At 39.5% G+C, this 144,179-nt stretch overlaps 1 protein-coding gene, 1 long non-coding RNA gene, 1 other non-coding gene and 1 pseudogene across 6 annotated transcripts; 2 read left to right on the top strand and 2 right to left on the bottom strand.

Moving 5' to 3' along the window:
- Positions 1–33,476: 33,476 nt before the first annotated feature.
- On the bottom strand, positions 33,477–36,128 carry LOC122207724 (annotated as a pseudogene).
- Positions 36,129–60,310: 24,182 nt separating this feature from the next.
- Positions 60,311–60,418, top strand: LOC122209276. Its single transcript, XR_006197547.1, has one exon. It is a non-coding gene; the product is annotated as a U6 spliceosomal RNA (small nuclear RNA).
- A 21,334-nt stretch (positions 60,419–81,752) lies between these two features.
- LOC122207698 lies at positions 81,753–87,619 on the bottom strand. Its single transcript, XR_006196974.1, has 3 exons — positions 87,266–87,619; positions 82,309–82,332; positions 81,753–82,101 (listed from the first exon to the last, which is right to left on the bottom strand). It is a non-coding gene; the product is annotated as an uncharacterized LOC122207698 (long non-coding RNA).
- LSM14A (LSM14A mRNA processing body assembly factor) lies at positions 86,793–137,996 on the top strand. 4 transcript variants are annotated; one of them, XM_042917857.1, is made up of 11 exons: positions 86,794–87,094; positions 110,353–110,516; positions 113,365–113,494; positions 118,382–118,504; positions 123,700–123,876; positions 124,161–124,226; positions 126,688–126,870; positions 126,975–127,146; positions 128,520–128,751; positions 133,946–134,004; positions 134,938–137,996. In XM_042917857.1, exons 1-10 carry the CDS (start codon positions 86,974–86,976, stop codon positions 133,967–133,969), a joined length of 1,392 nt encoding a protein of 463 aa, XP_042773791.1. In that variant the 5' UTR covers positions 86,794–86,973; the 3' UTR covers positions 133,970–134,004; positions 134,938–137,996. The 4 variants fall into 4 exon arrangements, with proteins under 4 accessions (XP_042773793.1, XP_042773791.1, XP_042773790.1 ...); XM_042917859.1 differs by lacking the exon at positions 123,700–123,876 and having other exon boundaries at positions 86,793–87,094; XM_042917856.1 differs by lacking the exon at positions 133,946–134,004.
- Positions 137,997–144,179: the final 6,183 nt, after the last annotated feature.

Here is a 144,179-nt window from a genome sequence, read left to right as displayed (position 1 = left end):
AAAAATGAATAAATGTTTTAAAAAAATTTTTAAAGAACTCTTAAACATCAGTATAAAATATATATATGCATGTATATGTGTAACACATCCACATGCTTCCAGCAAGGTCCACAAAAGGGCCTGAAAGCAAAATCTTCAGTAGCAATGCATGTACACAGTATCCATATTTTGGTCACTAACACCATGTCATATTAAAAAGAATCATGAATCCTTGGAGAAAGGAATGAATTCTACAATTGGGAAGATATATGATGAGCTGAAATACCGTGTTAGATTAGAAAGTAAGGAAATGTTTCTCCAAAATGAGAGAAGCTCAGAAAGACACAGGAGCTACCGTAGTCCAAATCTGGAACAATCTGAGCACTGAAATAATAAAAGCAAGTGAATTATAAACTATTGAAAAATAGAAATCCATGAGTATGTGTGGATGATAAATGGTGGGTAGATGGTTAGACACATCGATAGATTGATAGATGATAGATGATGATAGATAGATAGATAGATAGATAGATAGATAGATAGATAGATGATAGATAGATATTTGGATGAGGGATACAGAGATAGACAGGGAAGAAGGAGGATTCTTGCTTATGGTAGGTGGCTGTACCAACTAGAAAACATGGTGGGAACGCTACAGTTGGAAAATCATGTTGCAACCATAGTAGAGATTGGTTAGGCAAGTATCATCAATGGATGATAAACCTAGGGGGACATTTTGATAAGGAACAGGACACTTGCATCATCTTAAAATGTCTCTTCATAGATGGCTTGTTAGTTTTAAAGGGAAAAGTAGTTATCTAGTAGAGAAATAAGACAACAGGTTGATTAAATGACCAAAATTCACATCTCTATTTTGGGGCAGATATATATTGAATGCCTCCAGATGGATATGCTCAGGACACATACTATGTAAATGGTATTCCAGCCAAGGATTCATTTTCTATTCCAGTCACGAAGAAACATCGGAGATACCCAAAATGAGGAACATTCTAATTTTAAAAATGATATTTGCTATGATCTCAATGTTTGTGTCCCCCTCAAAAATTCCTATGTTAGGAAGTTACCCCCCAAGGTGATGGTGTTAGGAGGTAGGGTCTTTGGGAGGTAATTAGGTCATGAGGGCAGAGTCCTCATGAGTGGGATTAGTGCCCTTATAAAAGAGGGCTGACAGAGCTCCCTTACACACAGGAGGACATAGTGAGGAAGTATGCAGTCTGCAACACGTAAGAGGGCCTTCACCAGAACCCGACCATTCTGGCACCCTGATCCTGGACTGCCAGCCTCCAGGACTGTGAGAAGTAAGTTTCTGTTGTTTATAAGCCACTGGTCTGTGTTATTTTGTTACAGAAGCCTGAACAGACGAAAACAATAATTCTTTTAAAATGTCAAAGTCATAAAAGACAAAAGCTGTGGAAATGTTCCAGATTAAAGGAGCCTAAAGAGACAGGACAACTAAATGCAGTATCTGATCTAGACAGGATCTTGGGATGGAGGAAAAACGATGTTAGAAAGGATATTATTGGGTCAATTGGCAAAATCACAACACCAACAGTGGATTAGAGCAAAGTATTATGCAAATTTACTGCAGTTGATAATTGCACTGTGTACAAGAACATTCTTATTCTTAGGTAAAATACACAAAAGTATTTAGAGGTAAAGGGTCATGATGTATGCAACTTTACTCTCAAATGGTTCAGGTGGAAAACACAGAATATACAGAATTGATAATAAAAATAGGCAGGACGATAGTAATATGGGAAGCTGGGTAGAGTGTATACAGGTACTCAAAACGGGATCTAGACTTGCAACTTTTCTGTAAGTGTGAAATGATTTCCAAATGAAAAGTTTTTTAAAAAATCAAAACAAAAGGGGCACTTGGGTGGCTCAGTCAGTTAAGCATCCGACTCTTGGTTTCGGCTCAGGTCATGATCTCAGTTTGTGAGATCAGGCCCCACATCGGGCACTGCACTGACGGCACAGACCCTGCTTGGGATTCTCTCTCTCTCTCTCTCTCTCTCTCTCTCTCTCTCAAAATAAATAAATAAATAAACTTTAAAAATTAATTAAAAATCAAAACAAAAAACATCCCAATCAGAAAAACAAAATGGGCATAGGATCTAAACAGACAATGCACATAAGAATAAACATATGAAAGAGTGTCTAGCCTTAGTAACAATAAAAGTACAAATTAAAATATGTGTCATTTCCATCAAGTCTTACAATGTCACATTTTCAATTAAGTGTACCTTGCCTACTGTAAATGAACTATAAGCCCTCTTCACTCCTGTCCCCTTAACCTGCTCTGGGTTTTTTTGTTTTGTTTTTGTTTTTTGGTATAGCATTTATTGCTTTGTAAAATACTAAATGATTTACTCATTTATTACATGTATTACTTATGTTTGTCTCTGCCAGTAGAATGTAAGTTTCTTGAGATCAAGGATTGTTCTTTTTCATTAATCATCCCAAGCATTGAGAATAATACCTGGGATGCAGTCAGGAATCAATATACATCTGCTGGGTGAATACAGCAGGTTACTAATAAGGGGTTTTTTTAATAATAATAATAATAATAAATAATAATAATAACCACAGTAGGCAAGAGCATGGATAACCCAGACTCTCTCATGTACTGCTGATAGAAGGGTAAACTGATTAAATGAGCCATATATATTCATACCTATAAGATACCAAATAATCCTTAAAAGTGATGTTTTACAGCGTGACAAGATGCTCATTACATTGCTATGTGGAAAACACAAATTATAAAATAGCACATACAGCATGTTTCTACTATATTTTTTTTAAAAAGAAAAAAATTAGGGGCATCCGGGTGGCTCAGTCGGTTAAGCATCCGACTTCGGCTTGGGTCATGATCTCATGGTTTGTGAATTTGTGAGTTCGTGAGTTCGAGACATGTGTCAGGCTCTCTGCTATCAGCACGGAGCCCTCCTTGGGTCCTCTGTCCCCCTGTCTCTCTGCCCCTACCCCACTTGTTCTCTTTCTCTCTCTCTCTCTCAAAAATAAATAAACTTAAAAAAAAATAAATACATAAAAAAGAAAAAAATTTGAAAAAAGCAGAATATATATAAAAAAATGTATGAAGTGTCGACAAGTATTTTTTTTTTATTTTCTTCTTTTGCCATATTTATTTTCTATAATGAATATGTAACAGATGTGTAGCAAACAGGGAAAACCTTTTTTTAAGGGGATTTCAATAGGAATTACCTAGTCAATATAAATATGCTTTTCTGAAAGGTTCAATATATAGTTATATTGAATGGAAGCTAGCAAACAAGAGACAGGGAACCAAATGCAGAATGAAATGTCCCCACTACTGTCCTCACTACTGCAAAAGGCATAAAAGTGCATGTAAGTGCACATTAAATAAACCATTTTATAAAAGCTTCTGGATAAAAAGCACATTCTCTTTTCAGTAAGACCAGGATACTCTTCTGGAACAAAATTCACAAAATTCGATCATCTCTGAAGCCAAACCCAGTCTGCTGGCTACACACGCATGTGACTTGTGCTTAGTAACAGGTCAGGGCCCTCCTCTAGGCCTGGGCTAGGGGCAGGTGATGCTATGCTAAAGCCACTCATCCCTGCCAGCCAGACACACAGCACCCCTAGAAACAGCTCCACTTAACATGAAAATTAACTCCAGGAGGTTTAACTCTACAAAACAAAATGGCTCTTTTAAAAAAGCCTGTGGTTTACGAAAGTCTAGATTCATGATGACTTCCAGGACCAGGTGCATTATATGCAACGCAGGGGAAAACACTAAACATACATAAGACATCTTTTTTAATCCATCAGATTTACAGGAGGACATTTTGGCAACTACTATAAAATACTGCCCTCTGGTGTTGAGGTCATTCCATATTTACTAATGGAACACAAAAAGGAAAAAAAAAAAAAAAGCCTTTCTTAAGCATAAGAACCACTACCTTCAGGGACTGTTTCTGGCTTGCAAAATCTGAACACAAAATCCCACAGGACTTTACCGCAAGATACTGTGGATGCCTTTCCCACTGTGCCTGAAAAATACCAAGTAATGTTATTACAAGCTCTCTTAGCCAATTCATACCAGAGAATTTTTTATCCAGGAATTATATTCAACTCTCTTTGAAAAAAAAAAAAAAAAAAGTATTTTAAGACTTTCTGCAGGGAAGTGGTTTCTGGGAAATAAAGCAAAGATTTTTTTCTACAGGAAAATTTCTATTAATTTTTATAGGAAAAATAAAAACCAGAGTATAATATACACCATATATTATAGAAGACTTTTAACACGTGAGACAATGTTTATGCACAACAAACAGCAACATTAACAAAAAAGCTGGCAATAACTGTCTGTACATTGATCATCTTATCCTGCCTAATAGCACTTAAAATAATTTGGGAAGGTGGTTTTGATGGTTGCACATACAAGAATTACATGTGCAATCTCAGCAGAAAAATTCAAAAGAGTAATTAAACATAAGTTATACTACGTATTACAGAGTTTAAAAAAAACTCTGAAGGAGGTTACCTTAAATAATGTTAAGGAAAATAATGTTGAAGTTTTCTCACATAAATACAGGTTAGAATGTCTACATCTCAGTCTGGACACACCTATAATCTCAAATAGCTATGATTTTTAATTTGTCAGATCTGAGACTTAGAATTTGTAGATATTATAATACTTATTAGAAAAAAATATTTACCTAAATTTCACCTTTTAAAAAAATTTTTTAGTGTCTATTTATTTTTGAGAGACAGAGAGAGACAGAGCACTAGCAGGGGACAGGACAGGTAGAGTGAGAGAGAGGGAGACACAGAATCTGAAGGAGCCTCCAGGCTCTGAGCTGTCAGCACAGAGCCCAATGCGGGGCACGAATCCACAAACCGTGAGATCATGACCTGAGCCAAAGTCAGACACATAACTGCCTGAGTCACCCAGGCTCCCCTAAATTTCACCATTTTGAAGCAACTATTTTGTGAACAAGTCATTCCTGTATTCTTTTCATTTTATATTTTGAACTTTTTAATAAATATTTAACCAAATGCTTATTGAAATTAATAAAAATAATATCTACCAAACTTTTATGTAAATTTGCAAGAGAAATTACAATAATATTAATTATAGCTAATATATATTGAATTCTTAATATATAACAGAAACAAACAAGTGCTTTACCAGAATTCTCCCATTTAATCATCCCCACATCCATAAGGTAGATATACCCCTACTCTACAGAGGAGGAAAATGACACATATACAGGTTTAATAATTTTTCCACAATCACACAGCTAGAAAATGGGAAGTGGCATTAACACCCAGGGATTCTGACTTCAGAAGCCATGTTCTTAACTCTTTGCTATACTGATTGCTAGGGAAGAGTGCTTTTGTACAAACCGGTCACCCAGGTTTGGACACAATATGAACTGAGCTATCCAGAATTTATAAAGAGTGCCTACAAATAAATAAGAAACACAATCTAATAAAAAAAAAGGGGGGGGGGGGGATATGATGTTGTCAACGTATATCACGTATCCCGACCTGTCCCCTAAATTTCATGGGTCTGTATCCCCTTGCCTACTCATTACCTCCCCTTGAATGTCTTTGGCATAGCTGCCAAGAACTTACATAAGTTGGCTATATTAATATCCCAGGTCTGCTATAACAAAGTGCTACAAACTGGGTAGCTTAAACCAACAGAAGTTTATTCTCTTATAGTTCTGGGGACTAGGAGTTCAAATTCAAGATGTCAGCAGGCCATATTCGCCCTGATATCTGTAGAGAAGAGTCCTTCTTTGCCTCATCTAGCTTCTGGTGGTGGCTGCTAATCTTCAGTGGTCCTTGGCTGGTGGCAGCATGACTCCAGACCCTGCTCCCATCCTCATACGGCCATCCTCCCTCTGTTTCTGTCCCTGTGTCCAAATTTCCCTCTCATATGGACACCAGTCATTGGATCAGGGCCCACCCTAATGCAGTATGCCCTCATCTTAACTTGATTATATCTTCAAAGACCTTATTTTTCAAATACAGTCACATTCACAGGTAGCAGGTAGCAACATATCTTTTGGGGAGACACAATTCAACCCATTGCAGTGGCATTTAAGGTTCTTGAGAGTTTCTAACTCCCACCCATAGGCTCTGTGTGCATGTATGTTCAAACATATAAATTTAAACACATCTGCATACACACAATGCATATGTTGTACATCATTTATAAGGCATACATCTATGAATATCTATGAATATATAAACAAAATCCATAAAAAAAGGCTTAGGTCATGATCTTGCGGTTTATGAGTTTGAGCCCTATGTTGGGCTCTGTGCTGACAGCTCAGAGCCTAGAGCCTGCTTCGGATTCTGTGTCTCCCTATGTCTCTCTCTGCCCCTCCCCCACTCACGATCTGTCTCTCTCTCTCTCTCTCTCTCTCTCTCTCTCTCAAAAATAAACATTAAAACATTAAAAAATTAAAACTAAAAAAATCAAATGGAACATCTGTAGATGAAAAATACAGTATCTGACAGGGGAAGTTTACTGGGTAGGTTCAGGAACAGACCAGATACTGCAGGAGAGATGATCAGTAAACCTAAAGACGAAGCAGCAGAAACTATCCAAACTGAAGCACAGAGAAATCAAGAAAGACAAAAAAGAAAAAGAAAAATTAACACAGGCTCTGACATTATAACATGTTTTGACATATTTGTGGTTTAAAAGGAGAATATGGCAGAAAAAATACAGAAGTAATAGTGGAAAATTTTCTAGATCTTCTGAAACCCAAAACCCACAGATACAGGCTCAACAGACCCTTTGTAGGAAAAACACAACGAAAACAATGCAAAGAATTCTTATAACCAAGTTGCTGAAAACCAACAAGAGAAAATCCTAAGAGCCTTCAGAGAAAAAGAATCAAGATGATAGAGAGAGAAAAGAATTATCACCTACTTGTCTTCAGAAACACTGCTAAGCACAGAGACAACAAATCACATCTTTAAAGTGCTTTAAAAAATTCAACCTAGAAAATATCATTAGAAATACCCAAAAAAAATCTTGGAGTGCCTGGGTGGCTCAAGTCAGTTAAGTGTCTGACTCTTGGTTTCAGCTCAGGTCATGATCTCACGGTTTGTGGGTTTGACCCCACTCTGGACTCTGTGCTGACAGTGCAGAACCTGCTAGGGATTCTCTCTCTCTCTCTCTCTCTCTCTCTCTCTCTCTCTCTCTCACTCTGTGCCCCTCCCCCACTCATGCGCACATGTACGTTCATGCACTCTCTCAAAAAAACAAAACAAATCTTTCAAAATAAAAGACAAAACAAGAATTTTTTTCAAACAAAAGCTAAGGCAATTGGTAGCCAGAGAAATATGAAAAAGGGTTCTTCAAGCTGAAAGAAAATGATTGCAGAGGAAAACTTCAAGTTATAAGACAAAAGGGAGATAATCAGAAATGGTAAGTATTTGAATGAACATAAAAGACTTTTCTTTTCAATTTCTTTAAAAGCCATTTGACCTTTAACAGCAAAAATAACAACAATATATTGTACAGTGTATAAAATATATAAAAATAAAATGTATAAGAATAAAAATAGCCCCAAAATGGGTAGAGGGTGAGAAACAGAAGTATTGGTTTAAAAATCCTGTCTTCCATGTGAAGTCGTATAGTATACTACAGTCCAGTACAGTACAATCATCAAGAAGACAAAACAATCTTCAACAAGTGTATGCCTCTAATAACAGAACTTCAAATAACAAAGAACGAAAACTGACAGACTGAAACAAGCAAATCCCCAATTACAGTTAGAAGCTTAAACCTTCCTGTCTCAGTTAGAAGCAAATCCCCAATTACAGTTAGAAGCTTAAACTGATGGAATAGACAAAATTAATAAGGATACAGAAATCTGAATACTCTCAACCAACTTTAAGTAACTGATATGTATCGAACACTACACCAAACAACTACTGAATATGCATTCTTTTCAAATGCACATGGAAAATTAACAAGATAGATTATATGCTAGCCATAAAACAAGTCTCAATAAATGTAAAAAGACTGGAAATGTACAGAATATATTCTCTGACCACAACTTAATCAAATCATAAATTTAAAAAAAAAGATATAGGGAAAATTCCAAAAGATTTAGAAATTAAACACATTTTTAAGTAACCTATGAGTCAAACAAGAAATCACAAGGGAAGTTAGAAAATATTTCAAGCTGAATTATAATGAAACATAACATACCAAAATTTGTGAGATGGAGCTAAAGCAGTGCTTAAAGGAAATTTTATCCTGTAAAATGCTTATATCAGAAAAGAAGAAAGGCTTAAAATAAATTATCTAAGCTTCTGCCATAAGAAGCTAGAAATAGAAATGGAGGAACAAATTAAATCCAAAATAAGTAAAAGCAAGGAAATAACAAACATAAGAGCAGAAATCAATGAAATAGCAAACAGGAAAAAAATCAATGAAACAAAAACCTATTTTTTTGAAAAGATTAATAAAAGTGATAAGCCTCCAGCTAAGCTGATCAAGAAATAAAGAGAGAAAATACAAATTACCAACATCAAGAATAAAAGGGGAGATATGGCTACAGATCCTAAAGTTATTAAAAAGATAATACAGTAATATAATGAATAAGATTATACCAATACATTTGACAACTGTGAAAAAACAATTTCTTTAAAACACACAAAGCACCAAAAGTATCAAAGAAAGAAACAGAAAATCTGAATAGACTTTTATCTGTTAAAGAAACTGAATCTGTATCTTTTTTGTGTTTATTTATTTATTTTTGAGAAAGAGACCAAGTGGGAGAATGGCCAGGAGAGACAGAGAAAGAAAATCCTAAGCAGGCTTTGTGCTGTCAGCGCAGAGACTGACATAGGACTCAAACTCAAAAATTGTGAGACCATAACCTGAGCCGAAATCAAAAGTTGGACACTTAACTGACTGAGCCACCTAGGAGCCCCTCGAATCTGTGTTTTAAAACTGTTCCTCAAAAAACACTGAAAATCCAGATTTTTTAAAGGAAGAAATCTTACACCAACTCTTTCAGACAACAGTTAGAAGAGGCAATTTCCAAATTCATTTTATGAGGTCAGCGTTACTGTTAGACCAAAATCAGGCAAAAACATTATTGAGCAATATCTCTCATAAATGTAGATGCAGAGATCTTTAACAATTTTTAGCAAGTCAAATCCAATAATATATATATATAGGATAATAATCATGACCAATGGATTTTTTTCAAGGAGGCAAGTTAGCTTATCTCCCAAAAATTAGTCAGTGTAACTCACCACATTCACTTTTATTCATAGAATAAAAGGGGGAAACAAACATATGATCATCTCATTAGATGCAGAAAAAGCATCTGACAGAATTCAATACCCATTCATGAAAAACAACTTTAGCAAACTAGAAATGCAAAGAAACTTCCTCAGTCTAATAGAGATCATTTATAAAAAAACTTTACATAATGATGAAAGACCTAACATCTCCTCCCCCCAAATCAGGAATAGGTAAGGATGTCCACTTACCAATTCTATTCAACACTGTCCCAGAGGTCCTAGCCAGTGCAATAAAGCAAGGAAATTAAATGAAACACATACAAATTAGAAAGGAAGTAAAGTTGCCTTTGCTTATCATCAACATAATTATGCATGTAAAATCCTAAGGAATCTACAAAAAAACTAGTAGAATACATAATTTCAGAAAGGTCTCAGAATACCAGTTTAATATTTAGTAACCAATTGTATTTCTACATATTAGCAACAAACAATCGGAAATGTTTTTCATTTAAAATACCACTTATTTCAGCATCAAAAATTTTTGCATAAAATAATTAGGGGTAAAAAATGCTACTTCAATGTGTTGAGGACTCATGACATACTAGACTAAAACAGATAAAATCCTCCTACCCCACTATAAACACCTCTTAACACTGGAGTTCCCACTAGGTCAGTCCTTGGATTTTTTTTTTTTTCCTCCGACTATTCCAGTTCTCATCTTAGCACTTTGAATTCGATCTATATACAAGTATTCTCCAAATACATAGCTCTCATTTCACCTCTTCTCCCCTCTCTTGTATATTCAGTGGCCTGCTCATTATGTCTACTTTGACGTATAATAAGCACCTGATATTTAACATATTCGAGACTGAATTCCTTATTCTCCGCCACCCCCACCCCCCACCTGCTCTTCCTCCAGTCTCTCTTTGGACTTCAATTTTTCCTGGGACTCTAGTCAGAAACTTAGAAGTTCTCTGACTCCTCTCTTTCTTCACATCCCACTCCCATTCCTTCAAACCAAAATCGGAATCTGACTACTTCTCTCCTTCTTGCTACCACCTTGGCAAGCTACCGTCATCTCTTACCTGACTTATTATAATAGCCCATACCTCTTCTTCTTGCTTTTAGTTTTGCTTGCCTACAGTCTATCATCTACAAAGCAGCTGGACTTAATCTTTTTAAAATGTTGGTGTGATCATGTCACTCTTCTCCTCACAACGTATGCATCCCCAGTGTGTAGCACCTAAACGCAAGGAAAGTGCCCAATAAATTGATGTTAAGTAAATGAACAAAAAAAAGAATAAAATACAATTTAAATGCTTTAACACAAAATGAAACTCAAAACAAAGAAATGGGAACAAAACATGGAAATGTCCAGGTGCCAAAAATAGAGGAATCTCAAAGCCAGGCTTGGAAGAAGGAAATGAATTGACAGCAACTGGCAGATGCCAGGATAGGCTTTAGGGCACATGAGGATAAAGGTACACCTAAGGCAGAGGGCTGCCATTTGCCCCTTGCATGAAACCTAAGGCCTCCAACGGCTCCCTATTCCATGATAAGTAGACTAAAAAGAGACCCTACCCCATCCTCGGCCAAGAGAAATATCATGGAAGCACGCCATTTACCCTGAACTAAGAGTGATGAGGAGAAAAAATAATTTCCAATAAATGTAATTCCTATGTCTGCGACACAGATTGATGTGGGGTCCAAATTTACATTTCCAGAGTGGTGTGGAAACTCTAAGATGATTAGTTAGCATACAAACTGCTTGAGGATCACTGAAACTCCAAAGGTCTGCCAAAGAAAACACAATATCACTCTGTAGAAACACTCTCAAGCCCAGAGCATATAAATCAATTATTTTCAAAAAGCTATCCCAATTGAAGATAAACTTAGAGTAAAAAACTATATAGTATACAAGAAAATAAAGTCACTCACAAGAGACGACAGATAGAAGTAGATATAAAATATGTTTTAAAATATTTAGGTAGTTTTTTCTTTTTAAAGAGAAATCCTTTTATTTATTTTTTTTTTAAACAGGTAGGCTTTTGGGTGCCTGGGTGGCTCAGTCAGTTAAGTATCCAACTTGAGCTCAGCTCAGGTCATGATCTCACAGTTAGTGAGTTTGAGCCCCACATCATTGGGCTCTGTGCTGCCAGCTCAGAGCCTGCTTGAGATTCTGTCTCTCCCTCTCTCTGCTGCTCCCTCTCTCTCTCAATCTCTAAATACATAATACATACATACACACATACATACATACATACATAAAATAAAAGAGGTAGGTTTTTAAAAATGAAACTTCTAGAAACAATAAATATAGTCATTACAATGTAAAAGTTGATGAATTGATTAAATAGATTAGATGATGCTGAAAAAAGAATAAACAAACTGGAAAACATACAAAAAATTAACCCAGAATATGGTGGAAGGTGATAAAGGCACAGGGTGTGTGGGAAAGTAAATAGGATACATAAAAAAAATAAGATGCAATATATATCTAATTGGAAGGTCACATGAACAACCAATGAATCAAAGAAATCAAATGAAAAATAAAATACCTTGAGACAAATGAAAATGGCAATACAACATTCCAAAACTTATGGAATGCAGCAAAAGCAGTTCTAAGAGGGAAGTTCGTAGCACTAAATGCCTACAGCAATAAACAAGAAGAATCTCAAACAACCTAACTTTATACCTCAAGGAGCTAAAAGAAGAAAAAAACAAAGCCCAGAGTTTGCAAAGAAAAACAAAAGGAAATAAAGATTAGAACAGAAATAAATAAATGGAGACTAAAAAGGCAATAGAAAAGACCAATGAAAATAAGACCTGGTTCTTTGAAAAGATAAACAAAATTGACAAACCTTTAACTAGATTCACCAAGAAAAAAAGACAGGGAACACAAATAAATAAAATCTGAAAAATAAAGAGGAGATATTACAACCTATATCACAGAAATACAAAGGATCATAAGAGGCTCCCGTGAACAATTATACACCAACAAATTTGACAACCTAAAAGAAATGGATAAATTTCTAGAAACATAGAAGCTACCAAGACTGAATCATGAAGAAACAGAAAATCTGAACAGACCAATTACTAGTAAGGAGATTGAATCAGTAATCAAAAACCTCTCAACAAACAAAAGCCCAGGACCAAGGACTTTGCTGTTGAATTAAACCCAACGTTCAATGAAGAATTAATATCATTTGGGATGAGCACTGGGTGTTGTATGGAAACCAATTTGACAATAAATTTCATATATTAAAAAAAAGAATTAATATCAATCCTTCTCAAACCCTTCCAAAAAACAGAAAAGGAGGGAACACTTCTAAACTCATTTTACAAGGCCAGAATTACCCTGATAATAAAATCAGACAAGGATGCCACCAGAAAAGATAATTACAGACCAATATCCTTGATGAATATAGATTTAAAAATTCTCAACAAAATATTAGCAAACCAAATTCAACACTACTTTAAAAGGATTATACAGCACAACCAAGTGGGATTTACTTCAGGGATACAAAGCTGATTGAACATTTGCAGATTAATCAATGCAATAGACTACACTAACAAAATTAAGGACAAAAATCATACTATTATTTCAATAGATGCAGAAAAAGCATTTAACAAAGTTCAACATCCATTTATAAGCACTCAAAAAAGTGGGTACAGAGGATATGAACCTCAAAATAATAAAGGCCATAAATGACAAGACAAGAGCTAACATCATACTCAGTGGTAGAAAGCTGAAAGCTTGTCCTCTAGGATCAGGAAAAAAAATAAAGATGTCCACTCTCATCACTTCTATTCAACATAGTATTGGAAGTCCTAGCCAGAGCAATTAGGCAAGAAAAAGAAATCAAAGGCATCCAAATTGGAAAGGAAGAGGTAAAACTGTCACTATTTGCAAATGACATGATATTAATATAATAGGGAGGCTACAAACTGAAAATTCATATAGATGGAAGAAGGCAATATTTTAAGATATAATGGTTGAAATTATGAAGTTATGAGTCCTTACTGCTGAGCAGAATAAGTAAAAACATATCCATCAAAAAAGTCTAGTAAAACTGGAGAACATACCAAATATAAGAATATAATCTTAAAGTTACCATAGGGGTGCCTAGGTGGTTCAATCTGTTAAGAGTCTGACTTCGGCCCAGGTCATGATCTCACAGTTTGTGAGTTCAAGCCCCATGTCAGGCTCTGTGCTAACAGCTTGGAGCCTGGAGCCTGCTTCAAATTCTGTGTCTCCTTCTCTCTCTGCCCCTCCCTTGCTCACTCCCACCCCCCCCCCCCGACTCTCTCTCTCAACAATAAATAAACATTAAAAAAAAATTTTAATTACCATAAAGAAAAGTCAGATTCCCTGCAAATAAATTATAATCTGACTGGCAGCACATTTCTCATCAAAACTAGAGACATCCAAATCAGTGAATGGTAGTATAAAAGTATTTACAGAAAGAATTATCTCTGCTAAATTATCAGTCAAGAGTAAAAGTGAAATAGAGATACCTGGGTAGCTCAGTTGGTTAAGCATCTGACTCTTGATTTCAGCTCAGATAATGATCTCATGGTTTGTGAGTTTCAAGCCCTGTTTCGGGCTCCATGCTGACAGTGCAGAGTCTGCTTGGGGTTCTCTCTCTCTCCCTCTCTCTCTGCCCCTCCCCCCTCCCTCTCCCTTCCCCTCTTTCTCTCTCAAAATAAATAAACTTAAAAAAAAAAAAGAGTAGAAGTGAAATAAGGACATTTTCAAACAAATATTGAAAGTGTGTCACACATAGACTTTTGCTAGAAGAATTATTAATGGGTGTATTCAGGAAAGAAAAGCACTCCAAAAGCAGATGCAAGAAGAATAATTAGCAAAGAAAGTCAAAAACATACCTAAATAAGTACTGACTATAAAAACATATTTTTAAAAAATTGTATCCAACTTGGGGCAAGAAGAATTAATTAAAAGAAGGTGGAATTTAAAATTACTCAATGACATGGGGTGCTTGGGTGGCTCAGTCGGTTAAGAGGCTTCAGCTCAGGTCTATCTCATGGTTCATGGGTTCAAGCCCCATGTCAGGCTCTGTGCTGACAGAGCTCAAAGCCTGGAGCCTGCTTTGTATTGTCTGTCTTCCTCTCTCTCTGCGCCACCCCCCCCCCCCCGCCCCGCTCACACTCTGTCTCTCTCAAAAAATAGATAAACATTAAAAAAATAATAATGAAAATAAAATTACTCAATGACAGTATGAATGATTTGAGGGGATCAGCTTAAAAGTTACCTAAAATCCTTATATTACTCTGTAGGAAAGTAGAGCTATTACTTATTAAACATGTTAAAAAGATAAAATTAACCTCAAAAAGAAGAGAAGTAGAGGGGTGCCTGGGTGGCTCAGTCACTTAAGCGTCCAACTCTTGATTCCAGTTCAGGCCATGATCTCGCAGTTCATGAGATTGCACTCTGTGTCGGGCTCCATGCTGAGAGCAGGGAGCCTGCTTGGGATTCTCTCTCTCCTCTTTCTCTGCTCCCCCATGCTCTTTCTCTCTTTCTCTCAAAATAAATAAATAAACTTAAAAAATAGAGAATAGAAGTAGAATGTAAAAGTTCTAAATTATTGACAGGGTAGGGAGAAAAAAACTAGATGAAGAAAGAAGGATGGAAGGAAGGGAGCAGGGAGGGGAGAAACATGATTACAGAGAGAAAGCGTGACATGCTAGAAATATATCTAAATGTATCAGTGAATTAGTTTGGGATTCCCCCAGGAGCATAACTTGAAACAAAGATTCACATGCAAGCAGTTTATTTGACACATGATTCCAGGAAACACTGGTCGGGGAACAGGAAAGTGAGATAGAGAAGGGAAGGCAGTCAGAAAAGGATATGTTGTGCAGCACATTCTCTTTGTGGATAACTGCAGCTTAGTCCTGTTGGAGCATCTGAGAACTGCCAGGTATTAATTTCCAGACACTTCACCCTAGACGACTTGTAGCTGAAAGGTCTCCAGCAGTTTAGAGAAAATGACAGGCAAAGAGACAGATGCTTCCATGGATAACTACAATGAGGCCAGGCATCCCAGAGCTTCTGCTGCCATCAGCATTCATAATAAATGTAAACCAATTAAAACTACCTATAAAAGACAGAGTCTTCAGGTTGGAATGTTTTAAGGAAGAAAATTCCATTTATATGCCATTTAAAAAGAGATGCCTATCTACACAGCTTAGGGGGCCCAGAAGCAATGACATCCCAGATCAGCCCCCAGATCTTGGTTTCTAATACCATTCTCCAACAGGAACCAGGATTACTTAGAAAAACGACTGCTTCTAGGGCTGGGGCATAAAAAAAAGTCAGGGTGGGGGGAAGCCTGCATCATTGAGAGAATGTCAAAGGGACTGAGAAAGTTCCCAATGGCCAAAGCTGGAACAATGTGAGCAAGAAAATAAAGTAGATTGGATTATAACCCAAGGTATGACACAAATATCCAGGAGTCCATACTGACATAAAAAAGTGATTAAATAAATAAATGTGGCAGAAGAGACAAATCTCCCATGCAGAAGAAATTCAAATAATTCTCCACCCCTTAGATGTGGACTGCACATAGTGACTTCCTTCCAAAGAGGACAACTTGGAAAGGATGGGGCTGGAGTAATTCTACAGTAGAGAATCCTAACGAATACTACCTCATCCAGGTGACCAAGGTCAACCTCAATAATAATAAATCATGCCGATATCTGCTCCTGATATGATGTGATGAAAACAGCACTTCACCTCTATGCTCTTCTTCCCTAAACCCACAATCCCTGTCTAATCATGAAAAACAAACAAACAAACAGGAAATCCCCAACTGAGGGCTATTCTACAAAATACCTGACCATGACTCCTCAAAACTGTCCACGTCATCAAAAGCAAGGAAAGCCTGAGAAACTGTCACAACCAAAAGGAATCCAAGAAGACACGAAACTAAGTGTAATATAGTATCCTGAATAGAATTCTGGGACAGAACAAGGACATCAAGTAAAAAACTAAGGGCAGCTGAATAAAGTATGGACTTTAGTTAATAACAATGTCTCAATATTGGTTCACTAATTGTAACAAATATACCTACCTAATATAAAGATGTTAATAATAGAGGAAACCATGCAGAGTACATGGGAACTCTCTGTACTCTCTTTGTAATATTTCTGTAAAATCTAAAGCTGTCCTAAAAAAAAAAAATAAAGCTTTTTTAAAAAGAGAGAGAGAAAGAGATCTAAGAATATAAAGAGAGAATGGAAATAAAGGGGCAAGACAAGGAATGCTAACCACTCACTCACCCACATGGAGCTAGGAAAGCGTAAGATAAATGGAACTGGAAGCAAAAAGCATTATTGAAGATAAAGATAGTTATTACTTAACCACAATTCAGAAAAAAATCATAATCTTAGAAACACCTATTAAGATAACCTCAAAATATATAATCTATATGCTTTTTTTCCCAAAAAGCTCTAATTCTGAAATAGTCTGCCAGAGAAAGCCCACCATGTGCTCATTTTTCCATTATTTAGCTGCTTCCTGTCCTAAAGTATACTGTGACATACTGGAAAATACTCCCAAGTTTTACTTTATGTAGCTTTCAGTGAAATCATGAAATTGTAGTCATCCCTTTGGGCAAAAGAAAAAAGTCTTAAAAGCAATTCACAACGAGAATTATTAGGGATATTCCATGTTTAGACCTGAAGTTTTGAGTTTATAATTTAGCCAGAAGTAAAAATTCCCAACTCAGTGGTTCGCTTGCTTACAAACTCCTCCCTCTCCAGACTCAAAGACACTGCCTGAGCTAGATTTCCTTATTATCGAGAAGTGCACAGAATACAGTGCTTGGGCCTCTCAAAAGCATCCAGGTGATTTCAAGATCAGCAAGGATCATCCCCCAGAGAGTGTCCTGACTTCAGCATCTGGAGAGGCCATCTCCAGAAGGAAGGTCAGAGATTAAGAAACACAGGAAAGGGATGCCTGGGTGGCTCAGTCAGTTCAGCATCATCCGACTCTTGGTTTTGGCTCATGTCATGATCTCATGGTTCTTGGCATCAAGCCTCCCATCAGGCTCCACACTGACAGCACAGGGCCCGCTTGGGATTCTCTCTCTCCCTCTCTGCTCCTCCCCTGCATGCACACAGACATACATGCTCTCTCTCTCTCAAAATGAATAAATAAACTTAAAAAAAAACACAGAAAAGATTTTTTTTTAAGACCACAGAAAGGGAAGAGGAACCCAGGTGGGTCAATAAGTAAGCAAAACTATGTACAGAGTTTATCAGGAATATGCGACCTTACATTTACATGAATTTATAAAAAGAGAACAAGTTTGGTAAATTAGAAAATATGAAATGGTACCAAAAATAGGGAAAACTGCTAAAAACCCTGCCTCCCAGAGGGCAACAAATGCAAAAAACCTGAAGCTTGCCAACGTCAGCATTTCAAGATTTCCCCTGTGCTACCAGTTGCAAATGACAATGAAATTCCTAGTTAGGTCTGCCAAAGTTTGCTAAATGCTAAAGCCTGCAGAGAGTCTTGTTCTGTTATGTCTGAAGTCAAAAGAACACTGTTTTTTCTTTCACATGCTAAGCAAATATTGGCTGGATTAATCCACATTTTACAACACTCTTACATAACAATCACAAACAACATATATTCAGAAAAATGAGCACTTCCAGCCATTCTTTTTGACATCAAAGGGGTTTTCTAACTCAGAGTCAATCAGAAGAACTCAGTTATTTAATGCATGTACGTGTGTGTGCACATGTGTACGTCTGTTTCTAAAAACACCAAATCATTGAGAGCCAGATTCATGCAATTAATTTTTTAAATACTGGTAAATAGTCCGATTTTTTAATTTGTAAAAAGGGTAATTTTTAAAGTTTGAAATCCTTCAGGGTAAAAAAAAAAAAAACCTAACATTTAAGTGCTTGCTAAAAATCAAGCACTGTTCTATACACAGTGTCTTTTCGTTTTAATGTTTATTTATTGTTGAGAGAGACAGACAGAGCATGAGTTGGGGAGGGGCAGAGAGAGAAGGAGACACAGAATCTGAAGCAGGCTCCAGGCTCCGAGCTGTCAGCATAGAGCCCTGCATGGGGCTTGAACTCACAAACTGTGACATCATGACCTGAGCTGAAGTCGGACGCTTAACCAACTGAGCCACCCAGGCACCCCTACAAAGTGTCTTATTTGACCCTTATAACATCACATAAGCTACATAAGCATCAGGAAGCCTGTTTTATATACCACAAGTCAGAGTGGTTAAAGGATTTGCTCAAAGCCACAATGGCTGGCAGATAAAGAACCAGGACTTGAATTCACATCTCCCTAACTCCAAAGCCTGTACATACGGTCCAATATATAACACATACCCAGCAAATGTCTGAAGAACACACATTTAAAAAGTCTTCATTTAAAAATTTTGTGAGCCAAGGGGTGCCTGGCTGGTTCAGTCAGTAGAGCATGTGACTTGTGATCTCAGGGTCATGAGTTTGAGCCCCACATTGGGTACAGAGGTTACATGGAAATAAAATCTTAAAAAAAGAAAAGAAAAGAAAGGAAAGGAAAGGAAAGGAAAGGAAAGGAAAGGAAAGGAAAAGAAAAGAAAAGAAAAGAAAAGAAAAGAAAAGAAAAGAAAAGAATAAAAGGAAAGGAAAGGAAAGGAAAGGAAAGGAAAGGAAATTTTGTGAGCCAAGCCTACCAAATAACTCCTAAAAACCAAACTAGTTATGTGTGAAGAGAAAAATATTCACTAATACTAACTATACCCACATACACATTTAGCTTCAGATATTTTCATAATACTTAGACTCAGTTTTTCTAGCACATAATCCTGATTCATACTTCCAGAATAAACTTGAAAATTATGTATCAGTGATTGAGTCAACACCCATAAAACAGCTCTGGGAAAGGGAAAATGGCCATGAATAAACCAAGGGATAATTTGAAGCAAAGAGTTCTCCTAAATCCCTCTCATCCTTGTTCCCTGAGAATACAAAAGGCGCAACCTTGTTTTAAAAAGGAAAAACTGATCTGCAAAACAATAAGGGCTCCCTCCAGAAGATTCGTACTTGGAGCCACAGAAGGGCTGAATAAAGACAATTTTCCAAGGACCCCTGGGCATCTCAGTCGGTTAAGCATCTGACTTGATTTTGGCTCAGGTCATGATCTCACAGTTTATGAGATCAAGCCCTGCATTGGGCTCTGCACTGACAGTGAGGAGCCTGCTTGGGATTCTCTCTCTCTTTCTCCTTCTGCTCCTCCCCAGCTTGCACATGCCCGCTCTCTCTCTCTCTCTCTCAAAATAAACAAAGATTTTTTAAAAAGACAATTTTCCGCACCCCAGGTATACAAAGGTGGGGTCACACCCAGATAATCCCAGAGGTATGGTCACCCCAATCAGTCACCATGTCCATTTCCCTCATCCCACCCTCACCTCTTTCAATAGATTCTAGAGGCAAAATTTCTTTTCCCATTGAACAAAATGAAAAGCTAGAATGTTCTGATATTTATCTTCATTTAACACCAGAAAAAATTGCATGTTTTTAGAATAATACAAAAAGTCAACAATGACACCAAATGAGGCATTTGAACATGTCCCTAATGAACCTCATCAGTGTGCCAAAGCTCTGAAGTTGCTCTTTCTCAGCCCTGTCCCTCCAACTGGCTTCAGTGTGCCCATCCAAAGTGGCGCCGTGGTGACTCTAAGAATTTTGGGTACTTAGATTACAAATAATATAAGATAAGGGGAGCCTGAGTGGCTCAGTCGGTTGAGCGTCTGACTTTGGCTCAGGTCATGATCTCACGGTTCATGAGTTCAAGCCCCACATCAGGCTTGCTGCTATCAGCCTGTCAGCGCAGAGCCTGCTTCAGATCCTCTGTCCCTCTCTCTCTGCCCTTCCCCCACTTATACTCTGTCCTCTCAAAAAATAAATAAAAATATTTTTTTTAAAAACAAATAATATAATACAAAGTATAATCCCTCTTAAATAAGGAAAGTTTTTTTTAGGAACTCCAGATTATTAACAACAACAACAAAAAAAAACAAGACAGAACTAACTGCTGTCACAAAGCTTCTAGAAACCGTCCCCAGGACCATAAAACTGGTGACATCAAAAATAGTCAATGAAGTGGTGCCTGGATGATTTAGTTGGTTAAACATTCGACTCTTGACTTTGGCTTAGGTCATGAGCTCATGGCTCATGAGGCTGAACACCGCATAGGGCTCTGTGCTGACAGTGCAGAGCCTGCTTGGGATTCTCCCTCTCCCTCTCTCTCTCTGCCCCTCCTCCACTTGCTCTCTCTTTCTCTCTCTCTCAAAATAAATAAATATTTTTTAAAATATTTTTTAAAATAGTCAATGAAAAAATAAGCATAAAGCAAATGTTAACGTAATGATATCCAAAGACTCTAACATAACTAGAGGCAACTCTCACACTTCGTCATAATTGAAGGCAGATGAGTCTCTGAAACTTATAAACGTCATAGACTCAAGCCCCAGGTCCGAACTCATCACATTGCAGCTGGAAACCTCTACACAGTGATATTCTCTGGAGCCAGCTAACAGGTGGACATACACAGTCTCCTCTATCACATTCACCCACCAGAAAAAGGCACAAAGGACTGCTGTTACTTTAACTGGATGAGTAAAACGAAATAATCCTCTTTGACAGAGAAAAAAGCACCAAACAGACATAAAAAGCAGATTTCAAAACTTGTAAATATTACAGAAGAAAAGTAACTCCTAAAGCGGGCAAAATATTAACTGGAATACAGAAAAAGGAAAGCCAAAAAGTAAATAAGGGATCAAGTGGTGAGAACTTTTTCCTATTTGAATCACCAATTAGAAAATATTAGAATTTTTATTTTAAAATTTAAAAATTTTTAAATGTTAAAAATGTCAATTTTAGGGGCACCTGGGTGGCTCAGACGGTTGAGCGTCTGACTTTGGCTCAGGTCATGATCTCATGGTTCGTGAGTTCGAGCCCCACTTCAGGCTCTGTGCTGACAGCTCAGAGCTGGAGCCTGCTTCAGATTCTGTGTCTCCCTCTCTCTCTGCTTCTCCCCTGCTCATTCTCTCTCTGTCTCTCAAAAATAAACATTTGGGGTGCCGGGGTGGCTCAGTCAGTTGAGCGTCCGACTTTGGCTCAGATCATGATCTCGCAGTCTGTGAGTTCGAGCCCTACGTCGAGCTCTACGTTGACAGCCCAGAGCCTGGAGCCTGTTTCAGATTCTACATCTCTCTCTCTCTCTCTGCCCTTCCCCCACTCATGCTCTGTCTCTCTCTCTCTGTCAAAAATGAATAAACATTTTTAAAAATTTTTTAATAAATATTTTTTTAAATGTCAATTTTAAAATAAGATAGGTTTTCATTCAATATATTTTAAAGCACAAAAGACAATGCAAATAACTAGAACCAATAAGAAGTTCAACACTCCTTCAGATACGCAGTTCAAGCCGGGTTCATCCCCCATATTCCTTTTGCTCGTGTCAGGGTCAAGCTTCAATCAGAGAAGGGTCCAAACGAGGAACTTACATAAGGGGTAATTCATCACCAAACACTGGAGAGCTCCCACCACATACAAGATGCTGGGCAGGGTCCTCATGGTTCTACCCCCTTTGCAGAGCCCGCTCCACAACTTGACACACCAGACCCTACACCTGGCCTTTGTATACCTTTCTAGATTCATCCCACCCTGCCCCCTGGCCACAGATACTCAGCATCTTGCTCCCTGGCATCACTTTCTTGCCACAATAAAGGGGTGGGCGAAAGTGTTACAGGCGAACGGAAACCCTAAGAAAGCAGGGCAGTAACATGTCCTGATTTGCATTTTAAAAAAATGGCTCAGGTTTCCGTGTGCAGAAGGGATTGAGAGGGTGTGATATAAATGGGCCAAAGATGGCCTTTGCACATGGCCCCTTGGTCATTTTTCCACTGCAGGCTGAGTGAGTTAGATCAGAAGCCCACTGGCACCAAGCTCAAACTTTTACACACACAGTCATTTACAAATAGTCCAAACAAACAGATTTTTAGGCATGTAGGGCCTTCCTGCCTTGCACAGTCTGCAACACTCACCCAGCATCTGAAGGCCATTGATAAGACAGAGCATTATGGTTACAAGACTTCAAGCAGCTACCATCCTTCAGAGACCCAGAGACTGCCCACTGTGCTACTGAGGGCCACCAGCTAAACATATAACTCTCCCTCTCCCCAGGGAATCCCCTTCTCCCCACCCAACACACACACACACACACACACACACACACACACACACACACACACACTGCAGCAGCTGAGAGGGATTTCCACAGCTGGGAAATAATGAAAGCATCGCCCGGTAAAGCCAGTATGTGCTACTGCCACCTTGTGGTCATGTTGTTTCCTTTGCTCAGTCCCCAAATCCCCCCAACTCCCTGAAGGAGGCCGTCCCCCAAATGACAGACGACAATAGCTTGACTAGAAAGAGGGGATGTGGGCTCAGAGAAAGGTGGGTGGGCTTGGAGCTCCAGAAGCAGATCCATTTAAAAAAATGGTAATATTTAGCACACAGATAAAGAAATTAAGAAAAGATGATAGTGTCCCTCAAAAAGCATAAGATCAGTAGGGCCTGCAGACCACAGGTAAAAAGAGGGGCTTCTGTGGTAAACATGGAAGTCTGACCCAAAGGGGAGGGCTTGGCACATCGGAGAAGCTCTGCACCATTTAAAGCAATCTGCTTCCTAAGACTCCTTTCCAGTCAACCCCTGGGAAGAAATACATTGTATATCAGGGGTGTGTGTGTGTGTGTGTGTGTGTGTGTGTGTATGCGTGCGCATGTGCCCGTGTATATGTAGATACACACATACGGACACGTGTACAAAGATTCATTAAAATAGTATTTACCTTCACTGAGCCATGTGTTTGGATTTTCTATTTGTTCCTCTTTTTTAATGTAGATCATAAGCCTTTGAATTGATTTCATAATTCACCAATGGGCACAGCTGGCAATTTGAAAAGCACTGCATTTAGTGAGGATTGTTTCTTTTTCTTCTTGATTATTGCTTTGGATTTAGGATGAAAATGAAAGGGGAGTGATTTTGCAAATTTTTTTAATGTTTATTATTTATCTTTGGGAGAGAGACAGAGCATGAGCAGGGGAGGGGCAGAGAAAGAGGGAGACACAGAATCTGAAGCAGGCTCCAGGCTCTGAGCTGTCAGCACAGAGCCCAATGTGGGGCTCAAACTCATGAACCTTGGGATCATGACCTGAGCCGAAGTCCAAGGCTCAACTGACTGAGCCACTCAGGTGTCCGGAAAGCGGAGTGTTTTCTCTGGAAGTTTCCCTTCCAGAGGAAAAGAGACGCCTGGGTGGGTGTCCCCTCCTGGCAATCAAGAGGCTCACAGAACCCTAGAAACCTGCCTCCCTGCATAGGACTTTATAAACCCGGCCACTGCCTCCTCACCCCCTTTGACTCCTCTCAGAATACCTGCACACTTTCTAGGGAGTCTAAGTAGAATTTAGAAATAAGAGAAATTGATGGGGCACCTGGCTGGCTCAGTCAGTAGAGCACACAACTCTTGATCTCAGGGTTGTGAGTCTGAGTCCCACGTTGAGTGTAGGGATTACTTAAAAAATAAAATCTTTTTTAAAAAACGGAAATAAGGGAAATGGCTAAGAAAGCAAAAGTCTGAGATGCATGCAAATACTTTTTTTGTATGTATCAATAGCACACAAAAGGAAATACATGTAAGAACTTTGTAAAAGTTCCTCTGTTAGTAAAGATGAGAATCTCAATGTTAAGTTACTTAACATTGCCCAAGAACAGAACAATGATCCACATGCTCGAAACTGTCTCTTTACTTTTGTTTTAAAAAAAAAAAAAAACACTACATAGAAAAAGAATATTCTGTAAATAAACACAACGGAACAGCTGACCTACAGCTTGACTCCTCTGCAGCCCACAGAATCCAGTCATTTTTTTTAACACAATGTATTTTATGAATAAACTTCTACACTTTTAAAATTGAGTTTTCTCTTTTTGAAGTACAGCTTCAAGCAACTACAAGTTTCCATCCTGCTAACCCGAGGCAGCCGTTGCTTTTAACTTCTATCTTTTATTTAAAAACTTAATTGGAAGTTTTTGTAGCCAGAAGGAGCACTTCAAAGAAAAGGGAAAAAATGCCAAAAATTAATACTTCATGTCAGAGGTTAGGAGAGAAAGAAACAAAGATTACAGAAACGAGGGGTTAATGGTATATAGGAGAGCGGTGGAAGAAGGGAAGAAGGCAGGAAACAGACTGAAGAAGGAAGGAAAAGGAAAACCCATGACATTGGAAACGAGACGTGGGGTGATGCTGTCCAGGCTCTGGGCAGACACGACAACACAAGGCTCAGAGAAGCATTCATTAATTCCCGCACAGCCCAGAGGCCCTGTGCACGAATCCCGCCCCCACTCAAGCCATTTACCCCTGTCTTCAATTACACATCAAGGGACACAGCTCTTCCTTTACTTTAATTTCTAGACATTCCCTGTCACTGCAGATTCTCAATTCACTCTGACAAAACAATGTTAAAACTTCAAGTGTGGCTTTGTGCTCCGCCATTGAGGAAGAAGGCCCTGGACCGGAGGGTAGAGGGACCAGGGTCCTTGTCCCTCTGCCACCTGCTGATGTGGGACTTTGAGCAGCCCCTTCCTTTCTGTGGAGCTCTGTGGTGGCGTGGTAAAGTAAGAAGGTTGGAGGAGATTCCTGAGATTCCTTCCAGCTCTGATAAGCTATCACTCTGTGATTTACGGCTACTGAACCTCCTGTATCACTCACGGAGGATGCTGATGAATAGGTAAATGAGATGAATACCCAAGATTTGCTCCCAGAGCTTCTTAGAGTTGAAATAAATAACAGATCCGACTGTTTCAAAGGGGGAAAACTTCCCATACTTGGACAAGTCCTCAAGATCAGAATAGCTATAAAATCGGACCTCACTGGTCTCAGACAGGGAAGACTACTCTTACATAAAGAGTACTAAGAGGGGCACCTGGGTGGCTCAGTTGGTTACAAGTCTGACTCTTGGTTTTGGCTCAGGTCATAATTTCATGGTTCGTGGGAATAAGCCACACATGGAGCTCCATGCTGACAGGGTGGAGCCTGCTTGGGATTCCCTCTCTCTCTCTCTCTCTCTCTCTCTCTCTCTCTCTCTCTCTCTCTCTCTTTCTCTTCCTCTGCCCATTTCCCCTGCTCATGCACTCCCTCTTTCTAAAATGAATTTTTAAAAAAAATTTTTTATGTACTGCTCTGCTCTATAAGACTTTGCCCAGCAACCGATTCAAGACCATGACCTAATAGTCTCCATCTGTGATAGAGGGAACTTTTGGGCAGGTGACTGCAGTGATGGGGGAGAAGGCCTGATATGAACTCTGAGCTGGCCTGAGAGGCAAAGGCACTGATCAGCACTCCCAAGATGTGACTCTCGAGCCTTCCTCGGAGCCTAGCAACAGCCCCTGGCTTCCAGAGGGGTCTCCGCAATGCAGCAGCAGATTCTGGACGGAAGCTGAGGCAGACAACCAAACGAGGATAACTCCACTGACAGCCCACATACAGAAGGACCAAATTGGCCAGTTTGCCCTTCCACAGCGCTCTGTATGGGACACTGGCTGGGACGCGGACCCAGCTCTGCATCAGGGATGAGCATGCGTCCCAAGGGCAGCTAACTCATATGCAGGCCCGTCTCCTATGTTGGGACCTGGAGCAAAATGATAAGCAAGGCCGATCAGTGTCTCTTGCGGAGGAATGTGAGTGAGGACGTGGAAACAAAGCACTTCGTGATGAGAGAAGAAGGTTAAAGGTCATGATGAAGGAGGCCAGAGAGGCTCTGATGGACTGTAGGTGCCAGAGAGCCAATAGACTTCACGCAGCAAGCCTGTATCTACAGCACACACACATTCACATGCACACACGCATGTATGCACACTTACACACGTGCACACTGACAGGCTAGACAAAACGGGAAGAGGAAGTTTAAGCTGTAATGAAGTTCAACAGAAAAAAAAAAATGGAAATGCCTACATCCCAGAGATTCAGAGGAAACAAGAGTGAGGAGCATAGACTAAAGCTGAACAGCCTTAAAGGCAAATAACCAGCCTACGTGATTAAAGGGGCCACCACACAATCATGAAAGGTACATAAGGTACACAATCCTGTGGCTCACGATATATAAAGCAAAAATTAAAGAATTACAAGAAAGAATTGGTGAATCCACAATCATAGCAGGTAATGTGAACATGGCTCTCTCAGCAAGTTTACAGTCCAGGGGACACAAATTAATAAAGATTTAGAAAGAACCATTTGAACGACAGCTTGATCCAATGAATGAATAACTAAAGAAAAAACACTGTTTTCATTCAGATGCAGCACTCATAAAAACTGACCATTCAGGGGCGCCTGGCTGGCTCAGTCAGGAGAGCATGGGGCACTTGACCTCGGGGTTATGAGTTCGAGCCCCAGGTTGGGTGTAGAGATTACTGAAATAAATAAAACTTTTTTTAAAAACCTGACTATTCAAAGCTATAAGGCAAATCATAACAAACAAACACTCCAAAGCATACCTGCCTCAATCTCATTAAAATGTAATTAAATTAGGAATCAGTAGTAAAAATAATTAACTTCTAAAAAAATCTGTATATTTGGAAAATTTTAAATACAAAAAATACACAAAAGTCAGAGGAAAAACACTGTCACGGAAATTAGAAAGTATGTAGAATGGAAAATTTTTTTTAATTTAAATGTAGCATGTCAAAACCAGTTGCAACAGGGGCGCATAGGTGACTCAGTCGGGTAAGCATCTGACTTTGACTCAGGTCATGATCTCGCAGTTCACCAGTTCAAGCCCCACATGGGGCTCTGTGCTGACAGCTCGGAGCCTGGAGCCTGGAGCCTGCTTCGGATTCTGTGTCTTTCTCTCTCTCTGCCCCTCCCCCACTCATGCTGTCTCTCTCTTTCTCTCTCAAAAATAAATAAAAATATGTTTTAAAAAAAAGAAAGTTGCTCTAGCTCTAACAAGGTGAAGGTGGTTAACCACAAAATCATAGTCTTCTCAAGTACATCACAGAGCTGAGGTTGCAATGAAACCTCACGACATAAAATCCCAAAACGGACAACCATGGCTGCCTTCATCTTTGGTACAGCAGAGGAGGGGGCCACAGATGGATGAGAAAAGCACTGAACTTTTAATAAATGTCTAGAGATTCAGCAAAGGTTAGCATGATATGGGGTGCTGGGGCGGCTGAGTCAGTTGAACGTCCAACTTCAGCTCAAGTCATGATCTCGTGGTTCATGAGTTCAAGCCCCACATCAGGCTTTCTGCTGTCAGTGCAGAGCTGCTTTGGATCCTCTGTCCCCCTCTCTCTGTCTCTCCCCCACGGGCGATCTCTCTCTCTCTCTCTCAAAAATAAATATTTTTTTTAAAAAATTTTTAAAGGTTAGCATGATAGGTGAGAATCCCTAACAGCGCCCATACACAAAGAGTCTGCACCTATGACCAACTTACTCCACGGGCCTTTACCAAGTATGTGTAAGAAAAATTGGACACAGGACAGGAGGATCACCAGACACTGCCTACTCTGAGGCATATGTGTGAGGCCTTGGGGGCCTGTGGAACAATTAAAAAATGTCAAGCATAGGTGTAATTATACTACAGGAGGCAAGGATAAGGAGAAAAAGCCAAAATAAATCTTTGAAATAATGGCTGAAACTTTCCCAAATCTGGTTTAAATAAAAGAGGGGTGCCTGGGTGGCTCACTCAGTTAAGCATCAGACTTCAGCTCAGGTCATGATCTCACAGTTCAGGAGTTCAAGCCCCCTTCAGGCTCTATGTTGACAGCTCAGACTCTGGAGCCTGCTTTGGATCCTGTGTCTCCCTCTCTCTCTGCCCCTCCCCCACTTGCACTCTGTCTCTCTCTCTCAAAAATAAATACACATTAAAAAATATATAAATTCACATATTTAAGAAGTTGAGCAAATCACAAGTAGAATAAATATAAAAACCAAAACAAACAAACAAAAACCCTACACATATCCTAGTCAAACTGGTAAAACCAATAATAAAAAGAAAAATCTTGAAAGCAGCCAGAGAAAAAGTGGAACAATAATTCAAATTACTGTTTCCTTCTCATCAGAAACTACAGAGTCAGAAGACAGGGAGACAGTGCCTTTAAAGGGCTAAAAGAAGAAAAAAAGGCTGCTAAGCCACAATTCAATATCCAGAGAGAATATCTCTAAAGTATGAAGTTGAAATAAAGGCATTTTCAGATAAAATAGGCCAGTTACAGAACAAAATGAGAAAGCTGTAACTATAAAGCTTCTAGGAGCAATAAGAGACTATCTTGGCAAACTTGGGGTATGCAGAGATTTCTTAAAAGGACACCGAAAACATAAAATAAAATTCTTGATAAACTGGGTATCATCAAAATGACTAGCTTCTGCTCTCCAAACGGCACATTAAGGGAAAGAAAAAGCAAGCCACAGACTAGAAGCAAAAACTCATAACACATGTATCCAACAAAGGATTTCTATCCAGAAGATACATGAAAGGACTCCTCCATATTGAAATTAAGAAGACAAACCACCCAAGTGAAAAAATGGGCAAAAAAATAAATAGCGTGGGTTTGCAAACCAGCCCCCATACACAGAGGGCAGGGAGAGACGGAAGGGAAAAGAAGCCACTCCGGATTGAGGTGTGGCAGGTTTAACAGGCAAGCGAATTGACTTACGAGGCTTGTCTTGGGAGGCTGCAAGACCAGTAGATCCCCGCACCCGCCTGCCAGAATCTTAAAGGTTAATAGAGGCGTTAACAGGGTTCAATAACATAAACCACCGAGCTGATCTCAATACCTTGCTCTCTCAAGGCTACGTCCTTGAAACGGCTGCCAGTTGTGGAATGGTGGGCAATGTACATTCCAGGGACAGAGGAGGGGATGAGGAGCCTCCAATTGCCCCTGTTCAGCTAACGGGTCAACCAGAGGTCGTGTCCTCTCCATGACCTCCTCCAAAACATAAGATGTTTTACAAAAGAAGATACGCAAATGGCCAGTGAGCACATGAGAAGGTGCTTAACAGTATTACTCATTAAGGAAGGGCAACTCAAAACCACAGTGAGATACCACCACCCCTTCCATTAGAACGGCTAAAATTTTTAGGGGCGCCTGGGTGGCTCGGTCAGTTAAGCATCTGATGTCAGCTCAGGTCATGATCTCACGGTTTGTGGGTCCAAACCCAGCGTCAGGCTCTATGCTGCCAACTCAGAGCCTGGAGCCTGCTTTGGATTCTGTGTCTCCCCCTCTCTCTGCCTCTCCCCCACTCGCTGTCTCTCTCTCTCTCAAAAATAAATAAAGATTAAAAAAAATTAAAAATAAATACACATTTAAAAATATATAAATTCACATATTTAAGAAGTTCAGTAAATCACAAGTAGAAAACCAAAACAAACAAAAACCCTACACCTATCCTAGTCAAACTGGTAAAACCAATAATAAAAGGAAAAATCTTGAAAGCAGCCACAGAAAAAGTGGAAGAATAATTCAAATTACTGTTTCCTTCTCATCAGAAACTACAGAGTCAGAAGACAGGGAGACAGTGCCTTTAAAGGGTTAAAAGAAGGGAAAAAAAGGCTGCCAAGCCACAATTCAACATCCAGAGAGAATATCTCTAAAGTATGAAGTTGAAATAAATTAGAGATTTTAAAAATTGGAGGGGTGACTGGATGGCTCAGTCAGTTAAGCATCCAACTTTGGCTCAGGTCAAGATCTCGCGGTTCTTGAGATCGAGCCCCACAATGGTCTCTCTATGCTGACAGTTGGGAGCCTGGAGCCTGCCTCGGATTCTGTGTCTCCCTCTCTCCCTGCTCCTCCCCCACTAGCACTCTCTCTCTCTCTCTCTCTCTCTCTCTCTCTCTCTCTCTCTCTCAAAAGTAAATAAACATTAAAAAAATTTTTTTAATTGGAAGAGATTACTATCTACAATTTAATGCAATATATCTGGACATTACATAAAATAGATAATTTCACAGGGAAACTTAACTTACCCAGAAAGAAAAAGAAAATTCATATAGTTCTAAACTGATTAAGAAAATCTAATCAGTCATTAAAACTAAACTCACAAGGGAAAAAGAAAAAAATGTCCAAAACAGGTTTGAAGAAGGTAAATTCATCCAATCAAGAAACTGATTATTCTAATTTTATAAAGCTTGCTTTTTGTTGAAAAAATAAAATAAAAAAATTAAATAAAATAAAAAATAAAATAAAATAAAATAAAATAAAATAAAATAAAATAAACAGCAATAAAAAGAGTAAGAGGAAACATCACTTAACCCATTTTATGAAACTAACATAATTTTGATACCAACCCAAGAGAAAGCAGTAAGAAAAATCATGGGCCAATCTCACAAAATACTAGCAAGCCAAATCAAAAATATATTTCTTAAAATAAAAATTAACTAGAGTCATGTAACTCACCACGTAACAAACTGAAGGATGAAAAGCACGATTCTTCCAAAGATTGTGCAAGCTCACAGGCACACGTACATTGCACACACACAAGCGTCTGGTAAAATTCAAAATCCTTTTACGACAAAAACTCTTTAGCAAGCTGGGAATAGAAAATAAATCTACCAATATCTTATGCAAATGTAATACTACAACTGAAATATTAGAACTCCCTTAATAATCAGCAATGAAGATATTATCAGCATAATAATCAGCATGAATAATCAGCATCCTCAATTCTGTTCAACATTGTACTAGAGATATTAGCAGAGTAAAACGTGTCAGATAAATAAGAGGAATAAAGAATGGAAGAGAATAATCAAAATTATCATTAATCATGTGATAAAATTGTCTAGATAGTAAACCCAAGAAAATCTACTAATAAATTATAGTAAGAATTCAGCAAAGTTGTGCTATATATGTAATAAATATACAAAAAGTAATTTCATCCCTATGCGCCTATGATAATCAGACATTTTCTCTTAAAAAGATCACTTTATAATTATAATAAAAAATATAAATAAATACATCTAACAAAATATATGCATGCATTCTAATGGAGAAAGGTATAAGATGTCATTGAAAGACATTTAAGAAAACTGGAAAATATACACCATGTTCATGGAAGGGAATACTTAATACCATAACCAAAATAAGACTATTCTTCCATCTAACATATAAATGCAATGCAACTGTAAATCAAAATCCCAAAAGGGATTTTCATGGAACTCGATAAGCTGATCCTAAAATTTAAATGGAACAGCAAAGGCCAAGAATACCCAACAAATTATTGAAGAAGAACAAGAACATCCAGATATCAAGAATATCCAGATATTGAAGAAGAACAAGAACATCCAGATATATATCCAGGCCAAGAATACCCAAGAAATTATTGAAGAAGAACAAGAACATCCAGATATCAAAGACTTACAGTCAAACTATAATAATTAAGACATTGTATTATTGACTCAGTAGACCAGTGGAACACACAAAAAGAACATACATAAACGCGTATGAAGAATGCAAGACTTGGGGCACCTGGGTGGCTCAGTCAGTTGAGCGTCCGACTTCGGCTCAGGTCATGATCTTATGGTCCGTGAGTTTGAGCCCCGTGTCGGGCACTGTGCTGACAGCTCAGAGCCTGGATCTGTTTCGGATTCTGTGTCTCCCTCTCTCTCTGACCCTCCCCCATTCATGCTCTGTCTCTCTCTGTCTCAAAACTAAATAAACATTAAAGAAATTTTTTAAAAAATGCAAGACTTAAACATATGTGTGGATTTCACAAATGACAGAGGGGGCGTTAAAAAACATCAGTGGAGAACAGAAGCTCTTTTATTTTTCAACTTCAAATCATATTTTACTATTGGAAAATACATTTTTGGGATTGTTGTCAAATAACATTTTTTTTTTAACTCAAAACATGTTCTAGCACATTCAATAGCAAAGATCTACCAGTGTTTCACACATGAAGAAAACCTACATCCCTCATCCTCAGGGAAATACAAACCAAAACCACAATGAGATACCACCTCACACCTGTCAGAATGGCTAACATTGGCTAATGGCCAACATTGGCTAACATTGTTAATGGCTAACATTAACAACTCAGGCAACAACAGATGTTGCAGAGAAAGGGGAAACCTCTTACACTGCTGGTTGGAATGCAAATTGGTGCAGCCACTCTGGAAAGCAGTATGGAGGTTCCTCAAAAGGTTAAAAATAGGGGCATCTGGGTGGCTCAGTCAGTTAAGCATCCAACTCTTGATTTCAGCTCAGGTCATGATCTCACAGTTCATGAGATCGAGCCCCATGTGGGGCCCCATGCTGACAGTGAGGAGCCTGCTTGGGATTTTCTCTCTCTGTCCCTCTCCTGCTCATGCTCTCCCTCTCATGCTCTCTCTCTCAAAATAAATAAATAAACTTTTTTTAAGTTAAAAACAGAATTACCCTATGACCCAGCAATTGCACTACTAGGTATTTAGCCAAATGATACAAAAATACTGATCTGATGGGGCACACGCACACCAATGTTTATAGCAGCACTATCAACAATACTTAGGAAAGAGCCCAGATGTGTACTGACTGATGAATGGATAAAGCAGATGTGGTGTATATATATATATATATATATACAATGGAATATTAGCCTTCAAAAAGAGTGATATCTTGCCATTTGTGACAACTTCAGTGGAGCTAGAGTATATTATGCTAAGTGAAATAAGTCAGTCAGAGAAAGACAAATACCATATGATTTCACTCATGTGGAATTTAAGAAACAAAACAGATGAACATAGGGGAAAGAAGAAAAAAAAGAGAGGAGGCAAACCGTAACAGACTATTAACTACAGGGAACAAACTGAGGGTTGCTAGAGGGGGGAAGTAGGCGGGGGATGGGCTAAATGGGTGATGGGTATTAAGGAGGGCACTTGTGATGAGCACTGGGTGTTATATGTAAGTGATGAATCACCAAATTCTACTCCTGAAACCAATATTACACTATGTTAACTAACTAGAACTTAAATAAAAATTTGAAAAACACAAAAAACATAACCTACCTTGTGGTTCTAGTTGTACTGATTAAAATCTATATGCCTGTAAAGGCAGTTGGTTGTGCTTAATGGAGTTCTTGAGAATCAAGTACAAAGTAACATATAAAAGATGGGTTTGAAAACTTTGAAGAATTTTAAGACAGACTTAATTTTTCATGAGTTTTCCAAAGCCAGTCACGATATTTATTTAACTTATGGTCTTCAGAATGCACCTGCTTCCATTCATTGATGCAAAAAATTCAGTAAGAGTCGTTGCCCTATTTTTCCATCCCATGAAACTCAATCAGCTACCTCCACTGCTTTGCCAGCTATTCGTCTGAGAACTTGATAATGGCTTTTGCTCAAAGATTGTAGAGAAAAAGAGGTTTAAGAAGTTCTGACACTTCATGGGACACTTGGGTGGCTCAGTGAGTTGAACATCTGACTTCTGCCTAGGTCACGATCTCTCCGTTCCTGGGTTTGAGCCCCGCATCAAGCTCAGGGCTGCCACTCAGAGCCTGGAGCCTGTTCTATATTCAGTGTCTCCCTCTCTCTCTCCTTCCCCCATTCATGCTCTGTCTCTCTGTGTCTCTCAAAAATAAATAAACATTAAAATTTTTTGGAGAAAAAAATAAAAAGTTCTGACACATCTCTTCAGTCTGCAGTTCTTGCTACCTCAGCTGAAGGATACTTCTCCAGAAACTCCGAAAGCTCAGGTGTTGCCACTTTGCCTGAGGTCTGACTGAGAAATACAGTAGCAGTGAGGAGCTTCCATCGATCATGGAAAAGTATTTCTTGGACAAGATTAAAAGGTGACCAAGGAGGTGTCCACTTCCTAAAGGTTTTACGTCTTGGGGGGCTAAGAGCTTCTTTGTAGTATTTGTTGGAAAAATATATGTTTGTTTTCCTTTTTCCTTTTTTTTAAACTTTATTTTATTTTTGAGAGAGAGAGAGAGAGAGCGCATGAGCGTGCACAAGTAGGGGAGGGACAGCGAGGGAGAGAGAATCCCAAGCAGGCTCCAGGCTTGAGCCCAATGCAGGGCTTGAGCTCACAAACCGCGAGACCTTGACCTGAGCTGAAACCAAGAGTCGGATGCTTAACCGACTGAGCCGCCCAGGCGCCCCTCCTTTTTTCTATTTGTGTCTGTGGAATGGTATCTTCTTGACATATTTTCACATAAATAGTCTTTCTCGGTTTCATGAGCAGTTGTCCATTTCAGAGCAACATTTTTAAATGTCAGTATGCAAATGTTCCTTCCTTTCCCTGACTTCTACTTTTGTTTTTATTTCCTTGGCTTCTAAAAAGATTTCTTCCCACTTCTCGTTGTGTTCTGCTTCTTCAGCTGAACATAATTTGTTTATGATGCCAGAAGTTATTTGTTCAAAACAAAAATTTGATCCGGAACTCAATGATTTTTCTTCTACAAGTCTCTTTTCTTCATTGGTTACACTGAGGTTCTTGTTGTTCACTCCAGATTCAGAAACGGAGGAAGTTTTATCAAGCGACAATGGTTCACTTTTAGCAGCTGCCTTATTATACTCAGATTCTCTTTTCCTATTACTGTGAGCAGAATCTGGAAAACCCTTCCAACATCCTGTTTTAGTTTAACTTGAATTCCTTTCAAAATAGTCATCTTTCCTTTGGACTTTCTAACCTTTCTGGAGTCAACATCATTGACACCCTCATCTTCTTTAAAGTTAGATAGTCCTGGGGCAACTGGGTGGCTCAGTCAGTTAAGCGTCTGACTTCAGTTCAGGTCATGATCTCACAGTTCATGAGTTTGAGCCCCACATTGGGCTCTGTGCTGACAGCTCAGAGCCTGGAGCCTGCTTTGGATTCTGTGTCTCCCTCTCTCTGTCTCTGTCCCTCCCTCACTCACACTCTATCTATTCTCTCTCAAGAATAAATGAAACATTTAAAAATAAATAAGTAATAGTCAGATAGTCCTGGGGCACCTGGGTGGCTCAGTCAGTTCGGTGTCTGACTTCAGCTCAGGTCATGATCTCACGGTTTGTGAGTTCGAGCCCTGCGTCGGGCTCTGTGCTGACAGCTCAGAGCCTGGAGCCTGCTTTGGATTCTGTGTGTGTGTCTCTCTCTGCCCCTTCCCTGCTCATTCTCTGTCTCTTTCTGTCTTTCAAAAATGAATAAATGTTAAAAAACTTTTTTTAATAAAAAAATTTAAAAAATAAAGTTAGATAGTCCTGTGCTAGTTTGCCCTTCCAAACTACCACTTGGCAGGGGAAAGACATCTTTTTTTCCACCAGCCCCATGTCCTGATGTTCTGGTTTGAAGTGATACTTTCATTTTGCATTTGGGATGTCAGAAGTGCTATGCTGTAGTCTTTATATCTGGACTTGATGCTCCTTTTAGAAAGTACAGTAAAATCAAACTCTTCCAGCATAAGAGAAGTCTCTCCATTTATGTGAAGATAATTAGCAAGTGAACTTTCGGATCTCAACGTCAGTCCTTGTGGGCTGATAAAATATCCATCGAATCTTCCTGCTGTTTTCCCTGATCACCTTTGCTTCACAACTCTTTCCCATCCGCCTGGGACAGACTTACAGCATTCCATCACGGCACACAGTACCAGCAATCTGAGCAGGAGCAAGGGATTTTTACAGCAGGGGATTCCACCCACTGCTGCTTTTTATCCCCACTTGTTTCTCACTTCTCCCACTCTTTCTGATGCCAGAGACACATGTTCCTCCCAGAGGTCATAGGGCCAGTCTTGGGCTAAGCGCCTACTGGAGGTGACCAACGGGGCAGCCCCACAGTCCCCCAGGCTCCAACCCTCCATCCCAGCCATGCCCTTCAAGTGGGCTCCAGTGGCAGCAACAGGTCAAGAGAGGATGTGATGCCCTAGGAGTGGAGAACAAGATGTGAAAACTTCAGTTCAGAGCACTAGGCTGAAACCAAAAGCCGAAGACGGCGCAAGTCAATTAGACTCTACAGCTGCTTTCTGGCCGCCCCTTTGGCTGCAGCCGCCATCTCCATGGCTCAGCCAATCAAGTCCCACAGAAGCTCTTTAATAGAGGGTGTTGGGATCACTCATCACCTTCGTGGAAAATAATGACAGGTTTATCCCTACCTCGTATCACACACACAAAAAAATAGCCTAGCTATATAAATAACTCCTACAAACCAGGGGGACCTGGCTGGCTCAGTGGGTAAAAGCACACGACTCTTGGTCTCCAGCTTTTGAGTTTGCCCACCGTGGGTGTAGACATGACTTAAAAATAAAATATTTTTAAAAACTAAAAAAAAAACCAATTGCAATGGCTAAGGATAATAGTGTGCACACTCAGTAATTACCTAATAATGTTGGAAGCATGGAGGGATGACAACAGAGCATGCTTATAGCAGCAGAGATAAAAAGGAGGGGTCAATTCTCATTCTCCAATGAGAAAGATAGTGGCTGGAACTGAAAACTCAAGAAGTAGCAATACAAGTATACTATTTAGAAATATCAGCTAGAAGACTTGTGTTTTCCCAGGGGGAGGAGAAGTGGCAAAATGAACAAAGGGAGAAGGGACAGATGATGCTGGTTTCTACAGTGAACCTTGCAGGATTATCAACTTTGAATAAAAATTATAAACAAATGAAACCCAGGAAATAAAGGAACCCAGTAAAAAAAGATACCTCACGGGGCAGGAAAAAAAAAAACTTTTAAATTGTTAATTCATGTTTTCGGAGAGAAAAGATATTTCATCCAGGAAATAAGATTAGGAATTCTGGAAAATGGACACTCAAAAAAAAAAAAAAATTCAACAATTCAAAGATTCCGTAGAAGAGATTTTTTAAAAAGTAAGTCAGGAAAATTTTCCAGAAGAGAGAGAGAGAGAGAGAGAGAAATAACACATCTGAAACTATCTCTTGATCTTAGTCTCAGAACTGCTTATCACATCATCTTCCTCATATCTATAAATGGCAGGTTTTCTTCCAGTTGCTTGACTTATTTCTCTGTCCAACACCCTACCTCCAATCCATCAGAAAAAAAAACTGTTGGTGTCACTTCAAAATGTACCAAGTTCCTTCCGCTTACCACCGGTTCATCCTGGTTATAAGGATTCATCGTCTTGTTCGTTTAGTACAACAGTGTCCAGGCCAGCCTCTTTGCTTTAGGCTTTGCACTCCTGCTAGCCATTTGCAATACAGCACTCAGAATTATTATTTTAAAATAGAAGTCAAATCAGGTCACTCCTGTGTTCAGAACCCACCAGGGATTTCCGATCTTAGAGTCAAGTCTTTACAGTGGCCTACAGAATCTGGCTCCCTCCTATCTTTCTGACTCTCATGTTACTCTTTTGCTTACATCAGAACAGACACTGGGCTTAATGAATGAACAAGGTCATACTTTGCACCGCCATAGGGGCTGAAAGATCACTAACCAAATTGTTAAAGGGCTTGTTTCATCACTGCTCATCCCTAGGAGTCCCAGCATGGTGTGCAAAGTTAAAATTCAATGTTTTTGTTTCCTTTCAATCATAATTTCTAGGCAACATCTTGTTGGAACCCTAGGGTCCCACAAACCCCGAGTTGAGAAACTGGATTCAGTCCTTCTGTTTTGCCCTCTCTGGATTAATCCAAGTCTCAATCATTTTTCTCCTATATTATCCTTACAAACATTCTTACAGTAATCTTTTCATTAGTAATCACTGTATGTATGCTTACTTAAAAATAGTTGTTGGATGGGGCGCCTGGGTGGCTCAGTCGGTTAAGCGTCCCACTCTTGATTTCAGCTCAGGTCATTATCTCATGGTTCGTGGGTTTGAGCCCCACATCAGGCTCTGAGCTGATGGTATGGAGGCTGCTTGGTGTTCCCTCTCTCTCCCTCTCTCTGTTCCTCTCCCACTTGTGCTTGCTTGCTCTCTCTCTCTGAAAATAAATAAACTTTAAAAAAAAATAGTTGTTGTAGACTTCTTTAAATTAGTGCCTTTATCACTTTCTAAATAATACAAGAAACTCAGCTCCATTTTTAATACCCTCTTGCCTTTTTTTCCTATATATTGTTGTCATACATTCTACTTCTGTGTATATTACATGGGGCACCTGGGTGGCTCAGTCAGTTCGGTGTCTGACTTTGGCTCAGGTCATGATCTCACAGTTTGTGGGTTCAAGCCCTGCATCTGACTCTGTGCTGATGGTTCAGAGCCTGGAGCCTGCTTCAGATTCTGTGTCTCCCTCTCTCTCTGCCCCTCCCCTGCTCACACTCTGTCTGTCTCTCTCTCTCTCAAAAGTAAATACACATTTAAAAAAAATTTTTTAATACTTTTGTATATATTACAAATTTTATAAAATACTATCATTATTGCTTTCTAAATAAGAAATGCTCCTTTGTATTGATCACGTATTTTTTGTTTCTGGTGATCTTCCTTTCTGCATTGCATGCTTCTGTCCAAGGCCATTTTCCTTTAGCCTAAGGAACTCCCTTAATTTCACTTCAAAAATGTCTTTGAAGGATATTTTTACTGGATGTGTGAATATAGGTTGTTGGTTTTTTCCAGCACTTTAAAGATGTTATCCATTGTCTTGGTGTTTCTCAGTTTCTGTTGAAAAACCAGAAGTCTTCCCAGGGACCTCTGCTTAACGGCTCATTGGCCTGACCTGTGTCAAGTGGTCACCCATGGCTTGAAAGCTGGGAGTTCTAACATTTCCATATTTCCAGCCTCTACTGCAGAGCAAGGTCAGGGAGAAGGGAGTTGGACTCAGTGTTGTGTGAAATGGAAATCTATGAGTGTTGTATTGGTAGTATCAGAAGAGATATATTCAAAGGCACTGTCTGGGGATAATCTATAATATAAAGTGGCTGTTTAGATGTGGAGGGAGAAGGGGGGCGCCTGGGTGGCTCAGTCGGTTAAGCATCCGACTTTGGCTCAGGTTGTGATCTCGCGGTCCGTGAGTTCAAGCCCCGCGTCAGGCTCTGTGCTGACTGCTCAGAGCCTGGAGCCTGTTTCGGATTCTGTGTCTCCCTCTCTCTCTGACCCTCCCCCATTCATGCTCTGTCTCTCTCTGTCTCAAAAATAAATAAACGTTAAAAAAAAATTTTTTTTTAAAAAGATGTAGAGGGAGAAGGAAAGGATAACCCTAAGGTGTGCAGACTAACTGAAAGAGTAATGATAAAATTCACCGAAATATGAATATCCAGAATACATTGTTTGGGGGGAAAGATGAGTTTAGTTAAAACCTAATGAGTTTGAGAGATTGACAGGCATAAAATTCCTACTGATTTTTCATGTTGATATTGTACCCAGCCATCTCACTAGTTCTGACGACTATATTTTTCAGTTGTCATGGATTTTTTTTAGGAAGAACAATCATAGTATCTACAAACAATGATAGTTTTTGTTTTCATGCCAATATTTTTATACTAAAAAAAAATGTTACAGCATTGCCTCTTCTACTTCACAGTATTTACAAGCAGTCATTCTGACACTTAATCTTTTTGTGTGTTATTTTTTCCTCTCTATAACCTATTATGATTTTCTCTTTATCCCCAGAAGTCTAACCTTTCATGACTTGGTGTGAGTCTTTTTTTTTAATTATCCATCAAGATGAGTACTGAGATGGGTCATTTTAATTTAGAGACTTCGGTTTCCTGAATTAACTAATTATATCCTTCCTCAGCTCTTTCTGATTTCACTTTCTGGAACTCCTCTCATTTGAATGTTAAACCTCATGAACTGATTTTTGCCCTATTTCTCTATGTTTCCTTCTCTCTCTCTCTCTCTCTCTCTCTCTCTCTCTCTCTCTCTTTCTCCTCTCTCCACCCTTGTTAAGGGTTCCCTTGTTAATGGCAATGTAGGAAGACCTTGAACTCACCTCCTCCACAGACACACCAAATCTATACCTATTTATAGAGAAATTCCTCCTGAAAAAGAACTGAGAGCAGATGGAAAGTGATGTCCAAATGGAGACTGCAGGAGGCAGTTGGATAGGTTTAGGGAAGGTTTAGGGAGAGATCTAGGCTAAAGAAACAAATTTGGAGATCAAAGTATGGATGCTATTTAAAGTCTATAACATGGGGTGCCTGGGTGGCTCAGTCAAACATCTGACTTTGGCTCAGGTCATGATCTCACAGTTAGTGGGTTCGAGCCCTGCGTTGGGCTCTGTGCTGACAGCTCAGAGCCTGGAGCCTGTTTCAGATTCTGTGTCTCTCTTTCTCTGCCCCTCCACCCCCCTCAAAAATAAATAAACATTAAAAATGTTTAAAAGTCTATAACAGAAAGCAGGTCATCTAGTAAAGAGATTTCTAGTAAAGAGATTTCTCTGCATATAAAAGGGTGATGGGTGAGCCAAGATATGGCAGCCGGGGCTACAAGAGCCTCCCGACTGGTCATCTCAAACCAAGAGCCTTAATGACCCCAGTGTGACTAAATGAGTGGTTATTTTCTTGTGGGGGCTCTGGTGTGAGAAAGCTTCAGAAGTGGTAATGTAAGGAATGGGAATACAGAGAAGAGGCTCAAAGACTGAGTCCTAGAGTACTCAAAATTTAGACGTTGGGGAGATGAGGAAAAGCCAGCAAAGGAAATTGCAGAAGAGTGAATGGTGATGAAGGAAGTGAGCCAAGACTGTGTGTTCTCTGAAGCCAAGGGTTTACAAAGAGTTTGAAGAAGGAAGGAGTGACTGCTTCAGATGCTGCAGGCTGGTCAAGAAAGGTCTGAGAAATGACCACTGGATTTAACAACACAGGGTCTTTGGTGACCTTCAGTGGAAGGAAACGAGGGCCCGAAAGCCTGTGTGCATTCAAGAAAGAATATGACAACTCTTTCAAGGAGTTTTGCTATAAAGGGAAAAGAGAAATAAGTCCTCACTAGGGAAGGATATAGGGTAAGGAAGCTTTTTTTTTTTTTAATCTTACAATAGGTGATATTATAGCAAATGTATATGTTGATGGGAATGATCCGGTAGATGGGGAAAATGTGAAGATACAGAACAGGGAAAAACTGCTTGAGCCAGATGCTTGAGAAGGCAAAGGATGGTGGTAGTCAAAGTCACAGGAGGGAAGGCAAAGCTCACACAGAGGGGACATGGCTGCTGTGTAGACATGGTGATGGGAGGTCCACAGGTTCTCACTGATTGTTGGAAGTGAGAATGGGAGAGAAGGGATATGAGGTTTCAGGAAAAGAAGTTGTGAAAGGGTCATCCAGGTGAAATCCATTGCCTTCTCCCCTCAGCTTTGAACCCAGAGAAACTGAGCTATCTTAAGGACCTGCTTCTGTCAATACACTATCTAATGTAAAAAGGTCTTATGTATTTATACCTAATCTTTAGCATGAGCTAACGGAAGTGATGAACATTCCTTACAGAAAGCAATTACACTGTACTCCCCACTGTCTCTGCTCTCAACTGCATAGTTTAAGAGCTACTTATACAAAAATTATCCTTGTACACATCAAACCCATTACTTTAAGAAGCTAGACTCTGTTAAGGAGATGAGCCTAATAATCTAAATGAATAATCCGTACGAATGAAACCATGTCCCAACTTCTCCATAAAAAATGTTAAGAGCAGAATTATGATTTGATTCCAAATGTTTCAAATATTACACCTTAAAATGCATCCGGTTCACATAAACAACTATATAGCACCACGGAAGTTCAGGAGCAGATACCTGAGCCAAAGTCAGACACTTAACCGACTGAGCCACCCAGGCACTGCTAGATCGTGTTTTTTTTAATGTTTGTTTATTTATTTTGAGAGAGAGAGAGAAAGAGACAGCAGGGGAGGTGCAGAGAGAGGGTGAGAGCAAATCCCAAGCAGGCTTTGTGCTGCCAGCACAGAACCTGATGTGGGGGCTCAAATCCACAAACCACAGAATCATGACCTGAGCCGAAACCAAGAGTCAGATGCTTAATCAACTGAGCCACCCAGGTGCCCCATACACACGCTAAGATTGTAAGTAAATATACTGCAGACAGAAACTGCGTTAGACCAAGAACCAAGATCCCAGAACTTGGATCCCATCCCTCACTACACACACACACACACACACACACACACACACACACACACACACACACCCCAGGGAACAAGGGCTTGATCAGCTACAGTGAGGATCTGCTCTGGACCAGGCTGTGATGTGAACTTTGACTCGGTTTCTAACCAGCTCGCTTAGATCAGTCTCTTGACCATTTTGGGCCTAATACTATGAATTTCCACACTGCAGAGGTGCTGGGACACAACAGAGACTCAATGAATGCAATTATTATTACTATTACTTAACTTCTCTAATCCTATTTCCTATATTTACAAATGCAACGGCTCCTAATACCAGCACCCCTTCCCATGAAGGGCTGCCGTTAGGATCCTGTGAAATCGCATACGTGAAGTATGGGCATATTACAAAATGTTCATCAAAGCAAGAGAGGCTGAAGGAGACCTGAAAGGGTGGGAGTGACAAGACCATTTATTGATACAAAGAAAATGTTTCTATTTTGGGAAAGCTGCATGCTGGAAAGAGAGCCTGGACAGAAAAAAAAAAAAAAAAAGGACTAACTAAAAAGTGGGTAATTGAGAGAGGAAGGCAAGAGAAAAACCTGTCTTTGCACATGGTGAAAATTAAGGTATTGATTCCCCTGTTATGTTTATTTCTCACAGATTATTCCAAAGAATAATCTCTTAAAGTGGCTTAAAGCCAAAACTGGTGTTTCTCAAAGTACGGCCCCAAGGGCCACCTCATTTTTACACTCTTGATGAGATTGTTTAAAATACAAATGCCTGGGATGGTCCACCAATGATTCCGATCTTTAAAGGCCTGGATCTGAATCCAGAAATTTACCTTTTAATAAACCTCCCAAATAATTCTGATACCACCAAACTCTGAGGACCACCACAGCAGCCTGTGCCACAGGGTAGCCCACTAACCATGGGCTTGTGCCTACACAGAGAAGACTCCTAGCTCCAGGCTGAGCTGGGCCTCCCGCTCACCCCCAGAACACCACAGGCTGGTTCTGCAGTGGTCTGTGTCTCCCCTAAAAGCCGTGGGTTGTGAAAACAGAAAGCTGGCTTTGCGGGAATAGAATTCTTATTAAATGATTATACCATGAGCAAGAATGCTGAAAATCCTGATGTAAAACGCTGTTAGGAATAGGATGAATGGGAGAATCTGCCACACACTGCATTTTGGGTCAGAGAGAGGGAGTTTACAATGTGTATCAAATGTGTCCAAATCGGGGCACCTGGGTGGCTCAGTCAGTGAGGCTTCTGACTTCAGCTCAGGTCACGGTCTCATGGTTCGTGAGTTCCATTCCCACATTGGGCTCTGTGCTGACAGCTCAGAACCTGAAGCCTGCTTTACATTCTGTGTGTCTCTCTCTCTCTGCCCCTCCCCCACTCACTTTCTGTCTCTTTCTCTCAAAACGAAATCACTATTTAAAAAGTCTTTTTAAATAGTGTACAAATCTTTTGAGCCAGCAGGTTCAACTTTCAAGAAAACCACCCTTAGGGGGGCACCCGGGTGGTTCAGTGGGTTAAGCGTCCACCTTCAGCTCAGGTCACGATCTCACAGTCTGTGGGTTCGAGCCCCACGTCGGGCTCTGTGCCGACAGCTCGGAACCTGGAGCCTGCTTCGGATTCTGTGCCTCCCTCTCTCTCTGCCCCTCCCCTGCTCGCTCGCTCTCTCAAAAAATAAACATTAAAAAAAAAAAAAAAAAGAAAACCACCCTTAGGAAATACAGAGATGTGTGCAAAGATATTCATTGCACCCTACGTATAATAGAAAATAACTCTTATGTGGATCCTGAGAAACTTAACAGAAACCCATGGAGGAGGGGAAGGAAAAAAAAAAAAAAAAAGAGGTTAGAGTGGGAGAGAGCCAAAGCATAAGAGACTCTTAAAAACTGAGAACAAATTGAGGGTTGATGGGGGGTGAGAGGGAAGGGAGGGTGGGTGATGGGTATTGAGGAGGGCACCTTTTGGGATGAGCACTGGGTGTTGTATGGAAACCAATTTGACAATAAATTTCATATATTGAAAAAATAAAAATAAAAATAAAAGAAAAAAAAAGAAAATAACTTAAACCACTCACCTAAAAATTGTAAACTGGCTAGAAAAATAATGGAACCAGGGTGCCTGGGTGGCTCAGTTGGTTAAGCATCTGACTACAGCCCACATAATGATCTCATGGTTTGTGAGTTCAAGCCCCGCGTCAGGATCTGTGCTCACAGCTGAGAGCCTAGAGCCTGGGGCCTGCTTTGGATTCTGTCTCCCTCTCTCTCTCTGTCCCTCCCCCACTGACGTTCTGTCTCTCTGCCTCAAAAGTAAATAAACTTAAAAAAATTTTTTTTCAATTAAAAATAGAGAAAAGAAAAATAATGGAAACATAAAATGCTATCTAACTACCAGTATTAACTACTTTTAGAACCCATGTTCTAAAAAATATTTCATGACAAGGAAAAATGTTTATGATGTTTGTTAAGTAAATAGCTGGTTACAAAATAGCACTAGTATTATATGTAACAAATATACCTTATTTGTTTTATATATGTATTTACATTTATATATATGTTATATGCACAAACACATATTTACCAAACATGGGAGGGAGTTAGAAGAATATTGTTTAAACTATTAAGAGTCCTTCCATCCCCCCTTGTTACACATGATAAAATCTAATAAATGCTAAAACTAGTGGACAAAAGTGATTTTTTAATTTTTTTTAACCTTTATTTATTTTTGAGAGAGAGAGACAAAAGTGTGAGCAGGGGAGGAGCAGAGAGAGAGGGAGACACAGAATCTGAAGCAGGCTCCAGGCTCCGAGCTGTCAGCACAGAGCCTGACGCGGGGCTCAAACTCACGAACTGTGAGATCATGACCTGAGCTGAAGCTGGACGCTCAACTGACTGAGCCACCCAGACGCCCCATAGTGGACAAAAGTTTAAAGACAAATAAGATTTGCATGGTCTCAAAGATATTGATTAATACAAAAGGAAAGATAGTAACTTTATGGTGGAGAAACCCAGCAGACACCATAGTAACCAAGCGATCAAGGTGAATAAAGCCAGTAAAAAGACATCTCAAAATCACGAAGCATTGGATATAATGTGCCAAGAAAAGCACCCTTCTATGGTATTCTTGCCAACGGTACATAATGTCCTTGCAATCATGTAGGAATGCCTAACAAATTCAAATCAAGTTATACTCTACAAAATAACTAGACAGTACTCTTCAAAAGTGTCAAGGTCAAGAAAGACTGGAGAACTGTCAAAGATGGGAAGAGATTAAGGAGACGTGATGATTAAATGCACCGTTTAATTCTAGATGGGGTCCTGGAACAGAAAAAGGACATTAGTGGAAACACCGGTGAAATTCAGATCAAGTCGGTAGTTTCATCAGTAGTATTGTATCAATGTCAATGTTCGGGGTTTTTTTTTTTTAATTTTTTTTTAACGTTTATTTATTTTTGAGACAGAGAGAGACAGAGCATGAATGGGGGAGGGTCAGAGAGAGGGAGACACAGAACCCGAAACAGGCTCCAGGCTCTGAGCTGTCAGCCCAGAGCCCGAGGCGGGGCTCGAACTCACGGACCGCGAGATCATGACCTGAGCCGAAGTCGGCCGCTTAACCGACTGAGCCACCCAGGCGCCCCGATGTTCTGGTTTTTGATCACTGTCCTATGGTGTGTAAAATGTTAACATTAGGGGAAGCTGGGTAAAGGATAGACAGGAATTCTTTGTTCTCTTCTATTCCTTTTCTATTGCTCCATAACAAATTGCCACAAAATTAGCAGCTTAAAACACTACTCATTTATTATCTCACAGATCCACAGAGTCAGAAGCCTGCAGCAGCATCGCTAGATTCTCTGCTCAGGGTCTCACCAGGCTAAAATTCAGATACCCATGGAGGTCATGATTCTCACCTGAGACCCAGGGTCCTCTCGCAAGCTCACTCAGGTTGTTGGCAGGATTGAATTCCTTGCAGTTACAGGAGGACGTTCCATTTCCTTGTTGTGTGTCAGCCAGGGGCCACCCTTACCTTCTAGAGGCCTCCCTCTGGTCTATGCAGGGAGCCCCCTCCAACTCACAGCTAGCAAAAGTGTGTTCATGCTCTGAATCTCTCTGACTTCAGCCAGAGAAAGTTCTCCGCTTTTAAGAGCTCTGGTTAAATTGGACCCACCTGGACATTCCAGGCTACTCTCCCTATTTTAAGGTTTATGACCTTAAATACATCTGCAAAATCTCCATGGCCATCACCATAATATATTCAGAGGATTCTGAGAGTAGGGCATGGATATTGGGAGGGGGGGTCCACTTTCCTACAAGTATATTTGCAACTTATCTCCAAGGCTAAAATTAGTTCAAAATTAAAACTTAAAAAGAATGATAATCTCTTGATGGTGATATTTGAAGAAATTTATTTTTTACATTTTTTAAAGCTTATTTTGAGAGAGAGCATGCATAAGCTCGTGTGAGCGGGGGAGGAGCAGAAAGAGAGGGAGACAGAGAATCCCAAGCAGGCTCCACGCTCAGCACGGAGCCTGACCCAGGGCTTGATCTCACGAACCACAAGAGCCAAAATCAAGAGTCAGTTGCTCAAGCGACTGAGCCACCCAGGTGCCCCTGTATTTTACTCTTTTCTAAGTCTTCTGCATTGAGTATATATTTCTGTAGTCATAAAGGGGGATTTCTCTGTTGTCTTGAGTGTAGGTGTGTGTGTGTGTATATATATATATATATATATATATATATATATATATATATATATATATACATGTGTGTGTGTGTGTGTGTGTGTATGCTTCAAAAATGCTGTGACAAGTCAGACCACATAAGAAAATCCTGCAGACTTCACAACCGGACTGGCCCAAGAACAGCAAACAAGAATGCCACCAGCCTGTAACCTCAAAAACTGCCTCTTTCTCAGGCAAACACTGCTTGGAATTCAAAGAGAATTCTGAAACTAACTGTCAAGTTAGTCACTTTGTTACAAGGTCTTACCTGTCACAGAGATTCCCCTCCATATACTTTCTGAAGATACCTTGTCATTTGGGAAGTTGAAGTCACTTGAATTGTTTTAGTAGTAAGTCAAAATGTTTGAATAGGCTGTTATAAATAAGCCTAGAAATGTCATTTTCATGGAGCCTTGGATCAATTTAGATGTTGTTATTCATTGAATAATGACAGCATCATGCTGTCTTTCTAAAACTCCAACACAGAATAATGAGACCAATTACTGGGTAAACTCAGCCCTGAGGAGGCCAAAAGGGTGGATTTTCTCGGCAGCTGTCCAACTTGGAGAATTCAGAGAAATGGCAGATGTTGTACAGAGGCTGCTGACGATGCAGGGCTGAGCCAGGAACCTCAAAGTATGAGGAGTGTCCTGGAAAAAGGATGGGTGTTCATTTTTTCAAACAAAAAGTTGAGGAGGCATGGATTTAAAATATTTTCCAGGGCTTTTTGGCTGGCTCAGTTGGTACAGCATGTGACTTCTGATCTTGAGGTCATGAGTTCAAGCCCCACATTGGGCAAAGAGATTACTTTTAAAAAATTAAAATTCAAAATAAAGTGTTTTCCAAATACAAAGCCCTTCAATAATTCTGCAAGGCATTAACTCTTATTAATTTAATAAATATGTATCAGGCATTGTTTTAGCACTGGAAATACAGTGGCATAGAGCTCACAGCCTGGTGAGAGAAACAAGACATTAAACTAATAACCCCTCAAATAAGTACAAAACCATGACAAATGCTCCAAAGGAAAAGTTCAGGGTCCAATAAGACCTAAGATCCTTAGTCGGAAGGATCAGAAAAAAAGGATGCTCTGGAGATGAGAAGTTTCTTTTTTTTTTCTTTTCAATTAAACTTCTCATTTTAAGGTAATTGTAGGTTTACATGAAGTTGCAGAAAATAATAGATTTTTTTAAAGATTTTATTTTTAAGTAAACTCTACACCCAACATGGGGCTCAAACTCATGATCCCAAGATCAAGAGTCACACGCTCCACTGACTGAGCCAGGTGCCCTGAGAGTTGTTGGTTTTTGTTTTGTTTTGTTTTTTTAACATTAGTTTTGAGGGTTCTTTATATATCGTAAATACCAGTGCTTTGCTGGATATCTTTCCCTAGTCTGCAGCTTGTCTTTTCATGTGCCTTCACATGGGCTTTAGCAGAGCAAATGTTTTTAATTTTGATGAAGTACAATTTGTCAATTTTTCCTTCTATGGATTGTGCTTCTGGTAACAAGTCTAAGAAACTTTCTGCCTTGTTCTAGACCCTAAGGATTTTCTCCCGTGGCTTTTTCCTAAAAGCTTTATAGTTTTGCATTTTCCATTTTGAGTTACAGGTCAAGACTCATTTCTTTTGCCTATGAATGTCCAATTGTTCCTACACTGTTTGTGGAAACACTGTGCCTCCTCTATTGAATTGATTTTGCACTTTTGTCAAAAACAAATTGAGTATGTTTGTTTGGGTCTATTCTGGATTATGTATTCTGTCCCACTGACCTATGTGTCCATCCCTCCTCCAATTCCACATTGTCTTATTTACTGTAGCTGTATAGTAGGCCTTAAGATTGGGTTAGAGTGGTTCCTTCATTATTCTTCTTTTTAAGAAAATTTTTTAATGTGTATTTATTTTTGAGAGAGACAGAGACAGAGTGTGAGCAGGGGAGGGGCAGAGAGAAAGGGAGACAGAATCCAGAACAGGCTCCAGGCTCTGAGCTGTCAGCACAGAGCCCGATGCGGGGGTCTCATTATTCTTCTTTTTAAAAATCATTTTAGGGGCGCCTGGGTGGCTCAGTCGGCTGAGCATCCGACTTCGGCTCAGGTCATGATCTCACAGTTTGTGAGTTCGAGACCCACATCAGGCTTGCTGCTCTCAGCACAGAGCCTGTTTTGGATCCTTTGTCCCCCACTCTCTCTCTGCCTCCCCTACTCACTCTCTCTTGCTCTCTCTCTCTCTCTCAAAAATGAATAAACATTAAAAAAATGTTTAAAAAATCATTTTAGCTATTCTTGAGCCTGTGACTTTCCATGAAAATTTTAGAATAAGCTCATCTACATCTAGAAAGAAAACTGTGCTGGGATTTTAATAGGAATTGAATTAACCCTACAGGTCATTCTGGGGAGTAATAACATCTCTACTACGTTTACAGGTCAAGCCCTCACCTGAGCAAACCCCCCCCCCCCAAACCCCACACCAGCTTCATCCACGAATCCTTCAAGGCACAGCAACAACTGGACATCACAGGAAATGTCCAGCTCTCATTCTGCGGCTCCTGCGGCAAACAAATTGCCCAGATGCTATAGAAAGACTGTCAAGCAGTCACCTCACCGAGTGACCTCAGGAGCAGAGGGACCGGCCTGCGCATGTGCAGAGTCACCCAAGCAGGAGCAGGTTGAACGGGAACAGCATGCAATCCGCAAACACACTCCCAGGAACTGAGCCTACAAAACTCACCCTGAAGAAAATGAACTCAAGGAACAGAGGAACACTTCCCCACGCTGCTTCTCACAATCCAAGTCGGAGAGAACAAGAATTCAATAATGCTCAAGGACAAGATGAAAAACAACAGAATGGTATGAAAAGAAAGATTGCAGGCTTACTAAAACTGAGGACCAAAACATTACAGAACAAGTCAATACAATAGAAATGGCAACAAACTAGAACACAGCCAATTATCACATTTATGACAGATGGGAGAAAGGGGGTTTATAGGAATGGCAGTGAACAAAGACTCAAAAGTAAAAGAAATTAAAGCAATTAGAGAGAAACAGATGGCTATGGAGGTTAGGGGATAGGATGATTGGTGACCCTGCTGTGAAAACCCAGCAAATGGAAAAGAAGTTTTCAAAGAAAAAACACAAGAGGGGCACTTGGGTGACTCAGTTGGCTGAATGTCCGACTTCAGCTCGGGTCGTGATCTCACGGTCCATGAGTTCAAGCCCCACGTGGGGCTCTGTGCTGACAGCTCAGAGCCTGGAGCCTGCTTCACATTCTGTGTCTCCCTCTCTCTCTGCCCCTCCCCCAGTTGCACTCTGTCTCTGTCAAAAAAAAAAAAAATTAAAAAAAAATTTTAGTTAAAAAAAGAAGCTTAATGTTAATAAACAATGTTTATTTAATGCTTATTTAATGGTGGTTATTTCTGGCTGATGGGCAATGGAAAGGGTTATATATTTTTTTTAGTTTTATCATTGCCATTTTCTGTATTATTTGAACTCTGTAGAATAAACAAACACTGTTATCAAATTAAAAGGTTCTGGGACCCAATTTCCACTGTAGTGGGAGTGGGATTCCTTTGCGGCACCAATTTTTGGAACACCAGCAGGATGTCCCACAATTCAACTCAATTCTGATACTTTTTTTATGTATTTTTTTTTTTATTTTATATTTGAGAGAGCGTGAGCGAGCGCGAACAGGGGAGGGGTGGAGAGATGGAGACGGAATCTGAAGCAGGCTCCAGGCTCTGAGCTGTCAGCACAAAGCCTGATGAGGGGCTCGAACTCACAAACCATGAGATCATGACCTGAGCTGAAGTCGGACGCCCAACTGACTGAGCCAGCCGGGCACCCCAATTCTGATACTTTTTACCCGGGGATGGCACCAGATTCCACAGGTTAAGTTCTTGGAGAACTGAGCTCACCCCCAATTTCAGACACTAGTCGCAAACCCAGTTTATCACCCAGGCTTCTGACCAACAGGTTATAGATTAGAGGCTCCAATGACCCCTGCCTTGGGTGGATTAATACGTTGGGGCAATCCACAAAACTCAGAGAAGCAGTTTAGTTACTAGATTACCAGTTTATTATAAAAGGATAGAACTCAGGAACAGCCGGATAGAGGAGATGCACAGGGCAAGGTGCGGGGACAGGGCACAGAGCTTCCATGCCCTCTCAAAGCATGTCACTCTCCCCCCAATTTCCATGCGTTCATCAACAGTAAAGCTCCCTGAACTCCCATCCTTCTGGGATTTTTGTTAGTTTATTTATTTATTTTGAAAGAGACAAAGAGAGCGCAACTAGGGGAGAGGCACAGAGAGAGGAGACAGAGAATCCCAAGCAGGCTCCACACTGTCAGCTCAGAGCCCGACGTGGGGCTCGAACTCACAAAACCACGAGATCATGACCTGAGCTAAAACCAAGAGTCAGACGCCTAACTGACTTAGGCCCCAGGCGCCCCCATCCTTCTGGGTTTTTATGGAGGCTTCATTACATAGGCATGACTGATGAAATCATTGGTCACCGGCAACTGATCCAACCTTCAGCTCCTCTCCCTTCCCTAGAGGGCTGGGGTGAGACTGAAAGTCCCAAGCCTTTAATTACACAGTTGCTTCTTCTGGCAACCAGCCCTCATCCTTAGGTGCTTTCCGAAAGTCACTTTATTAACATAGTATAAGAAAAACCTATAAGCTATTACCACTTAGGAAATCCCAAGTGTTTAGGGAGCTGTGATCCAGGAACCATGGACAAAATACAAATATATCAGTAATATATATTTGACTATCTGAATGACAAAATACATATTTCTTTTTCAAAATAGGTGTTTCTTATAAATCACAGTACCACATAAACTGATAGTGATTTTACTTTAAAAGTGATATTTAAAGCAAACAGGCAAACACGTTAGCAGGACCTAGTCCTCTAAGTGGTAGGAGTGTAAATGATTGTTGCTTTCTTCTTTGACCTTGCTGTGCATTTTCAATTTCCAAAAAATAACAAGTAAATAAACAAGAGTAGAGGCAAGAATGTTGCCAGCAAAAGAAATGGCATGAATGCCGAACCTAGAGGAAGGAGATTGGTGTCACCCAGAAACTAAAGGAAAACAGTATGGAACAGAAAGTCCTACAATGTGAGGCAGAGGGGTAGAAAACCACCACCAATGGGGCGCCTGGGTGGCTCAGTCAGTTAAGCGTCTGACTTCGGCTCAGGTCATGATCTCATGGCTCGTGAGTTCGAGCCCCGCGTCAATCTGTGCTGACAGCTCAGAGCCTGGAAACTGCTTCGGATTCTGTGTCTCCCTCTCTCTCTCTATCCCTCCCCCACTCGTGCTCTGTCTCTCTCTCTCTTTGTCTCAAACATAAATAAACATTAAAAAACAAATTTAAAAAAAAAAAAAGAAAAGAAAACCACCACCAGAGCTTGCTGGCCACTCTGGAACCCTGGAATGTCATTCATAAGCTTGCCTCTGATCAAAACTTAATCCACTCCAATAACTGCACTTTCCATCCTGAGCCACAACTAAAAATGGTCTTTAAATACTTGAAAATTGGGTGTTTGGAATTGTCTGTAATACCACCATGGCCAAAACAGTGCACTTTGTGGACAACTCTATATTCAGTCCACCACACACCTTCCTGTCCTAAAACAGACTTTCCCGTGTTCTAGAATAGTTGAGTCAAAAGTTAAACCAAAGATATGAAATATGTCACACAATTGGGGCACCTGGGTGGCCCAGTCAGTTAAGCGTCTGACTCTTGGTTTTGGCTCAGGTCACGGTCTCACAGTTTGTGCGTTCGAGCCCTGCATCAGGCTCTGCGTTGACAGCATGGAGCCTGCTTGGCATTCTCTCTCTCCCCACCCCCCCCTCTCTGCCCCTCCCCTGCTCTCACTCTCTCTCTCAAAATAAACAAATAAAATGAAAAAGAAAAACATGCCACATAATTAAAATAATGGTAAATCAACCCTACGAGGTTGTAACAAGCTACAAATGAAAAATGAGCTTTACCCTATATGTTAACCACTATTTAGTATTTCAGAAAGTTTCTCCAGAAACATTGTTCCAACTGTGAGCAAAGACAACAGTCAAACATCTAAAACTAGATGGCAGCACCTGCCTGCTACAAATGGAAGTCACACTGCTGTCATCTTTCAAACATCAAAAATAATCAGGAATCAAAAGTGAAAATTCTAGGAGTCGATACAATTTAGTTTATAAATTTCAAACACTGTTAATATTCATTCATACTTTTCTTCTTACTATTGAGTTTGCCTAAACTAAGTATGAGTTCATGAGCTTTTAACAGTAATACTTGTTTAGATATGAGAGAAGCAGAAGATCCAAGCGGTCCAGAGCTCATATGGCCCACGTCTCTGCTTCAAGTTCCCACCAAAGGGTTGGTACACAATCATCATCACTGCATGAAATCCAAGAAGTCATTTGAGAAATAGAATAACATCATATTTTAGTTTTTTCATATATACATATGAAAAAAATACATACATATATTTATACTGTTATACCAAAACACACACACACTGTGTGTGTGTGTATTTATATATATTATATAATATATATTAATATATATATTAATTAATATATAATTATAATATATATTATATATAAATAAAATATATATTTTATATATATAAATTATATATATTTTATATATATAATTTATATATATTTATATAATTTATATATTTATATATTATTATATATTAATAATTATAATTATTATTTTTATATAAATTATTTATATAATTATATAAAATATAATTTATAAAATTATATAAAATATAATTATTTTATATAAATTATAAATATAATTATTATATAAATTATAAATATAATTTATATAATAATTATATAATTATTATTAATAATTATAATATTATATATTATATATATAATATATTATATATTTATATATATTTATATATTTATATAATTTATATAATTTATATATATTTATATAAATTTATATATAAATATATAAATATTTTATATATATAAAATATATATTTTTTATTTATATATTATATTAAATATAATATATAATTAATATATAATTTATATATATTATATATATAATATATAATATATATAACATTCCATTGGCAACATCTCACTTAATTTGCACAACACTGTAAGGCAATTATCGATATCTTCATTTTACAAGTGAGGTACTAAAGTTCAGAGATACTGAGGGTCTTATGTGAAGTCATAAGTGCAGAGCCGGACAGAGTCCGGGTCTTCTTGGCTCTAAATTCAGGGGGCTCTTCACCTCACATTTATTTGACAAAAGTAGTTGACCACTCTATCCCTAAAGTAAACTCATGGCCACTATCCCTACTCCACCCCACCCGGTTACTATCCCATCATCCTATCATTTCCCTCCAAAATTATTTTATATACTGTCTCCTTCTTCCTCCCTCGATACCTAACAAAATAGACACACATTCATTTTGAACACATCTTCCATAACACATGTTCTACAAGGGTAGGGACTTTGTCCGTCTTGTCACCAACACCTGCTTCAGTGTCTGGAACATAGCAGGCTTGCCATAAAAATGAAATGAAATGAGGGATTTCTTGGGCACAAGACTTATTCAAAAGTCTTAAAACTTATAGCACGTGTAGGACTTACAGTCCTAGGGGCATGAGAAAGCAATACACCTTCGAGACTCCTGGTTGGATCAAGAAATCTACCCAATGTTACAGTTTTCCTAGAAGACTGGTCTTCCAGAAGACATAGCATCCTCAGTTCTGTGCATCATCACATCATGTCTGGCCCCAGGAAAATCCAGTTCTATTTTCTGCTTATGAAAATCTTGTTTTGTAAGATATCCTTGATGTTTTATGGTATATAGTTTTCTTTATCTTCATTTATACTTATATTAAAACACACACACACACACACACACACACACCCTCATTAAGGGCCTAGTACTTGCAAATCATTTGCTTCATATAAAGTCATTTTGCTTACATAAAAAGCAACTTAATTGTTTAAAAACAATTTTTAGCTTTATTTATTTATTTTGAGGGGAGGGGCAGAGAGGAGGAGAGGGAGAATCCCAAGCAGTCTCCAAGCTCAGTGCAGAGCCCGACTCAGGGCCCCATCTCATTACCCTGAGATCGTGACCTGAGCCAAAATCAAGAGTTGGTCACTTAACTGACTGAGCCACCCAGATGCCCTTTGATTTTTTTTTTTTTAATGTAACTTCATAGCAGGGACAGGAATTCACAAATTGATTGGAGTTAGAAAATAATAATAAAGAAGTAAACAGAAAAATATAAATAACAGCCTAACATAAACTACCATCACATGGTGCCACAAGATTAGCTGTTAAATACGAACAAATTATTTGCTATAGAAATTCTCAGGAAGGAAAACACTTGAAGTTGGACTGGAAAGAAAAAACATCAGAGAAGACAGAAAATGAATGTGAATTAGCCCTTGAAGAATGAGTAGGATTCATTAAAGCACAAAAACTGAAAAAGTCGTGAAAGCTCCAATAATCTCATTTTGCTACAGAAGAGAGTGTGGTTTAGTGAGTAATCAGAAAGAAGGCTCATAACAGAATGGACTCAACTCATTGAGGACCATTAATGCCAGGATGAGATTTATTTTACAGCCAATGAGAGCTACTTCAAGGTTCAATGGAGGGCCTTCCTATGATCAATGTGGTATTTTAGGAAGATTATTCTGGCAAGGTAGGAGACTGAAGGATGAGAGGAAACTGTCACTAATCCACTCAGCCTTCCCTGTAGGGAATTTTCCATTTTTTAACATAAGCTTTGAGAACAGAGTTACCCCCCAAACAACAGCGTCTGGATGGATATCTCCAGGATGTTCACTGCTGCACGTACCTTGTTTAGTTGGAAGAGATCACAGATAACCAAACTGCAGGCCGACTTATTCAAGCTCTGTGTCTCAATGAGGTTAAAGAAGATAAGTCTTTACTCAGCCCATAGCCACTGGGCAAGCAGGAGACGCCCTCTAGTTGGCTTACTCCTCCCTTACCTCCAGACAAAACACCTGCATTACTAGGTCACCTCATTTTGTTCCAGTCAGGTCCATCTGCTTATTCTTTTACATCTGTGAGTATAACGTAAGATCCTGATGCTGTTCCCTACCCTCTCTTGTACCTGACATCAACGTTCACAATGTTAGGTGCTCGGACTTTGAGGCTTCAGATCCCTTTACTTTTTGCCTTTTTTTTTTTTTTTTTTTTTTTTTTTTGGCTGTGATGGCAATGGTCATGTCTTTGCAGCTGAGACAAAGACCAATTATTTGCATCTTGGTCTCTACTCCTTACCTTGTAGGGCTTCATCTTCTGTGACAGATTCTGTTGTCAGGTGAGGGCAGTGAGTTGTCTCTACTCTTCAAAGCACTGTAAATACGCGGTGAGTCTGTGTATTCTGCAAAACAGCATCTTGAAAAAGAAGCTGAGAAACACTCACTCCTTTTCTGTGCTTCGCATAAAATATACCCACCAGCAGAAAACTACAAGATTGTGCCTCTAATGGTTCAGTCTCAGACTTACCTTTATTTTCTTAAACACTTTAAAGGATATACAGTTAAGGATATATCTTCCTGCTCAAATATTATCAATCTCCTAATACCTTCAAATAAAAGGTAAGAAACTAATGAAAGGAAAGAAACTAATATTTGTGGGGTGTCTTAGGTACCAGGCCCTCTTCTAAGAAATGTTCATAGGGGCACCTGGGTGGCTCAGTCAGTTGAGCATAGGACTTTGGCTCAGATCATGATTTCACAGTTCCTGAGTTAGAGCCCCACATTGAGCTCGCTGCCATCAGCACAGAGCCCTCTTTGGATCCTCTGCCCCCCTCTCTGCCCCTCCCCTACTTGTACTCTCAAAAATAAATCAAAACATGGGGCGCCTGGGTGGCTCAGTCGGTTGAGCGTCCGACTTCGGCTCAGGTCATGATCTCACAGTCCGTGGGTTCGAGCCCCATGTCGGGCTCTGTGCTGACTGCTCAGAGCCTGGAGCCTGTTTCAGATTCTGTGTCTCCCTCTCTCTCTGCCCCTCCCCCACTTGCACTCTGTCTCTCTCTGTCTCAAAAATAAATAAACATAAAAAAAAAATAAATCAAAACACTAAAAAAAGTTTTCATACATTATTCATTTACTCTTCAAAACAACCCTTGTATGTGAGTACTATCCCCATTTTACAGATGAGGAAACTAAGGTTGAAGAAGGTTAAGTCACTTGGCCAAGGTGATATAGAGTGTAAGCAGTGGACCCAGGATTCAAACCCGGCCCCTTCTTCATTGTACTTCCCAGCCCACCTGACCTTCACATGGCTTTCAGGCTCTGAACAATGTAGCCCCAAACTGCCTCCCCAACCTAATACACATTTTCACAGCTCTTATTTTGTTATACATAAATCAAAGTTGTTTCTCCAACCTAATTTTATTATTTCAAAAAGAAAAAAAAAAAAAAAAGAACATCATAGGAAAGCAACCAGCAGTTGCTGAAGCTGAATTTACACGTGTTTTACACCCTAGCCGTTCTACTCCTGGGTAAATACCAACAGAAACATGCGTGTATTCTTTAATTTTTTTATTTGAGTATAGTTGGTATACAATGTCGCATTAGTTGCAGGTGCACAACATAGTGATTCACCTTCTCTATACATTATGCTTTGCTCACCCCAAGTGGAACGATGGTTGCAGAAGGGACAAAGATTTATACGAGGAAATTATAAATAGTAATAAGAATGGATAAACTGCAACAGCACACACATATGAATCTCACAAACATAATGTTAAGCAAAAGAAGCTGGGCACGAAAAAGTACGTATTCTGTGGTTTCATTTATATGAAGTTCAAAAGCAGGCAAAACTTTATCTAGCACATGAGAAGTTAGGATAGCAGTTATCTGCTCCCCCAGGTGCAGGGGAGCAGATGTGACCAGAGGGGAGCTGATGTCCTAGCACAAATCAAGGCTGCAGCACCAAACTGTCAGAGTCATCGTATTCTTCATAGCCCTGCCCTCACAATGGGGCCTGGGAGGCAGGGCCAGTTTTACTCCTCAAGAATGTTCTTGATGAAACAGTAAATATTATTAATGTTCCTAAATCTTGCTCTTGAATATACATCTTCTTAACATTTTAATATAAGAGGCGCCTGTCTTGATGAAGCAGTAAATATTATTAATGCTCCTAAATCTTGCCCTTGAATATAAATCTTCTTAACATTTTAATATAAGGGGTGCCTGGGTGGCTCAGTCAGTTAAGTGTCTTTTTTTTTTTAATGTTTATTCATTTTTTGAGACACACACAGAGAGAGAGAGAGAGAGAGAGAGAGAGAGAGCGCAGGTGAGGGAGGGGTAGAGACAGAGGGAGACACAGAATCCAAAGCAGGCTCTAGGCTCTGAGCTGTCAGCACAGAGTCCTATGTGGGGCTCAAACTCATGAACCACAAGATCATGACCTGAGCCAAAGTCAGAGTCCTAACCAACTGAGTCACCCAGGCGCCCCAAGCAACTGACTCTTGATTTAGGCTCAGGTCTTGATCTCATGGTTCGTGAGCCCCATGCTGGCCTCCCAGCTGACAGCAGGGAGCCTGCTTGGGATTCTCTCTCTGTCCTTCCCCTGCGTGTGCACACATGCACGCACATGCTCTCTCCCTCTCTCTCTCTCTCTCTCAAAAATAAACATTTTTTAAAAAATAAAAATCAAATCTTTAAAAAACCATTTTAATGTAATACATACTATGAGATGACGTATGAGGTGTGCGGGAAGCACTTCTGTGACATGCTGAAGTACAATGGTTATCTTGAGGAAAAGCACGTGTGTGATCATTTGAGTTCTAAGCGGACCTAGCCACTCTTTTGATAGAATGTCATTTTTACTTAAAAGAGAAAATGGCAAGCCAGTTATTCCGTTTGGCCCCACCTCCTGAAGGGAAGAGTATCAAAGAACGTGTAGACATATCTCAAAACCACCACGGCCTCCTTAGGAGTAAAGAAACAGGCTCTCATCTGCTCTGTGGGAAGGCAGAGGAGCCGGGGACCAGTCCCAAGACTTAATGGTCACAGGAGCCAAACTCCACGGAAAGATACATTCCCAACGAAGGAGGTCTGCTGCACCTAGGTCAGGGCCCAGTGAGAAGAAATGGAATGAATTAGCTGGATTGATGTCCTTGAAAAACTTGAATACCCAGATTCCTCTGAGCCCTTTGAGCCTACAGAAGGAGCTCACCCCCTCCCATTAAGAGCTAACCTCTCATCTCCCCCTTGTGGAGATCACACAGAGGCTGCTCCCCTACAAGACAACACTCACCCACCCACTCCCATCTCTGCGGGGATGTGGACACTCAGGACCTGTCCTTCCTAACCACTGGGAGTTTAATCTCCAAATGGTGACTGAATCTTAAAATTAGGATTGACCCACAATATAACCCATAGGGCCTGATAAGGAAGGAAAGGGACTGTACCCCAAAGGGAGCTAGCATGTGCCAGCAAAAGCCAGGAGAGCACCTATAAGATTGGATTCTAGAGTGTTTGTTTGATCAAGAGGACTAGAATATATAAATTGAAGAAGGGAGAGTTTATCCACTTACAATCACCTTCCCAGGACACAGGATTTAATACTCTACTAAGAATATTAATTGCCGGGGTGCCTAAATACTACTAAGTGGGTGCCTGGGTGGCTCAGTTGGTTGAGTGTCTGACTCTTGATTTCGGCTCAGGCCATGATCTCAGGGTTATGGGACTGAGCCCCACGTCAGGCTCTGCACGGAGTGTGGAGCCTGCTTGGGATTCTCCCCCTGTCTCTCTCTACACCACCCCCCTCTCTAAAATTAATTTTTTTTTTAGTGTTTATTCATTTTTGAGACAGAGAGAGACGGAGCATGAGCAGGGGAGGGGCAGAGAGAGAGGGAGACACAGAATCTGAAGCAGGCTCCAGGCTCTGAGCTGTCAACACAGAGCCCGATGCGGGGCCTGAACCCACAAACCATGAGATCATGACCTGAGTGAAGTGGTCGGATGCTTAACCAACCGAGCCACCCAGGCGCCCCAGATTAAAAATATTTTTTAAAAGAATATTAATTGGAAAGCTGCAGTTCGGAGTTAATATTCTCAATACATATATGTATCTGACAAAAGATTTATATCTAGGATACATAAAGAGCTTCTACAAGTTAGTAATAAAGGGCTTGAATAGACAATTAACAAAAAACATATGAAAGGCCAGTGAGCACATGAAAATGGTCTCAACATCATAAATCATCAGCAGAATGCAAATTAACCACAATGAGATACCTCCATACACCCATCAGAATAGTTAATAGGAAGAAGGCTGAGGTGCTCGCCTCGGCAGCACATGTGCTACAACTGAAACAATACAGAAAAGAGCAGCATGGCCCCTGTTGCAGGGATGATATGCAAAAAGACCCACAACACCAAGTGTTGGTGAATATGAGAAACAACCAGAACTCTGACATTCTGCTGGTAGAGTGTAAAACGGCACACAAACACTCCTAGGCACTTTCTTAACTTAAAACTCAGCAATCCCGCTCCCAGGTATTTTTCCAAGGAAAAATAAAAACGTACGTCGACGGAAAGCCTTGTACGAGAATGTTCATAGGAGTTTTATTTATATCAGTGACAAAATTCAAAATGGCCCTGGTGTCCATAGGCAAAGAGATAAACCGTAGCATAGTCACGTAAGAGAAAACTACCCAGCAACTAAGTGGAATGAATTACTGATACACATAAAAACAGAGTGATCTCAGCAACATTACACTCAGTGAGAAAAGCGAGACACAGAGTAGTACCTAGAAGGTATGGGCAAAACTCATACCTTTGATGAGAGAAATCAGAGGAACGGTTGCTTCTGGACAGGGGACTCACTGGGAAGAGGCAACAGGAAACTCTTTGGGGGTGATGGAAATGTCTTATATCTTGACAGAGCTGTGACTTACACAGATACATGCATTTGTCCAATCGGTTGAACTGTACGCTTGAGATCTATGCATTTCACTATATGTAAATTATACCCTGATTAACATAAATAATCAAGCCTCATTCTTCTTTCCCTTTTCCTCCTATTTTTTATCTTAGTTAGCACATCACCAGTTATTTAATAGTCTTCAAGTCCAACCCATTCTAGACTTCCCTCTTCCTCTTCATCTGCTCTATTACCAAACCCTTTAGAGTTTCACGCTCTCAAATCTGCCCCTTCATATTCACTACTAATGACCCAGGCTTAGTTCACACCCCTGGACTGGCGAAATAGATTTATAACTGGACTTACCATTTCTTAATTATTTCTCTACAATGCCAAAAGAGTGACCTTCCTAAAATTCATAACCCTTCCTAAAATTCACTCCCTCATTAAACGCTCTTTGATAGATTTATGCTACCTGTAAAAGAATATCTAAACTCCTAGTGGAACAATAGGCCAAGTACTACCTGGTCTAGTCTAGGAACACACCCAGGGAATGTAATGTCTGAAGTCATCTAGTCCCTGGGGCGTCTGGGTGGCTCAGTCAGTTAACCGTCAGACTTCGGCTCAGGTCATCATCTCACGGTTCGTGGGTTCAAGCCCCATGTTGGGCTCTGTGCTGACAGCTCAGAGCCTACAGCCTGCTTCGGATTCTGTGTCTCCCTCACTCTCTTTGTCCCTCCCCCACTTGTGCGTGCTCTCTCTCTTTCTCTGTCTGCCTCAAAAATAAATAAAATTTTTAAAAAATGAAGTCATCTAGTCCCCAAACAGAGGCCTGACCATTCTGGTTTCCTATCTGCGAACTATGCGTTCATGTTTCCGGTTCAAGTGGGATATCTTGGACTTCATAATCATCTCAGTTCAGTAACACATGCTCATCCTCCCTCCCTGCCTCAGGGAGAGGAGTCTCCATCTCCAGCCACCAAGACTCAACGTGTGGAGGTACCAGATAGTCCCTTCCTCTCCCACACCCAGGTGCAAAAGTCCTGTCCATTCAGCCTCAACAGCACCCACTGCTGCTAACTAGCTGCCTTGTTATAATGTCAGGACCACGTCTCCTCTCCACAGATTACAGCCGTTGCCTCTTAGCTGGTTTTCTCTACTTCAAATGCAACTTGGAAGATTTACATCCAACACATTGGCATCGTGCATGGTTTGGATTTTCAGCATCCCGGAGATTCCCACTTTCCCTGGGTATCACCATAACTGTTGCTTTAACTGAGGTTCTGTACAAACTTCAAAAAAGATTAGCTATAAAATGAGGGATCTTAGTGGTCAAATCAACTGTCCATTTTTATGATTCACTTGATCTCAAAGCTGACATTAGCGGCTGGTTTAAGATCAAAACAAAAGCTTACTTTCACCTCATTGAATATGTTTGAGCAAAAATTGAACTGCTTTTGTTGGGGATGCTATTTACAAAAGAAAGGTCCAGAGCATGGCAGGTTATGAGATGCCTTGTAACAAAGATATTTTTTTCTGTAGTCAATGTGTTGGACTAAAGATGGCCAGAAAGTGATACTGCTACCATTAGAGGTGTCACTGTCCCTTAAATTTGGCCAAGTTCTCTAACTGCTCTGACCAGCAGAATACAAGAGTGATGCTATGCCAGTCATAGGCCCGGACCTTAAGAAACAAGCAGCTTCCGTTTCTTGAGTCTTGAAACAGCCTCTCTTGGAGCCGTCAGCCACCATGTAAGAATTCCAACTACCTTAAGGCCCCCTTGCTGGAGACACATGTAGGGAGGTCCTGAGACCGCATGAGAGGACAGACATGCCCAGCCAGCTCCCAGATGAGGTCTCACATATAAATAAGTATAAATAAATCTTCCTTACTGTGTTCTGTCTGAATTCCTGTCCCACAAAACTATGAGAAAATGACTGTTGTTTTAACTCCCTGAGCTGTGGGGTAATTTGTTACCCAGAAATTGATAACTAGTACAATAAAGACCTGATAAAATTAGCAGCTTTAAATAGAATTCTCCATCCTACAGAAATATGTTGCTAATGAAAATGATCTAATTATTCTTTTCATATGTCTTTACGAAATTATAAAGTAAAGCTATTAGATGAAACAAAGATAAGACTAGAAAGTTTGTATGCGGTTTTAAATGAGAGACGAAGACAACTAGAGATTAATATTGGAACACTGCCATATTTTGCTCTTCAGAATGCATATCCAGGAGAACATGTCAAATTCCACTTCTGGATGATTCCTAAGTTTACACTTTAACACATCCTTTTTCAAAACAAAGCATTTTGTTCATCTATTTATTCAATGAATATTTACTGGATACCTACCATGTGTCAGGTTCCATTCTGAATGCTAAAGATACAGTGATGAACAAAACGGACAGTTCCTCTCCTCTGAGAGCCTAGAGTGAGTGATAAAATATAAAAAGAGAAAAACAGTAAGCCAGTTAGGCTCAAGAATAAGAAAATCATCTCGGTGGACAAGGTACAGATATACACAGTGGTGGCAAGAGGGCAGCCCCAGGCCTACTGGATTAGGGACAGGTCCCAGCACTGGCAACCAGGAATTCAGTTCCTTTGGGACAAAGGAGTCTTGCTTTCTGCAAGAAAGCTCTTTTTCTTAAAAAGAAGCTGAAAAAAAATGCTCAACATCACTCATCATCAGGGAAATACAAATCAAAACCACAATGAGATACCACCTCACACCTGTCAGAATGGCTCACATTAACAACTCAGGTAACAACAGATGTTGGCGAGGATGCGGAGAAAGAGGATCTCTTTTGCACTGTTGGCGGGAATGCAAGCTGGTGCAGCCACTCTGGAAAACAGTACGGAGGTTCCTCAAAAAACTAAAAATAGAACTACCCTACGACCGAGCAATTGCACTATTAGGTATTTATCCAGGGATATAGGTGTGCTGTTTTGAAGGGACACATGCACCCCCATGTTTATGGCAGCACTATCAACAATAGACAAAGTATGGAAAGAGCCCAAATGTCCATCGATGGATGAATAGATAAAGAAGATGTGGTATATATATATAATGGAGTATTACTCGGCAATCAAAAAGAAGGAAATCTTGCCATTTGCAACTACGTGGATGGAACTGGAGGATATTATGCTAAGTGAAGTTAGAGAAAGACAAAAATCATATGAGCTCACTCATATGAGGACTCTAAGAGACAAAACAGATGAACATAAGGGAAGGAAAACAAAAATAATATAAAAACAGGGAGGGGGACAAAACAAAAGAGACTCTTAAATATGGAGAACAAACTGAGGGTTGCTGGAGGGGTTGTGGGGGGGGGGGGATGGGCTAAATGGGTGAGGGGCATTAAGGAATCTACTCCTGAAATCATTGCTTCACTTATACTAACTAATTTGGATGTAAATTAAAAATAAATAAATAAAAATAAAAATAAAAAATAAAGTTAAATTATGAAAAAAAAATTGCAGACTGAAACAAAAACAAAAAAAAAAAGAAAAGGAAGCTGAAAAAGACAGCTGCCAATTGGGGCTGGGTGCCCTGTCTTCACAGAAGCCTGTGGGTCAGGGGAGGTGAAGAACAGAGGATTCAACCCAAGCTGGATCCAAGATTCCCCAATACGATCACAGAAGAAGGGCAGCCAAGTATCATAAGAAGATCTGATTCCAGGCTGGAGGCAGACAGAGGACATGTGATGGCAACTACAAAATCATTAAATGACCAGACAGGAAGGAAAGAGAAATCTCACCTGTGAAACTGTACATCTATTTATGCAGAACATGTACCACTGAGATGCCACATAACCACAAACTCTAAAGTCCACTTAAAATGTTTTGCCTACACAGAAGAAAAGCTGCACTGCCATTTTGTAAGAGAAATCTGTGCTTTGGTTTGTCGTCTATTGAGTTTTTATTCTTGTTCCTGTGTGTTTAACAATTGCTATGGTAGGAAAACAAAAATTAGCAGCCTGCCAAGCACTCGTGAGTCATGGCTGCTTTTGAGTCTATTCAGCTGACTAGCAGCTACTGTGCAGCCCAGGAGAGGACTGAGGGGCCAGTAGAAGTGAAGATGGCCCTCCTCATTAAGGGGAGACACTGTATCTCTAAAGAATGGAAATTATCATAAAACCGCAGGTGTTCTCCCATATAGATTCGATTACTTTGACACTAAAATGAAACAAGGAGTGTTTTGAGTCATAAATATGTTTTTCATAACTTGATTATGAGTAAAATAACAATTTCCTAACTGATGTCATTCAAGTTCAGGTATGAATGAGACACATCAGATTATCCTGGGTAACTTTTTTTTTAATGTTATTTTAATTTTTTTAAGTTTATTTATTTAATTAATTAATTAATAAGAGACAGAGCAAGTGGGGGAGGGGCAGAGAGAGAGCGAGAGAGAGAGAATCCCAAGCAGGCTCTCACGGACAGTGCGGAGCCGGACTAGGCACTTGACCTCATGAACCCTGAGATCATGACCTGAGCTGCAACCAAGAGTCAGAGGCTTAACAGACTGAGCCACCCAGGCACCCCTCCCTGGGTAACTTTTGCCTCATTTATTAGTGAGGCAAATTAGTATCCAGGACCTAGCCATTTTATTCTTAAAAAAAAAAAAAAAAAAAAATTAGAAAAGAAAAAGGCAATTGAATACCTACCCACAGTTTGACAAGAAAGTGGCCAGGGGGCAATATCATATAGTCAAGAGCACAAGCTCTGAAGCCAGAATAATGAGATTCTGATCTTGACTCTTCCAAGTAATAGGTGTGAAATCTTTGGGAGGCAAAATTGCCTATCTGTGCCACAGTTGCCTCACGCACTCACATACTATATTGGCACGCATATATTACATTTTAAGGAGGTCTTCACAAATGAAACTGAGTAGAACAATATTTTTATAAAAATATATTTTATTTTGTTTTGCATCACGAAAAACTTCGAAAACACACCTTTATTTTGGCCATCTAATGGAGCCGCCCCTAAGAACTCTCATTTCTAGACGGGGCTGAGGACTTTCATTTTATTTTTAAAGAAAGCTCGGGAAGGAAGCCGTATTTAAACCGAAAACTCCCCTCCCAGGAAGAAAAACCACTCAGGTGCTGCATCTGTTTTGCAACAGTGCCCCTGAAGCCCACGCGAGGATGCAGGGAGCGTCCCCTGGGTAGTCCCACTCCCGACAGGACTCTTGTCCTAAGAGAGCAGAGGAACGGGGGAAGATCAACCCACTCGGTACCCACAACTTCCCGCCTTCCCCTCCGGCAGACAAGCCGGTGAAAATAACGCCGGGCGCCGACGCTGTACCTCACTCACCTGCCACCAAAAAGCTGCCCAACCGAAACCAGCAGCACCTCGCCTGGGACGTCCCGAGCCAGGAGGCGGGGAGAGGGGTGTGGCCACGGCCGGGGCGGGGTTGAGGGCCAAATCACACCCACAGGCCCTTGGGGCCAGACCCTTCCTCCGCCCACCTCTCTGCGCCTGCGCCTGATAACGTGGGGCCGGCTGGGAGGTAGCGATGGCCTGGTGGTTGGTGCGCTGGCAAGTTGCTTGTTGCGCTGCTCTAGCCTTAGCCACATCCTCATCACCTGTGCCGGCCATCTGAGTGTCCAGCCTTCTCAGTCCTCAAACCCCAATCAAGAGTGAACATAAACCTCACCCCCAAAAATTTCCTTCAGCCCGTTGGTAATCCCTCTTCCCAGGCAGTCTACTGTAACTATTCCTTACATAACCATAGATCTGCTTTTGGTCACTATAGATTAGTTTGCAGCTTATGGAGTTGTATGTAAATGTAATCATATACTATGTGCTTTGGAGGGGGTTAGAAATCCAGCTTAATCATTTCTGGATTCATCCATGTTGCTGAGTGTATCAATAGTTCATTCCTTTTTTATTACTGAGTAGTAGTCCATTATATGGATATCGCACCATGTGTTTATCCATTCACACGTTGTTGGACTTTTAGGTTGTTTCCAGTTTCTGGCTATCTCGAAGCTATCGACATAGTTGTGCAAGCCTTTGTATGGGCATACGCTTTTGTTTCGCTTAATACCTACGAGTGAATGGCTCTCATTATGATAGATATATATTTAACTTTTTAAGAAAACTGACAAATTGTTTTTCAAAGTGGTTGTTCCACTTTACATTCCCACCAACAGTGAGTGACAGTTCTAGATTCTCCATATTCTCACCAAAACTTATTGGACATTCTAAATGTCTAAAAGACATTCTAGAGATCTAAAAGATCTCATGTAGGTTTAATTTGCTTTTGTCTAATGACTAATGAAGTTGAACATCCTTTCATAAGCATATGTCATCCATGTATTTTTTTAGTAAAGTGTCAATTCAAATCTTTTGCCCATTTTTAAAAATTGGGTTTCTCATTCTCTTACTAATAAGTGTTTCAAGTTTTTTATATACTTTGGATATGTCTTTTCAGATATGTGATTTGTGAATATTTTCTTCCAGTCTGTGGCTGGAATCTTTTCATTGACTTAAAAGCATGTTTCAAAAGCAGACATTCTTAATTTTGACAAAGTTTAACTTAGCTATTTTTATTTGTTTTTAGTGTCATATCTAAGAAATCTTTGCCTAACCCAAGGTCCTACAGATTTTGTCTATTTTTTCTCTATAAGTTTCATAGTTCTAAAATTTAAACTTATGATGATGATCTATGCTACATTAATTTTTATATATATTGCAAGCGATGAGTTAAAGTTAATTTTTTGCTATAGCTATCCATTTTTTTCAGCCATTTGTTGAAAAAATTATATTTTCTCCATTGAACTGCCTTTGCCACTTAGTGGGAAATCAGTTGATTATATAAATGTGGGCTTATTTATGGAATCTATTCTATTCATTGATTTATCTATCATGACATTGATACCACATAGTCCTGATTACCATAGCTTTATAATAAGCTTGAAATCAGATAATTTAAATCCTCCAACTTTGTTCTTTTTTCTCCAAGTGGTCTTTGCTATATGCTTTGCATTTCCAAATGAATTTTAGAATCAGTTTGTCAATTTCAACAAAAACAAAAAACAAAGCCTGCTGAGATTTTGATTGGAATTGTAAGGGATCTATAGATCAATCTACATCAAACCTTAAAAAAATTGAGTCTTCCAATCTATGAATATGGTATACATCTCCATGTACACAGGTATTCTGTAATTTCTCTCAGAAATGTTTGTAGTTTTCAGTGTATAGGCCTTGCATATCTTTTGACAGATTTATCTCTAAGTTTTCATAGTTCTAGTGTTATTATAAATGGTATTATTTTTATATTTTTAATAGTTTATTGCTAATATATAGAAATACAAATGATTTTTGTATACTTATCTTGTATCCTGAAAACTTAGTACACTCACTTATTAGTTTAGGTAGTTTTTTATACATACCAAAAGATTTTCTATATAGACAGTCATTTCATCAATGAATAATGACCATTTTGTTCTTCCTTTCTAACCTGGATGACTTTTACTTCTTTTTCTTACCTTCCTGCACTAGCTAGAACCTCCAGTAGCATTTAATGGGGAATGGGTAGTCTTTTCAATATAAATATGGCTAGGTCAGTTGAATATTTATATAAGGAAACATGAGGGGTACCTGGGTGGCTCAGTCGGTTAAGCATCCAACTTCGGCCCAGGTCATGATCTCGAAGTTTGTGGGTTAGAGCCCACTCAGGCCATCTGCTGTCAGCACAGAGCCCTCTTCAGATCCTCTGTCCCCTTCTTGTTCGCGTGCATGTGCTCTCTCTCTCTCTCTCAAAAAATCAATACATATAAAAAATTTTTAATAAAAAAAAACATGAACCTTGGCCTCCACCACACACCATACACAAAAATCAATTTGAGAAGCATATGAAAGGTAAGAGATGAAAGATAAGAGACCATGTTAATGGGTAACAGCAGGCAAATATTTCCTTCATGGGACACAAATAGCTGTAACCATAGAAGACTGATACATTAATTCAATTTAATTTATAAATTAAATAAGCTTAACTTCTACATCAGTTAATAAAATTTCTACTCATCAAAAGACACCATTAAGAGAGTGAAAAGGTAAGTGACAGGGCAGCAGGAGATGTTTGTAAAACATATATCTGACAAAGAGCTCCTATAAATTAATAAGAAAATCTCTGGATTAATTTTAGGGAAGGGGAGAGGCAGAAGACTTGCACTGACCTTCACAAAAAAGAAGATCCAAATGGATGAAGATCCAAGCAGATGAAAAGACATTCAACATCATTAGGTCAACAAGAAAATGCAAATTAAAACCACAATTGATTTACCACTATAAATCAAAACTCTCAACCTCCCACCATACTGCAACCAGTCTGGAAAACTGGAAGCATTATTAAAGCTAAATATACATATATGCCCTATGACCTAGCAGCTCCATTTCTGGATATATGCCCCATACAAATGAATGCTTATGTCCAGAGAAAGACATGTAGAGGAGTGTTCATGGAAGCTTTATTTGTAATGGCTAAAACTAGAAACAAGCCCAATTCCATCAACAATAGAATGCGCAACCATATTTTGTTTTACTCATAAATTGAAATACTACCGTATGCTGTGGAATACAATAATGAAAAAGAACAAACCACTGCCGCATGCAAGCATATGGATGAATATCACAAATATAATGCAATCAAAACAACCTAGCCACAAAATATTACATCTGTATAATTCTATTTATATGAAGTTCATAAAGAGGCCAGACTAACCCATGGTTATTTTTGTTGGGGGTGGGGACTGATAACCACTGGGACAAGTACAAGCAAACTTATTGGGGTACCGGAAATGATCTGTATCTTTTTGTGGTGGCTAAACAGAGATATACACATGTGAAAATACACTGTGCTCTACACATAAGATTTATTTGTTTTATGTACATTAGTTTTATTAACATAAAAGACAACTAAATAAAGTATTGGTTTCTGAACATAATGCAATTCTACTGATATGTATCTATTTCTGAGCCAAAGTTGCACTCTTAACGCTGTAACTTCCTAGGAGGTTTGATGTCTGAAAAATAAGTCTAACTGTTTTTCTTTCAAAAATTTCCTGCACACGTATGCTTCCAGGTGAACTTTGGGACCAGTTTTTCAAATTCCTCAGAAAAAAACCTGTTAGGATTTTCGTTGGAATTATGCCATATCTGTACTTTATTTGGAGAGCACTTAAATCTCTTCAATATTGACTCTTTCCATCCAATTAACATGGTTCATTTATTCAGGAATTCAGTCAAGTTTTAAGGTATTTTTCAGGTAATGCTTGAATATTTTTGGTATATTATTATTATGTACATGATATGTATTAAGTAATTATTATTTCTGCTGCTATTATATAAGAAATATTTATCCTGTTACATTCTGTAATCATTGATGGTACATGAAAAGGCTTTTAAAAATTATGTATCTGGGGGACCTGGGTGGCTAGTTGGTGGAGGATCTGACTCTTGATTTCAGCTCAGGTCATGGTCCCGGGGTCATGGGATTGGGCCCTACGTCAGGCTCCATACTCGGGGAGCCTGCTTGGGATTCTCTCTCCCTCCCTCTGCCCCTCCATTCCCTTTTTCTCTCTCTTTCTCAAATAAAAAATATCCAGATAGATAGATAGATAGATAGATAGATAGATAATGGATGGATGGATGGATGGATGGATGGATAGATGATAGATGGATGGATAGGTAGATGGATGGATAATGGATAGATAGATAGATCTGGCCACTTTGATGAGCTTCTTCATTTTCATTGAACAAAGTATTATAGTTTTTCTTCATTGGACTTTTTTAACTTCCAGGTATAAAGTATCAAACCTTTTCTCCATTATATGAGAGTCTGATTTTTGGTTAATTTTCTACGTTTTCTTGGAAACAGGTAAAGATGGTATGTGTCAACTATGTTACTTGGCAACATTGCTTGGTTTGTAACTTTTATCTGGACTTGGAGTCACTGTAGCCTTGGGGTCCTTTTCTAACCTGCAAGTCCCTTGTGGGGACCCTGAAGGCCATGCCTTAAAGTTGTTTCCAGAGATATTGTTTGCTAGGGGGCATGAAATCAGGGCAACTTGTACACCTGCCCAATGTAGATCTTGTCTTCTTGCTCCTGAGCCATCTGCTGAGTGAACTGCTTCAAAGATTCCCATGGTTGGAAATATCTGACAGTGCCTTGGTGGCATGTGAGGTTCCTGTCCTATATTTTCTGAATAGTGTCCTATATTTTCTGAATAGTGTCCTATATTTTCTGAATAGTGTCGTGTGTGACCTCCAGTAGCCTTAGGAGTCTGAAAGTTAGGCTGAATCTAAGAAGACCTACCCGTGGGCATCACAGGGTAATGGCAACAGTAGGCTAAGACCCTCAAATGCTCAATTTACTTCAACCGATGGACTACAAGATAAAGGAATTGGAAAGGAAATGCTAACAAAGCACTGAATGTCTGGGTGAAAAAGTACTTTTACCCCTTCTCTGATGTAGAAAAATCTGAGACATATGACAGAGGACAAATCCCTGTGGGGCAGTTGCAGGTTGGAGTAAAACCAAATTCATACGGAGAGGAGAAACTGTTCATTGTCCGCGAAAGGGACCTGGCCAGAAACCCGGAAACCTGGCCAGAAAGGGCGGCTACGGGGATGGATTCGTGTCTGGCTGCGTGGGTGTTGAGGGGGGCCACGAAGACAAGAGAATGAACTTGAAGACCCCATACTTGTGATAAACTAGGTGGTACCTCCAAGTTGACTCCAACTCCATTCAAACTTTTATCTGCATGGAGGAATGTTCGAGAGCACACAAGGGAGCAAAGGGCAAAAGCAGACACATGGCTGAGTGGTGTCCAGCAGGAGCAAGCAGGACTACAGTAACAACAGGACTGGGGTCACCAATGAAAGAAAGTTCTCTGTGTGTCGAAAGGGGTAACCCCAGGTCAACCCCAAAGTCTGACAAAAACTATGGACTGAGCGCTTGAGTGAATTTAGTGCGACACTAGAGCCCGACCAGTGTCCTCTGCTGCCACCTAGTGAAAATAGATGGGAATGAAAAGATTTTCTACAGTTCAGACATTTTTTTAAAGCCACAATTGGTTATTTTAAGGGCCCACGCTGTACTTTCAGACTAGATAAAATTCTTGATTTAACAGCATATGGTGTGGGGAGATGATTTTTCTAAAAAGTTTAAATAAATTTCACTGTAGTATGTTGTTTGTTACAAACTAGCATGTAATATTGTCTGATGTAAAATTCCTAGAATTCCCAGAATAAAAAGGGTACTGAAGGTCCTGTAAAGACAGATGGCCAAAGACCAGTCCAGTTGCATAAGATATGGAGGGGACATCCTTACCCCCCTGGGTAATATAAATTCTGGTGATCAAAAGATGTGCCTACTTGTCCTTTTCTTCATTAAAAGTGTTCAACAAACTCATGGAGGTAAATGACTGGCAAAGGTTTAACAAAACACTTCTGCATGAGAATCTAATCCTGGGTTTCTTTCCCTGAGAGTGTGCGTCAACTATGTTGCTAGACAACGTTGCTTACAGTAAAAATGATCATTGGTAAATTGCATCTGGACTGACAGACTTATAAATACCTGATGGGGAAACCACTGTTTTGGGTTTCCTGAGTGTGGAACCCTTGTAACTGCGCACGTCCCTCGCAGAGGCCCTGGAAGCTATGCCTCCAGAATTACTGTGAGATTGCCTCCCGGGAGGCATGCACATTGAAATCAGAGCTGCTCTGGTAAAGGCCAGATGTGCACCTCACCTCCTTGTACCTACTGAGTGAACAATGACAGGCACACTCACTGGAAAGAGTTCCAGATCTTCCCTGCTGACTGCTGCAGTTCTTGCCCCGTATCCTTCTTAATAAGTTGAGCGTGGCCCATGGTCACCTTGTGAGGCTGAGTCAGCCTAACATCACCCCTGATGGGCCTTGCATAGGTAATTACATCAGCCACCCAAATGACTTTTTTTTCCGTTTCCTTTCCTTAACCGTATTCATTTCCTTTTCATTTGTAATTTGTTATAATTTGTTGAATTATAATGAATATAATAGCGAGGGAAAGGGGTTCAGTGGCTGAAGAACTCCTAGAAAGACTTCACAGGGATTCACTGCTAACATTTTGCCATGTTTGCTTTATTTTATTTTTATTTTCCCTCTACATGTATTATTACTATTATTTTATTATTATTATTATTATTATTATTATTATTATTATTATTTGGGAGCAAGTTGCAGCCATCATATCCCTTTACTCTTAAATACTTTATTGTGAATACTCTAAAAACAAGACATCTACTTGCATAACCACAGTATAACTCTCAAGGTGGAAAATCACATTAATACAAAGCTATTACCTAATTGACAGACCTATGAAAATTTCACCAGTTTTTCCAATATTGTACTTCAGAGCATATGTTTTCCTGGTCCCAGATCCCATCTTTTAGTCATCACATTGCTTGTGTTTGTCTTGTACTTCTATTCCTCTTTAGCTGGGAATAGCTCCTTAGCCCCTTTTTTGTTTGTTTGTTTGTTTGTTTGTTTGTTTGTTTTTTGTCTTTCATGGCACAGGAAGTTTGAAGAGTATAGGCCTTGCTCCCTCATGCTCAGATCCAGGTTTGGGGCCCCACACTTTTGGGAAATCCACTCTGGCCCTCCTCTACCTGCATCTCCCAAGTCTAGAGTCAAGGAGGCAAGCCCATGGGAACCTGCCCACTTCCTTCCAGACCAAAGGTCAGCAAACTTTTTCTTTAAAGGAACAGAAGATAGGGGCACCTGGATGGCTCAGTCAGTTAGGCGTCCAACTTCAACTCAGGTCATGATTTCACAGTTTGTGGGCTCAAGCCCCACGTCAGGCTCTGAGCTGACAGCTCGGAGCCTGGAGCCTGCTTCAGATTCTGTGTGTCTCTCTCTCTCTTTCTGTCCCTTCCCTGCTTGTGCGCTCTCTCTTTCTCAAAAACAAATAAATAAGCATTAGAAAAAAACTAATAAAGGAACAGAGAATAAATATTTTAGGCTTTGTAGCCCTGAAGATGTCTGCTCTAACTCCTCAGCTGTGCCATTGTGTAACAAGAAAGCAGCCACAGATGATATGTAAATGAAGAAGTGTGGCTGGGATTCCAATAACATTTTATTTACAAAATCAGACAGAGGGCCTCGATTTGGCCCAGGAGCATAGCTTACTAACCACTTTTCTAATCCATGCCGTGGCTACCCAAAGATCCACAATGCCATGCCCCAACAGCCTCATGCCCCCTATACAGGACTGGCCTGTGTGGGCCTCTCTTCCACTTCCCACGTTCCAGTGTGGGACTCCAAGGAGTCTAAAAAGTCTACATTTGAACTTGGCCTTCAGCTTGGTCTGAAGGTTTACTTTGTCCAGAGAAAAAAGAACTTAACATATTTTATTCAACCATTTATTGCTTGAATTATAACTTCTAAACATTCAGACATATGGTATGTGGTCTCCATTTATATTTTGCCCTTGCCCCAGAATGCAAGGGGCAACCTGTGCAAAAGCACAAACACTTCTCAGAACAGCTTCAGCCAGCTGAACGGGTCCCCACAGGCGCTCATCTGCAAAGGGAATCTGCGAGCTGGCTCCTATCTCCACATCGCTCCGGGAGAGTCTGGAGAGACCTGTGGCAATGCCGAGCAGCCTCCCTCGCCTTCAGCTCCTCGGCTTGGCTGCAGGCCCCATGCTCAGTGCTCATGTTCTCAGTGACAGAACAAGGATGACACCAACTGGCCAGTTCCTCATTCCTCCTATCAGATACTTCTGGAACGTCTTTTCTTTCTAGTTTATCTAACTACTTTCTTTGAACCTCTTGATGTTTGAACAACACATTCCTTTGTGGCAGATGGAAGACCTCTGAAGGTTGCTTTTTGTCTCCCTTTATCATTCATTTAACATACTATCCCTACCATGATGACTCCCACCTCTGTCGTCACCACCGCTGCCACCACCGTCACCATCACCACGACCATCACCGCCACCACCGTCACCCTCATCATGACCCCCGCTGCCACCACCATGACTGCCACCGTCACCATGACTACCGCCACCTCTGCCATCACCACACTGCCACCACTTCCTCTGTGCTCACCGCAGAGCCTATAAGTCACATTTCTGTCACTCAGAACACTCCAAACCCAGAAGACGTTGTAGGGGGTCGCCATCTTACCAACACTAGTGCATACTCGTGTCCAAGAGACTTTGGAACTCCAACTAGCTACCTACGCAAACACCAGTATGGTGCCCAGATCTTGTAAGCAGTGCAGTGTATTGGGAAAGACGATCGATTCTCTAAAATGTTACCCCATGAAGTACTTCTAACTTTTTTAGAGGTAAGTGATGAGTATTGGTCTAAATATCATTTTCAATAAAGTAATACTTTTGGCAAGGCATCCAATAACATCTAAATCTAAGAATATACTGCTATGTAATTTACATAATTACTAGACTCTAGTAACATATAATTTGCTGTTATATAGTTTACTCTTCTTTTCATTATTTTGCTCTATTTTTTTACTTTTGTCCTAAAATCGTGTTCTATAAACTCTAAAAGTTGTTCCACTGTAATTTGTTTTCTCTTTATGATGCTTTGAATCGCCAGGAGAAGGCCATTTTTATGAAAGTGCTTTGCAATACTATATTGATGAGTTACTCTATCATTTTTATTTGCCAATAGTTATGCCTATACTTATCATAATTTACTTATTTATACCCTCAATAACTCAAGTCACTGTCAAAACACATAATTAGGCAAGATATGAGACAGAACAAACACGGGAATTTTGCACACAAACATATAGGGCTGAATCAGTTATTGAGTGGATTCCCTTCTTTTCTAGCTGTGATAGAAAGAGCTGAGGTTTGGACTGAAAAGCCTCAAGTGCTGGTTTTGGCTCAGCCAAAACCCCCTGAGGTCAAAACCACCACCTTCCCTGGCCCTTAGTTTTCTTCCCACTGTAAAGAGAGGAGCATGATAATGCTGGTTCTCTGCTCTGCAATGCAGGTCATAGGAAGATCAAATGATAAATGCTTTATTAGCAGTACCTTAATGGGCTGGTCAGTATCATTTCACGGCGTGCCAAGGCTGTTCATGGGATCATGATCCCTAATGCTGTGGTGGCATTGTGTTCCTTTGACAGATGTCATCCGAACAGATAATGTGCTGGAGCAGCCCTCTGTCTCTTTATTGGAACTCTATCTTGGGAATGAGGGCCTTCTTAAATTTTGCGTGTTAGGTACCTGCCTTGCTTCACCCTTGCCGTGGCCCTGGTACCCTGGGAGAGATACTTACAAAGCCCACAGATACAGGAATAAGCATTGTCATTGTTTCCTGGCCTATCGTGCTCTGGTTATTGAAGCTCCATCACAGAGGGGCTGGCCTTCTGCATTCCTTTACATCAAGCTAACCGTGGGCCTAGAAGTCATTGGATTTTAACTTCATGTCCCATCTTGTGGCTGCCCATGGACTAAGTCTCCCCTCTCTGCAAACTTTACATCTATATATACACTTCAGGAAAACAAAACAAAACAAAACAAAAGCAGCTATGAAGCTGTGTTACAGATTCTCTTTTCAGTCTTGGACCTGGGGTTGATGTACCTCACCGGATTTGGGGAATTTTGAACACTGGTATTTGGAATATTTTTTTCTACCCCATTCTTTTTTTCCTCTCCTTTTGGGACTCCAAATGCACATCTAATAGACCATTTTGATATTTTCCCAAAAGTCACAGAGACTCTTACTCATCTTCCTCAATCATTTTCTCCCTATTCAAATCTTCATTTGAGTAATTTCTACTGACTTGTCTTCAACTTGACTCTCTTGTATCCAGTCTGCCATTAGGCCACCCCAAGGATGTCTTTGATTTCTGATAATACTCAACTCTGGGCTTACTTTTGGTTTTCTATAAAAAGATTTGGGAGTTACTCGAGCCCCTCCTACTTGTCAGGACTTGAACTTCAAACTAGTACAGAAATATCTGCCTAAAATTCTACCTAAAACTTTCACTGGGGTCCCTGAGGTCCTGCCCTGTGCATGTTCCCTTTAGGAGTCAGCCAGAGATTTGGGGGAATTTATATGCACATTTTGTAGTATGACTCTCTCCTTCCTGGGAAGTCACCCCTCAATTCCCAACTGTTTTGGCAGCCCCAAAATCTAAGCTCAGTCTCTTCAGCTACTAAAACCACCTCTTTATATCTTAACCCTACTCTACAAGGTGCCGTGTGTTGCTGAAAGGCAGAATGTCCTCAGAGGAAAAGCCTAATAAATTGGCACTAAACCTATTTCCTTCCCTTCTTACAAGACTCATGTTCCCTTCAATTCTTGCCTGCTCTAGATTGTTTACCAGTGCCTTCAAGCAATAACATTAAAAAATGTTTTTCTTCTAGGGTTAGTAATCGTTATAAACAAGTAAGTGGGTCCAATACAAGATACTGTCATTTCCAGAATTAAAACCCCACCTTCCATAGAATTTTTTTTAAAAGATGTTTATGTATTATTTTTGAGAGAGAGAGAGAGAGAGAGAGAGAAGGCAAGTGGGGAGGAGGCAGAGGATTCGAAGCAGGCTCTGCACTGACAGCAGAGAGCCCGAAGCGAGCTCCCTGCAGGGCTTGAACTCACAAACCGAGAGATTATGGCCGAAGCCGAAGTGGGACGCTTAACGGACCGAGCCACCCAGGCACCCCCCTTCCATAGCATTTTAAAGGAGCTACTTTTCCTCTGACGCTCAATTGTAATAGAATTAAATGCAGTAAAGAGAGAAGTCTCAATTATTTCCTTTCTTTAAAAAAGCTTTTGTTGTGATAGAGTATACATAACATAAAATTGACCAATTTCACCATTTTTAAGTGTATAGTTTGGTGGCTTTGAGTGTATTCAGACTGTTGTACAACCATCACCACCACCTCTCCCCAAACTGAAAACTCTGTACTCATTAAACAGTAACTCCCCACGACCCCTGCCACCAACCCCTGGTAACCACCATGCTACTTTCTGTCTCCGTGAATTTGGCTATTCCAGGTACTTCATACAAGTGCAATCAAACAATATCTGTCCTTTTGTTGGAATGCCCCCTCTTCCAAATAAGTAAACTCTGGTTAAATGGCTGTTTAACCTCACATTTTTATTTCCGTGCCTTCCCACTACCCTACTGAAAGAACAGTAAAAGAGGTAAAAGGTGCAAATCCACAACCAGAGCTGGGAACTTCAGTAGAAATTGAAGAGATAAGAAATTTCAACAGCCTTATTGATGATGTAAAATGGAGGGCGGACACAAAGAACAAATATTGTATGATTCCCCTGATATGAGGTTCCTGGAGTAGTCAAATCATAGAGACAGAGGGTAGAATAGTGGTTGCCAGGGGCTGTGGGGAGGGGAGAACAGGGGGGTATTGTTTACCAGGTACAGAGTTTCAGTTTGAGTAGATGGGAAAGTTCTGAAGGTAGATGGTGGTGACGGCTGCACAACACTGTGAATGTAGTTAATGCCACCAAACCTTACATGCAAAAATGGTGAAAATGGTCAATTTTATGTCTATTTTACCGGACATACACACAAAAAACCGAGAATGGAGGCAACTGATAAAGGCAAGTACAGGAGGCCAAGGACTGGAATGCACATGGCGGGGAAGGAAACAGCAGCCAAGCAGAGAGCAAATCATCCCTTTGGACTCCCAAGTGGCTTGTGTCATATAAATACCCAGTACAACAAAGGATAGGAGTAAGACAAGGGGCTGAACCTTGCCCACTCCCCACCACTCGGAACCAGCAGCCATGTGCTGGCTTGACATACACCATCCCCAGAAATAGGGCAAAGGTTCTTCTCTAAAAGAGAATCGAACATCCCCAAACTTCCACAATCTGTCATCTAGAGGTTCACCAGCTAACTGTCTAAGAGAGTGGCTTCCCACCTGATCACCCTAAGTGAATTCCTTCAATTTGTGAGCCCCCTGCAAGCCCAGAGGTCCCATCCAGAGATTCCCTATGATCCTGTTCTCATATGTGCTCCAATAGTCACCAGACTTTGAGGAAAGCCTCCAAAAGGAAGAGTCACACTAAGATAAGCAAAACAAAACATAGCACCAAGAGGCGAGGGCCATCCTCATACCACGGAACTATGGGTAGAGCAAAGGCTGTGCATGGTCAGAACAGGCACCACCCAGACATGACAAGCCCACCTTACAATGCATACAGCCTGGACCTCAGTCCCGCATGAAGGAAATAAAGGCAACTAGGGAATGGAAAAGAACTTTAAAATATCCCTAAGTACTACCCCTGTAAGATAAACCTTCATTTAACATAGCTAGAAATTAAGATAATGTCTAAAATGGATGAATCAAGAACTGGTGATGTAAGCATATTATTTAGAGAAACCACCAAGAGAAACAGCCGAATGAGTTAAAAGCGGCTGCCTCCGTAGGACCACGGCGGGGGAGACATAGGCTGGGAATAATTGCCCTGCGATAGAAGCCCGTCTGCATGATTTGATGGTTTAACCTTGTGCATGTATTAGCAGTACTTTGATTTTTTTTTTAATGTTTTTTTTTTTTAAGAAAATGACTGGAAGTTTTGTTGTTGTTTTTTTTTCCTCATGTAGCATTGTTTCATTCTGGAATTTTCCAATTAAGCTTTTGGCTAAACACATACATATGATAATGATAATTATTCAGGAATCGGGAGGTTTGTAAAAACACTGTGTGCCATTAGAGTAATCAAGCTCAGCTCTAACACATCTTGGCTTTTCAGGATAATTAGACCACACTGGAGGCCCAGATGGGGTGAATGAGAAAGCCATGGGTGTCTGCCATATAGTAACAAGAAAACATCACCCAGAACTACTCAACTGGCAATTGAAATTTGCATGTTAACTTAGTACACAACAAGAAATGAATAAAAATGCCTGGATTGGAGGCAAAACATTTCACTTTAAAAAAAAAAAAAAAAAAAAAAAAAAAAAAACCAAACATAGAACACAGGTGCCATAATGAAGCTCCTACACCACGCATTTTAAGGTCTCACGTATTAAAATAGAATCTGTAAAGCTGGAAGTCGTTCCTTCTGTATCTCCTATTTTTTAAAAAGGTCACCTTCTGGGGCACCTGGGTGGTTCAGTGGGTCAAGCATCCGACTCTTGATTTTGGCTCGGGTCATGATCCCAGGGGCATGGGATCGAGCCACGATTTGGGCTCCATGCCGAGCATGGAGCCTGGTTAAAGATTCTCTCTCCCTCTTCCCCTCATGCTCTGTCTCCTAAAAATAAAAAAATAAAAAGTAAAATAAAAAAGGTCACCTTCACTGTATCTTTCTTGAAAGTTTACAAAATGCCAAAAAATAATTGGTCTCTTGACAGAGAGAGACCGACCGGTATTTTGCAGGTCTGCACATGGTCCTGAGTCAGTACTTGAGAATGCAGTGGTGAAAAGGCACATATACAGTCCCTGCTCTCGGCACAACTTGTGAACTAATGTTGAAAATGGATACATATACAGGCAATTCACCACACTGTGATTAGCTCAACGGCAGAGTTAGCACAGGTTGGATAGGAAGGTTGGATAGGATCGCTTGGACAGAGCAACTATCTCAACAGCTGCTCTCAGGACAGCAATGAGAAGGCCCTTGGACTGGAGTGGTATCTAGACTTAGAGCTGCAGTGAGAAGGCTCCAGAGGGGGATTCAGAGAGAAGATTTACGTGGCTTCTGGAATGGAGGACAAAGCCTGGAGGGTGGAGAGAATGAAAGAGGACTTGGGCTGCTTCCAATTTTGATCTCAAACTTCCTAGTTGGGTTCTTCTTTCCAGCTCGGTTCGTGGCTCAGATGAAGACCCTGAGGGCAAAGCATCCCGTGATGGGACCTAAACCTACCCCCTCAAGCAACAAGGACTGCTCTGAGCCAGCAAGACCCTGCCAGTGATTGAGTCCGAGACATGGATTGACCTGATCTTTACTGCCCAGGTGCACAGACCACACTTTTTTTAAAAACCTGGAAGTATTTTCTACACTTTGGAGACCATTGAGACACCAGTCTACTGTGTTCCTGGTGTTGGCCTCCCTGAAATAAATTCCTTTCTTGTTTCACCTCCACTCATTTCTCTGCCTTTGGATTTTGTCAGCAGCAAGTGGCTCGACTTGCCACACTCCACCCCACCGCCCCACCCCCACCCCTGCCCCTCGCCAGTGCTGCTGCACCAACTGTACCCAGCAACAAGAATGTGGGACAGTAAAGGGGAGTAATAAGAGTTGAGACAGGAGGGGCACCTGGGTGGCTCTGTCAGTTGAGCGTCTGACTTTAGCTCAAGTCATGATCTCACCATTAGTGAGTTCGAGCCCTGCATCGGGCTCTGTGCTGATGGCTTGGAGCCTGCTTGGGATTCTGTGTGTGTCTCTCTCTCTGCTCCTCCCCTGCTCACACTCTGTCCTTCTCTCTTAAAATAAAAAATAACTAAATATTAAAAAAAAAAAGTTGAGACAGGAGACTTCAAGAGCCAGTTCACACAGGGTTTTGTAAACAGACCCCAGGTTATTCTAAGGTCACAGAGCCACAGAAGTCATTGAAGGTTTTCTGAGGTAAGGTTTGAGGGCCAGATCTCACATCCTAAGATTTGCATTTTATAAATCTTTTCCTTGGGGCGTGGTTAAGCGTCATACTCTTGATTTCAGCTGAGGTCATGATCTTGAGGTTCGTGAGATCGAGCCCCACATCTGGCTCCATGCACTGTCAGCTGCTTCTCATTCTCTCTCTCTCTCTCTCTGCCCCTCCCCCTCGCGCTTGCTCTCTTTCAAATAAGTAAATTTTTAAAAAAGAGAAAGCTTTTCCTCAGATAAATTCATTATAGACTGATTTTTATTACTTTGTTTACTTTCCAATCACACACTTCTTACCCATTTCTGTTGTTTGTTGTTAAGGTCATTGGACAGATATTTGCATGATGATAAGACTATTGTAACTAATTACAGAGTGCTATTCAGTTTACAAAGCACTTTATCATATGCACTCTCACAGAAGGTGGTATAGGCGGAGATTTCCTGGCATCACCATTCTTCCACCTCCTGTCCGTGGAAGATACTGATAATCGATCATGGCACAAGGTCCTGATGGTTTCAGACACATCCTCAGAACTTGCAACACAAACCTCCAGGCAAACAGTGCTATCTACTTTAGTTGTCACTTGATGAAAAGTTCAATTTGCCATCCTAGAATGGTATAAAGCACACACATTAATGGAATCATACAGATGTGGTTGAAATTCGTGATTTCCCACCTTAATGTTGGATTTAAGTTACTTGACATCTCTGAGCCTCAGTTTCCTCATTTACAAATTAGAAATAAAAACATGTTACTCAGAGCTACTATTCATCGAAAGGCAGCAAACAATGAAATTGTATCATCTGTGCATTTACCTGTGTAAATTCAGTGATCACGCTCTGAAAGGAAAGAGTAAGAGAGAAATCAGTAACAATTTCACTTTATGTGTCTGCACCACGGAGCAAACATGGGACATAGCACCTCCATAGCACCATCAATTAATCTGTTTATTGCATGTCTCATAGAATGAGCATCTCACTGCAATGAGAGTGGTTCTGATGTCTGAAGGAACATATTTTCCCAAAACACAGGCCTTAGATGCAGGCCAACAATGTCATATGTTATTTAACTAAAGTAACAACAGTCTATCCCAAATCTAGAGGAAACACTGACTGGGAGGGCCTCTCTAGGGATAAAATGGGCATATCCCTAATGGATACATATGGCAAAAAAAAAAAAAAAAAAATCTTCCAAATTCCACTTCCAATGAGGTTGAAAAGGTCACAATGGATGACCATTTCCCCTGTATTAACGGGGGGAGGGGGGGAGAAATGAGTGAAGTAAAAATATTTTTACAGATATCACAAAGTAGTCTGCAGAAAGTACATTCTGGAGAAGGGGAACAAGACTTTATAGATGAGAAGAGATTAGTGGCTACTGGGGGCATTTGCCATGGGGGCAGGCAAATGATGGGGCCTGCCACCAGTCAGAGGGCTTTGCTTGGCCAAGAAGAAACCAGTGATACTTTAAACATCCCTATGGGCTAAAGCAACAGACAAGAATACATGAACATTCAGAACACAGAGCCAATCCTCCTCTTGGGTTAAATGTGTGGCAGTGCAGAAGGCTGGGGCCTGAACTGAAAGACAGTTCCATCATTTCCCAAAGTTTGGGGCCTAAGTCCTAATAGAAGGGGAAGCCTGTAAGACACATAGATCATATCTTGCCCTCAAGGCATTTGAACCCCAGGTGAACTTGTTATATTGTCATTTATAATAAAAAATACATGTTTGGTCTTCATCCTGTTTCTGGAAGAGAGCTCTTAAAATCCTTGAAATTTCCTAAGTAATGATAGTGATAAAGGAACCTTGTTTGTTTGTTCTTGCTTTTTTTGTTGTTGTTAATGGGGTAACTTTTAGAAAGTACCTAAGAATTGTGGCTGGTTGCCAGTGCAGTGGACAGGGTAATTACAGGTTAGAACTTTCAGTCCCACTCTCCCACCCTCTACAACCCCTACTCCCAACTTCTTGGAGTCAAGAGGGGCTGGAGATTGAATCAATTGCCAATAGCCAATCATGTCCGTGTAATGAAACTTATATAAAAATCCAAAATGAAGGGGTTCTGAGAATTTCCAGGCTGGTGAAGATGTGGAGATTTGGGGATGGCAGCACACCTAGAGAGAGCATAGGAGCTCCACACCCCTTTCAACATAGCTTGCCCTGTGCATCTCTTCCTTTTGGCTGTTCCTGAGTTCTTTTTTTTTTTTTTAATGTTTATTTATTTTTGAGAGAGACAGAGACAGGATACGATGGGTTAAGGGCAGAGAGAGAGGGAGACACAGAATCTGAAGCAGGCTCCAGGCTCTGAGCTGTCAGCACACAGCCCGACGCGGGGCTCGAACTCGCGAGCTGTGAGATCATGACCTGAGCCGAAGTCGGACGCTTAACCCCTTGAGCCACCCACTCACCCTTGAGTTCTATCCTTTTATAATAATCCAGTGATCTAGTAGGTAAAATGTTTCTCTGGGTTCTGTGAGCCGCTCTAGCAAATTAATTGAACCCAAGAAAGGGGGTTGTGGGAACCTCTGATATAGTCAGTTTGTCAGAAGTATGGTAACCTGTACTTGGGACTGGGTCTGATGTCCAAGGAGGGAATCATTGGAGCCTCCCAGTCTGTAGTTGGTTGGTCAGAGGCACTGGTAATAACCTGGGCTTATGATTGGCATCTGAAGGGGGTAGGGCAGTCTTGTAGGACTGAGCCCTCAACCTGTGGAATCTGGGTAAATAGTGTCAAAATTAAGTTGAATTGTAGGACACTACAGCTGGTGTCCAGGGGTTACATGGGAATCTCCCCACACACATTAGAATTGGGATCTTGTTGGGGCGCCTGGGTGGCTCAGTTGTTTGAGTGTCCAACGTTAGCTCAGGTCATGATCTCACGCCTTGTGGTTCGCAGCCCTGCATCAGGCTCTGTGCTGACATCTCAGAGCCTGGAGCCTGCTTTGGATTCTGTGTCGTCCTCTCTGCCCCTCTCCTGCTCACACTCTGTCTCTCTCTTAAAAAGAAATAAACATTAAAAATTTTTAAAAAGAAAAAAAAGAATCGGGATCTTGTAGCTCTTAAGCAGGGGAGCAACACGGGATTTGGGTTTTTGGAAGCCACAGTAATGAAATGTGTCACAGTTCTCAACCATTTTCTAGCACGTAAGTTGGAAATTCATGTGCATAATATACTATGGGCTATCACACTGATCAGCATAGTTGATAATGACATAGAGTACAGGAAACCATGAGTTGCAAAACATTAAGTAAAAGCAACAAAGATTGGTGATTGATTGGGCCTAGCTAGATGAGTACTCTTGGTTTCAGTATCGGATACCTGGGGGAGTCCTGCCAGTGATGGGAATGAGGAGCATGGATAAAGGGCAGGTTTATTTTGGGGAAGGAAGGGTATAGATGCAGATAATTTTGAGCATGTTGAGTTGGAAGTGCCTGTGAGATACGCCCCAAGCAATTGCATCTAGAAAGTACATAGTTTGTATGACCTGGAAGTCAGGAGATCAGGAATGAAGATGTAAATTTGGGAATCATCAGCTTTGAGATGGAAAAAAGATGAGCTCACTCGGGAAGCATGAGAAGCCAAGCTAGGTTCCAGGGTTCAAAGGGAAAGGAATGAACAGGAGTAAGAGCTCAACTTCCCGGCAGGAAGCTTGTACTGAAGCAGGTATTTCATAGCCTTCCTTTGAAGCCATTGTGCATCAGACCCAAAACAACCTCTAGTCTTGTCTCCTGCCTTTCCCCCTCTGCATTGTCAAGCTTCTCGCCATTTGTTCACTTAGCTCACCAGACATCGTGTCTGTGCCCGGCCCTCATCCAACTGTCGTTCATATAGCAAGTTTACTGAGAAGCCACCCTGTGCCAGGAGCTATGTTAGGTCCTGACCATACTGCAGTGACCAAAACATCCCTGCCTCAAAATGTTTACATTCTAGCGAAGGAGACATACACACACACATAATTAAAAAGACATACAGGGGAGAGGTAAATGCTATGAAGAAAAAGTAAGCAAGCTAAGAGCATATAGTGATGGAGCTGTCCTATTTTAATGAAGACATAAGGAAAGTCATCTCTAGAAGTCACATTTGAGATCTGAATGAAGTGCAAAAGTTCTGGGTGAAGAAAGGGGGGCTAGAACAGAATGGTGAAATGAGGTAACAAGAAGCTAAATCATATATGTTTTTATAAGCCTAAGTAAGGAGTCTGGCTTTCACTCCTGTGTGACAGGGGATAACCGTGGAGAGTTTTGAGTACAGGAAGGACATGATCTGACTTAGGTTTTGACATGATCCCTCTGGCTGCTGTGTCCACAATTAACTACTAGGGGCAAGAAGAGAGGTAGAAGGATGTTTTAGGAGGCTATTACAATAATGCTGGGCAGGGTAAGTGGGGTTTGTTGTGCTAAGAGTAGGGATGGAAATGGCGAGAAGTGATCAGGGTATATTTTATAGGTGGAATGGACAGGATTTGCAGTAAGAACAGATGTGGGGGTGAGAGAGAAGTCAAGGATGACTCCAAGGATGAGCAGGTGAATTAATGATACCAGTTACCTCAGCGGTAAATAATGAGCAAAGGTTAACTTTAGAGGGAAAATCGGGAGTATTGCTTTGGATACACAAAGTTAATTAGATGCTGATTAGACACCCAACTAGAGAGGTTGAGAAGACTATGGCTTATATGAATCCAGAGTTCACAGAACCGGTCAAAGCTGCAGACAAATGCTTGGGATTGGTCTGTGTACACTGGTATTGAAAGCCATGAGTCTAGATGAGACCATCTGAAAGTATTGGACAGAGTCCCAGCTCCAGCAGCTGCGAAAGAGAGAAGGGGGGGGGGGGGGAGGGATAGTTGGCTAATGGATGCTGTAATGGGGCCTTGAGAGCTTCAAAAGGGGCATAATAGTCTCAAAGGGGAAAGGACCCGGTCATAGAGGTGCTCGCCAGCAGCTTGGAGGCGGATGGGCAACTTTCCAGGCTGAGGTATCCGCATTAGCAAAGACACAGGAGTTAGGACTAGATACGACGGGTCTGGAAATGGCGGAGGCCGCAGGTGAGGTTAAGAGCGCCGCGCGCACTTCCACTCCAGCCCACGGCGTCCGAGAGCCACGAGGTACTCCGTCTCTCCCTGAGTCGCCCCTCCGCCCGCGCGGACACGGCAGCCCTGGACTTCGCCAAGCGGCGCTGTCAGGACCACCGAGGCCGCACGCCGCGGAGGGCTGAGCCGCTCCAAACCGGCCGACTCTCGCGAGAGCGCGGCCTCGCCAGCCCAGCATGCCCCGCGCCGCCGCCGCTGCCGCCGCCGCCGCCGCCGCGCCGCGGCTTGAGGGCGGGAGGCTGGGGGAGGGTAGCGGAGCCGGCGCCGCCGCCATGTTGGGTCTGAGGCGGCTGCTGTAGGCGCCGACGGAGCGAGCGGACTTGAGGAGCGGCGACAGCGACGTGGGATCTGCCTCTCTGCGAGCGGCCGGGAGCGGCGGCGGCGGCGGCGCCATGAGCGGGGGCACCCCTTACATCGGCAGCAAGATCAGCCTTATCTCCAAGGCGGAGATCCGCTACGAGGGCATCCTCTACACCATCGACACCGAGAACTCCACCGTAGCTCTCGCCAAAGGTACGCCGGGGCGGGCCTCGGGGTGGGGTGCTGCGCCCGGCTCTCGGCCCGCGGCCTCCTCGCTCCCTCCCTGCCCCCTCCGTCGTCCTCCCGGAGGCCGCTCCCTTCCCTCCCTCCGGGCCCCGGCGTCTCGGGCTGGGCCGCGGCCTCCCTGGGCTTCCCGGCTCCCACCCCGAAGGTCCGCGCCTTCAATCCGGGAACTACAGGACGGTGAGCGGGGCGGGCGGGGCGGCCCTGAAGTCCGAGAACGGGCCGGAGAACACGGAGAGACGTGTCTTCCAACTCCGAAATTCGGTGGTTCTGTCGTCTTACCGCAAAACAAAGCCTAAGTATTCAAAGAATTTTTCCGCCTAGCTTGAGTTTAGTGCTGATTTGGTGAATCTAAGGCACCTATTTTCTCACGTTCTTAATTTCAATTCGTTACGGTATTCATCAGGTGAACTGTAAGTCATGTGCAAAACTTTGGGTTTGCTCAGCGACGCAGACGGTCTCGAAGTGCCATCGGTACCATCCAGCAGATCGCATCCCACTTGTCTCATACGTGGTATTTACCTGTTAAACCGGAATCCTTCTCCAAGGCTGTTGTGCAACCACCTCTTTAAAGCTGCTTGCTGTTGTCGCATCGACCCTGTTTCTGGAAAGCCGGCGCGGAGTACCCTTAATCGGAGTGGTCATTGGGCGCTGACCGATCGTCGGGCAGCCTCCCTGGGCCGGCGGATTCTGGGTGTTGAGGATAGTGCCCTGCCCGTAGTAGAGTATGTAATTAAGGGTCGCACAGGCTGAGTGGGTTTTCTCTCCGTTCACACGTCCTGTGCCTTCGCTCCGCCAGAAGACCAGGAAGAAAATAAACTTTAGCTCATTCTCTAGAAAGAAATCTCGCCAAGTTAAGAATACTTAGGAGAGGGTAGCAAGATAACCAAGGTAGCTTTCCCAGCACATCTGGTAGTGTTACAGAATGAATACCGTGGTAGAGACAGAGGGCCAAGGGCTAGGAAGAAATTATCTAGATCTGTAAAAAGAAAAGAAAAGAAAATTAACGTATAACTTACAGGAGAGTCGTTTCACAATATCAAGCAAACGTTTTAGTGACATTTTTTGTGTCCTTTTTAATAACACTTAAGTTGGGACAAATTTTATTACCTGAGTAAGAGGTCTTAAATTTTTTTATCTTAGGTTCCTTGCCACCCCGCTCTCCCCCCATGGATATTTAGCTGTATATTGTGTTAGTTTTTATGGCTTTATGAAATTATGAAAAAGGCTTCCTAAAGTTCTCGATGACGGCCACATACAGTACTTTTCATTAAGGGCGTTTAATAATTTTTTATTTAAGGTGTGTTGCCAGCCTAGTGACTTATTGTTGAATTGGCTGTGCCTTTATTCTTCACAGTGAAAAAAAATATGTACATATGTAAGATTTCAAAAAGTCTTTTAAAAATCTTTGAATATGTTCTTTTATGCAGGAAAACTAAAAAATCTTTATTTTGTTAATGACCAACATTTTAAAAAACTTCTATTTTCAACAGCTTCTAGAGTCCATAAACTAAAATTTTATTATTCTGTAATAATTCATATGCCAGTTTGTTCCTTGTATCAGTCATGACTTCATAAATAGTACAACAGTGAAAAGATTTTTTTAATCATTGAATTTATATCTGTACTTACGGCTTTGATAATCTCACGACACAAAATATATGCTTTTTCTTAAGCAGTAGGAGTTATTTAATGTGTGACAGGTTTGGGAAGTTAATTGTGTTTGTAAAAACTGAAGTTATCAAATTTTGGTAGCTTATTCTACTTAGCAGTATCTAATCTAGAACTACTATATAGCTGTCTGGTCAACCCTGGGCACTTAATTCAAATTTTAAAATTAGAAGTGGGGTGTTTGGTCTTCAAATTTTACAATTTACATGCCTTGTGAGTAATTTGATATCTGATATTCCACTTCCACCTTTTTGAAAATTTGGTTGAAGAATGGCAGTCTAACAGATAAAAGCCTAAAGTTTATTTATGGAGTTTAGAATACAATATTTTTTGGATTTAGAGATCCCTTATCTTTGTAAACTATCAATTGAGTTAATCTCTTCAAGTGACATTCTTAGAATTCTCTTTTGGATGTTAATTTGTCCCCCTCTGGGAAGAGTTTTTTCCCCTTTTTTATTGTGAAATAACCACACATTTGAAAAGATGCATGCATAAAAATGAAATATTTTTAAACAAACCTCCATGTAACTACCACCCAGGGCAAGAAAGACATTGCAGAATCTCAGAAGCTTCCCACCCCCTGCATCTTCCCATTATCACTACTACACTCTTAAGCTAGATAGAAACATTATTCTCACATTTGTAGATTTATCACTTAAGTTTACATCCCTAAGTAACAGTGTTTATGTTTGTCCTTTTTTGAACTTTATATAAATGGAACCATCTTGTATATTTTTGATTTTGGCTTTTGTTGTGGCATAGTATTCCATCATGAGTATAACACAGCTTTATTCTGCATTTGTTTTTGATATTCTACAGTTAATGTTTATTAAATTGTTTACAGTTTTTTGCTATTACGAACAATGCCTTTATAAATATTTGTGTTTAAGTACACTGATGGCCTGTGTACCTTTCTTGAGGGTATATACTTGAATTGGAGGATCATGGGGAAAGTTCGTCTTTATTAGGAAATGCCAAGCAGTTTCCAAAGTGGTTGTTTACTAGTCTTGATTTCAGTTACTAGTATATGAGAATTGTAGTTCCACATCCCTTACTAACAGTAATACTTAGTATCAGATATTTTAATTCTCTCCAATCTGGTGGGTGTGATTGTACCTGGCTTTAATCTTCCTGATTGCTAATGAGGTGAGCACTTTTTCATATCTTACTCATTTGGATTTCATCTTTCATGAAATGCCTTTGAAATCTTGTGCCCATTTTACTACTGAAATGCATATCTCTTTCTAGAGTTCAGCATTTTGAGTATGAATCCTTTGCTGGGAATATCTGTTGTAAACCTCTTTCTCCATTTAATGGTTTCTTTTGGTGAACAGAAGTTCATTTTAACGTAGACATGTTTATCACTTTTATTTATGGCTAGTGTTTTTCTTTTTTTTTTTAAGGAATTTTTCCCTACCCCAAGGTCATGGAGGTACTTTGATTACTTTGACAAAACTTTTTGTTTCACTTTTCACTTAAATTTAGTAAGAGGTTCACTTGGTTTATATGGTCCAGATTAAAATTTATGTCTCTTACTTGGATGTTACTTATAATTTAAATTCATGTGGAATTATACAATGCTCTTAAAATTTTGGATTCGTTATGTTTGATGTGGTATATAATTAGGGTGACCGTATGGCTTGTTTTGCCCTGGTGGAAGGTCCTTGTTTGTGCCTGTTGTTCTGGCATGATTATTAAAGTATCCCTTTATTTTCTTGAAAATGTTCCAGTTTGGGTAATAAATTGTATGGTCACACTAAATATAATCAAAAGCCCAATCCCAGAGATCATAACTAAGTGAGTGATGTCCTTTATTTTCTACTAGAAATTTCACAGATTAGCTCTAGTTCCGTGAAGGTAAAATAGAAGTAAGTTTGATGGGCTTTGATACACAGGATCTTCTGTATGAATGTCAAGAAGTCATAAAGGCAACCTTGATGTCAGTTTCCTAAGTATGCTAATAGATCATCTGTCTGTAGTTTGTCTCTTGGAGTCTTTGTCACATCTCTGAGTTTTTCTTCCTAACACTGATTATGATCTGCACATAATCTGCTTTGCTTTATTTGCATGTGTTTATTGTCACCTTCCCTCCCCACCATAGTCTGAGCTCCTGGAAGAACGGATGTTTATTTAATGAATAAGTGAAAATGATTTAGCATTTTTGTTTATTAATCTCGTAGAAGTTTCTTGGGGTATCTCCAAATAATGCTTTCCATGTTCACAATTGTATATCTCCCTAAACTTACAATGCCTAAGATATGTTGTCACCCCTCCCCCCCCCCCAACAGTGAGAGATTTTGGAGAATAAGGATACAAGAGGATTAAAAAAATCTTATAACAAAATTGACATTGTTAGGAAGACAGAGTTTTACCTTATGACTCAAGCTCAATTATAATTTTCATTTAAAATTTAAGGGAAGAATTAGCTCAAGATGTTTGAGGGAATTACAAAGTGGTGGAATGTTTTCAATTTACTGTATATTCACACCTGTGTCTTGTGAACATGATGCTCAAGCACATACTAGATCCTGCATGCCAAGAGATTGCCCACAGAATGGAAGTTTCGTGAATGCAGGATTTTTGTCTCCTTCACTGCTGTATCCTCAGTGCCTAGAACAGTGCCTGGCACATAGCACGCCCTTGGTAAATATTTGAATAAATGAAAGGATACTTGTAGTTACTGAAGGTTTCTAATTATGGGAATTTCAAAGTTGGAGAAAGTACACATTTACTATAAGCATCATATATGTAGACTTTTACACTATTTAAATAAAATGGGCTAAAATAAGTAAAGTTCTTTTTTGTTTATTTTTGAGAGGGAGTGCGGAGGAGGGTTAGAGAGAGGGGGAGGGAAAGAGTCCCAGATAGGCTCTAGTGCAGATTGCTTAGCGAGCTTGATCCCTGGAACTATGAGATCAAGACCCCAGCTGAAATCAAGAGTTGGACATTTAACCGACTAAGCCACCCAGGTGCCCCTAAAAAGAGCAAAATTCTTATCTAACATATTAAGTCAGCCATACCTGGATAATACACTACTCTAATGAAAACCAGGTTGCTGCTGCATTAGGAAAAGAGACTTTGTAAAGAAGAATGATTATAAGCCAGCTGCTTTTATTGATTAAAAAAATTTTTTTTAATGTTTATTTATTTTTGAGAGAGAGAAAGAGAGAGACAGTGCGAGCAGGGGAGGGGCAAGGAGAGAGGGAGACACAGAATCCGAAGCAGGCTCCAGGCTCTGAGCTGTTAGCACAGAGCCCCACCCGGGACTCGAACTCAGGAAGGGCAAGATCATGGCCTAAGCCAAAGTCAGATGCTTAACCAACTGAGCCACTTAGGCGCCCCAAGCTAGCTGCTTTTAAAATGATTTGTCCTTAAAATCAGGGCTTTGGTAGAGGGAATATAAAAGTTGGTAATGAATTATTACCTTAAATCATCTGCTAAGTCTTGCCCATTGGTGTATCTTACCCACTTCTTGATTGTTAGTTAGCGACGTACTCATAGACTCGAGTGAGCAAGTAGGAGAGCTTTGTATGGTGGATGAAATACTTGTAAAGTACTTTATTGATTTCTTCCATTCTCACTTGAGTTGGGGACCTAAATCTAGCAGTTCACAAAATCACTACTTAGAATGTCAAAGATCTAGTAACACTTAAAGCAGTAGTTTCTTTTGGTTCCTCTGTTTAGTGAGGTTGCCAGAACTGGGAGCCTTGGAAACAGTTTATTGTTGCTGTACAGTCCACAGAAATATTTAGTAATTTTGGGAGTCTGAAGTCAGATGCCAGAAACCAACTGCACTTTCCAGCAGAGTGAGTTAAGCTGTGGCCTTCTGAATCAGAAGTAGAGAAAACAGCAGAAAGCGCCCCCCCTCCGAAATAATAATAATAGTAGTAGTAGAAAGACGGAAGTAGGAAGAATAAAGAAATATTATCTGTTCTTGACACATAGCAAGAGTTTTTATAATAATAAACTCAGTGCCAAAGTAATAATAGCAGTAACTGCAGATGGTTTAGCTTCAATTTATTACTCCGTGGTAGAAGATGCCCTCTACAGGAACAGTTTACCTTTTACTTTCTCTACGATACTTTACTTAGCTGTATTAAAAGCTAGGTATCACTGAGGTAAGTTTTTTAATGAATAAAGTGTGAGTTCATTTGTAAAATATTTTATTCACAGGGATCTTATTCTAGTTTTGTGAGGTGTTTGTTTCTGGAAGAAAATGTGACCCAAAAGGCCAGTTGGAATGCTTAGGAGCTCTTTCACCTTGGACAAGTTATTGAACCCTTAGCTTTTAACTTCTGCATCTTTTAAATATAGATAATAATGCCCATCTTTCAGTCATTCTGAAAATTAAATGAGATGATGTCAAACGTAACTAGTTTATTGTAGGTGCTTAATAGAGAGTAACTATCTCCTTGTTATTTCCAGCTACCATCTCTATCTGTGTCTCTCTAGTACCTGAACTCCATTAGTCATTCGGACCTGCTGTATTCTATAGTCTGTTGATCTTACTACCTTTCACTGTCCCACATCCCCCTCATGACTTTACTTCTTTATCCTGTTTAAATTCCATGAGCAGTTGTTACAATCAGTACTTAGTATAAACTCTAACCCCCCCCCCACCCTTCTGCTTTCTTGCACAAGCTTAGAGAAACCACCGTCCCGATTATATTAACACAGACATGGTGACCACTTTCACTCTAAATCTTCATTCACTAACCTCATCAGTCATGGTTACTTCCCAGCAGTCTTAATGCATTTCCATAGTCTATTTGTTCCATTTTTCCTAATGACTCTTTTATTCCTTGTTTTCCTCCAACCTCCAACACCTCCTTCCCATCTTCACTTTCAGCCTGTGAGCCTTGCTTCCTATTTAATTGAGGAAAGAATAGCAAATAGAAATTTTTGATTAACTTATCCCACATGTACCCAGTTCCTCACATCTGTGCTCCACACCTCTACCATTTCTCTGGTCAGTGTAGATAAAGTGCTATTATTACTTTGGCACTGGTTCTCTGTCAGACCACCCTTCCCCTTGTGCAGATTTCATCTCCTCTTGATTTGAAGGTATTTCTTTTAGTGATTCTGTACTCTCTCTTCTGTGTATTCAGTTTTTCCTTCTCTACCAGATCTTTCCTGTCTAAGAGATATGATGCTATTTCACCCATCTTAAAAACAGCAACAAGAAAACACTACTACTCTTAACTGTTTCTTCTTTTCTATCACCCCATTTCTGTCCTTTCCTTTCCACCAAAACCCCTTGAAGGAATTGTCTACATCACTTATCCGTTAATTTTTGAACCCATTTTATTTAGGTTTTTTATTTGCACAGATGACAAACTTATCAAGGTCCCCCAAAACTTCCATGTTGCTGAATCTAGTGGTTGGTGCTTATCCTCAGTCTATTTGACCCATCACCAATATATGGCATAGTTGGTCTGTTCTCCTTGAACAGTTGGTCTGTTCTTCACTTGACTTATCCTGGTTTTCTCTCATACCTCATGGGTTGCATCTCAGTCTCTTTTGTTGATTCTTCTACAAACCTCCATATGTTGGCCAGCTCCAGGGTCTCATTCTCTCTTGTTTCTGTGTGTATGTGTCTTTCACTCTTTATTTATTTATTTTTTTAATGTTTAGTTATTTTTGAGAGAGAGCACAAGCTGGTAAGGGGCAAGGAGCAGGGGGACAGAGGATCCGAAGTGGGTTCTGCACTGACATCAGTGTGTCCAATGCGGGGCTTGAACTCACGAACTGCAAGATCATGACCTGAGCCAAAGTCCGAAGCTCAACCAACTGAGCCTCCCAAGCTCCCCGTTTCTGTCTTTTAAAAATTTACTTTATTTTACCATCTGCACTTTTCTCTTGATAATCTCCTGCAATACCTACCTTTGAATACTCTCTGTATATTACCGACTCCTATCTCCAGCCTGGACCTCTTTGAACTCCTGATGTATATACCACCTGCCTCCCTAACACTGCCACCTGGAGGGATATCTAGTAGGGATCTTGCATACATATTTCTCATTCAGCCTTCTCCATCTATTTGAATGACAATTCGTTCTTTGAGTTGGTAAGACCAAAAACCTTTGAGTCATCCTTAATTGCTCTTTTCTCGCACACCTCATATGCGTTTTGGATCCTATCACCTCTATTTTAAAAATATATCCAAAATTTGACCTCTTACTGCCTCTACTGCTCTACTTTGGTTTATTATCTTTCACTAGATTATTCAGAGACACTCAGGGGTTCCTATTTCAGTGTCAGCCTCTTATTTGATTCTCTTTTCACCCTCAGTACTGTTTGAGTGTATCTTTACCATTAAAACAACATGGAATGTGTGGGTAGCAAGTTTTTTTAGTGAGCCTATGTTTTTCTTAATCACTTGACTGTATGATTCTAAATTTAGAATCTTTTTCTGTAGAACTTTGAGGGTATGGGTTTGTTGTGTTCTAACATTCTGATTACTGATGTCAGTCTGATTCTCAGTCACTTTTCTCTCTGGAAGCTTTTATTCTTAAGAGTTGAGAAATGTTACCACACTGATTCCTGAATGGTTTCTCTGTAGACCTTACAAATCTAAAGACTCAAAGTCTCTTTAACCTAATAAATTCTGTGTCTATCTCAGATTAGACAGTCTTGTTTCTGTTCCTCCCTTCCTCATCCATGTTTTGTTTTGTTCTGTTTGTTTTTTGTTTTGTTTTAATTCCTTTTGGATGCAATATTGTGTGTGTGCGCGTGTATTTGCTCTTATATTTTCATATCTCTGTCTCTTGGTTTGATAGTTTGGGAGATTAAGATATAAAACTAACTATAACGAAGAATGCACAACTGAAAGCAGCTTACAGGGTGAAGATTAAATTTAGACTGCAAATTGGACAAGCTTTTACTTTTACTTCCTGCTGATAAATCCTACTAAAACTATGTGAGAGGGACTTTTTTGTTGTTTTAGGCATAAACCCATAAAGGACAAGGTAGATTTGGAAAGGAGACAACAGCAACAGTCTGAAAAGCAAATGGGTGAATTTAAATGACTTAGAAGAATTGAGAAAGCTGCAACCTAAGTAGACAGTAGGTAAAGCCTGATTTACACCCAAACTCCTAAAAGGCTCAGCAATTGACCATCACCAGGTGCAGGGAAACTAGAAGGCTATGAAGTAATTAGGAGTGAAGATGGAGTTAAAAACTAGAAGAGTAACTCATAATTTGTTTCAGCAGTGGTCAGATTTCCAAATCCCCTTTTGCATTTCACACAACCTGGATAGGTACTCTTCTCCAACCTTGGTACTCTCTGGAGAGGGTAAAATAGAGGTTCTGGGGAAACCCAGGCACAGTTGGGAACATAGGTACCTACTACCACACTAAGAACAGTTTGGAGCAAATGGGGCATAGAAGAAGCTTGCATATGCCTGGTGTATTTATTTATTCATTCATTCATTCATTCATTCATTCATGAGAGACAGAGAGAGAACAAGTGCAGGGGAGAGGGGCAGAGGAAGAGAGAGAGAGAATGAATCTTAAGCAGGCTCCGTGCTCAGAGCAGAGCTCAACACGGGGTTCAATCCCACGACCCTGGGATCATGACCTGACCCAAAATCAAGACTCAGACGCTCAATCGACTGAGCCACCCAGGCACCCCTGGTGCTTATTATTTCATTCAGGAGAATTACTGAGTGCTTACTAGATAGTATGCTAGGTGCTAGGAAACAAAAGAGAGCTTACAGACAAGATTCTTGAGAACACAGTGTCTTAAGGTGCAGCCTGACATATAATCACAGTTAGCCACAGGAAGAGGATATCTGGGAGGAAGTAAGTGTCTGGTTCCAAGCCACAGGGAGTTTGCAGTCTACCAGGGAAGCAAACACAAAAGCAACTAGAGTCTAAAACTTTCATCCTGACTTATAACACCTTGCAGCTCACTAAGGGTAGGATTATACTAGAGGTCATTCAGGTCCTCAACTCAGTCAAGTTCCTTCAGATTTGGGGCCTTTTCACAAGCTTCCCTTGAATTGGAATTCTCTTTCCCTGCTCCCCTTATATGGCTATTGTTGAAGAAATGAACAACGCACCAGATTAAGAAGTCACAGTGGAAAGAAAAGAACTAACAGCTCTGGAAGCTTAAGTGACAGCGAAGATGTGTCAAATAACAGGCTCAGGCACTCTCCCCTCCCCTTTTATTTTGCTTCCACTGCTAAATTTATCTTAATATATTCAGTTTGTCATCTGAATGACAGGCTAACAAGTCTGAATTTTGTTGGTAGATTGTAGGGAGCCATTGAGAGTTTTTTCACCAGTAAAGTGGCATGTCCGAGTCCAGCTTTAGGAAGCTTATGCTGCAACTCTGTGCAAAGATTGATGGGGGGTGAGAGGAGAGGCTGATAGTAGTGAGGTCAGTTGGAGTATTTTTAAGAGTTTGGAAAAGAGGAAATACAGACCTAAACTAGTTAAAATAGAGAAGGAGGAACAGATACGTGAGAAATGAGGAGAATGGCGTGGCTTTTCAAAAGTTGACTGGGCAAGGAACAGGGAGGAATTAAGTGATAGTACATATAGTGGTTCCTGTCAGCAAATTAGGAGTGGATCAGGAGGGAATCAGGTATATCCTTCTAGATTCTGCTTGAGTGTCATCACCCCGCAAAGCCTTCCCTAATTCCCATAAGTCAGGAAATGTTAGAGGTACCTTCTGTGTTCTCTTTTTGTCTTTTATTTTCTTGTGCTTATTGAGCCTTTCTTATTATATTTCACTACTAGACCTCAGCATCTTGTCCCCCTTATGTCCCTCGTACATAGCAAATTATTAACTCTTTGTTGGTCACATGAAGGGTTATTATCTGAAAATTTTCCTTCGTTGGAAAACATGTAGTTGAACAGCTTGATATTTAATAGGAAAAGACAGTGTGATAAATGAAGACACTATTAAAGATATTTTATTCTCTCAGATTAATGAGTATAACTCAATTTTCTTTTGCCATCCTGTGCCTGATAGAAATGTTTCAGAGTCTCCTATTTACAGTTTCAAAAAGGTCCTCGTAAATGCGTTTAGCGTTATTACTGTTGTCTTGTTATTGCTTCACCATCTAAATTTTTTAATTGCTTTTTGGTTTTACCATTCTCTCTGCATGCCACTCTCCCCAAATTCTTATTCTCACAAGTCATTCTTCCCTTACGCTTAGTCTGAAATTATGTTTGAGGAAAGATGCATCTGAGTAAATCTGCATATATTAGTAATTTGAGGGAAAGAGTCTTGCATAAGAAGTGAAGTTGCAAATGAGAGGAGCTAGTTAACTGAGCAAGGTCTCAAATCTGTAATTGTGGGAGATGACTTTAGGTTAAAGGAAATGTAAGGGTCTTTCTTCCCCCCCAAGTGTGCAAGCAAGAGGGAAGAAAATCAGTGAAGATGATGAAATGTATTGATGAAAAGGACAAGTTTTTTTACTTTAGCAGTTATTTATTTATTTAAAATTTCTTTTTTCAAAAGTCTTTTATTTTGAGAGAGGGAGAGAGAGAGAAGCCCAAGCAGGCTCCACGCTGTCAGTGCGGAGGAGCCTGATGTGGGACTTGAACTCAGGAACTGCGAGATCATGACCTGAGCCGAAACCCAGAGTCAGATGCTTAATCAGCTGAGCCACCCAAAGTACCTCTATTTTTTTCTTAAGTTTATGTATTTTGAGAGAGAGGGAGAAAGGGAGATAGAATCCCAAGAAGGCTCCACACTGCTACTGTGGAGCCCGATGAGGGGCTCAAACTCACAAGCCGTGAGACCATGACCTGAGCTGAAATCGAGTCGGGCACTTAACCAACTGAGCCATACAGGCTCCCCATCCTTTAGAGGTAAAGTAGTAAGGAGTTGGTTCTAAGAATGTTTGAAAGGTGAGGGGAAAGTCATCTGGGTTGTGAACTCTGGAGGTGGAGGTGGGTTTTTTTTTTTTGTCTTCGGATCACCAGTGATTGGCATGTGGTAAGTGCTGAGGAGATTTGGAATATTGCAGACAAAGATTGGTAGTAAAGTCTATTAGGGCTGACATGTCTATAGCTGCATATACATACAGGAGAGAGATGATAGAGGCCAGAGACTGATGTTTTCACTCAGTGTAGTAATACTTCCTGACACAAAGTAGTGTGGGCGAGAATGAAGAAGGGGCCAAAGTGCAGATATGTGGAAAGTGAAGCTTTGTGGAGGCAGTTTGTGATGTGATTCACAAGCAGGCCTGTGTCCCTCCCAAATAAAAAATGAAGAGCATGTTTTCAGTGTTTGTACAAGGATACTACATTGTAGAAGAGATGGCTTCTCTTCTACACTACTCTTTGAGTATTTTAAATAATTAAACCATATATAACAGGTAATAAATATTCAGTATTTCATATGCTTTTGACAAGAGTTAGTGTGTGATACTGGATGTGCAACAAGAACTGTACTTCTGGATAAATATCAGAGGAGAAAAATACCAAGTGCAACTTTTCACTTTTTTTCCCTTGGTTCGATGCTTTTCCATATATGCTGTTTTTTAAATAATGCTGCTTTTCTGTTTTCCCATCCTATTGATTTCTAATTGTCATTTCTTTTTGATGTAGTCATCCAGTAATTTTGGAAATTGCTTACTTAATAGCTTTTTCCACTGTGGAATTTATTCAGGAAGTATTCAGATGTCAGCAGTATGTAAGGCACTGCGTTGGATACTGGGGGAGTTGCAAAGATTACTTTAATACAGATTTTTCTGAAGATCTTTCAATTCTAGGAAGGGGGAGCTATAGACAGGGGTAGAATGCACTGTCATTTTTATTTTTATTTTTTTTTTTATTTTTTTATTTTTTAAATTTTTTTTTTTCAACGTTTTTTATTTATTTTTGGGACAGAGAGAGACAGAGCATGAACGGGGGAGGGGCAGAGAGAGAGGGAGACACAGAATCGGAAACAGGCTCCAGGCTCCGAGCCATCAGCCCAGAGCCTGACGCGGGGCTCGAACTCACGGACCGCGAGATCGTGACCTGGCTGAAGTCGGACGCTTAACCGACTGCGCCACCCAGGCGCCCCTGCACTGTCATTTTTAGAGGGAGAATTTGTTACTTCCACCTGGAAATACTACGGATAGAGTTGTGTCACTTTGGCTGGGCCAGGTGCCCAGATATTTGGTCACATATTCTGGATGTTTCTGTGAAGATGTTTTTTTGATGATATTAATTTTTAGATCGGTAGACTTTAAGTAAAGCAGATTACCTTCCATGATGTGAGTGGGCCTCATCCAATCATATGAAGGCCTTAATAGAACAAAGAGTGACTTCCCCTGAGCAAGAAGGAATTTTACCACCAGACCACTTTTGGACTTCAGATTGTGGCTCTTCCCTCAATTTCAGCCTGCCAACCTACTCTGAAGATTTTGGATTTTCACATGAACCAGTTCCTTAATGTAAATAAATGTGTGTGTGCATGCACACACACAAACACATCCTGTTGGTTCTGTTTCTCTGAGAAACCTGATGAATACAAGTAGTATATAAGCTGAAATTTAGGATGGGTTGAATGTGGGGAGAAGCTGTGGTAGAGTACAGAACTGCTCTGTGCATTGAGAATAATGAGCTTGGTTGGAACTTAAGATTCTGTAAGTGGGTTGGGACCAGATCTTCAACTGATACTTGACTACAGTTTTAACTTTGAGACTACATCAGAAATCTTATTCTAGACTTCCATTTGAACTTAGTCTTAGATTTCTAACTTAACTTGAATAATTCAGTCTTTTGTTTATTGCTCTCACATTTTGGTATTCAACAGACTTGTGTTTCTTCCTTATCAAATTGGTATTAGAGCCTAATTTATAATTTTTAGTTTGTATCCAAAGGTGAAGTCTTTGGAAAATACTAATGGTGTCATTTTGTGCATATTGACTATATTTAACTATGTATATGTTTATCAAGCTTTGGTATTTTATAATAGAGATATTGTATTGGGAAGTTGGTCACTATAGCTCTTCCCTCTATGCATGTACTATAACTGTATGTAGAGGTATTAATGTACTGGTAACTAGATTTGACATTAGTGTGATGTTTGAACTTGATCTATTAGAAATAGAGATTTTTTTTTTTTTTAGGTAAGTGATTTTGACAGAACCTTGACGCTATTTATGTTTTTTGTTTTAATGTTTGTTTATTTTTGAGAGAGAGAGAGTGCAGACAAGTCAGGGAGAGGCAGAGAGACAGATACAGAGGATCCAAAGTGGGCTCCGTGCTGACAGTAGTGAGCTCAATGAGGGGCTCAAACTCAAAAACCATGAGATCATGACGTGAGCCAAAATTGGACACTCAACCAACTGAGCCACCTGGTCACTTCTATTATTTTTTTTTTTAAGACAATCATGGGACACATATTTCTTTCTTTCTTTCTTTCTTTCTTTTTAATGTTTATTTATTTTTGACAGAGAGAGAGGCAGAGCATGAGCCGGGGGAGGGGCAGAGAGAGAGGGAGACACAGAATCCGAAGCAGGCTCCAGGCTCCAAGCCGTCAGCACAGAGCCCGACACGGGGCTCGAACTCACAGACTGCAAGATCATGACCTGAGCCAAAGTCAGACGCTCAACTGACTGAGCCACCCAGGCTCCCCGACACATATTTCTGAATAAATCATTTGTAGCCAGAAATAGGGAATTGATTACATTCTTTTTTTTTTTTTTTAAGTTATTTATTTATTTTGAGAGAGAGAATCCCGAGCAAGCTCTGCACTGACAGTAGATGCAGGGCTCTGATGAACTGTGAGATCATGACTTGAGCCGAAATAGTTGGACACTTAACCAACTGAGCCACCCAGGCACCCCTACTCCTGTATTCTCTTAATAGTTTTATAGTTTTGGTTTATATTGTTGACTCACTAAAAGAAAAACTGCTTTTCCTCTACTTACCAGTTTACTCAGTAGTTCTGGCTACCACCACATGTGTCAAGTCAAGTCATCAACCAATTTTCCCAACTCCCTAGACACCAACTGGGTATCCTACAATTTAATTCGTTTTCTGACACTGTCTGAAGTTGATGTCAGAACCCACAGGTTAAGGGCTCAGTCCTACAAGATGACCCATCCCGCCTACTTCACATGCCAGTCTCCAGTCACAACTTGTGAACTGTATTTCTAACCACCTGACTATAATTTGGGGGTTCCCATGACCCCCTCCTTGGTTTGGTCATTTGATAGAATAGCTTACAAAACTCAGGAAATCAGCTTACTTATTAGATTATTGGTTTATTATAACGGAATACAACTCAGGAACATCCAGATAGAACAGATATATAGGGCAAGATATGTGGGAAGGAATACAGAGATCCTGTGTTTTTTCCAGGTGAGTCGATCTCCCAGCACCTCCACGTGTTCACCAACCCAGGAGCTCTCTAAACCCCATAGTTCAGGGATTTTTTTGGACATTTCATCACGTGGGCATGGTTATCAACTCAGTCTCCAGCCCTTTCTCCTCCCCAGAGGATGGGCTTTCTGGTGACCAGCCCCTTTTCTGAAGCTGTCCAGGAGCCCACCAAGAGTCTCTTCATTAGAACAAAAGATGCTCTTATTGCCCAGGAAATTCCAAGAGATTTGAGAGCTCTGTATTAGGAACCAAATATTAGAACAAAAGATGATCGGTGTGCCTTGCTGGTTCAGTCGGAAGAGCGTGAGACTCTTGATCTTGGAGTTGTGAGTTCAAGCGCCATGTTGGGTATAGAGATTACTTAAGAGTAAATCTTTAAAAAAAAAAAAAAAAAGATGCTCTTAGTACCTTTATCTCTTAGGAGATGCAAAGGTTTTAGGAGTTATGGCCGGGAGCTGCGGACAGAGACCAAATATATATTGTTTATTATATTACAGCAACATACCTGCTTTGAGTTAAATTTTGTTTTGGAATAAGATGGAGTTCTAGTCTCATTCTTTTGTAGATGGTCATTGTTGTCCCAAAACCATTGTTTGAAGAGACCATACTTTTCCCCATTGGATATCCTTGGACCCTTATCTAAAATCAATTGGCCAGAGATGTTTGGGCTTATTTCTGGACTCTGTTCCATTCCATAAATCTGTATGTCTCCCCTTATAGGTCTACCACGTTGTTTTGACTACTGTAACTTAGTAAGTTTTGAAATTGGGAAGTATGAGTCTTCCAACCTTTTCAGGCTATTCAGATTCCCGCGAAGTTTCCTATCAATTTGAAGTTTGGCTTTACCTTTTTTGCAGCGTGGGGGAATTGCGTTTTCAATAGGGATTGCACTGAATCTTAGCTCACTCTGGGGAGCACTGTAATCTTAATACTTAAGTCTTCCAGGCCATGAACATGGGCTGACTTTCCATTTATTCAGCTGCTTTTTAATTTATTTCAGCAATGTTTTGTAGTTGTCAGTGTACAAGTCTTTTACCTCCTTTGTTAAACTTATTCTTAGGTGCTTTATTCATTTGGATGGTACTGTAAGTGAGATTGGGTTTTTTTTGTTTTGTTTTTACTTTTTAAAAAAAAATTTTAATGTTTATTTATCTTTGAGAGAGAGAGAGAGCCAGAGTGCACCCAGGGGAGGGGCGGAGAGAGAGGGAGACACAGAATCCGAAGCAATCTCCAGGCTCCGAGCTGTCAACAGAGCCTGATACAGGGCTTGAATTCACCGCAAGATCATGACCTGAGCTGAAATCAGATGCTCAACCAACTGAGCCACTCAGGCACCCCCAGATTTTTGTATTTTGATATTGTACCTGTAATTTTGCTTAATTCATTTATTAACACTAGTGTTTAGTTTTTTAATGGATTCTGTATATGTAGAATTCCCATATGGAATCATATCATCTGCAAGAAAAGAGTTACTTCTTCTCCAGTTTGGATGCCTTTTATTTCTTTTTCTTGCTAATTGTACTGTCTGGAACTTCTAGTACATTGAATAGCAGTGGTGAAAGTGGACATCTTTGTCTTGTTTCTGATCTTAAGGGAAAGTTTTCAGTCTTTTACCAGTAAATATGATGTTAGCGCTTGGTTTTTCATATATGCCATTTATCCTGTTGGGGAAATAACTTCTATTCCTTGTTTGCTAAGTGTTTTTATCATGAAAAGGTGTTAAATTTTATCACATGTGGTTTTGTTTTGGTTTGGTTTTTTTGCATATATTGAAATGATCGTGTGGGGTATTTTTCCCCTTTGATTTATTAATGTGTATTACATTGGATTTTTTTAAGTTTATTTACTTTGAAAGAGAGAGAGAGAGAGAGCATCTGTGCGAGCAGGGAGAGGGAGAGAGAGAATCCCAAGCAGGCTCCATGCTCTCGGTGTGGAGCCCAACATGGGGCTGGATCCCTCAAACCGTGAGATTGTGACCTGAGCTGAAATCAAGAGTTGGACACTTAAACTGAGTCACCCAAGCGCCCCGGATTTTTTGTTGTTGTTGTTGTTCAACTACCCATACCTTCTTAGAATAAAATCCCCATTGGTTGTGATATATAATCCTCTTAATATACTTTTGGATTCTCTTTACTGTTATCTTGTTGAGGACTTATATATGTGTATTCATAAGAGATACTGGTCTTTAGTTTTCTTATGGTATCTTTGTCTGACTTTAGTATTACTTGAGTAACATTGGCCTCAAAGAGTCTATTAGAAAGTGTTCCCTTTTCTCTTTTTTGAAGGAGTTTGAGTAGGATTGGTGTTGTTTCTTCTTTAAATGTTTGGTAAAATTCACCAGTGAAACCATCTGGTCTAATTCTTTGGAGGTTTTTGATTACTGGTCCAGTCTCTTTGCTTGTTATATAGGTCTGTTAAGATTTTCTGTTCCTTCCTGAGTCAGTTTTGGTAATTTGCTATTTCTGGAGATTTTTCTATTTCATCCAGATTTTCTAGTTAGTTGGCATACAATTGTAGTTTTTTCTTATAAGCCTTTTAAGTTCCATAAGGTTGGTAGCAGTGTCCTTGCTTTCCTTTTTGATTTAGTTATTTGCATCTTCTCACCTTTTTCCATTAGTCATTCTAGCTAAAATCTTGTTAATTTTGTTGGTCTTCTCCAAGAACCTACTTTTGGTTTTGTTAGTTCTATTTTTCTGTTCTGTGTTTTTAATCTCAGCTCTAATCTCTCTTATTTCCTTCTTTCTGCTGGATTTGGGTTTAGTTTGCTCTTATTCTAGATTTTTAAGATGTAAAATTGATACGAGATTTTTTTAAATGTGATTATAGCTATAAATTTCCCTTTTGAGTTCATCATTCTTTATATCCCATAATTTTGGCATATTTTTTCTTTTTCATTTGTCTCAATTTTTCTTAATTTCCTTAGTGATTTCTTTGACTCATTGGTTGTTTAAGAGTGTATTATTTGATTTCCAGGTACTTGTGACCTTTCCAGTTTTCTTTTTATTATTGTTTCCAGCTTTATTCCTCTGTGGTCAGAGAAGATATTTTGTAAATCTCAATTTTTTTCAATCTATTGAGAGTTGAATTTGACCTAACATGTGGTCTTTCCTGAAGAATGTTCCATGTGCAATTGAGAATAATGTATATTCTGCTGTTGGTGGTGGGGGGTAGGGGCATAATCTGTTGCTTTTAAATACTTTAAAGACACTATGGGGGAAGTGCTTTTGGCCCTTGAGGGTGGAAACAGTGGTCTCTCAATGAATTGCCAGGTAGTTTCAAATCATACAAGCCCAATTTTTGTAGGATATGCTTCCTGTTGTCCCTCTATCACTAGCAAAGCTGCATCAGGAACATGAGCCGCCATCCCCATAGCTGCCTTTTGTGGAGTTGGGAGTTAATGAATGGTACAGCCAGCCACTACACAAAATGCTAAAATTTACCTCAAGTTAACAGCCTCTTTCTTCATCAGGTACTCCCACAGATGCTACAAGTCTATGAGTGGACGTCACAGTTCCAAAATGGTTTATTCAGACGTTACGTGCCAACTAAATAGTTGTTTCGGTGTAGGGACTGAATCCTGGATCTTCCTACTTTGCCATCTTTCATTATGGCAGTTGCATCTGTGTTTTAATTTTAGGTCGTTGTAATCTCTTGAAAATTACAGTTTTATAATCTGCCTATATAAGATGTTTAATGTTACTATATATTTACCTGATTTTTTAATGCTACAAATAATATACCTATCTATTTTGAAAAAAATAATGATCAGAGTTGTAGAATTCTAAGAAATTGCATTCAACAAATCATACTATTTTGGTGAGTTTGAGTCTCTCTTTTTTTTAAGTATATTTATTTATTTATTTAGAGAGAGAGCATGCGTGAGCAGGGGAGGGTCAGAGAGAGAATCCCAAAAGCTCCCCGCCGGCAGCACAACAGATCATGACCTAGACCTGAGCCGAGATTAAGAGCTGGATGCTTAACTGACTGAGTCACCCAGGCACCCCAAGCTTGAGTCTCTTTAAGACTGGCCCCTTTCTTTAAGTTCCTGTTCACCATTACTTGCCTGGTAAATTCCAAACTGGTCTTCTTGTTTCTATTTTCACTTTGTTTTCCACGGTCACAGAAGGACATATAATAGTGGTTGCCAGGGGCTAAGAGCAGGGGAAATGAAGAATCGTGGTTCTGTGGGTATAAAGTTTTAGTTGAGCAATATGATAGAGTTCTAGGGCCACCTGGGTGGCCTAAGCGTCTGACTTCGACTCAGGTCATGATCTCAACATTTCTGAGTTCAAGCCCCACGTCATGCTCTGTGCTGACAGCTCAGAGCCTGGAGCCTATTTCAGAGTCTGTCTCCTTCTCTGTCCCTGCCCCTTCCCCACTCGTGCTCAACTCGCTCTCTCTCTCTCAAAAATAAAAAATAAACATTAAAATTTTAAAAAAAGATGATAGAGTTCTAGATCTCTACTATACAACATTTTGTTATGCAAATACTGTACTGTATGCTTAAAATTTTGTTAAGAGGGTAGATTTCATGTGTTCTTACTGCAGTTTTTAAAAAAATCAAAATGATAGCATTAACAAAAATGCTGGTGACGTATACCTAATAAAGTTGTCAGCTTTAAAGAAAAAATTGAAAGCCTGATAGAAGAAGATAAAGAATTCAGGCTTGTTGCTGGAGACGAGTGCATAAAGATCAGGGAGAACCATACAATAAGCACTTTTAAGTCTTCTTTGCATAACCAGATTGAGCCAAGAGGAAACTTGGGGTGAGTGGGTATCATATACTATTCTTCCATGGTTTGTTGTGTTTAGCTGCTGTTACCTCCAAGTGCAAAAATTAAATAATAGGATAAACTGGGGTGAACCAGTGTGATTTCTTAGTGCATTGACATAATTCCCCTGCTTACAAGTTGTACGTGTACATGAGCTAATTCATGTGTTGAAATGTGTTGTAGCTGAATGGTAGTGGTGATATTCTACCTTTTCTGTGCTTACCGTTCCTTTCTTTCCACTCACAGTGCCCAGGTTATTTGTATCATCTTCCAGCCATGTGTGTCCTTCTGATGTCTTTTAATTTGTTCTTTATAATGGTACAAGAATTGTCTGTTAGAAACATTAAATCTAATCAAATCAGTTTCTATCATTGGAGCGTGTTTCCCATACTCTTGGTGTGTGCAATTCATTCTCCATGGTCTCTATTTTCATTTTCCTCTATGATAAGAGGTTTTCTTCACACCACATTTTGGAAAATATGCCCTAAGCTTTAAACTGTATTATTGGTTACCTTTAGAACCTCAAATAACACAATTTTAAGCCTACGTATATTAATTTATCAACTTTCTCCAAAATTTTGTCAAGTGATTCCCTGCTATAAAAAGGGAGAGTATTAATTTATGTATTTCCTTTTGTGTTTTCCTGTTTCCACTCATCTTCCAATTTTTGTTAGAATACTATGTGATACACTGTCCTGACTGATTTTGTCAGTGTGTAACTTTGTAGCTTTTTTGACAACTATTCAACACATTCTGTTCTAAGACCATAGTAAATTGTCATACACATTTATGTGCTTAAATGAATTTATTTTTCATCTGTTATCTTTTATTTGATACCACTTTTCTGTGAGTTCCTTATTTTGATACAGCAAAGGCTAAGTCGCTATGGCTTATAGAGCACTAAGTCTTTTTCTGGAAATACAGTGGAACCTTTTGATCAAATTTAGAGCTTCATTCAGGAAATTTATTATATATTTAAGTATATTTTCTCATTTTGTTGTCTTTCTAACCAGCATCAGTTAACTGTTGGGTCTGCAAGAATAATCACCTCCAACCATTTTATTGCTGTAGTTTTTCTTTACTTGCTTTTTCTCAAAATTATTCTTTATTAATGACTTGGCTTTACTGCTTTGATCTGTTGATGTAATTATTCTGCTAATAACTCTATATTATGTTCTATATTATATTTGTCTTATCTATTTTTTCCTTGACTCTGTATGCTACCTTTTCAGCATTTTTTTTTTTTTTAAGTTTATTTATTTTGAGAGAGCGTGTGTGCATGAGCAGGGGAGGAGCAGAGAGAGGGGGGGAGAGAGAGAAAGAATCCCAAGCAGGCTTTGAGCTGTCAATGCAGAGCCCAACAAGGAGCTTGAACATACAAACAGATCATGACCAGAGCCAAAATCAAGAGTCAGATGCTTAACCAACCTAGCCACCCAGCCGCCCCTCAGTATCATTTTGATCCTAAGAGTTTTAATTTTTTCAAAAGGTAAAGCAGTATGTTCCTGAAATTTTCTTCTATTTCCTGGGACAAATATTAATCCTGCATGGATTTTTCATCTGTCTAATGGCTACGTGGGTATAGTTTGAATGGTTTTGTTAGGCCTTTGGAAAAGCTGATGGGGCTTGTCCATCATTTTTGTGTAAGGAAGACTTTGAACTTTTCCTCCCTCTGCTTCAGATGAACTAGTCTATTACTTCTGAGGCCTGGGACTTTAAAAAAAATTTTTTTTTTAATGTTTATTTTTGAGACAGAGACAGAGCATGAACAGGGGAGGGGCAGAGAGAGAGGGAGACACAGAATCTGAAACAGGCTCCAGGCTCTGAGCTGTCAGCACAGAGCCCGACGCGGGGCTCGAACTCACGGACCATGAGATCATGGCCTGAGCCAAAGTCGGACGCTTAACCGACTGAGCCACCCAGGCGCCCCTGAGGCCTGAGACTTTATACATTGTGTGGTGGTTGTGGTGGTGCTGCTGTTACTGAGGTTAGGGATGATACTGATTTATATGCAATTTTCTTAATCCTGATTTTTCTAACTCTTTACCCTTCCTTTTGGATACAGGACAAAATATAGAACCTTGTCACTTACTCCTCTCCTTATAAAGTATTCTTTGGCCATTAGGGAAAGAAGAACTTCAACTAGGGCATTCTGCATCTTTGCCCTTACCACATCAGTGTTTCTGTCCCCATCTACCAATACGGAGGTGCCAGTGAAAATTTCTCAGGGCATGCCGCATGTGGATTCTCAGACTGGCCTTCCAGTTTGGACTAACAAATTCAGTAGCTGAGTGATACTTTTTAATAAAAGTTATGGTATGAATTTGAGATCTTCTCAATAGGGGTATTTTAACTTTTCATTTTCTTTAATTTTAGGGAGGGATATTCTTCTGCAAGCCTACATCTATGCCACCATCTTTCCTGGAAGCAGCATAAGTAATAGAATTTTTAGGATGGGTGGGTCATTATTTAAAAGGAAATAGCATTCATATTTAATCTAGCCCTGAATTAGTTTTGCAGAAAAATGCATACATTCAAAATGTTGCACAGTGTTAAAGCGTTTACTCCCTTTAGGTTAGTCTTTAAGTGGATAATATATGATCTTTCAAACTTTCTTATTTGGAACTTACGTATGGATGCAGATATTTTCAGCGGTGTAAGACAGTAAACCTGAAACTTTAGTGTTCATAAGAAACTCTTAAGGAATTGGTTTAAAATACAGATTTCTAGACTCTCCTCAAAGTCTGATTCAATGGATTTGAATAGGATTCCAGAAGTCTTTTTAGCCAGCTTACCATTGTGCAGGTGGTCTATGTTTAACTTTGAGTCATGCTGTCTTAAGTGTTGAAATAATCATATTTAATTATGAGAAAAATATTTTAGGTAACTAGGTCATTTCAGGCTGTCCCCTGGGGTGAATACCTGACAGCCGCTTGGCTTGGCTTCTAGAGGACCTACTACTCACCAGGATAGATGTTCCCTTCATTGTCTTCTCTAATCCAAAAGTTCAATTTGGGATTTTGTGGACAGGGAAGTCTTCACTTGCCACTCCCAACAAGAAATCTCATGTAGGCTTGCCAGTTTTTTATGTTGCTGAATGATGACATTCAAAATAAATCAACAATGAAAGGACATTTTTAACACCTCCTCTCACCATAATCACCAAAGATATAAATAAATAAAGATGTAGGAAGAACACGACCTCATGATACAGATTGTTTTTTAAATTGAGTACATTGAGCTCTAGGCAAAACCCGCTCTGTTTTCCTCTTTTTTTAAACAAAATTTCTTTAGCTACAGATTAATAGATATTTTCTCAGCTGACATTTAAGAACTGCTGTATTGGAACCGCAGTTTATTGGAACTGTACTTGGAAGAGTATACTTCTGACAGTCACTACCTGAATATGATGAGTAGACGTGTATCTCATATCCTCTGTTTTCTCACCAGTTCGATCCTTTGGTACAGAAGACAGACCAACAGATCGTCCAATACCACCTCGTGATGAAGTCTTTGAATACATCATATTCCGTGGGAGTGATATTAAAGACCTCACTGTTTGTGAGCCACCAAAACCACAATGTTCTTTGCCTCAGGACCCAGCTATCGTTCAGGTAACGGATAGTAAATTTGTCTTAGAGTGCAAGAAAACTGCAAGTACATGGCTAGCCTTAGCTTGTACCTCTCTTGGATTTTGGCATGTTTTTTTTTTTTTTTAATTTTCTCAGTTGAATGTTCATGTACTTACCATTTCCTAGTCACCTAGATACCTAAAATACCTGGATAATGTTTTCACCCAGGTTTTATTCTTTAGATCATAAGTTGGGACTAAATAAAGTAAGCGATAGCAGAGGAATTTATTTTTATCATAAAATATTTTCTAATTTCAGCAATAGTTAAAATAGCGTATATTTATTGAAGTCTAACTGTATGAGAAGCACTGTTCAAACCACTGCACATACAATAAATCAATCCTCACAATACTCTCTGAGCTTGGTACTATAATCTTGTTTTTATATTTCTCATTTTTACAAGTGAATAATATAGAGCCACAATTTGGACAGACCAAGCAGTCTGGCTCTGGAATCCAGAATCCATGCCACTCACTATATTATTCACGTTTGGTTCATATTATAAACCAGGGTGGTAATGGCTACTCTTAGGTTAAGATAATTAGGTTCAGTGAAAAAAAGTGATAAATCACATTGGTACTTTATATATGTATATTACATAATATGCATGCAGTGTTATATAATAAGGTAGCACAAAAACATAAAAGGATTTTATGTATACTTCTAAAAAGGTATGAAAAAAGAAGACCCTAAGTATTCTCAGTAAAAGAAATAAAAAATTTGTAATTTATTAGAAATAGATATAACATATCTAAGAGATTGTAAATTATGAATTAAAAAGGTTGTTCCTTTCAGTACTTGCTTCCATGTTAATTGGAAGTGTATAGAAACTGCCTGAATTTAGTTATAACAGCAGAGGAAGCAGATTTCATATAGGAATATTTTCATTTTAGGGCATAGCTGATTAAAACCCCCTAGGTTTTTCTCCTGGACCCATTTTCTTCTCAGCCTTTTTTCTTGTCAGAATTTTTGGTCATTTGCACTAAAATATGCTTGTTGACTTTTTTTAAGGTTATACTTTTAGATTTTTAAAAATTAACTTCCCCTTTTTAATGCTGTACGTGATAAAATCTTAGTTTTCCACAAAACAGATTCTTAGAATAAATATTATCTTGCATAAGGTTTGTCTTACTTCCAGCTATTAAAAGAAAATACCTGATAAACTCTTCTGAAGAAAATAGTAAGTGGTATATAAAATTAAAATGGAAAAAAAAGAGGGGTGCCTGTCTTGCTCAGTGGATGGGGTGTATGATCTCAGGGTTGTAGGTTCAAGCCCCGCATTGGGTATAGAATTTAGTTTAGAAAAAAAGAGAAAGTACCTTTTAACATTTACTTATTAGTATTTATTTTTCCTGAATATAAGCTTTAAAACAATTTTTTTTTATTTTAGAGAGAAAGCACATGCAAGCATGGGGGAGAGAGAGAGAGAATCTCTCTGTTTTTGTTTTTGTTTTTGTTTTTTGTTTTGAGAGAATGTTAAGCAGGCTCCATCATGAAGCCTGACACAGGGCTCAGTCCCATGACCCTGGGATATGACCTGAGCCTAAATCAAAAGTCGGATGTTCAATTGACCAAGCCACTAGGCACCCCTGAATATAAGCTTTTTAATAAGAAATAGTTAAATTTATTCTTGTAATATACATAAACTGGAGAAATTCTCTACTCTCATCTCCCCTTCCACCCCCGCTCCTTTTTAAGTCTTAACTTTTGAGGAAGTAGTCTGAAGGAATCCTGAGAAAATCCTTAAAAGAAAATTTTTTTTTTCTTTTAAGTAGGCTCCACTCCCAGTGCAGGGCTTGAACTCATGACCCTGAGATTGAGTTACAAACTCTATTGACTAAGCCAGCCAGACACCCCAAAAATGTGATTTTTTTTAATGGAGGGAGAAGAGACACATTTTAATAGAGCTAGCCCTCACCAAATAGTGGTGTTAGCTGATTGTCTTTTGTATATATATCTTCTGATAATTCTCCAGGGAAATAGTTACTTAAGTAATCAGCTTTATGGAATAAGAAGAACCAAAAGAACACAAGTTAAACTGGTGTTGAATTTCTTCCAGCCACCATAAATTTTCACTTTTGATCTTTTGATTCAAATATTCAGTAGTATTTAGTGAGTACCTGCCATGTTCCTCATAGTAGCAGTAAACACACAAAGTCCTGCCATCAGTGAGCTTATATTCTTTTGGTCATTATTAGTACACTGCATATCTGTATTATGAGATATTTTATATATTAAGATAAATTAGTGTATAGCATGCATACTTACATATTATAATTATTTTAGGTTTAGTAAGTTAAAGTTTTTAGAAAATGACCTTTAATGTAATGCTAAATATATTTAAAAATGTAAATGGTCTTATGTGAGATAGTTTGTTTCTTCATCTCTTTCCTGTAAATTTAATAGTGCATCTCGAATGATTGAAAATATGAGCAAAATCAAAAGTGAGTTGTCTTATTTTTGTCAGTACCAGACTGAAACACAGTATAACCAAATGTAATTTTTCCCATATTTTTTTCTGCAAGCAGAGTTACTTATTCAAGTAACTTTTCTTTCCTAAATCTGCTATAAAACTCTTAACTCAAAGTAGTTTATTGCAGAAAAAAATTATTTATAAATCACATCCAGTGTAATTGGCACATTGTCTGCAAATATTGAAATTAGAAGGGTATTAAACTGTTTTGATATTAAATGCATGTTGTAAGTTGTTATAATTGGTTTTGTATCTAGTAATTATAATTAAAGTTTTCTTAGAAGTGTAAATACTCAAATTTTTTCATTCTATACATGTTGTGTAGAGCCTGGAAAAATAACCCCGGTCTTTCTTCAGTCTTCACTAGGCTCATCTACTTCTTCATTCCAGTCAGTGGGTTCCTATGGACCTTTTGGCAGGATGTCGACATACAGTCAGTTCAGTCCAAGTTCATTAGTGGGGCAGCAGTTTGGTGCTGTTGGTGTTGGTATGTTGTACTTTTGCTTTTTCTTTCTTCCTTTCTTTCTTCCTTTCTCTTTCTTTCTTTTCTTTTCTTTCCTTTTCTTTCTTTCTTTTTTCTTTCTTTCTTTCTTTTTTTTAATTTACCTGCCTTTACCACAAATTTGCAGACATGTTGTTTGTTGTTCTTTCTGTAACCTATTATTTTAAAGGCTTTATTTAATGCCCTTGATGACTGACTAGTGGTTCTATGAAGGTCATCGCCCAGAATAGTCACATTTGTTTTTAAACCTACATATATCCAAGTACCAATTTTCATTGAATGTTGTTTTAAATTTATATAAGCTATATCCGTTTAAAATAAGCATTTTTTTCTGGGTTGCCTGGCTGGCTCAGTCAGAAGAATATGTGACTCTTGATCTCAGGGTTGTATGTTCGAGCCCCACGTTGGATGTGGAGATTACTAAAATTAAATAAATAAACTTTAAAAAATAAAAATAATAGGAAAATAACCATTTATTCTCAGCAGGTTGGGTTTTCAGAAAGGGATTAGAGATAATGCTGTAATTATTAGGGAATGATGATGCCAGTAAGGAGTATTTATATTATGCAGAATGTGAAAAGATACTCCTATATAGCATGTTTCGAGGGTGTGGTGCTTTGTTTATTGTAACAATGTTTTAGAAACATTAACACTGTAAGGAGAAAGCTAGATATAATCAGATCAGCTCAGCGTTGTTTTGTTTTTATAGCTGTTTAGCTCTACACCTTTACTGAAATTCCCACAGTAAAGAATAACTTTTTAAATCTCAAATTCTAGCCCTTAATCTTTGTTCGTTCAATTGAAATAACCATTTATCAGTTTACCTTGTTTCTCTGAATCACAAATCCAGTTTCAGATGTATCTTAAAACTCATCAGTATGTTAACAGGTTTTATTAAAATTAATTTCTTTTTATAAATATACTTTTTATATAGTTGTGATTTCAAGTATGTTGAATGTTTGGCTTTCACAAAATCAAAAAGGATGGGAAAAAATAAATCCTAAAGTTGAATGGATACAACTGGTATCCACAACTGGTGCTAAGTGTATATCAAATTGATAATATAGCCACAGAGAAAAAAAGAATTCAAGTAACTTTTACACTTGCAGTAGGGATATATTGTAAGAATAAATAGCAATGTAAAAAAACCTTGACTTAGGGTTTGTAATTGGTAGTGGTATTGATGTTAATTTTTAAACTATTTTGTATGTATTACAGGATAGGGCAAATGACTAGTATATTAATATTGTTGGCAAATGCTGTTCTTTCCATGGAGAAGGGAGATAGAAATATAGGGATGATGCAGAACCCTGTGGTGTTGAATATGAATTGGAAGTATGAATGTGAACTTATTTTTTTAGAACTGGTTATTTCTTGATTCTGTTCATAGAAAGGGCCTAGAAGCAATGATGCCCAGTGGCAGAGAATATGTGTAGACTAGTGAGTTTCAAGATACACCTGAAATTGGTTTCTAAATACTGTTCCCCACTAAAAGGAACTGGAACCCTTGAAAAAAGAAGATGGGGAAACAATGCTCTTTTTTCTTTTTATGTTTGTTTGTTTGTTTGTTTGTTTAAGTAATCTCTACACCCAGCATGGGGCTTTAACTAATGACCCCAAGATCAAGAGTTGCATACTTTTCCAACTGAGCCAGCTAGGCACCCCAACAGTAAATAAAATAAAAGTTATTTATTTTATTTACTTATTTTTTTTTTTACCAAAAAATGCTAGCTAATAAATAGAAGGAATGGTAGATGTAGAAAATCACCATTTTTGTAATCTCCAGTATACTAATCAGCAAGGATTAGTAGTGGATGCTAAAATCATTGGGTGAACAGTGCTGGGCAGAATATTAAAATGGTCCTAAAGTATCATCTCAGAGTTAACTTATTAATTACAGAGGGAAGACATCGTGCCTTTGTAAGGGAGAGATCTGATGCTCACCATTTTAATCAAGTCATACAGTTTGGCATTGCCATAGTTAACTAATTAAATGTCTCCTAATGTGATGATATAGGGAGGAGGTAAATCAAGATTTACTCTGTTAGCTGTAACTGTTAGAATCCTATTCTGAGGTTTTAAATAAGGGACGGTTGCAAATTAGCCTTTTGAGATTCCTTTGATTAAATTGAATAGTTGGCTAACACAGATTTTTATTGTACTTACCTCCTACATTACTGTGCTGTTTGTATGATTTAATATGTATAAAGCATTTGAATAGGGTCTAGCACATGGTGTTACATAGTAAATACTGCTTCTACCATTCTTCAGAGCCTGGTCTTCTAACCAAGAAATATTTTGTGGTGGTGAAATATCTCTTCCTTATAAATGCTTTTGTCTAGTTTTAATATTACTGGGAGTTGCTAGTTCAATGTTCTTTGGGTGTCACAAAGGTAGAGGGTGTTGTTTGTATTTTCTATGTCAGTTGAGTAATTTTTGCAGATTATTTTTGATTTTTTGATTTCTGTATTTGTAGGATAATTTATGGAGTGGCTAGAGAGCTATAATAATATTTAGAAGTTGTTAAATGAGGAAGAGGAAAATTGGAGCATTGATTAAGGTGGCAGGCATTTTTTGGAAAAAGAATTAACTCAGATATGGTTTGTGTTGGCACCAAAGAAGCCATTTTAATCTAAACCTCTTGTTTTCATTTTCAATTCCTAGTGCAATTGACCCTTGAACAATATGGGTTTGAACTGCATAAGTCCACTTAAACGTGGGTTTTTTCCTGATAAATACAGTACTAAATGTATTTTTTCTACCATGTGATTTTGTTAATAACATTTTGTTTTCTCCAGCTTATTGTCAGAATATAGTACAGTATTCTGACTTAAAAAGGAAGGTTAGGGTTGCCTAGGTGGTTCAGTCAGTTAATTATTGGACTATTGGTTTCAGCCCAGGTCTTGATCTCAGGGTCATGAGTTCAAGCCTCACGTTAGGCTCCGCACTGGGCATGAAGCCTACTTTAAAAAAAAAAAAAAAAAGGTTTAAATAAATCAGGGAAACACTATTGCTATTTTGGGGAAAATTTTTCCTTTTTAATTTTTATATATTATAGTCTTTACAGTTTTATTTGGAATTTATATCATGAAGAATTAATATCCATAACGTCTATAGGACTTCCAGAAATGAGGACCTACAACCCAACAGAAAAAGAGGCAGGTGTTAGGAACTACTTTGCCTTTTTCAAAAAGGAATACAAATGTCCCCTAAACATGGAAAAATGCTTAAATTTTGCTTATAATAGATATAAAAATTAAATCTGCGCTGAGGCATCGTTTCTCACTATCAATTTGGCAAAAACCCAAAAGTTTGAGTATATATATACTATCTTTATAAGATAGTGGGGAAACAGATACATTGAAAGGGGTGATGCACCAGACAGAATTAAAGCACTCTTTTTTTTAAACTGATGCTAAAGTAATTCTTATGTGCAAAGATTTTCAGTCTTTATTCACTTTAATGAGTGGATCCTTAGGAAAAAATAATGATCCCACGATAAAGGAAACAGCAGAACAGCCATGGCAAGCTAAGTCTCACAGTACCTTTGTGGAGAGGATGGAGGGGTACTGGCTGAAGAGACAGACAAATGGGTACATTTTACCTGGTTAAGTAGTCAAATCATATTAGACAATGATTCTCTTATGTCTCCAGTGTTTCATACAGATTAATTTTTAATCACTGAGTTTGAAGAACATTAGAAGGCATGCTTATGAACTTTATAGTGAGCATAAAGCCAGGAGGCTATTTCATACGTTGAGACTGACAGGCTAAGTAAGGATTGTTAAGGATCCACTTCGGTAAAGTGAAAGGAATTAAACATTCCAGTTAAAAAGCAGAGAGCATCAAAATGAATTTTTTAAAAAAAAGCAAGATCCAACTATATGATGTCTATAAGAAATACCCTGAAAGAGGTAAAAGAATAAGAAACAGCATGATGTACCATACAAACACTAATAACAAAACTATGTTAGACAAATTAATATCAGACAGATGGGGGCACTACCAGAAGAGAACATAGCATGTGAAAAGTAAATGATCCACAAGTGCTGTAGAAACTTAGAGAAGATTGACATAACCTTGTATAGCAAAGAATTTGGGTTCTTTCTAGGGATTTGTTATTCACATCACAAAAGCAGAACTTTTTGTGGTTGCTTTAGGCAGAATGCAGCCCCTCAGTGCCATCCTGGGGGAAAGCATTAAAATCAGGAGCCAACTGGCTGTTGCCTTAGAAATGCTGGACAAGCTCTTCATAGACCTGACTGCCCGTTTGGCTATTTGTGCAGATACTTGGTATTAAAGTAATTAAATCTTAATATTGGTGTAGAATGTGCCTTTTCCTGCTACTTCTCTGTCTGACATGGGTCCTTGCTGTCCCATACATGTAACTGCCTAGGACAGTGTTGCTGTTATAAAAATTGTTTGGGGGCGCCTGTGTGGCTTGAGTTGGTTGAGTGTCCCACTCTTGGTTTCAGCTCATGTCATGATCTCATGGTTTGTGAGTTCAAGTCCTGTGTCAGGCTCTGCACTGGCAATGGGGAGCCTACTGAGATTCTCTCTCCTTCTCTCTGTCCCTCCCCTGCTCACACTCTCTCTCTTAAAATAAAACTTTAAAAATAAAAATAAAAATTGTTTGTATCCAAGGATGCTGGAGTATGTATGTGTTGGCTTGCTTTTTTCATGTAGTGTGAAAGATTTCTCGAATTATTTTTGATGCACTTCCATTAATTTTTCACGATTATTAATTTGCACAAGTGTTCCAAAAGGGGAAGGGTGGCAACAGTTATTATCATTAAAATGGAATATTGCTTTATATCATTGAAAAGTTTAAATTAATACATTTTTTTTTGTCATTAAAAAAATCTCTTAAAGCTGGAAGCTCTTTGACATCCTTTGGAACAGAAACATCAAACAGTGGTACCCTATCCCAAAGTAGTGCAGTTGGTTCTGCCTTTACACAGGATACAAGAGCTCTAAAAACACAGTTATCTCAAGGTAAGCTGGGGTTTTTTTTCTTCATATGTTTCCATTCCTAACATCTATAGTGGTTTTTGTCTTTCTCTGAATGTAAGAGCTTTTGCAGCTTGCAAATCACATGTGTAATTTGTTTTTTTTTTTTAATTTTTCTCCTGCTTGCTCTTGCAATAGTTGTATTATTGAATGGCATCCACCATTTATACTCTACAATTCTTAGATCATAAAACTGAACCAGTGAACACTCTCTAAATTTGACACTTTTTTTTGCAAGGCAATTATATAACTTGTATATAACACTTAAATATATCAAATTAGTCCCAGACTCACCATTGAAGATGAACTATTCTTAGTGAATTTGAAATAACAGCTAAGGGAAGCCTGGGTTGCCTCAGTCAGTTGAACATATGACTGGCTCAGGTCATGATCTCGTGGTTCGTGAGTTCGAGCCCTGTGTCGGGCTCTCTGCTGTCATTACAGAGCCTGCTTAGGATCCTCTGTCCCCTTCTCTCTCTTTACCCCTCCCCCGCCTGCACTCTCTCAAAAATAATAAACATTAACAACAACAAAAAGAAATACCTTAAAAAAAAAAAGGCAAGCTTTGCTTTATGCTGTTGGGTCTTTCTTAGCATCCTCACAGGATCTAAAGCAGTGGTTCTCAGTGTAGACCACACACAACCAAATCATCTGGAGTGCTTTTTTTTTTTTTAAACATTTATTTATTTTTGAGAGACCTAGTGAGACAGCACGAGTAGGGGAGGGGCAGAGAGAAGGGGAAACACAGAATCTAAAGCAGGCTCCAAGCTTTGAGCTGTCAGCACAGATCCTGATGCGGGGCTTGAACCCACATATCGCGAGATCATGACCTGAGCTGAAGTCGGACACCTAACGGACAACGACAGAGCCACCCAGGCACCCCTGGAGTGCTTCTTGAACATGTAGATGCTAAGGGATGCCTGGGTGGCCCCCTGCTGGGCTCTGCACTGATAGCATGAAGCCTGCTTGAGATTCTCTGTCTCTCTCTCATACCCCTCCTCTGCACACATTTGCATGCACTCGCTCGCTCTCTCTCTAAATAAATAAATTCTAAAAACTTAAAAAAATGTAGATCCTGAAAAAAAAAAGAGAAAGAATAACTTTAAAAAGTATATGTAGATCCTGAAAACTGCTGTATTAGACTCCTTGGAGTTTGGGGATGTGCATTCTAATTAGCTTCTTAAAAGATCTTTTAATTTTTTTTTAATCTTTATCTTTTTTTTTATTTTGCTTTTTATTTTTTTTAATTTACATCCAAATTAGCATATAGTGCAACAATGATTTCAGGAGTAGATTCCTTAGTGCCCCTTACCCATTTAGCCCATCCCCCCTCCCACAACCCTTCCAGTAACCCTCAGTTTGTTCTCCGTATTTATGAGTCTCTTCTGTTTTGTCCCCCTCCCTGTTTTTTATATTATTTTTGTTTCCCTTCCCTTATGTTCATCTGTTTTGTCTCTTAAAGTCTTCATATGAGTGAAGTCATATGATTTTTGTCTTTCTCTGACTAATTTCACTTAGCATAATACCCTCCAGTTCCATCCACGTAGTTGCAAATGGCAAGATTTCCTTCTTTTTGATTGCCGAGTAATACTCCATTGTATATATATACCACATCTTCTTTATCCATTCATCCATCGATGGACATTTGGGCTCTTTCCATACTTTGTCTATTGTTGATAGTGCTGCTATAAACATGGGGGTGCACGTGTCCCTTTGAAACAGCACACCTGTATCCTGTGGATAAATGCCTAGTAGTGCAATTGCTGGGTCATAGGGTAGTTCTATTTTTAGTTTTTTGAGGAACCTCCATACTGTTTTCCAGAGTGGCTGCACCAGCTTGCATTCCCATTTAATCTGTTTTGCCACCAGCCAGTCTTATAATCTTCGGTGGTCCTAAGATTCTGTATCTGTTTTTATCTGTAGCTAAAATGGTTGTTTTTAAGAATTCTTTCTTAGATAAAATACTTCATGTTTTTAAGCATTAGTTTTCTAAACTATAAAATGGGACTTTAGGGGGCACGTGGCTGGCTTAGTCAGTAGAAGATGCAACTCTTGATCTCCGGATTGTGAATTCAAGCCCCCCATGGGGTGTAGACATTAATTACTTAAAAATAAAATCTTTTAAAAAATTTAAAATGGGCACCTGCGTGGCTCAGACCGTTAAGCATCTGGCTCTTGATTTCAGCTCATATCATGATCTCAGTTTGTGGATTTGATCCCCACTTCAGGCTCCCACAGTGACAGTGCAGAGCCTGTTTGGGATTCTTTCTCTCTCCCTCTCTCTGTGTCTCTCCCCCATTCACTCTTTCTCTGTCAGAAATAAAGTTTAAAAAAAATTAAAATGGACTTCCTTGGTAACTAACATTTATCGTGAGAATTACATTTCTTAAAATGTGTGCAGTGCCTTTAGCATAGTGCCTAACACATAGTGTGCTTAGATGTTAAATATCTTAATAGCGAACATTAACCTTAATATTGAAGCATTTATTAAAATCATAAATAAGGAAGCCTGTTACCACTGCTACTCAGCATTGTTCTGGAAGCTTTAGCCAAATCAGGAACACATGAAAAAGAAATAAGCATAAATGATTAGAATTAGTATTATTTGACAGTGCTGTGACTTTGTACTTGGAATTGAGAATTCACTGAAAAACCTAGAACTAATAAAGGACTAAATTCGAGGTCAGCTCTAAAGTCAGACATATGAAAAACCAACAGTGGTCCTAAAACCTACCCACTGATTATGTAATGGAGATGAAAGGTGTTCACGATAATGAGAAATAAAAATTATGTATAAAATACATAATAAATATGGCCAATTTCTGTAGAAAATATAAAATGTACATATAATTGAAGAAACAGATCTTGTTCCTAGATAGAAAGATGTAGTATTAGAAAGACTTTATGTCTCATATAATTAAATTTATGATACTTCTAGTAAATCTAAATAAAATAGTAGGAGAACTTAATAAAACATACACAGTCTTAAAAATAAACATGGAAGTATAATTAGACATATTTTTAGAATAAAAGTAATGACATGGGCTTACCTAATTGATAATAGTACACCTAAAATAAAGCAATGCAGGAATAAAAGTCAGAAATAGTTCCAAATATTGGGGCACCTGGGTGGCTCAGGCACTTGGACGTCCGACTTCGGCTCAGGTCATGATCTTATGGTTCATGGGTTCGAGCCCTGTGTCGGGCTCTGTGCTGACAGTTCAGAGCCTAGAGCCTGCTTCAGATTCTGTGTCTCCCGCTCTCTCTGTCCCTCCCCCACTCACGCTCTCTCTCCCTCAAAAAAAAAAAAAAAAGAATTAACATTTAAAAAAAAAAAGATACTGTTCTAAATATAAATAAGTGATTAGTATATGATAAAGATATTTTTTAATTAGTAGAGGAAAACTGGCTATCCAGTAAGTGATGTTGGGAGAGACAACTGCCTGATCATTTGGGAGAAATAAATCTAGATTCTTTCTTGCATGCTTAGAAAATAAATTTTAAATAGATTAATGTATTTTAAGATTTTTTCAAGTACATATTTATTAGAAGAGAGGGATGTATTTCTATAAAGCAGTGATGGAGAAAGCCTGGGATTCTGCATTATTAAGTTTCATCAATTAAAACTTCTGAATTTTACAAAATTAAAATACCAAGAATATTCTTTGAACTGATAAGAATGTGACGCTAGGTGAAGGGGTGTGTTTTTACTGTGCTAAAACCACCTTCTGATCTTATTCCTAATGGTATGTCCAGCATTACGTGTCTTTCCCTCCGATAACAAAATTGCTGTGACTAGAAGACTAGACTTGATTGCTTTGATTGCCCCATCACTTGTAGTTCTGTAACACTTGGGAGTCACAGGATTTTTTTCTCAAAAGCCTTGATGAGACAAGTCTTGTATATTTATAAGATTGTTTAATTTAGTATTGTAAAATTAAACAATAGGCTTTTCAAAAAAACCTTAGCACTTGTTTTGTAAATAAAGCCCTTTGTAAGGTGGTAAGTGATTATAGAATGTTTTCTCACAGGCCAAAACTTACACAGACTGCCATGGTTTCCCATTATAATCAGTGGGAACATTGTACTGTTCCTCTTAATGGTAAACTTTGGCATTAATGGCTGGAAATGGTGATACACATTTATGAATGCATACTTTAGATAACCATAAACTTGGGAAGTGTTACTAATAAATGGTCCCTGAAGCATCTGGTACACAGTAACCAGTGCATTGTCAGCACTCACCGCAGTTTACCAGTGGTTGGAGCCTATGCAGATATGCACAGGTGGGTAGTAACATGTGCAGCATACTTGGAATTTTTTTTTTTTTTTTACATGAAATGAGCATAATTTCCTTAGAACATTTTGGTGCAATATCATGGGATATGAGGGCACCTGGAGCAGAGATTTATAGAAAACATTATAGGGACAAAAAGCATGATGGGAGCATCTGATGTTACAGTCTTCTGTTCATACTGTGACCAGACTCTGACCTCATAAAAGGAAAAATGGAAGTTTTAAGTATAAAACCCATATTAAACAAAAACTTCCAAGAGATGTTTCAAATGGCCAGAAATGAATACAGCTGCTGTGTAATTATCTGAAGGTTGTATCTGTTGCTGGCCTGAGTATTGATGTATAATTTACCTAAGGTATTAGAGGACTTCACCTGTCTAATTTTCTAATCCTTTACTTCCTTTATAATGGATTGTAATGGAGGTATAAAACCTTAGGTTACAGCCTTTGGAAATAATGGCTGAGGTGTCAGTATAATCTTGTGGCTGTCATTACTGGGGAAAGCCTGCATCTGACTGCCTACAACATGATCTTTGATAGTATTCTTCAGAAATCTTGCCCAGGCAGCACTTTTTTAAAAACTTACTGAAATCTTATTCCACCAGTTAAAATACAAATAAAGTTCCAAAGGTTGGTTGGTTGGTCGTTGGGTGGTTTTGTTTTTTTGTTTTGTTTTGTTTTTTCAATGTTTCTTTACTAGCCTAGTGACCAGCCCACTAAAGATAACCAGGTTTAAACTCTGGTCTAATAAGTAGGTGAATTCAAATTTGTGCTAAAGATTTAAATTGGTAGAAATAAAACTGTAGACATTTTTGTTGAGGGTCTAGATTATTTTGAAATCCCCAGAGGATAGGGTAGTTTCTTATCTTTTGGTTACGTTTTAGGTCGTTCAAGCCCTCAGTTAGACCCTTTGAGAAAAAGCCCAACCATGGAACAAGCAGTACAGACCGCCTCGGCCCACTTACCTGCTCCAGCACCTGTTGGGAGGAGGAGCCCTGTATCAACCAGGCCTTTACCATCTACCAGCCAAAAAGCAATAGAGAATCAAGAGCACAGGCGAGGTAGAACTTTAGCTATTTACTATTCATTAATTGACTGATCCACATTTTCCATTCACCTTATTTTTCATTAAAAAGATTTACTTTATACAAATGATCCTAGAAGGTTTAAACTGAACTTGATAGATGTTCAGTCTTTCAAATTTGACTCAAAGTAGTGATGGTGGTGGGGGTATGGATTTTTTGCTTTTTGTTTTGGGTTTCTTTGTTTTCCCCATTTTTGAACTTTACAGAAGTGTTTGATTTTGTGTACTGAGCTGATTTGTGACTTTGTATATCTTTTGTAGCTGAAGTACACAAAGTTTCAAGACCAGAAAATGAGCAACTCAGAAATGATAGCAAGAGACAAATCGGTAAGTTACTTTATTCTGAAAGCCATATTCTGTGCTGTTCAGTTAGAAGGAACATTTGATGCATAATTACTTTTAAAGAATGAAAGCCTGGAGTTGGCGACTATGAAGGAGTAGCACTGGGGAGTTTTATTGGGGAAACAAAACATTTCTTAATCTTGATTAGGGCACTAGTTGTGCAGATGTATGCATGTGGCAGAATGTTATAGAATTATACATAAAAATACACCAAAAAGCGAGTATGCACAAAAAACTGTTGAAATCGGAGTGAGATTGGTATTATAATTATATTGTGCCAGGGTCAGTTTCCTGGTTTTTGTAAAGTAAAATAGTTAAATAAGATTTTACCATTAGATGGGAGACTAGGTAATGAGCATATAGGACTGCTCGGTACTGTATTTTCAATTTTTTTGTGTCTAATTGTTTTAAATTACAAGTTGTTTTTTTTTTTTTAATGACCATTATATTTCTGGAATAAACTCTACTGGATGGTAGGCAGTTGTCTTAAAGTATATTGACTTTATCTGTCAGTAAGATTTGTATACTTAAATTGTTGTATGGTTTCCTCATTTGTACTTTTGTATTCTTTTTTTACATTTTTGTGTCAGTTTCACATTAGCATTATAAAATTATTTTCAATGTTTTCTATGCTGTTAGGAGTAAAATTATCTGTACCTTGAAGGTTTGAGGCTTTCTTAACATAATTATTTAACCCCTGAGCTTTTTTTCTATAATTGTTGAAGAATTTTAATTTTCTTAAATGATTTTTGACTTCATATGATTGTACTCTTCTGTTTTGTAATCTATAACATTTATCCCCAGATTCATTCATTTTATTAATACTTTCAAATATATTATTAGAGGATAAAGTATTATTTTAAATGTCCAAATTAAAAAATAAAAGGCAGGTTTTAACCACCTTGTTTAGGTAATAATAAGAAAGTGATTTTTCACTTCAGAAAATGTATACTGTATTTCTCTTGTACGTTGCTGTATATATTTTTGTATGTGCTATGTGCCATAGAATACAGAAGTTTTGGTTTGATTTACTACATTTCGCTTTTTTTTTTATCTTGAAAGAGAGAGAACTTCTCTCTCAAAATAAGATAAATGCCACGGTGCAACTTCGGGTGAGGTCATAAATTCATAGTTTGTGAGTTTGAGACCTGCGTCGGGCTCTGGGCTCTGCACTGACAGTGCAGGGTCTGCTTGGGATTCTTGCTCTGTCCCTCCCCCACTCATGTGTTTCTCTCTCTCTCAAAAATAAATAAATAAATCTAAATAAAAGAAAAAAAGAAGATAATTGCCATACTACCCATCATTTAAAAATCATATAAAGTAATAAATAAAAGGACCTTTTACTGCCCTTATATTCATCCCTCAAAGGTTCATTAACAGAACAGTGAATATTCTTTCAGATTGTTTTTCTTATGGTTTTACAAACAGACTACACTTCAACTTTTTTTAACACGGAAAGATTGTGCTATACTTAACTTCCTGGCTTGTGGCCAAAGTGTTTTTAATAGTGAAGTTGAATGTTTTAAACATCCTGCTTATCTAGATCTAAGTGTCTGGATATGCCGCTGTGGCTTTTTGTGGTTTGTTTTCTCAAACATGGGCAATTTGCCAAACTTCAGCAAACACTGATCACAAACCTATTACTGTGCAGCCACTTTCTGATCTTTGTCAGTATTAAACATTTCACATAATTATAATCATTGAATTCATACTGCTTTGTGTTGTTACTGTTAACTCACATCAGTTACTGCTCCATATTCCTCTTTTGTTTTTTCTTAACTTTTCCTCTTGTGTTGTATATTTGGGTTCTCAACTTTTCACTGTCATTTATGCTACTTTGGTATTTCATTATCATATCTCATAAATCCTGTTATCATAATAGAGAAAGAATAGGTGCTAGAAGACTTGAATAATATGAAGACATTTAGAGGGAGAAAAGAAAGGTGAAAGAGGAAGTGGTTGGAGTGGTTGAGACCTGGTGCTTTTGTGATCTGTGATGTGGAAAGAATACCTCCTACCTTGCAATTTGTGTTTATTAGTGTTCATTTATTTTTCTCATTCTAAATGTTGATTCTTATGATCCTTTCATAGAAGACTTCCTAAATTTTGAGAATTCACTATACGTTTGGCACATTGTAGGAATTAAAACTATAAGCAGAGCAAAGCCCCTCCCTCAAAGAGTATTAGAGTAATTTGGTACAGGAGCCTCCAAAATTGTTTGGTTGTACACTCTGTAAATAACATATATGAGTGTGGACCCCATGAAAATAAATTTCATGTGCGTGGTTCTCAGCCTACTATATATTAAGTGTTAGTGAAACTCCTTTTTTTTATATATAAAAACTACAAGTACAGTGATGTGTATAGAGACTTGTAAGCATTTTTGTTGTTGACTACAATAATAGTTTCTGTCCTAAACCAGCTTATTCTTTCTTTATTGACCTAGTTCCAGGTGCTCCTTCAGCTCCAAGAAGAGGACGTGGAGGTCATCGAGGTGGCAGGGGACGATTTGGTATCCGACGAGATGGTCCAATGAAGTTTGAGAAAGACTTTGACTTTGAAAGTGCGAATGCACAATTTAACAAGGAGGAAATTGACAGAGAGTTTCATAATAAACTTAAATTGAAAGGTGAGTTTTCGTTTTTCTATTCAGAAAATGTTCTGATTTGACTTGTGAATCATGGATGTTTAATAGAAGTCTTGACTTTCTGGTATGTGCTTGCTTTTCATTAGAAGATAAACTTGAGAAGCAGGAAAAGCCTGTAAATGGTGAAGATAAAGGAGACTCAGGAGTTGATACCCAAAACAGTGAAGGAAATGCAGATGAAGAAGATCCACTTGGACCTAATTGCTACTATGATAAAACCAAATCCTTCTTTGATAATATTTCTTGTGATGATAATAGGTACAGTCTTTTAAGCTGCTCTTATATTCTTAGCTTGAAATATGAAATGATTTCTTAGAAATTCACAAACTTTAATGAATACTTAAAGATATCTAATGACTATAATTTTTTAATGTTTTATTTTACTGGAAGAAAATAATCCATACTAAAATTTTCAGTGATATTACTCCTTGTGAAGAAGAAATAACCATATACTTTTGTTTAGGGATGCATTCACATTTGAAAATTGGTAATTAAACCAAAAGCTAACATCTGACATCTAAGTAAGACCTTTTATTTTACTCCTCTTCAGTGTGGTTCAAATGAAGCCAGGGCCAAAAGCACTAATGTTACTTTGAAGTTTGTTGATACAGTAAAACTTTGTCATATCACAGCAAATGTGGATCCAGAAAATTGTCAGGTTAATTGAAAGATCCAGCATCACGAGTTCCAGAGTTTCTGCTACCCAAGCCACATTTTCATTCTCCTGACTATAGTTTGGTGCCACCTGGTGGCAGTTGTCTACTTCAGTGTAAACACGGATGGAGATGTTGTGATCAAAGTCCTGATTGTCTGGGCTGGAGCAATTTACTACAGCAGCAGTAGCAATTTAATTTTTTTTGTTGTTTATTTATTTATTTTGAGAGTGAGACAGAGAGCGAGCATGAGCAGAGGAGGGACAGAGAGAGGGAGAGAGAATCCCAAGCAGGTTCCACACTGTCGGAGCAGAGCCTGATGCAGGGCTCGATCCCACGAACCATGAGATCATGACCTGAGCTGACGCCAAGAGTTGGACACTTAACTGACTGAGCCACCCAGGCACCCCTGCAGCAGTAGCAATTTAAACACTTGCTTCAGACACCAGGTCCGGGGACTGGGCCGGGAACATACTAGGAACTCGGGGACTTAGCTTCCTTCTTCCAGCTTCCTGAGACAGAGTCCCCTTTCCTGGCTTTGCCCTCTCTTACATTGGGCCAAAGGGAGAGTGGAGTCAGTTGCCAATCCTATATTTGAATTCCCATTGTACTGGGGGCTATTACCATGTTTGTTTTATATACTGTATTTGAAAAAAACTAATACTGGTCATATTTGCACATGAAATTTAAGAGAATATCATGAGGACATTTTGCCATGGATGGCTTGTGATGACTTAGATAAGGTGCTTGGTTTTTCATCTTTTATTTTTTTAATGTTTATTTTTGAGAGTGCACAGGGGAGGGGCAGAGAGAGGAGACAGAATCCCAAGCAGGCTCCACACTGTCAGCGCAGATAAGGTGCTTATTTTTATTTGATCTTTAGGAATTACTTATCCGTAGTTTGGGAATTAGTGTCACATAGTTTTGCCGGAAAATGTTCTTACGACCTGATAACAGTAGAGTTTATTCTTATAACAGAGAACGGAGACCAACCTGGGCTGAGGAAAGAAGATTAAATGCCGAAACATTTGGAATCCCACTTCGTCCAAACCGTGGCCGTGGCGGTTACAGAGGCAGAGGAGGTCTCGGTTTCCGTGGTGGCCGAGGACGTGGTGGTGGCAGAGGTGGTACCTTCACTACCCCTCGAGGATTTCGTGGTGGATTCAGAGGAGGTCGTGGGGGCAGGGAGTTTGCAGATTTTGAATACAGAGTAAGTATTGTCTGCTTTGGGGTTGGCGGGCAGTTTTATGAAATTTGGAATGTTTTTACTTTATATTGGGTGAATATTTTTAAGACATTGTAGAACTTCCGTTTTGACTCTTCAGTGGGGGATGAGGTTGTTTATATAATTATAAGGAGCAGTAATTTCTTGGCTAATGAGTCCAAGTTTTTTTTAACTGTTTCCATTTGGAGGAAGCGAAAGATAGAAATGAGATTGGGGTGGAGGGGTCTTTTTTATTATAGAACCATGGTTTTAGATTTCATGGATAGTAAAATTTCCCCCAAAAATAAAAAATGTGTTAGAGATAGGCTTAGGATTTTTTTTTTTTTTTTTTTTTTTTTTGGAGGCATGGGGGATTGCTAAAGAAATTATACCAAAAAAAGATTGTATAATATCACCTTTATTTCATATTATGGAGTGTGTTTTAACACCAAAAGAGTCTAGGAAGCACATACTCCAGAGTGGAAAGCATTCATAGCAGCCAACATTTATATAGAATTTTGCATGTACTAGGCATTGTTCTAAATGTTTTTTGTGTATTAACTCACTTAAACCTCACATGAACTCTGTAAGATAGTACTATTCTTATCGCCATTTTACAGACAGATGAAGAAATAGGTATTGAGATAGTAAATACCTTGTCCAAGGTCAGCTAGTAAGCGATGCTTCAGGGTCTCAAGCCTTGTAAGTTTGTTTCTGAGTCAGTACCCTTAATTTAGTTTTGTGGAAAATTCAACTATGTTTTCCCTGGTTTTCTTATTTTACCTTGGTCTTGAAAATACTGTGATATGTTGGTATTTGCAAACTGCTGCTAGAAAACTATATAGCTCTGTATAGTATTATTTATATATATAATTAATTTATTTAAAGGAGTCTGTCAATTAAGTCAGTGTCACTTCCTAGTTTATTGATTTTTAGGTTTAGTAGAGAGGAACTTTATATAATCACAGAAGGGATCAAAATCACCTTATAAAGAGATCTAAGAGTTGCACAGGGCAGCTGGAAACAAAAAGACCTACTGGCAGGAGTTTCACTGTCCATTATTTGAACTGGACATTGTTGAGATCCTTCTTGAAGGATCAGTGTTAGTGGCTTTTGGGTCTGGTCTGTTAACTTTGACACCTCTGATACTGTATCATCCAGCCAAGACTGCTGAAAATTAGCCTCAGTTCATTAGCTCAGGCTATCCAGCACTGGTGACCTGGTGCAGCTACAGGACTTATAACTTGGGAAGTTGCCGTTCTGGCTGGGGAGACTGTGTCTTAGGAGTTACAGAATGCCTTTTGCTTGTCACTATTAAGGTTCTTGCCAGTGACCTTTTGCTTATAGAGGTCAGTAGCCTTTTCACAAATATTTGCCCTGAACTCCTCTGCAGTATTTGACACTGACAACCACTGATCCAACTTAGAAACTTTCTTCCTAGTTTTTTTTTTTTTTAAATACTGTTATTTGGGGTCTTTTTGTTTTGTTTTTTTCTTTTTAAAAAATAACACATATTCCAGGGCACCTGGCTGGTCAGTCAGTGGAGTATGAGTCTTGACCTCGGAGTTGTGAATTTAAGCCCTACATTGAGTGTAGATATTACTTTTTTCTTTTTGTTTTAATCTTTAAAAACAATTTTTTTTTTTTTTTTTTTTTTTTTTGCTTTTCAATATCTTACTCAGAAAAGATTATAAGCATTGAGGCAAGTTTTCATTTTAAAATGGAATACAATGTAAAAAAATTGTTTTAATGTTTATTTTTTGAGAAAGAGACAGAGAGAGAGACAGACAGAGCATGAGCGGGGGAGGGGCAGAGAGAAGGAGACACAGAATCTGAAGCAGGCTCCAGGCTCTGATCTGGCAGCACACGGCCTGACGTGGAGCTCGAACTCACGAACCGGGAGATCATGACCTGAGCTGAAGTCGGACGCTTAACCGACTGAGCCACCCAGGCACCCCAAGTGCAGCTATTACTTAAAAATAAAATATTATTTAATAAAATCTTTAGAAAATAATAATAACATGTGTTCCTCACCACAGCCAGGCACTTCATGATCTGACTGCTTCTTCAGGTCATAAGTCTTATACTGGCTCTGGTTTTTTTTGCCAGTGGGACTCACCATTTCTTTATTCACTCTGCTGCAGATATGTGGACCTTCTTGCTCTTGTTCAGTGCCAAACTTACAACTATCTCAGGACCTTTTCACCCATTCCTTCTGCCCAGAATGTTCAGTTTGCTCCTTGTAAGCATTTGTGCTCATGTTTAGGCTCCTGCTTCCTCTCCCTTCTTTCTTTTTCCTCTACCTTCCCCTTTCTTTCCTCCTCTCCTTTGTAAACGTGTTGATTCATCGCTTTTAATTGGTTTTTCACCTAGGACCTTCTGTGCTTCTACCTGCATTTCTCTGTCTTTATGTGCTTTATGTCCTGTGACCAACTTAAACTTAACCTTCCTCAAATGACCTTATCATCTTCTAGCCTTTCCATCGTCTCCGCACAGCCTCCTCCCAGTGTCTGCATTGGCTAATGGTGTGTCACTCTTTTCATCTCCCAGGCAGTATAGCCCATGTCCGCATTACCACATTCATTCCTGTGAGATGTCCCTGCCAGCTACCATAACAACTCACTGATTGGTCTTCAGACATTCAGTCTCTTCTTTACCTCACTTCAGGCATGTCAGTTACCTGTTGAAGAACCTATGACACCTTCTTGTTGAAGACCACATTGAGTCAGCTTGGTTTGAGAAAAAGTACATTTAAATTAAACTTGGATCCCAATGAGGATTTCAGTGATTGTTGCTAGTGTGACCTCAGTTGAGTCGTCAAACCTTTCAGGCCCTCAGTTTTCACATTGTGGAAATAGAGTTAACACAGTTTTATCTCCTGTACACCTTCTAAAGATCATTAAAGTTTCAGAGTTGGAAAACATTTGAGAGGTCTGAGCTCTTGGCCAAGCCATGAGTCCTGAAGTATCCCTGTTAGGGAGCTGGCAGCTTACTTTTTCTAAGAGCATCCATCCTACCTCAGGAATGGTCTTAATTGTTACAATTTCACAATGTGAGTGAAGATTTTTTTCCCCTGTATCCTCACCCTATTAGTTTAACTCTACCCTTGTAAAAGTACAGAATATACATAATTGTCTTAATAATTTTGCAGATATTTGAAAAAAGAGCTGTCATGTTGTCTGTAAGATTGAACTATTATTTCCCTTTATCTGAACAGTCATCCATAAACTGTTGATTAACTGCTGGGTGCACAGTACATACATTTATGAATACAAACATTTTTTGAAGCTCTGTCTCACTCTTTGGTCACTTTGAGCCTTCAGTTAAATCCCCGTCACATACATTGCAGAATTAGAATGCACTGTAGAAGTTATCTGCATGAGTCTTTATCCACATTAGTGTATCCTTGACAAATAGTCCAGCCTCTGCTTGAGTGTTTCAAGGGGTGATAGATTGACCGGACCCTGGGTATTGCCCTGATGACAAGAAGGTTCAAGTGTGACCTTGTACTGCCTGCTCTTCGTACTCTGTGAGGATCCTGCTAATGTATCCAGCCCCATTTCTCATTACCCTTTAAGCTGTCTGGTTCAAGCAGTTTGACTCGTGGTCATCACTTGTATACACTGTCCTTGATTCCAACACTGACCTCATTCCTTGACCAAATACATTGAATTCATATATGCCATGCACTAGCCTGGATGTTAGTGTGAGCAAAACAGATGCAGTCCTAGCCTTCTTGTGTTTTAGTCCAATGTAGAGATAGACACAGCTGAAAGTCAAGGGGTCCCTTTCACACCCTTCACAGTCTTGTCCAAGGTATGCTCTGTCTTCGGAAACTTCTCTTCCTTCCTCCACAGATTTCTTCCTTTTCTGACCTCTTGTGGTATCTGCTTTCATTGGCACACATTTTAACACTCATTTTCCATATTTCATGTGTTTTGTTCTGCATCGCCAGCTAGATGGGAGTCTCTTGGCAATTAGTGAATATGTATTTTACTTTCATTTCCACCAGTGGACATGGAACCATAGTGGGTTTGAAGTAAATGCTCAGCATGCTGATTAGGAATACACTATTTCAGCCTTCAGTAAGGCAGAAGATCCATCAGTGTGGCTAGCCCTTGATTGCCCATTCCAAAGTTGCATGACCCTTATGTCTGCCACTAGAGCAGTGACCTTCTCTGCATTCTATGCCTTCTAAATCATATCACCTGGCAGAAATAGTGATCACTATTACATAAAGGAGATTTACTTTCAAGGATTAAACCTGTTTCTAAAACAACATCTAATACTTCTCATAAATGGATGTCAGTGGCATTTGCAGCAGCCTTTATGTAATGGGTTGGCTTTGTTCTTTGTGCTCTATTGGCATGAATCATTAGTTTTGAGGTGTACATAAGCAAGTGGTTGTTTAATGAAAACATGGGCAAAGCAGAATTGTAGATTTTTAGAACTCCTTTAAAGTATCAGCTGAACTGTAGGCTCTCTCTCACCCTACCCCCAATAGATAGTTAGGAAACCAAGGACCCAGAGAGGTTAACTCTTTTTTTTATTTATTTTTTTATGTTTTTAATGTTTATTTTTGAGAGACAGAGCACAAGTTGGAGAGGGGCAGAGAGAGAGGGAGACACAGAATCTGAAGCTGGCTCCAGGCTCCGAGCTGTCAGCACAGAGCCCGACACGGGGCTCGAACTCACAAACTGTAAGATCATGACCTGAGCTGAAGTCAGTCGCTTAACGGACTGAGCCACCCAGGCGCCCCAAGGTTAACTCTCTTGATATAGATACAAGCTAATAAAGCCAAAACTTCCTCTCGTTGACTTCTAGCCCAGTTTTCCTCAAGGATAATGTTAGAAACATAAACTTGTGCTGAGCTTGGTCCTTTGATGCTTTGTGGGGGTGGAGGGCAAGGAGATCAGGTTGGGTGTAATAAGAGTATAGTCTGCTTATTTTATATGCTGCTTCTAAGATGGTTAAGCCACCATGGCAGGTAAGACAGATTACTTTCCGTTTGAGTCTGTTTTTTCAGATAGGGTCCAGAGACAAAGAGGTAACCAAAATGACTCAGCATGGTACTCTCTCTCCCTTCCCCCCTTTTGTTTTCTCCCCTCCCTCCCTCTATTTCTCTGTATCCCCCTCCTCTTCCCTTCTCTCTCTCCCTCTCTCTCTCTCTCTCTCTTGCTTTTTTTTTTTTACCTTTCAGAAAACCACAGCTTTTGGACCCTAAAATAGGTCTGGATTGATCGTACAGCTTTCTGAAAGGTAAAAAAAAAAATGGGGGCATGTGAAGGTTGGCTTTGGTGGGGGACAGTGGGGTGGGATTATCTTCAGTTTATTTCTTTCTGTACCAGTTTACACCATGCCATTTGTATTCCAGTTTAATGACGTTGTACAAATGGTTTGGTGCCGTATACACAGATAAAGTTAAATCTTTAACATAGGAAATAGTGTATTTCTAACAGGATGAAAATCAGCAGTTAAAATCAGGTATGTGGTAACAACTAGTCCTGAGGAAAACAGGCCCCTGGCTCTGATGTTATATACAAGACTTTAGATTAGGATTCGTCTCACTAGGAAGCTAGAGACTCTCTGACATTTTTGTTTTTTCCATGGTTACTTTTTAAAAATTACCCTGTCAGCTTGCTGATTTGCAGAACTTATTTGAAATTTAAAAGTTATCGTTTTAAAATGAATTTCTAAATCATTGCTTTCTCCTTGCATGAAACTTTGGAGAGAAATGTTATTTTACTGTCTGGATATTTTATTGCTTAGTAAGGACATCAGAGACTTAGGGATTTTATTAATCTTTTTCCAGAGTATGTTGTCAGTTATATTGGATGACCTTGGCTAACTGTGTTGAAAGTTTAAGTTCTGTCATTGTGTTTAAAAATAATTAGGATGCAAACAAAGATAGTAAGGTATGCCTATATCTTAGGGGGCCTTCTTGCTGGAACCAGCCCACACCATGACTGCTTTAACCTCCACTAACTGGAAAATGCAGTTAACAAATAACGAGCTACTGCTGGGTGTGTGGAAGTTATAAAATGTTTTCCGGAAATTAGTGAAAAGATTTATACATGAAAGGAAAAGGAGGGTATATTTAAAAGTAATGGGAAATATACTTAAGTAAATTAGAAAGAAATACTAATAAACCAATCATGTGAAACTTGAGCTAATTTTTTTTTTCCTTTTTAGAAAGACAACAAAGTTGCTGCATAGTCTACAGACAAGTCTTTGAAAGTAGGTGAATTTCTAGCTCTTCATGGTCCTGAGAATTGGTTCCGGTCTTTGAGAAGAAGGAAGAGGTGAATCCGCTGTATATTTGTCACCAGCACTGGGTGTTTGTTTGTGTGTTTTTTTCTGCTTAATTTCAAAGATCCAATGCAGTTACTTTGGGGGGGAGGGAGGGGGCGGGAAGGCTCATCTTAAAAAATGAGCATTAAATATATTTGGAATAGCAGAAGGTTAAGTAATTTCTTATGTATAGTTAAACTACAACAGTACTTCAATGGGACTTATAAGTATTTTTTCATCACTGAAAGGATTTTTCTTATCACTAAATTGTATTTGGCAATGATTGTAAGTTGCCTGCAGATAGGGCCGTGATACTGTGTTTTGAGCCACAGAAGGTTGTGTGTGTGTGTGTGTGTGTGTGTGTGTGTGTGTGTGTGTGTGTATCTTTCTCTCTTTGTTTCTTTCTTTTTGGAAATCCTGTAATATCCCTTTTGAGGTAGCTTATTTCGTCAATTAATTAGGGTGCTGGATGGTAGAGAATTTTGTCAGTCAACTATGTAAACACAGTAAATACTGTTTCTTAGGCAAAGGTAACTTTTTTATATAGTTGTAAAATTCCATTATATTCCATTGCCAAAGAAACATTAAGAACTTTGTATAGCTGTATAAAAAGCAACTAATTTTTTAAAGAATAAACATTTTAAAGTCAGCAAACATACTGTGTCCTTGCAGAAGTTGATGTGCTGAGGAGCAGAGCTATGGGTGGTGGGTCTTTTTTCATAGTTTTCCAGGCTTGAGATTTCTGATTTTGATTTTTTTTTTTTTTTTTTTTTTAAATGTTTGGAACACAAATGAGGATTTGATAAATTTCTTCCATTACCTGAAAAGGATAAATTACTCATACTCATTGTAAGAACTTCATTTTATAACAAATGGCATATCACAGGATTTGTCCAAATAATAAATATTTTCAGTATATGAATGTAAATAATCATAGATAAGAATGTACTTAGCTGTATTTTCAAATAAGCACCCTCCCCTTTTTTAAGACAATAAAACTGGGCATCAATTAACCTGTTCTTCCAGATATGCCTGGAATTTTGTTGTAATACCTTGATTCATTCCATTATATTTCAAGAGGATTCAGAGTGTTAGATATTATTTTGGCAACCTATAAGATATCCTAACACTGGTCCTTGGGCCTGTGGCCCACAAATGACTCAGTAATAGAGTTCATTGCTAATTATAAATCACTAGTAGATCTTTTTGATATTTTAAGCTATAGTGGGGGAAAATCTGGCCATTTTTGAGTTTTTATGAAGGCCATAGAATAAAGGGATCCAAAGATTTAAATATTTTTATCTATTTTGATTTTTGTTAACTTTGTCCTTAAAGTATTCAATAGTGATAAAGATGTGGAAAACTGCACTGTAGGAGAATTGGAATATTTAAAGATGGTTGATATTTTTAATTTTAATTTTATATCTTTTGTATAGCTACACGGAAATGTTTTGTAATTTGGTTTCATTACTGAGGTCCAGTTCTTGCCAGCCATAGTTTAGGTAATATTGCTTAATACTGTTTGCTTGCATGTTAACAACGAAACCTTTTGGAGGACCCACAAATCATGATATTGAACACATTTCTGAAGCATTCTGAACATCAAAGCAAATGCTATGACAGTACCTATGTAGATTGTTGGAGATGTCACGGGCCAATTCCAAGAAAAGCTGTAAATACCAGCTCTACATGCTCTGAGAGTATGCATTCGTGTGTTTTCCAAGGCCTCTGGGTCACTGACTAAGGCATTTTTTGCCCCAGTAAAAACTGGCAGCATGGCATACCTGCAGTGCACCTCACAATATTAAAGCAAGGTTTTTATTCTAAGACAGAATAAAACTGGTAAATAAAAAATGTTCGTCAAAGTTCTTTCTCTTAAAAAAATAATGCCATAATAGAGAGAAACAATGAAAGACATCTTTTAAGTATAAGAATGGAATTATGGTTATGTTTATATTCTCTAAAATAACTAAATTAATTTCCAACACTTTTCCTAAGACTAATTTATTGTTATAGGTAAAGCTAGAAGCTCCGTTCTCCCCCACTAGAGTGTGGAGTGTTCTTGAGTTACAGTCCCTGTCTTGAGAAGACTAAGCCAGCCAGGCACAGGCCAGGCTGGAAGCCTCAGGCTAAAATGCTTCCTCTGTGGGCAGGCAAGTGTGAAAGAGAAGAGAGGGAAGGCTGACTCCTAAACTCATTTGTTGGATAGACCATTTCTTCCCCCCGAAAAGCAGGACTTATTGTAGGGGGTAGGGAGAGAGGTCAGGAATGTTAATCCAGCTCAGTGGCTCTTAATCACAGATTGAACTGATAACCAGAGAGCATTTAGAGGAGTATGAGGGGATGTGTTTTGGTTGTCACAGTGACCAGGGACCACCACTGGCATTTAAGAGCAAGGGCCAAGGATTGCAAAATCCTACACCATACTGGACAGTGCCACATAATCAGCTATCCAGCCCAAAGTGCAACGGTGACCCTTCCATTCTGAGAAACACTGGCTGAGTTCCCTCCACATGAAAAGACAGTGAGTAGGGAATTCATTCTTCTCCCTTCCCCAAAATCTTTAAAAACGTTTACTGAAAACGTGGTCTTCACATGGACTATGAAAGATCGAGGTATAAAGGGACCTTACTTCCAGTGGCACAATGTTTTGGAAACCCATTATCACAGGAATTACCACTTCAGCCTGGTCTCTTTCAAGAAATGGTTCACAAATCTCTTCTCCAAATCAGCTGAGGAACATTTTAAAGTGCAAATTCCCATGCCCACATCTGGAGAGTCTGAGTCCGAAGTTCTACAGAGGAGCCTGGGCATCAGGCTATGTCCCCCAGGTAGTTCTGATCACAGGATTAGAAAAACAGCTTTAAAACAGCACAGCCAGAGGCGCCTACCTGGGTAGCTCATTCAGTTGAGTGTCCAAGTCTTAATCTTGGTTCACGTCTTGATCTCAGGGTCATAAGTTCAAGCCCCATGTTGGGCTTCTGCACTGGGTGTGGAGCCTACTTAATTAAAAAACCAAACAAACAAACAAATATATGTGTATATATATTTACTCGCACACACACACACATACTCACACACATATGCACACAGCACAGCTCATCTAATCCAGCCCCCTCCTTAAAGGGCCTTGGTAAAGTTTTCACAGTAGGATTATTTTACCATTTCTCCATCCTCTCAAATCTAGTACATCTTGGTTGTAACTGGGGCAGGAAGAGGGGGGAAGGACTAAGAGTCAGGAGGGAGCATTTCTGCAGGACAGAATCCAGGGAAAAACAGGGAGACAGAGACTCAAGTTTCCTATGGGTTTGGCTGATTTGAGTGCTGAGACTTGGTTTTTTATTCCTAGCATACAGGAAAAGGGTGTGGGTTGTTTCTGTGTCTCAGTTTTACATGGCTGTTGTCCCTGTCTCTGTGGGTTATCTGTCTGAAAGAGAAGCTGCACCTTTCGCAAGGCCATGCTAATCACTCAGATCTAATTATGTCCAGATTCTAGGATCCCCCTGCCCTATTATTAGTTCAGAGCTGGTTTAATTTGTGACTGTGGGGAGAGGTCACAGGATAGAGTAAGCAAGGTAAGTGATCTCTCTTAGGACCTTACATGTCACCAATTTGCTTACTTAAACCATTTTGACTGTGGGTTTGTTTCTTGTTTTTTAATTATTTTTGAGAGAGAGAGAGAGCACACACGCGGGAGTGGGGGAAGAGCAGAGAGAGAGAGAAACAGAATCCGAAGCAGGCTCCAGGCTCTGAGCTGTCAGCACAGAGCCCGACGCAGGGCTCGAACTCATGAGCCGTGAGATCATGACCTGAGCTGAAGTTGGATGCTTAACCAACTGAACCACCCAGGCGCCCCTTGACTGTGTTTTTAAAAGACAACAGGTTTTATTTGTACATTGGAAGCCAATTTAGGGAAGTAAAGTAGCACCATTAATCTGTGAATCTAAGATATTAAATCGGGGTTTGCTCAGAGCAGACTGCCCTAGCTTCTCCCAAGATGGAGAAACAGGGATAACTTCTTGGAAGAGGTATTCCCTGACTAGCAAGGAGTTGGTCAAGTTAGGGAAGCAAGGGAGGCGTAGCTTTGAGCAGCAGGGGCTTGGCAGCCCGTGGCAGCCAGGCAGCCAGGTAGTGTGTGCACTGGGTAGCTAGAGGTGCAGGTCCCAGGCATTGCTCTTGGGGTAATCCCAAACTTCTGAGGAGGTGTGATGGCAAAGGTTCTTCCTATGTTTTTCAGAGCCAGTGTTAGTAAAAGCAAGTTTGTGGTTTTGAGACATTTATAAATCTTGCTTCAGGAGCACGTGGTGAGACTATGAATCTAATGTGGTTTCTGTTCCCAGTGATGGTGCAGAGCTATGAGCCAGTGGTGTGGGTGTCCTTTAAATTTCAGCTCGGTTCATGTTTAACGAACTTGGCTGACTGATTAAAATGTTTTCAGGTTTAGCTCACAAACGGATCAGAATAGACCTGAATCTAATTCTAGTTCATAATGAATGTTGATTTTAAGGAAATGCTTTAAAGTGCACTGATGTCCATGTTGTGGTTTATAAAGAAACAAAGTAGCACTGTGAGGCAAAAGCATATTTCAGTTCAATAATAAGGCTTTCTTAAAGTGACTCTCCCGTTTAGGAAGTCTTGCTTTTGCCCCCAGACTGAAGAGTAGTCTGAGAGTGCAAGGAAAGAGCAAAGAATACCAGTCTTGAGGGAGTGTGAGAAACTCGGGCCCAGGCGACATTGTGATGAATTCCAGTGAATGGTTTTCAGTCCTCCTGGTACAGAGGACAGGAACACGTTTACTAGATGTCTGGAGTGTGCCCCTGTAATCCTAGTGCTCACCTAATCCGGGTAATCCTCCAGTGCTAGCCTCACATAGGATTGCTGATGAGAATGCAGATCCCAACATTGCAGTTCAGGGTTTTGCTTGTGCCGAAATTGTTTTGTAAATTTTTTTCTTTATGGGTTAGTTGGGTGTTGGTTATCACTTGCTCCCTCCCCAGTGTTTAGTAGCATTGCTTTGTCCAGGGTGGGTATGTGGAACCTTGCAGGTTGCAGTTTATAAAATGGAATTAGGTGTTGTTTTGTTTTATGTCTATAAAAGTAATACATTTAAAAAGATTGTAAGCAGTATGGGGCACCTGGCTGGCTCAGTTGGTAGAGCATGCAACTCTTGATCTTGGGGTTGTGAGTTCAAGCCCCGTGCTGGGCTTACTTAAAAAAAAAAAAAAAAAAAGAATGCAGGCAGTATGGAAATGGTTTCTAAAAATAGGTAAAGGAAAAGAAGAAAAGAAAATTTACAGTCCCACCACCCAGAGCTAACCATCATCAACACTATTTGGGCATCTTCTGCCTGGCATTATTCTACAGCCATGTGCTTTTCAGCAAAAATGGATTCATAGTATACATACTATGGTGAAACTTGCTGTTGTCACTTAATATATTGAGCAGTACTGTTTTAGTTTTGAAGTATAATATACACACAGAATAGTATATGTATCAGTAATTGTAAATTGCACCCAGCTCAAGATTCAGAGTATTAATAGTTCCCCATAAGCCCCCCTACAGCTCCCTTCCAGTAGCCCCTTGCCCCCTCAGGAGTAACTACTATCCTGACTTCTACCAGCATAGATGGCTTTTGCTTTTTTGTGTTCTTTATATAAATGGAATTATACAGTATGTATACTCTTTTTGTGCTTAGCTTCTTTGCTCAACATTGTGGGATTAGTCCATATTGTTGCATTTGGCTGTGAGGTTTTCATTGCAGCATAATATTCCATTGTGTTAACAGACCACTGTTTAGCCATTCTACCATTGATACTACATTTGGGTAATTTCTAGCTTTTGATTGTTAAAATAATGCTAGCACTGCTTTTCCTCTGCAAGAGAAGGCAGAGCTGGAGTAGGTGAGTGGAGCACTGATTTACCTTCTAGTGGACTTAGAGTATGGTGAAAGATGGTAGTGCCCAGCTATGGTGCCACTCCACACCAGCACACTGATTTGTTACTAACCATAAAGTACCAGAAAACCCTGATGTACTATAGATGTAGACATAGATAGATGTTTATATTAGAGCAGATGCAGGGTTTATCCTCTGTGCATAGCCTTTGTCCCTTAAGGACACTGCTTCCCAAAGCAACCTTCCCATGGGGACACTAGAGTATTTCTTGCCCTGCAAACCAGTGTTCAGGATGTGATCTTGGTGTCCTTGTTCTTCCGCTCCTGGTTGAAACCCCTCCTTATTTCATTGAGGCTTATATGATCATCTCATCGTCTGATTACTACCCATTCTCTTGAAAAGTCTGTCACTTGTCTTCCCCTTCCTCTACATTTCTCTCCTTCCAAGTGACCAGCTTCAGTGTGGTTTACCCATCTGTATTGAGAGACCCCAGGATAATCATAATCATGGCTGTGATTTCTTAACAAAAGGATGCAAAGCAAAATTAGCAAAGGGAAAAGACACATAGGCAAAGTCTGGAGGAAACCAGGCTCAAACTTTCAGAGGGGATTTTGAAGTGAAATCACACAGGATGTATTTCATTCCCCCAGCAACAAGTTGTTAGAACACATGAGGAATGTATCAGGGAAGCTCATTAGAGACTTGGTGTCCATGATTTTGATTGTGGACTGACTATGTAAGCACCATCTGCTTGGCACATACCCAAGTCCCAGAATGCCAGAAGTAAAGCACAATTAAACCATATTGATTGTCCAAACAGTTTAGGCACAGTGAGCTACTCTTACCAGTTCTGGGAATGGTGGAAACCCTCCTGAAATCCAAGTTTCCAGTTTCCATGTATCAGTGAAGGGCCAAACTCGTAAGCAGGCCTTATAAAGGATAGCAGTCAGGCCTGCTATGTTAACTCTTCTGGGCCCATCCCACACGCTGGTTCCTGTTCCTTGACCTGTGACCTTTTCCTCTTATCCTCCATCTCCCACCCAAAGCTGTGGACAAACCCAGACCTTGTACATCAACATCAGTTGCGTCACTTCTGAATCATGGATTTAGACAACCACACTGATCTTCCAACTGGCTTAGTCAAGAAATAACTGTAGGGGCACCTAGCTGGTTCAGTCAGCCATCATGTGACTGTTGATCTCAGAGTTGTGAGTTAGAGCCCCACATTGGGTGTAGAGATTACTTAAAAAAATAAAATATTTAATAAAAAATAAAAAAATATATATATACAGTGACCTAACCACTCCCTTGCTCAGTAACTGTTCTTAGGCTGGTGCAGATGTCCAGGTCCAAGATCTTTCTACTTTGGATTCATATAACTCCCTCCTTTCTTTTGCTTTCCCCACCACCATCTCCAGCCAGCCTAGACTCCATGATCCATCATTTATCTTGCAAATACCCTAAATTTCCCTCCTCCTTTCCTGAGCTTCTTATGGTCCTGCCTAAAGGAACTTCTACTCTGAAAGCATCCATCTTTAACATTGTTAGTATTCACCCAGAGGGTTGAGTCCTGCGGAAGAGAATCACAATTGAGTAAATTAGTGCCGCTGTAAATCTCATTACCACTTTCTACTGGGCTCTCAGCATTGCCAGCAAAACGGGGTACTTTTCTTTAATCACCTTTTTACAGTCAACAAAAGGCCTTGCCATCTATTTCAAAGAGAAATTAGAGGACATGATGGAAACTACTCCAGATACTTACCACACTCTCAACCAACTCCATCTGTATCCAGTCTTTTCCTGGCGGCCCTATAAAAAAAGAAAAAACAAAAAACACCTATCAACAAACTGCATGTGCTCTGGCTCCCTAACTCCTATCATTCCAGACTTAAAATATTGATTTACCTTACTTCTTTCTCTGCCTGTATCTTCAACATCTTTCTTGATAAGGGATCCTTTCATTTGTATTTAATTGTATTAGCATACTGTATCCTATTAATGTGTTAATATTCATATATATTAATATATAATTGTGAATATGTAGCATATTTATTGTTACTCATTTTTTTAAAGAAATTGATGCTTGAACGTGGATGGAACTGAAGGGTATTACACTAAGTGAAATAAGTCAGAGAAAGACAGATACATGTTTTCACTCATGTGGAACTTGAGAAACTTAACAGAAGACCATGGGGGAAAGGAAGGGGGGAAAATAGTTACAAACAGAGAGGGAGGGAGGCAGACAATAAGAGAATCTTAAATACAGAGAATAAACAGAGTTGGGGGGGGGTGGTGAGGGGAATGGGTGATGGGCATTGAGGAGGGCACTTGTGGGGATGAGTACTGGGTGTTGTATGTAAGCGATGAATCACAGGAATCTGGGTAGAGCACACTGTATGCACTATGTTAGCCAACTTGACAATAAATTATATTAAAAAATAAAAATAAATAGAAAGAAAGAAAAGAAATTTATACTTGAATTCTACATCCACCCAGCCCCTACCTACTTCTTTAACTGACAAGATGCCCAATCTCCCTTTCACTTAACCCACTTGATCTACTCCACTAAAACAGTTTTTGGTAAGATCACCATTGATCTCTAGTGAGCCTTTCCAGTTTTCCTGTCATACTTGCTTTACAGAAGTGTTGTGTACAACTGAACTCTTCCTTCTTGAAGTGTTCTTACCTTCCTGGCTGCCATATTATCTGCTCCTCCCACCTTCTTCAGTGGCTACTCCTCAGTCTCTTACCGGATCCTCCACCACCCCATTTTGAAATAATAGTGCTCCTTAGAGTTTTACTTTGCCTTTTTTCTCTTTTTTAAGCTGCATTCTCTCTGGCCTCAGCTTCTATGGCCTTTATATGAGGTTATTCTCAGATTCACATACCTGGTATAGATCTCTTTTCTGAGTCTAGATCAGACTTCTTGTTACCTGTACTTGAAGGTCTTAATAGCCTGTCACATTCAGTGTCCCCAAACCGAAGTGATCTCCCCTCTACTTTTCTTCCAGTGTTCTTGATCCCAGTATGTAGCAGTGCCACCTACTAACCTGCATGCCAGAAATCTGGCAGTCATCTTTGACACTCCCATTTTCCTTCAGTTCTGTACCACCATCACACCCATTACCAAGTCCTGTCAACTCTACTTCCTAATACCTCTTTAAAAAAAAAAAATTGTTTTGATAAGAGGTATGGGTGTGTGTGTATGCACGTGCACACGTATGTGTTTTGGTTTAAATCAGAAAGGAT

Source organism: Panthera leo, chromosome E2, assembly GCF_018350215.1.
Source record: "Panthera leo isolate Ple1 chromosome E2, P.leo_Ple1_pat1.1, whole genome shotgun sequence".
NCBI lineage: Eukaryota > Metazoa > Chordata > Mammalia > Carnivora > Felidae > Panthera > Panthera leo.
Note: the sequence above shows the minus strand (reverse complement) of the source record. Positions and strands in the feature narration are given on the sequence as shown.

Bases quoted from the DNA above. Each gene is read 5' to 3' on its own strand.
- LSM14A (XM_042917856.1), top strand. From the start codon at position 86,974: ATGAGCGGGGGCACCCCTTACATCGGCAGCAAGATCAGCCTTATCTCC. The intron at 110,517-113,364 runs GTAACGGATAGT...GTCTTTCTTCAG, and splicing joins AGGACCCAGCTATCGTTCAG to TCTTCACTAGGCTCATCTAC. The intron at 124,227-126,687 runs GTAAGTTACTTT...TTATTGACCTAG, and splicing joins TGATAGCAAGAGACAAATCG to TTCCAGGTGCTCCTTCAGCT.